The sequence below is a fragment of the Coregonus lavaretus genome (assembly GCF_964263955.1).
Source record: "Coregonus lavaretus genome assembly, chromosome: 22".
Lineage (NCBI taxonomy): Eukaryota > Metazoa > Chordata > Actinopteri > Salmoniformes > Salmonidae > Coregonus > Coregonus lavaretus.
The window spans coordinates 40,791,895-40,936,073 of NC_140009.1; the positions used below are offsets into that span (position 1 = coordinate 40,791,895).

At 43.0% G+C, this 144,179-nt stretch overlaps 1 pseudogene across 1 annotated transcript; it reads left to right on the top strand.

Moving 5' to 3' along the window:
* Positions 1-18,853: 18,853 nt before the first annotated feature.
* LOC311150015 (kazrin-like) lies at positions 18,854-95,624 on the top strand (annotated as a pseudogene). The gene is made up of 8 exons (XR_014615683.1): positions 18,854-19,043; positions 61,336-61,527; positions 89,808-89,944; positions 90,979-91,149; positions 91,396-91,479; positions 93,094-93,286; positions 93,675-93,846; positions 94,600-95,624. The product of XR_014615683.1 is annotated as a kazrin-like (transcript).
* Positions 95,625-144,179: the final 48,555 nt, after the last annotated feature.

Genomic DNA, 144,179 nt, shown 5'->3' on the forward strand with positions numbered 1-144,179 from the left:
ACAGGACAACTTCACCGCATCAAAGGGACGATGGACGGGGCCATGTACCGTCAAATCTTGGGTGAGAACCTCCTTCCCTCAGCCAGGGCATTGAAAATGGGTCGTGGATGGGTATTCCAGCATGACAATGACCCAAAACACATGGCCAAGGCAACAAAGGAGTGGCTCAAGAAGAAGCACATTAAGGTCCTGGAGTGGCCTCGCCAGTCTCCAGACCTTAATCTCATAGAAAATCTGTGGAGGGAGCGGAAGGTTCGAGTTGCCAAACGTCAGCCTCGAAACCTTAATGACTTGGAGAAGATCTGCAAAGAGGAGTGGGACAAAATCCCTCCTGAGATGTGTGCAAACCTGGTGGCCAACTACAAGAAACATCTGACCTCTGTGATTGCCAAAGAGGGTTTTGCCACCAAGTACGAAGTCATGTTTTGCAGAGGGGTCAAATACTTATTTCCCTCATTAAAATGCAAATCAATTTATAACACTTTTGACATGCGTTTTTCTGGATTTTTTTGTTGTTATTTTGTCTCTCACTTTTCAAATAAACCTACCTTTAAAATTATAGACTGATCATGTCTTTGTCAGTGGGCAAACGTACAAAATCAACGATCAAATACTTTTCCCCCTCACTGTACATGGGAGTATGATAGTGTGCAACTGATCCAGTATGGAGCCTCCAGCTCCAGTCAGGCTCTCCCTGGACAATCATGACGTTGCCTTTAGGGATTCAGCTCACTGCTAGTGTATTATTGTCAGTGCAAGGCTGCATGTACTGTGGGACTAACGGGATCTAGGATCAGTGGACCATACCAGAGTCCAAATTGCATGTTTTATGAGGTTATGAGTAAAACTGATCTTGGATCAGTGCTTTTGAGGCACACATATGGGTGAGTCTACAGATGTGCTGCAAATTGCAGTCCCTCACTAAAATAACTTTAGTCTCCAAACACGTAAGTCATTTAGCAGACGCTCTTATCCAGAGCGACTTACAGTTAGTGAGTGCATACATTTTGTCATACTGCCCCCCTGTGGGAATCGAACCCACAACCCTGGCGTTGCAAGCGCCATGCTCTACCAACTGAGCTACATGGGACCTGATTTGTTCTGATTCAATCCAAGGCAATAACAAACATATTGTTAAATTAATATAGTACAAAGTCATTGTTTATAAACCTATTTATATTGAGAGGTGGCTGTCCCAAACCCTGACTCCTAAACTTCATGTTTGAATATAAAGCAATTAGTTGTTTTTTTACACTATTATTTCAATAGAACATATTGAGTTATTACATTGAAAGATACTGATCTAATTAAAAGTTTAGTTTATTTTTATACATCTTTCTTAAAAAAAGTGCTGTCCCACCTTTTGATGTCACTACCGAAACACACATTAAAAGACAGTAAAACGACTGTGCCTATAGCCACACCCCTACAAATATCACCAGGTGATGCGATTGCACTCCTCTCCAGCATGGCCACAACTAGTGAGTAATTTGTATTTTTAAGAAGTGTCACAACTGAACATCAAATATATCAAGATATATGTAAAGCACGGATTTGGGACAAAAATATATGTTTGATGGGATGTACATCTTTCCAAATGAAAGATAGCCAGCCATATGTTAGCTATGGGGATTCTTTAAAGTCCAAAATAAGTCAAAATTGTCCAAACCGAAACGGTCAAAACCAAAACAATATACACCATAAAGATATATAGAGGTCTTGTCTTTGTATCTGTGCCATTATGGTGACAGCACAGGCAGTGCCATTGAAACTATCTCCATTTTAAAGTTGCATGTGCCATGCTCTATCAACTGAGCTTCAGAGGACCACCATGTGGGTAGTGGACAAGTGCACACTTCAGGAAATAGTGTAGAGTATTGAGATGCATAGCCAGCAGGGGGGCTCCAACCCTCCAAGTGCCCAAACATTGACTTCTATTTGGCCAAAACATAGACGTCTATAATGTGCTATACCATACCCTACTGTATGTACTGTATGTACTGTACTGTGCTCTACTGTACTGTACCATACTCTACTGTACTCTAATGTACTGTACTGAACCCTACTCTGCTGTACTCGAGTTTACCAATGTCCTGGTATAAATATTGGTCTTGGCTCCTGGATATTACCTTAGTCTTTGGTTTACAAATGATAGGCAACCCAATTTGAAGAAGAAAATGCTCTCTGATTATTGGCTGATCACTCCCAACCAACAAGTTATATCCATCTAGTCCTCCATTTATCTCTATGATTGACACCTGACACCGTAACGCCGGTTATTTTGCCAAAATAATGATAGGTAAAGTGATAATTTAACAACATATAATAATTAATTAGATGCATAAGTTATTCAATCAATCAACAAGTTTCAGATTCATTCAATCAACATTGAACATTTTACAGAGAACAATAGAGATTATATTTCTCTATATTCAATTTAAAGGTTTAGAAAATCAGGTTAAAAATAATGTTTTTACTATTCTATTAATTTGATATGCAAATACAATTTCTATATTAATATGTAATAGACGGTTAATCAAATTGATCACTACTGTGCATGGTTCTCCCTTTATTGCTACTTTTTCACTATGTTTCTGTAGTGACACATTTCGTGGGGTGGTAAGGAAATCAGGTAAATCATTCAAATGTGCAATACAAACTAAGTTTGTGAGTAGTAGATATCTACCTACATTTTACATTTTAGTCAGGAGGGGGTTTGAAGAGGTAGTGTTTCAAATGTTTTTGGAAGATGGGCAGGGACTCTGCTGTCCTAGCTTCAGGGGGACACTGGTTCCACCATTGGGGTGCCAGGACAGAGAACAGCTTGGACTGGGCTGAGCGGGAGCTGCCCTCCCGTAGGGGTTGGATTGCCAAGAGACCAGATCATACCTGACATACACTACCAGTCAAAAGTTTGGACACTCCTACTCATTCAATGGTTTTTCTTTATTTTTACACTGTAGAATAATAGTGAAGACATCAAAACTATGAAATAACACATATGGAATAATGTAGTAACCCAAAAAGTGTTAAACAAATCAAAATATATTTTATATTTCAGATTCTTCAAATAGCCACCCTTTGCCTTCTTAATGTGTTTGAGCCAATCAGTTGTGTTGTGACAAGGTGAGGGGGGGGGGGGGGGGTATACAGAAGATAGCCCTATTTGGTAAAAGACCAAGTCCATATTATAGCAAGAACAGCTCAAATAAGCAAAGAGAAACAGTTCATCATTACTTTAAGACATGAAGGTCAGTCAATACGGAACATTAGAAGAACTTTGAAAAAGTTTATTTAAGTGCAGTCGCAAAAACTATAAAGCACTATGATGAAACGAGCTCTCATGAGGACCGCCACAGGAATGGAAGACCCAGATTTAGTTCATTAGTTACCAACCTCAGAAATTGCAGCCCAAATAAATGTTTCACAGAGTTCAAGTCACAGACACATCTCAACATCAACTGTTCAGAGGGGACTGTGTGAATCAGGCCTTCATGGTCAAATTGCTGCAAAGAAACCACTACTAAAGGACACCAATAAGAAGAAGAGACCTGCTTGGGCCAAGAAACACGAGCAATGGTCATTAGACCGGTGGAAATGTGTCCTTTGGTCTGGAGTCCAAATTTGAGATTTTTGGTTCCAACCGCCGTGTTTTTGTGAGACGCGTTGTGGGTGAACGGATGATCTCCGCATGTGTTGTTCCCACCGTAAAGCATGAAGGAGGAGGTGTTATGTTGTGGGGGTGTTTTGCTGGTACTGTCTGTAATTTATTTAGAATTCAAGGAACACTTAACCAGCATGGCTACCACAGCATTCTGCAGCGATACGCCATCCCATCTGGTTTGGGCTTAGTGGACTATCATTTGTTTTTCAACAGGACAATGACCCAACACACCTCCAGGCTGTGTAAGGGCTATTTTACCAAGAAGGAGAGTGATGGAGTGCTGCATCAGATGACCTGGCCTCCACAAACGTTTGACTGGTGCTGTATGTTGGCAGAAATGTGTGCTGAAAGTATTGGGAAAAAGGATACAAATTAGCTTTTTTTTTCAATCCCCAATTTTCATCACTTCTGTAGAATGACCCGTGTATAGGCCTACCTCCTTGTGGAGCAGGGCCGGCCCCAGGCATAAGCGACATGAGCGGTCGAAAATATGCTTTATTTAGGAACTCAGTCGGGGTATGAACTTACTATTGAGAGTAAGAATAGTAGAAAACACCAGGTGCAATTTTTTGGGGGGGGTTGTGAATCAGCAGTTTTTCTCTTCTCCATCAAATTGTCTTGTTGCAGATAAAAGGCTGTGCGTGATGACGTAGTGCACATAAAAATAATTTTTTTGTGGGTAAATTCCCATCAAAAATACAATTTAAATGGGTTTCCATCGCATTTTCAACCCTACTGATGGTTTTCTCACTTTTTTTCATTATATGGCGAGTGTGCCCACTATGGTATTGGCATGTGCGCTCTAGCCCACAGCACTATCTGCGTATAGCCTACATGATGAGAATATTATGGACAAAAGAGCAAGATTTTTTATATTTTTCAAACGGCAGCCAAGCGATTATCATGTCACCAGAATAAGAACCTCAATATTTATTGGAAAGGAGCATCAAGCTCATCACCTTGCACTTTCACCACTCTGTAAAGTTCATCATAACTTATTTAAGCTGTAGCCTAATAAACTGCATGCTTTCCCGATGAGTCGTAGTGGGAAGACCACACAACATGTCATTGTGCGACTCCAAGTTTACTTCGATATGATGGTTATTATATCAATATTTGCGCATAAATGCGTTTCCACCGACATTTCTCGCATTATTCATTTTACCGACACAAAAAGATCCCACATTGCCTAGCGTATTTTAAATGTTCTGTTTCCATTAGGCCTGTCATTACATTTTTTATCCAACATGTACTTTACCAGGTTACTGACAGTTACTCAGTTAGCCTTGTTAGCTAACCATTTTTTGATTGGTAGATAGTCTAGCCAGCTGTCTAAACTTGTACTAATCATGACCGAATACCAACTGGGCATTCAGGACATGTGTCCATGGGGCCCTCATTGATTTTTTAAAATTTTCACTCAGATATCATATTAACATGCCATAAGTCAGACCAGTAGCACTGACGTCTGTAGCCATGAAGTGCTTTGAAAGACTGGTCATGGCTCACATCAACAGCATAATCCCAGAAACCCTAGACCCACTCCAATTTGCATACCACCCCAACAGATCCACAGATGATGCAATCTCTATTGCACTCCACACTGCCCTTTCCCACCTGGACAAGAGGAACACCTACGTGATAATGCTATTCATTGACTACAGCTCAGCATTCAACACCATAATGCCCTCTAAGCTCATCACTAGGCTAAGGATCCTGGGACTAAACACCTCCCTCTGCAACTGGATCCTGGACTTCCTGATGGGCCGCCCCCAGGTGGTAAGGGTAGGTAACAACACATCTGCCACACTGATCCTCAACACGGGGGCCCCTCAGGGGTGCGTGCTCAGTCCCCTCCTGTACTCTCTGTTCACCCATGACTGCATGGCCAGGCACGACTCCAACACCATCATTAAGTTTGCCGACGACACAACAGTGGTAGGCCTGATCACCGACAACGATGAGACAGCCTATAGGGAGGAGGTCAGAGATCTGGCCGTGTGGTGCCAGGACAACAACCTCTCCCTCAACGTGACCAAGACAAAGGAGATGATTGTGGACTACAGGAAAAAAAAGAGGACTGAGCACGCCCACATTCTCATCGAAGGGGCTGTAGTGGAACAGGTTGAGAGCTTCAAGTTCCTTGGTGTCCACATCACCAACGAACTATCATGGTCCAAACACACCAAGACAGTCGTGAAGAGGGCACGACAAAGCCTATTCCCCCTCAGGAGACTAAAAAGATTTGGCATGGGTCCTCAGATCCTCAAAAAATTCTACAGCTGCACCATCGAGAGCATCCTGACTGGTTGCATCACCGCCTGGTATGGCAACTGCTTGGCCTCTGACCGCAAGGCACTACAGAGGGTAGTGCGTACGGCCCAGTACATCACTGGGGCAAAGCTTCCTGCCATCCAGGACCTCTATACCAGGCGGTGTCAGAGGAAGGCCCTCAAAATTGTCAAAGACTCCAGCCACCCTAGTCATAGACTGTTCTCTCTGCTACCGCACGGCAAGCGGTACCGGAGTGCCAAGTCTAGGTCCAAAAGACTTCTTAACAGCTTCTACCCCCAAGCCATAAGACTCCTGAACAGCTAATCATGGCTACCCGGACTATTTGCACTGCCCCCCCACCCCATCCTTTTTACGCTGCTGCTACTCTGTTAAGTATTTATGCATAGTCACTTTAACTCTACCCACATGTACATATTACCTCAACTACCTCAACTAGCCGGTGCCCCCGCACATTGACTCTGCAACGGTACCCCCCTGTACATATAGCCTCCCTACTGTCACTTTATTTTACTTCTGCTCTTTTTTTCTCAACACTTTTTTTGTTGTTGTTTTATTCTTACTTTTTTTGTTTAAAATAAATGCACTGTTGGTTAAGGGCTGTAAGTAAGCATTTCACTGTAATGTCTGCACCTGTTGTATTCGGCGCATGTGACCAATAAAATTGGATTTGATTTGATTTGATAAGTCATGGAAAAATGTGTAGAATTGCAGGAAATTAGCTTCCAAACAGCAAACATTTCTCCCCACCCCATTGCAAAATGGGTAGAATTGCAGGAAATTAGCTGTAAAACTAATTAAGAAAATACCTCTGCCCCATGGAAAATGTGTAGAATTGCATGACATTTGTTATAAAATTAAGAATGTACACATTAAAATGTATGAAAACACACGTACACGCACGCATGCACACACACCCAACACACACACCCCTGTGCAGGAGCAGCAACAGCGCGACCCAGCTGCTTTATAAGTCTTGGGTCCAGGGTGCTGTAAATGTGCAAGCTCAGGGAAACACACACATCCTCTGCATTGGCCAAGGCCTTGTATATCACCGTGAGTTTCCTCGGAATGGGAACAGGCTGCTGTGGTATCAGCAAATTCATCACGGACACGCACTGAAACTCTCTCTCGTCCTCTTTCTATCTCTCACTCTCCTTCTCTCTCCTTCTCTTCCCCTCTCTCTACCCCTCCTTTCCCCCTCCACCCACGACCCACATACCACGAGAGAAAGAGAGAGAGGAGTAGGGCATTAAGCTGGCAGCATTATACAACTAGAAGACAGGTGCTGCTTGTGCACATTAAGTTCCAGTGATGTCAGTGGTTGGGTAATGGGTGTAGTGTGTGTGTGTGTGTGCTTCTGTCTGTGTGTACATGTGAGTTATATGGTATGCCACTGACCCTTGTACTCCTATGCTATCTGCACTCATGCAGGGTTTGGTTGCTGTAATGGGAAGGTAACGAGTAAAAGAGGGAGAGACAGAGGGAATGGGAGGAAAGAAAGAGGGAACCAGGAAAAAGCCCATTGAGACTCATTGGCCGTGTCCGAATACCCGTACTTGCGTTCTAAATAGTAGGCAGGGCCGGCCCTACCCAATAAGCGACATAAGCAACCGATTTGGGCCCTGTGGACGCTATGCCCCCCCGAAACAATTCCCCTTAGCAACTCGGTTGGGGTCTCAACTTAATGTTGAGAGTTATGATAGTAGAATACACAATGTGCAATTTCGAAATTGTGTAGTGCATCTGCAGTTTTTATCTTGTTATGGCAGTCACTGACAGTCACTGACAGTCACTCAATTAGCCCATGTCAGCTACATTTATTTTTAGATTGGTAGATAGTCTAGCCAGCATTCTAAACCTTGTAGTAATAACGGCCAATTACCGCCCAAGCAGTTAGGGCACGTGCCCACAGGACCTGACCTACAGTGGGCCCCATTGATTTTGTTAGTCACTCTCACTCAAATATCATATGAACATCGCATAAGTCATAATGTGTAGAATTTAAATTAGCTTTTAAACTGTAGCATTTTCTAACCACCCCATAGCAAAATGTGAGGAACTGCAGGGATTTTACTTTAAAACCAAAAAAAATTCTCTCTGCCGTCAAGAAGGGGGCCACTAAAATGTTTTATAGGATGTGAAATTTATAAGATCTAGTATGCTTTAAATGTCATAATCATTAGGCTTTTCATCTAGTAGAGTTCGCTGCACACTTTTGAGGAAGAGAATCATCATTCAAGACTTGTGTGTTTGAAAACAGCTAAGAGATAAGAGGACTGGCTTGACCAAATTGAACGAATGGCGGGAATCAACGCAATTGCAGAATTTCTTTTGCAAGGAAGACCTGGCCAAGAAAACAGCAGCAGTCAATACATTTACAGTGAACAAAAATATACAGCAACATGTAAAGTGTTGGTCCCATGTTCCATGAGCTGAAATAAAAGATCTCAGAAATGTTTAATACGCACAAAAAGCTTATCTCTCTCAAATTCTGTGCACAAATTTGTTTACATCCCTGTTAGTGAGCATTTCTCCTTTGCCAAGATAATCCAACCACCTGACAGGTGTGGCATATCAAGAAGCTGATTAAAGAGCATGATCATTACACAGGTGTACCTTGTGCTGTGGACAATAAAAGGCCACTCTTAAAATGTGAAGTTTTGTCACACAACACAATGCCACAGATGTCTCAAGTTTTGAGGGAGCGTGCAATTGTCATGCTGACTGCAGGAATGTCCACCAGAGCTGTTGCCAGATAATTGAATGTTAATTTCCAACGTAGTTTTAGAGAATTTGGCAGTATGTCCAATCAGCCTCAAAACCGCAGACCACATGTATGGCGTTGGGTTGGCGAGCAGTTTGCTGAAGTCAACGTTGTGAACAAAGTGCCCCGTGGTGGTGGGGTTATGGTATGGGCAGGCATAAGCTATGGACATGAACACATTTACATTTTATAAATGGCAATTTGAATGCACAGAGATACCATGACGAGATCCTGAGGCCTGTTGTCGTGCCATTCATCCGCCGCCATCACCTCATGTTCCAGCATGATAATGCATGGTCCACGTCACAAAGATCTGTACACAATTCCTGGAAGCTGAAAATGTCCCAGTTCTTCCATGGACTGCATACTCACCAGACATGTAGGGAACCTCTGGATCGACGTGTTCGACAGCAAGTTCTAGTTCCCGCCAATATCCAGCAACTTCGCACAGCCATTGAAGAGGAGTGGGACAACATTCCACAGGCCACAATCAACAGCCTGATTAACTATATGCGAAAGAGATGTATCACGCTGCATGAGGCAATTGCTGGTCACACTAGATACTGACTGGTTTTCTGATCCACGCCACTACTTCTTTTTTTAAGGTATCTGTGACCAAGATATGCATATTTGTCTTCCCAGTCATGTGAAATCCATAGATTAGGGCCTAATGAATTTTTTTACAGTGCATTTGGAAAGTATTCAGACCCCTTGACTTTTTCCACATTTTGCTACGTTACAGCCTTTTCTAAAATGGATTAAATCAAAAAATGTCCTTATCAATCTACACACAATACCCCATAATGACAAAGCAAAAACAGAAATACCTTGTTTACATAAGTATTCAGACCCGATGCTATTAGACTTGAAATAGAGCTCAGGTGCATCCTGTTTCCATTGATCATCCTTGAGATGTATCTACAACTTGATTGGAGTACACCTGTGGTAAATTCAATTGATTGGACATGATTTGGAAAGGCACACAGCTGTCTATATAAGGTCCCACAGTTGACAGTGCAGGTCAGAGTAAAAACCAAGCCATGAGGTTTGAAGGAATTGTCCATAGAGCTCCGAGACAGGATTGTGTCGAGACACACATCTGGGGAAGGGTACCAAAAAATGTCTGCAGCATTGACGATCCCCAAGAACACAGTGGCCTCCATCATTCATAAATGGAAGTAGTTTGGAACCACCAAGACTCTTCCTAGAGCTAGCCGCCTGTCCAAACTGAGCAATCGGCGGAGAAGAGCCTTGGTCAGGGAGGTGACCAAGAACCCAATGGTCACTCTGACAGAGCTCCAGAGTCACTCTGTGAAGATGGGAGAACCTTCAAGAAGGACAACCATCTCTGCAGCACTCCACCAATCAGGCCTTTATGGTAGAGTGGCCAGACAGAAGCCACTCCTCAGTAAAAGGCACATGACACATGGCACCTAAAGGACTATCAGACCATGAGAAACAAGATTCTCTGGTCTGATGAAGCCAAGATTGAACTCTTTGGCCTGAATGCCAAGTGTCACCTCTGGAGGAAACCTGGTGGTGGCAACATCATGCTGTGGGGATGTTCTTCAGTGCCAGTGACTGGGAGACTAGTCAGGATTGAGGGAAAGATGAACGGAGCAAAGTACAGAGAGATCCTTGATGAAAACCTGCTCGAGAGCGCTCAGGCCCTCAGAGTAGGGTGAAGGTTCACCTTCCAACAGGACAACGACCCTAAGCACACAGCCAAGACAACGCATGAGTGGCTTCAGGACAAGTCTGAATGTCATTGAGTGGCCCAGCCAGAGCCTGGACTTGAACCCGATCAAACATGTCTGGAGAGACCTGAAAATAGCTGTGCAGCGACATTCCTCATCCAACCTGACAGAGCTTGAGAATCTGCAGAGAAGAATTGGAGAAACTCCCCAAATACAGGTGTGCCAAGCTTGTAGCGTCATACCCAAGAAGACTCGATGCTGTAATCACTGCCAAGGGTGCTTCAACAAAGTACTGAGTAAAGGGTCTGAATACTTATGTAAATGCCATATTTCTGTTTTTAATTTGTAACATTTGCAAAAATGTTAAAATAAACTGTTTTTGCTTTGTCATTATGGGGTATTGTGTGTAGATTGATGAGGAAAAAAACAATTCAATAGATTTTAGAATAAGGCTGTAACGTAGCAAAATTTGGCAAGGGGTCTGAATACTTTCCGAATGCACATTGACTGATTTCCATATGAACTGTAACTCAGTAAAATCTTTGAAATTGTTGCATGTTACGTTTATATTTTTGTTCAATATAAACATACAATACAATCAACACAAGAACACGATCTACAGGAAATATTTACACTCCTTCTGTACAGAGTTTTGCACTGGAGTTTTAAACTCACTGAGGGGCACTAGTACATCTAGGTTAAGCATATTTTGCAGAATTTGCTTGCATTATTGACATGGTGACGTGTGCCACGTATTCTTATCCTCTCCAGTTCTCTCATATAGCCAGTCAGGGGGAATGGCATTTTAATTGCCTTGCGGAAGTCATTTCTGCCTCAAGTGTGATTGAGGCACATCCATGTTTCTCAAACGTCAAATTTTGAAGTTAAGTTTAGGCATTAACTCTGAATCGTTAAGGTTTGGTATAGGCTTAAAACAAAAAACGTTCTATCGCTGGATTCAAACATGCAACCTTTGGCACTGGAGGCAGATGCTTAAGCCCTAGTAAAACTAAAACCTAAATGAAGGTAACAGCACTTACTGTAGCCCCTAGTAGTAGCCAGTTTCCACATCATCTCCCGACGTCCTCAGACACAGATGGACGTTGAATACTGACTTGTAAAATGGGTGACCTGGCTGGATTGACATTTTGTGAAAACTGTCCAGTCACAATGTCTCAGCCTGTGTGTCCCCAAATATATAGACACTAGGCATCACATGGCATTGGTCAGAGGTGAACCCTGGTGAAAAAGGTAGTCCTCCCTGTCTCGTCAAGACAAGGTTGATGTATTAATCTCCATTGGAGGCCATGCACTATGACCTTGAGCACTATGTGGTGTGTGTGTGCCTGCGTCCCACTGTCTGTATGTCTCTCTATTCGCCTGTCCCTCCATCAGTCTGTGAGCAATATGGCTGCCAAGATCCAGTCAGTGGCTGACCTTACTCTACCTCTCACTCTCCCTCTCCCCCTTACGTGCCACTCTCTGCCCCCGTGAGCTACAGACAGACAGGCCAATTTTACTCGTAATACCTCACTTCACTTCTTCCCTGAAGTTCAAGTGGCTTTTAAAAAGCCCATTTGGCAGCTACTATTGGATGACGTGTGGGAACGGCGGTGGGGACGGCAGGGGTGGAATGGGCTTGATTTGCGGCTGGCAGCTTGGCTGAGTGACAGCTGCAATGAGGCGCACGGCTGGATTATGGCTCCCCTGTACTGATTAGGGAGCAAGACAGAGAGAGAGAGAGAGAGAGAGAGAAAGAGAGAAGACAGAAAGAAGGATATAGAGCATGAGAGAGAAAGAGAAGGATAGAGCGTTTGAGATAGAGTGAGGGAGACAGAGAGAATGGCATGGGCTAAGGAGAAGAGAAAGGGCGGAAGTAAGGAATATAAGAGAGAAACAGGGAGGAAAGAAAGGGAGAACAATGAAGAGAGAGAGGGGTATCGGCGAAGAGGGAGGGCTTAGTCAGATATAGGGATGAGAATAGATGGAAAGGGAGATGATATGTAGACCGTAGAGAAAGAAAGACAGGGATGACTGATATGGCCCAACACTGAAATTGTTGTTTCACTGGCGTCTGCACACAAGAGACAAAAACATAAAGATAGCTATAATATTTATGCTAGTGTTCTTATTCTAATTATGTGCACAGACATCCCCCTCACATTCAGATGTTACCCCTATAACCGAACATTATCAGTTATTTGTCAGAGTGCCTGGGGGTAGGGAGGAAATAAAACCAAAGGTGTTTTCACACATAGTTTTGAGCTATAGTTCAAAATCAGAGTTTGACTATTTGTTACATTGTATTTTTTTTTCATTTGGTTCAGTTGGTTTCACATTGCCATATGTCAAACAAACAAAAATTCCTTAACAAAACCAAGTGTCTATGCAAGTAATTTGTTTATTGGACAAAAATGCTGACATTAAATATATTTATGATTATCATAAAGTATCACTTGTGTGTCCCAATCTTCATATTACTTTCACTTTTGTTCTTCCAACAACGTGTATTGTATATTGTTTTTTTGTGGTGTGGTTTTCATATAAGCCCTTTGGCTTCCAACCACACCTGCACACCGTTTTTTATTTTTATTTTATTTTTTAAAATCTGTATTGTTGTCTATCACTTGTTTTCTTTGGTGCAAATACATTTATATTTGCAATCGCTGCTCTAACTGTGACCGGAATAGGCTAAATTCAGTAGCCTTTACCCCTGGTATAACCCCATTCTCTGCTAATCTGCATCATATGCGCTGCTACTCACAGAATATTTCAGAGATCTCAAGTTACTGTATGATGCTGCGTGCATTTCATCAAATGCTTACAGTCAAACAATCAATAATAATGCGCAACTCTGGTTCTTTTCCTGTGTTTGGTCCGTACTGCGTTCTCACCGGCAGCGAACCACGTTACGAATTGAATTGGATTGAATAGGAGCGAACCACTGTGCATTGTTTAGTGTGCTCCCGATTGCGGATAGAATGGTGCCAACCGAACTAAGAAGGTAAACGCACCAGAGTTTGGAAAAAATGTATCTGCACTGTATGTGTGTTAGCTAGCTAGCCAGCCAGTTTTAGAGGAATTATTCCAAACATTTTTCAAATGAACCGCCAATATGCCAAAATTCCATTCAAACAATGCAGTCAATCCACAGCCATACACTGGCTCAAAGTTGTAAATGCAGCAAGTACTGATATTGTATCATATATAATAGCACTCACAGCTTTCCAAAAAAACAAAATCTGAGACATTTATGGTCTGTTTACATATATTTTAGATGCTATTTATATCGAAAATTGGTATAAAACCTGTATAAACCTTATTTATAATTATATGAGAATATTTTAGGCTGACTATAGCTCAGCTGGTAGAGCACGGTGCTTGTAACGCCAGGGTAGTGGGTTTGATCCCCGGGACCACCCATACACAAAAATGTATCCACGCATAACTGTAAGTCGCTTTGGATAAAAGCGTCTGCTAAATGGCATATTATTATTATTATTATTATTATTATTATAATTCCTTTACAATTGTTTGTACAACTTTTATTTTTCTGCATAAGTAAAAGCAAGAAATGCATCACCAATTAGACTGGTTTTGGATATCTCCCTGACCAAGATGGCTGCCATTTTCACTACATCATGGAACTTTGAGGGTTTATGACAAGTTCAGGTGTTTTTTACATTCTGCATCAGAGAGGCTCATTTCATATCTGACCTCTATTACTCTAGATGTGCTAATTGAGACCAGAATTGTATCTGACCTTAATTTGAGACACTTCAAAATGAATACAGAGTGCATACATTACAGTAGGGGAGAGTGGGGTAAGGTTAGCACTTTTTGGCTCAATTTACCCCACCCTCCCCTACTGTAGATTTTACAGGGTCATGCAGCCTGATGGACTGTGGGCTATAATTCCACTGTGTAGGGTTGCCAGGTTTGCGAGACACTACTTCACAACAGGCTGGATTTACCCCCAGAGAAAATAATCAGGGAAAACAGGTATGTGTTTATCTCAAGACTACATTTGGTTGGCTTGGCAGGTCCAGTTGCGAGGTTGGATAAAAAGTAGAGCGGTTTAGGGGGGTTTGATGTACGAGCGGATTTTGCCATTGACAGATGCATTGTGCGTGTTGACAAGCCCTTCCTCTGGGACTGTAGTGTCGCTTAGCCGGCATTGGCTACACATAGACAAGCATTAAAGAGATGACCACCACATTGTTTTCCTGAGAGCTGCCGTGATAAACGCACACACACAAACGGTCGAAGGCACATGCTGGCACACACACACACAGAGGTATTCAGTTGACATCTTCTTGGCAGGGCTTGGCACGGCTGTCCAGTAAGGTATTATGTAAACAGACTTTGCAGTGAAACAGACTGGCTGCTTGTATAGATTTTCATTTAAGGGATTGTTCTTTCAGCTCATTACCTCTAGGGCCTAAACAAGTGTGTGTGTATGTGTGTGCGTGCTTTTGTGCCTTTGTGCAAGTGTGTGTGTGTGTGTGTGTGTATGTGTGTAAGGAGTACATAACCTGACCTTACAGATGGGCAATGACAAGGAAATGCCTTATCATTCTCCTCACTATCCCAGCCACTACACCCAAGTGTGCCTCAACAGCACTCAACAGCGTGAGAGCACCCTTCAGTATAGAAACCACACCACAGTTTTCAAATTAATGTACATACATTTACATACTAAGGGCAGAGAGGCTCATTTCATATCTGACCTCTATTAGTCTAGATGTGCTCATTGAGATCAGAATTGTATCTGACTTCAAAATGAATACAGAGTGCATACATTACAGTAGGGGAGAGGGTAAGTTTTTACCCTCAGCTTCACTTCGTCAAGGGTAATATAGTATTCTTTCTAACAAATACATCTATATATTTCAGGATGTTGTGTATCCCTGGAGATAACCAGAATTCATGTAAACATTACAGTTTTGAAAACATAAAAAAAGTGGTCTCTTGGCACAACATACCCCAGGTATGGTTTAAGTTGAGCCGCGGTTAAGGGTAAGTTAAGCCGCCTACAAATTTCTGTACAAGAGGAAAGTGGTGGTAGGAGCTATAGGAGGACAGGCTCATTATAATGTCTGGAATGGAATAAATGGAACGGTATCAAACACATGGAAACCTCTGTTCCATAAATTCCATTCCAGCCATTACAATGAGCCCGTCCTCTATAGCTCCGCCCACCAGCCTCCTCTGTTCTGTACGGAATGAAATATTACCACTACCTTTTTAAAACCATGTCTGTCTTTATTTCCCAAACACAATGCAACACAATCACAATCACTTTTAGTCTTTAAATTATTTAGGCTCAACACCTAACAAACACTTTGTACTTAAAAAAAACACTTTTAATATAGGCCAGGTCCTGTTGTTACCTAATATCCCAGTGATAATGCCTTGCATTAGGCCTGTGAAGAAAACACTTTGACTATATTAGCTCACATAGCTACAAGGATGCACTTTCATGCTAGGTTTAGGACCTCATATTGAAGTAGAGACCCCTGATGTATAGAACAATCTTTAAATGATCTACTTTGGTTTAGATACAAGCAGCATGAAACCTCTAACACATATTAAGTTAGTGAAAATTGTTTTTTTGGACTAAACTTGCTTACCACTTTTTCAATGTGGTTTCTTCCTTCACAGACTCCATGAAATGATGACATCTTCCTAAATATTTGGTCAAATTATACATTTTGTGTATGGTTTCCTAGAAACAAGGCTCAACTTACCTCTTTGGCTCAACTTACCCCACTCTCCCCTACACACACCAGCTGCACACACATGCTTGCAGTCAAATGTATTGTGTTGGCCTAGCCACATCCCCCTGTGATTGTACATGTTAGCAGTAGCTAGCATAACCCCACAAGGTTGTATGAAAATGCATGTTGTTAGCAGTAGCTAGTAACTCCACAAGGTTGTGTATGGAAATGTTAGGAGTAGTTAGCATAACCCCACAAGGATGTGTATGGACATTTTAGGAGTAGCTAGAGTAACCCCATAAGTTTGATTATGAAAATGCATGTTGTTAGCAGTAGCTAGCATAAGCCCACAAGGTTGTGTACAGTATGAAAATGATGTTGTTAGCAGTAGCTAACATAACCCCACAAGGTTATGTATTAAAATGCATGTGGTTAGCAGTAGCTAGCGCTAACCCCCAAGGTCCATGTATCCAGCCACACTCCAGACACTGATCCTATGGAGGCCTTGGGCATTGTTCACAGGCGCTGAGCCCAATGCCTCCTGAAGAGAATGCTCACTGTTCTCCCCTTGTCCCCCATGTACACTCTGATGCCCTTTTAATGCAGTGTAAATAGCGGGCGTGCGCCAACAAAATTATTTTAATTAGTGCGCCCAGCAGACGTGATTAGCAATCCATCTTTATGGGTGCCTGGGCCTGATCTGAAGCTGGATGTGTTCCTTCTGACGTCACATGCCAAGATGACCTCAATACCCTCAATGTAGGATATGCTACAGACCTGTTATGTCTATGGTGGTGGAATTAGCAATATTAGCGTAACATGCTAAGATATCCAGATAAACCTCAATACTCTTATAGGCATGTTAAGTAGCTCTTGTAGCTAGTATTTGGGCTGCCACAGTCTGTTCTCTGTCTATGATGGTGCAATTAGCAATATAAGCGCACAATGCTCTTAATAGTTTTAGCTACTTGACATGATGAATAGGTAAGTCTCCTGAGTGGCGCAGTGGTCTAAGGCACTGCATCGCAGTGCTAGCTGTGCCACTAGAGATCCTGGTTCGAATCCAGGCTCTGTCGCAGCCGGCCGCGACCGGGAGACTCATGGGCAGCGCACAGTTGTCCAGGGTAGGGGAGGGAATGGCCGGCAGGGATGTAGTTCAGTTGATAGAGCATGGCGCCAGGGTTGTGGGTTCAATTCCCACGGGGGACCAGTATGAAAAAATAAAATAAAAAATAATATATTCACTAACTGTAAGTCGCTCTGGATAAGAGCGTCTGCTAAAATGTAAATGTAAGTGTTTTGGGTGGTTATTTCAGATTCCCAACTCTCCGTCCTTTAGAAGAAGATTTGTTTTGCTGAGTCGTCTCTCCTCCACAGGTTTCTCAAGCTTTGAAAATGGCTGACGTGACACAGTTTGCGGTGACTGAAGTAATTTATAGTTGATATAAATGACCTAACCTAAAGCTATATCGTTATATATTGATATGCACCCTCCACTTTCCAGAATGGACTACTTAGAAAGTTAAAGGGGATTGAAAGGAGAAATTCTCAGCGTTGAGGCAAAGCCCAGACTGCTTAGCCATAATACAACTGGGATGTGTTCATCAGGGCACACAACTGAAACCATTTTAAAATAATTTGCAATGGACAAAGAAAATCATAGTTTCTTATTGGACAAGTCCAGGTAGTCTCTCCCTGTTTCAGTCCATTTTCTTCCGTTTGGTGCCTACTGAACAAGAGCCTGGTCTGACATGCTGAGCCTTCTTAGCATTCCTCCTCCATGCCTCCTCAGCCCCCTAGGGTGTTATCGCAGAGTAAAATCAGCATACAGCACCCCCTCCCAAGTCCCCCAGTTAAGCAGAAAGCAGCTATTTGTTCCCATGAATTTCCCACTTTAAATCAGTAGCATATCAGTTGAACTTGGCCGGGCGTGGGGTGGGGGATAGCGCGAGGGGACACAAACCCCCCCTTTCAGCCGGCAGTATTCCATTTCCTCACTTTGCCATTATGCACAGACAACAATAGACTGCAAGAGCTTATTTTGTTTGGGCCTCCTTCATTGCGGTGCTGAGCTGCCTGTGCATTGAAAGGGTCTCAAATGGCTCACGTTCTGTGGAAGCTGGATGCGGTGTTAACGACACATGTTGGCCGGTATGAAAAAGTAACAATGGATGTCAAATGGTGGGTCTCACTCATGTTCAGCTAGTCTAGTTATCATTTTTGTTTGAATAATTGATCCTGTCTAAATCCTTCAATGATTGGATAATTGATTCTATATTTCCTGTTGTTGAATCACTAATCTAGATTTAAAATATATTGGCAAGCAAGGGGCCAGTGAACTTGTTCTAGAACCAGTTACAGAGAAAGTAAATTCTGTGAATGAGATATTGTATACCTGCCCATCAGGAATATCAGGCGGCATCCTCCTTGGAAATTGAAATGTAAGTGATGTCAAACACCCCAGCAGTTTATCATACAATAGGCCTACATTTAGCAGTGTTTGAAGGAGCCTATAGGGGAAGGAAGGACAATCTCACCTGCCTTCTTCAAGCCTGCACCTTGCTGTAACGCCTCCCCTAAACTGTCTGTGTCTGTGTGTGAGTAGTGTGGTAAAATAGTGACAGCTCTAGTTAGCTCCTCCCACCAGTGAACCATTGGAGCAGAGGTGAGGGGATTAGTGGAATATGTATTTCTAAACCTGTGGGAGTTTCCTAGAACAGGTAGCTAGAGAGAAAGAGTTTCCTGGATACAGTGCAGCGGAAGAAGAGTGTTTTTTCCGCCTGAGGAGTGTCGTTCAAATTCCCGTCTTGTCTGTCGTTCCCTGTCGGCCCTGACAGTGGAATCCTGGGGAAAGTTCTCCTGCGAGGAGGGGATGAAGTCGGACAGGGAGGAGGGGAAACCTGGTGAGTGGAGGAGGAGTGAAAGAGTGTGGCCGCTTGTCATAGCTCTCCCTGACTACTAGCGTGTAGCAGTCATGTACTGACCAATTTTCAAGCGACACTAACACAGCAATTGAGGTTGTGACTGTTTCTGAGGCCTGGTGTTTTTATTGTGTTGATTGTTGGGGCTGCAACAGAGACCTGTGGGACTGGTTTTTGAAACACTGTTTTTTTTGTGCGTGTTCACGTCTGGGTCCGAGTGTCATGTGGGATGTTCAGTCACCTGCCGGCTGCCGCTCGTCTGTAACCGTTTAGAGCAGGGATCTCCAACATTTTCTAGCATGAGAGCTACTTTTAAAAAATGAAACATGTCGTGAGCTACTCGTTTTTTTCTAGCTTTCAAATAGGCACATTCTTCTCTTCTTCTCTGCCTACAACTCTTCCTCAGGACCTTACTGTTCAAAAGAAAGTAGTGCACTATGTTTTGAGTTTAATATTTTCCTAAGTTAGGTTTTCTCCGGGGTTTTTTCCTGGTTTTATATTATTTTTTCACTCTCAAAATTACAATTGTTCATAGAGAAACAACGAAATTGGATGTTCTGAGTCCATGTCAATGGTTAAATCACATTTTTGGGTGGTCTGGTAGAAAACGAGCAAATATATTTGAGTGTAATTCTCCTTTAGTTGCGGATCTGGCCTTTTAATTACACATAGGAATGTGCCATCTAATGTGCGTGTCTACCAATGGTTCTGTACTGCTGTTGCTCATTTCATGGCAACAGCAGTACAGTTTGCTAATAACAAATAATAGATACAATTGATATAATTACTCATGATATACTTCTGCTAGGTAAGCCTACTTTGCAGTAAAAATTTAAATGAGAAGGTTTTGGTGAAAGTATTTCTGTCAACCCACAAGACTGTTATCACATCAACTGGCTACACACGGAGTGATAGACAAATGCATGCATGCACCACAGACAGAGGGGCAAATTTGCTGGAACTGAATTGGCAGATATTGTGTTAGGTTTGGCTTTTTAAGCCAATAGTGGCTAACCAGGGGTGGTATAATGTCAATGTTGCATTGATTTATATAGTATCTGGGAGCTTGCGGTGTCTGATACTTGTCAAACTGCATGTACTTTCAGAATTGTTTGGCGAGCTACTCATAGGTGTCGACCTGTTGGAGACCCCTGGTTTAGACACTTGGCAATGACCTCACTGCTTGTTGTTGTTTAAACATATGAGTTAACTACACTACCCTAGACCCAATCTCAACACTACAGCAACCACATTGTCAACACTACCTACTGTATCACATGGTTCATTGGTAGAATAGCTTCTCATTTTCATTATTTTAAAGTTATTCAGATGCAGTGGTTATTCAAATTGATGTGGTTTCTTAATGGTTGAATGAATGCGTTTTGACTCATTGCAATTGTTTACTGGCAGAATTCATTCTGGGTTGTTTAGTGGAAGCTTTTCTTTCAGACTGTTGTTTAGGGTTGTCTTGTATGTTTTTCTAAATAACTTTTGTCATGGGTTAGTGAATAGGTGACTCAGTGATGTCCTTGGTTATTTGTACAGTAATGTGTATTTGTTTCTCCAAACAACGGTAAGTTTGTGGCTGTGTCTGAATCATAAAGGCAGTATTGGTTTTTTTATATTTAAATTTTAACACTGTCTAGGGTTATTGGGTGCACATTTCTCGTGAGACTGAATGTGTATTTTACACTATTGCTGTGTTTTTCAGTGTGTGACAACATTGTCTATAGCTCACTATGTATGCCTATGTATTTCCCTTAATGGTACATTTTCAAATTAGGTGGTTCATGGCAAGGTTATTATTATGTTTTTTTTTTTCTATTAGTTTTAATTCCATTTTGTTTGTTAGTTTTCAGACTTAATTTAAGTTTTTATTTTTTAATTTCAGTCTGATAAAAGCATTTATATTTCGTTGTTTTATATTATTTCGTTTGTTTTAGTGTTAGGAGCAGAAAGTAGCCTATTCGTGGGAGGCTAGGAGCCTATAGTTAGTTTTTTGGGAATGTCACTTCTTGCCACTGGGGGGCAGTAATACATAAGGTGATGGGCCAGGACCAGTGGATAGACATAACATCTCTGTATCTGTGTCATGTTGGCGTCTGTGAGAACATGGGGAGCGCCATTGAGGCCATCTCCATCTTGAATAGTCAATTTTCTTCTTCATCAGTAAAATGTATTGGCTGATCCCTCCTGGTGACCCAACTATCACGACTCCAAGCGGGTCATCAGGTCATGCCAACCGGGTCATCAGGTCATGCCAACCGGGTCATCAGGAGGGATCAGCCAGTGAAGTTGGATTTCTCGCCCAGTTGACTAAACCAAAATGGCAAAAGTCCTCAATGGCGCTGCCTATGCTAACACAGGCCTTTGTCCACTAGTGGACTCCATACAACTCCAGCCAGGAGATAGGTTTGGTTAGGTTTAAATTATAAATCAATCCTAATGTGACTTGGATTTAAAGGATAAGTGCCTCGACTGGTGCAAGAAATATGGTGGAAGGAAACTCTCTTGCCCATGTTTACACCAATACAATGCTTTTTTAACTTTAGTAGTAGATGTAAGAAGAATTGAGTACCCCTATCTGACGTAAAGAGAGTGGAAAAATCAACAAATGAAGTCATGGCACATTTGACATGATATGTTTATGTAATAGTATCACTGATTTAACAACTTAGGGTTAATAAAACAGCTGCAAAAACATAAGCAATACAACCCCTCTTCACAAATGTATCAATTCACAGCCAGCCAGCTTGTGTGTGTGTGTTCCTGTTCAACCTAACAAGATTTTCTGATTTATCTTTAAGAAGACTATGCGTCCTGTGAGGTGGTCGTTCGTTTTCTTAAGCCTGATGACAGTTGTCCTCACAGACAAATAATATTCTCTCCAGACACAATCTTTGATGCGAGGAAGCTATATTTCTGAAGCACTGTGGTCGAGATGCTTGCTGGATTCATCGTGCTGGGATCTTTCTGGGTTCCTGCTGCTCCACGGCTGTACTCTCTCATTTGCTGAAGTACAAAAGACTCCGCTTCCCTCATCCGTGTCTCCATCTCTGTTGAGCGAAGGGCCAGAGACACACTTGGGTCCATCAGGCAAGCTGCTGCAGGGGTTGAATAGAAGTTGGCTGCCAGAGGATTCAGTATGATCCTCATGCAGTGACTTCAGGAGGACCTGTGCCAACTGTTTTGCAACAGTAGTTGACTGTAAGTGTGGCCTCAATATTGAGAAGGCACGGCATCACATCAGACAGTGACTGGCTGTCAGTTTGAAGTTGGTCGGTGTAGACTACGAACGGCTCCAGCGACTTCCCAAGCTGCTCTAGCTTGGCCCAGTGACTGGTCAGCAAGTTGGTCGCTGTGGATTGCAAATGGATCCAGCAACTTCACAAGCTGTTCTAGCTTGGCCCAGTCACGCTCTGTGCTTGCTCTCGGATTTCTTCCCTGTTAGCTAGTGATAGTGATGCACAAGCTAGGCCTATTTCAAACAAAGGCATCTGCTGGCAGCATTTACCCGCCAGATTCAGAAGCCCCAGTAGGAAAAAAAGATCCTGAAAACCCCATTCAATTTTTGCCTGATGTTTAGAAGAAAAAAACTCACTTTATTTATAATTTAATTTAGTTAGTTTTACAATCAAAGATAATAGTTTCAGTATAGTTTTTAAAATGCTTTCCATTTTACTCTTCTTTCAGTTTACTAAATCGTTTTTCCAGTGGATGAACACCTCTGTTTCACGACTGACCTGGTCTGACTTGCAACAGCCCACTTTGACCCATTCCAAACCATGCAGCCTAGAATCTGGACTGTACCATCAAAATAGCAGCTATATTCACCTGTCACCTGCTAACCGTCAGAGCATAGTATCCATAGCTACAGTACTTGATTTCTCACTACCTGTAGTCGTAGTAACATCACCAGCTAAATGGGTTAAGTGACAGACTTAGCTGTACAGTTACAACAACGTCGAGTAATTGTTGCTGGCTTAGCCACAGGGTGTGGTCGCTGACACCATTTGTGCCGCCTATGCAAAACAAACAAACGCATTCAAGGGTTTCATTGAATCCGAGAGGCCGACTTCTATCTCAGGTGTGGCTACATATTAGCAATTGTTTTCAATTACTCTGCTTTCATGCCAACATTGCCCGAATAGCATCTCACCAATTTTGGAGTGCAAACCAGAACAGGAATGCTCAACACAGATCTCTCAGCTATGCAACCTTTCAACTCCTCAGTCTCAAATCTAGTCCATTCTATTCTTGTTTAGTCAGGTTTGGTCTTAGTACTTTTAAACTTTGAAAGTCCAGACTAGTTGTGGCCAGGGTTGGGCTCAATTCCATTTTAAATTAAACTGAAATTCCAGTTTACTTCCTGAATTGAAATGAAATCAACCCCAGTTGTTATTTTAGTTGCCACTGGTTTTGAACCATGAGTTGACAGCATCTATTTCAAGAGCTATCAGATCTCACAGGCGTTGTGTGGAAATGACAGGTCAAAGTGTCAGGCCCTATGGGAGGTCACACCTCTTCACTGTGTTTGTAAAATACCCTCTTTGTGAAAGACCCCTCAGCGATAACTTATTCTGTGTCTACCTTTAGTGGTGGTGTCACTTTCAAGAGTACGTAGTTGACTAGTAAGCAGCCATGTCTAGGGTTAAAGCCAGATCTTCTTGATCTCTGATTGTCTGGTGACATGAGTTCCTGTATGGGGAAGTAGGTAACTATAAAGTAGTATTGTGCACTACAAAAGGATTATATTGAATGGACTTCTTTCAGTCCATGAGAAATGTACAGTATGATTATTTGCCAATTTAGTGATTTAGCAAGAGATCATCCCCCACTATTATGTAATCCGTGTCATGTTTTTGTCAATCACTCAATCTGAAAAGGTGTGGTGGAGAAATGCTTCGCCCCGTGGTGCCTGTGTCATTATCTCTACCCCATCCTGAACTCTGACCTCTGCTATGAGACATGGGTGGTTTTTAAGGCCACGTTTTAGTATAATTATTTATAAAAAGATCTCTCAGCTGTATTTTGCGGAAGGGACACACTGACTGGAAAATAGCATAATCTTCATGACTAATGTTTAAACTTAGACGTCAAACAGTGTTAAGGTTCTGGTCTACTGCTTCTAGAAATGTTAGGCACAACCATGTTCATGGAGCTCTCAACTAGCCTTACAACTCACAGATTAGGGTGGTTTTTCAGTTTGTGTAACCTCATTTTGTTTCCCTGCCAAGCTTTTACCACACTGGTAGTGTCAGTGGAGGAGGCGAGAGCGTGTCAAGTGACACACAAAGCATTTGATTAGATTTTAGCTGCCGGTGCTGGACAGGACTCACAGGAGGTATGTTTGTAAATGAATTTGAGCAAGTTACTGTATGTAGCCTATTGATTCCTGCTTGATTCAATTTTATGAAGTTGGTTTTAGCTAGCCAGCTAGATAGGTTCCCAAACTCATAACTAGCTACCAAACCATTTCAGGCTGTAAATCAAGTTAGAGTAGCTTGTCTGACTATCTTAGCTGGCATGCCTGCTGGCAAGGTTGATAGACTTTAGAAAAGACTACAATTGCTTGGGTTATGATACTATATACCAGTGTGGCAGTTGTACTAAACTCCTAAGGCATAAAAGTTCTTAAATAATCAATGTGCATCATTAATTAAAATGCTAATTGAACAGTTAGAGGTATGCTTAGATAACGTTCGCAGAGACATATTTTTCTTAGATAGAATTAGGCATGATTATGGCTCTAGAATGCAGGAAAAAGCTGTTTGAAAAATGCCCCCTGCGGACCACTCCCCTTACATCCTCATACTTCGTGCCCCCTCTAAAATAATGGGTGCATGATGTCCCTGCTCCTTCTCCTGCCCTGGCTGCACCGTCTGGCCTGTCCATCACACAGGATAAGGTGACACCGTGACAGGGTGTGTGTGTGTCACTGTCCAAATGCTTTTGGATCTCACTGTATAAGAGTGTGTGTGTACGCCTGTGTGTGTGTGCACCTGGGTGCGTGAGCATGCGTCACAGCAGGCTGGCTGCGCCCATTGTAATTATGTGAGTGGCCTGATCTTGCCTCTGTAATTACAGTGCATTTGGAAAGTATTCAGACCCCTTGACTTTTTCCACATTTTGTTACGTTACAGCCTTATTCTAAACTTGATTAAATTGTTTCCCCCCCCCTCATCAATCTATACACAATACCCAATAGTGACAAAGAAAAAACTGGTTTTTAGACATTTTTGAAAATGAATTTAAAATAAAAAAAAACACACATACGTTTTCAGACCCTTTACTCAGTACTTTGTTGAAGCACCTTTGGCAGCGATTACAGCCTCGAGTCTTATTGGGTATGACGCTACAAGCTTGGCACACCTGTATTTGGGGAGTATCTCCCATTCTTCTCTGCAGATCCCCTCAAGCTCTGTCAGGTTGGATGGGGAGCGTCGCTGCACAGCTATTTTCAGGACTCCAGAGATGTTCGATCGAGTTCAAGTCCGGGCTCTGGCTGGGCCACTCAAGGACATCCAGAAGCCACTCTTGCTTTGTCTTGGCTGTGTGCTTAGGGTCTTTGTCCTGTTGGAAGGTGAATCTTCGCCCCAGTGAGGTCCTGAGCGCTCTGGAGCAGGTTTTCATCAAGATCTCTCTGTACTTTGCTCCGTTCATCTTTCCCTCAATCCTGACTAGTCTCCCAGTCCCTGCCGCTGAAGAACATCCCCACAGCATGGTGCTGCCAACACCATGCTTCACTGAGGAGTGGCTTCAGTCTGGCCACTCTACCATAAAGGCCTGATTGGTGGAGTGCTGCAGAGATGGTTGTCCTTCTGGAAGGTTCTCCCATCTCCACAGAGGAACTCTAGAGCTCTGTCAGAGTGACCATCGGGTTCTTGGTCACCTCCCTGACCAAGGCCCTTCTCCCCCGATTGCTCAGTTTGGCCGGGCGGCCAGCTCTAGGAAGAGTCTTGGTGGTTCCAACCTTCTTCCATTTAAGAATGATTGAGGCCACTATGTTCTTGGCGACCTTCAATGTTGCAGAATGGTTTCTTACCCTTCCCCAGATCTGTGCCTCGACACAATCCTGTCTCGGAGCTCTACGGACAATTCCTTCGACCTCATGGCTTGGTTTTTGCTCTGACATGCACTGTCAACTGTGGGACCTTATATAGACAGGTGTGTACCTTTCCAAATCATGTCCAATCAATTGAATATACCACAGGTGGACTCCAATCAAGTTGTAGAAACATATCTCAAGGATGATCAAATGAAACAGGATGCATCTGAGGTCAATTTCGAGTCTCATCGCAACGGGTCTGAATAGTTATGTAAATAAGATATTTCAGTTTTTTATTTGTAATACATTTGCCAAAAAATTAAAAACCTGTTTTTGCTTTGTCATTATGGGGTATTGTGTGTAGATTTATGAGGATAAAAAAAAAAAAACTGAATCCATTTTAGAATAAGGCTGTAACATAACAAAATGTGGGAAAAGTCAAGGGGTCTGAATACTTTCCGAATGCACTGTACCTGTTTGTCAGTGCAGTGGGTAGAAGATGCAGCAGATGTAAAGGACGTCACGCTGCTTGCTTAGTGAGTACCACTTCCTTCCAATTCAGCCCATACCTGGCCCAAACTCAGGACCTCTGCCTTGCTAGCACACGTGGCCACCCTCCTGAAGCGTCTTACCGGTCGGCGCCACACGGAAAGCTAGCTGTTCGCTGGCGCAAGTGGGGACACTTCCGGCTGAGGAGTAAGTTTCACACATCCCCATGTGCTACATTCACCGCTCAAACTTACTCAACAGCTACCTCAGCACAACTGTAGATCCGGGTCACGGCACCACTGTGAAGGACGTCAAGCTGCTTGCTTAGTGAGTACCACTTCCTGCGCGAACTTGGGACCACTGCCTTGCTAGCACACGTGTCCGCCCTCCTGAAATGTCTTACCAGTCGGCGCCACGAAAGCCATTCGCTGGCGCAAGTGGGGACACTTCAGGCTGAGGAGTAAGTTTCACACATTCCCATGTGCTACACACACACCCCCTGTGTGATACTGTGATGCAGGGCCGAGAGAATGGCCTGCCTCTCTCACGGGTTTTCAAGGAGCAGGCGCTCAGGTATCTGGGCCATGGGGTTTCCTCAAAACAAAACCAGGGCTAATGGTAGAAAAGGGGGCAGCATCCTGATTTTTAGTGATAAATGTTTAACTTATAAGCATATCAGGAAAAGGTATACTGTATAATGAACAGGTGCTGGTATTATAATAAAATACTTGCACATGTTTTGATAATAGAAGAAGTGATGGGCAAAATCAACACATTTCAATAGAATGTTGAACCATTTCATGTGGCACTTGGTTGAAACTTTTCTACTATTCTTTACTATACGACAAAGGACACTATGTTATTGGACATGCCGGTATCCAACCACCCTCCAATTCTTACATGCCCATGAATGTAGTTTTAAAGAAAATGGCTTTGCTAAACGTTGGTTCAATAAATATACTATTACCCAACAGAGAAATATTTGGTATTTTGTGGCTTTTAACATTCATCCCACTGACTTTTAGTATGCCCGCTGCAATTTTCCATTAACTTTACCTCAGATGACGAAACACACAGAGACAGAGGGTTTCCCTCAAACAAAACGCCTCTCTGAAAAAGTGGCTCAATAACTGAACAGTGACAGACTTTCCTGTTGTGCGGCATATGTACTAAATCCATACGCAGGCGTTCTGTGCTTCTGAGCTACTAATGTTTGTATCTTTGCTGGAAGCAAAAATGGCACTATACCAATTGAAATACGAGTTTTCCAGGGATTATATTTTTTGTTCTTCAAGATGCTACTGAAGTTCCCTAGCCAAGGCTCAGCAATAATATATCTGATAGGTAATCATTTTTTTTCAGGGCTGGACTTTTCAAAGGCCTGTGAGGTGTGAGCAACTAATCGCTCAATAAACAAAATCACAGATGTACATGCGTAGGCTACTTTATCATTTATGTTTGGCGGAATGGCGTGTGTGCGTGCCTGCAGTGAAGCCTAATGCAGAGCTCGTATGATGAAATATCAAAGGGGACAGAGTTTGCTGCCCTCACATTTGGCCCAACCTATAAATACACAACTAGCTCTGTTAGCCTTTGGCACCAGAGGAGTATCCTACAATGCAGGTTTGAGGAGTTAGTGCGGGAACTTTGGTCAACTCTGAGTTCAACTCGGCATAACCGGTCATACAAAAGTGTCTCACCCTTTAGCCAGGTACATTTCTATGACATTGAATCATTCAGAACTAACCTGCTCACGGGTAACTCCTCTTACCCTGAATGAAATGACTGAGCCACGAGTTGAGGACCAATTAAATCAGATTCCCTCCCTCCTGCAAAGATTGCGTCATCACCCCCCATATTTCATTAATCAAATGTTTTTTGTGTGTTAAAAAATAGTAATGTTAAAACATCCTGTATTACAGACATTTAATGACAAAGCATTTTAAACTTCACGTACAGCATGACTTAATACAATTATTTTATTGATTGGAGTGGGGAAAAAAAGGTGCTTGTTGGTTGTGCATTGATAAGCACACCAAAGTCGGCATTAACAAGAAGTAATAAAATAAAGGCACTTCTAAAACCCTATATCACACCATAGCCTGCTTACTTGCAAGATAACTTTTGTTTCATTTTGACACAAATGAAAATGTGGCACTGACTCGCCCATGGATATATGTTTCAGCATTGTCTCAATGAAGAGTTTGGCGTTCGACTAACCAAGTGCGACATGCACGCGCAGTTACAAGCCTGCTAGAGTTAGCTGCAGGCTGATGAGCAGTATCCACCGTCGTAGTATGGATGAAGCCTGAGCTGGAATGTGAAGCTAACTGCAGCTGGCTAGCTGTATAAAAGCCTGAGTTGATGTAGCTTCCTTCGTATGATACCCTTCAAATTGTATTTGAATGCAAATAGTCCGGGTAGCCATTTGCAAATAGTCCGGGTAGCCATTTGATTAGCTGTTCAGGAGTCTTTTGGCTTGGGGGTAGAAGCTGTTAAGAAGCCTTTTGGACCTAGACTTGGCGCTCCAGATCAGCTTTCCGTGCGGTAGCAGAGAGAACAGTCTATGACTAGGGTGGCTGGAGTCTTTGACAATGTTTAGGGCATTCCTCTAACACCGCCTGGTATAGAGGTCCCGGATGGCAGGAAGCTTGGCCCCAGTGATGTACTGGACCGTACACACTACACTCTGTAGTGTCTTGTGGTTGGAGGCCGAGCAATTGCCATACCAGGTAGTGATGCTCTCGATGGTGCAGCTGTAGAACGTTTTGAGGATCTGAGGACCCATGCCAAATCTTTTCAGTCTCCTGAGTGGAGATAGGCTTTGTCGTGCCCTCTTCACGACTGTCTTGGTGTGTTTGGACCATGATAGTTTGTTGGTGATGTGGACACCAAGGAACTTGAAGCTCTCAACCTGCTCAACTACAGCCCTGTCAATGAGAATGGGGGCGTGCTCTGTCCTTCTTTTCCTGTAGTCCACGATCATCTCCTTTGTCTTGATCACGTTGAGGGAGAGGTTGTTATCCTGGCACCACACGGCCAGGTCTCTGACCTCCTCCCTATTGGCTGTCTCATCATTGTTGGTGATCAGGCCTACCACTGTTGTGTCGTCGGCAAACTGAATGATGGTGTTGGAGTCGTGCATGGCCATGCAGTCATGGGTGAACAGGGAGTACAGGAGGGGACTGAGCACTCACCCCTGAGGGGCCACATTGTTGAGGATCAGCGTGGCAGATGTGTTGTTAACTACCCTTACCACCTGAGGGCGGCCCGTCAGGAAGTCCAGGATCCAATTGCAGAGGGATCGGGTTTGGTCCCAGGGTCCTTAGCTTAGTGATGAGCTTTGATGGCACTATGGTATTGAACGCTGAGCTGTAGTCAATGAATAGGATTCTCACGTAGGTGTTCCTTTTGTCCAGTTGGGAAAGGGCAGTGTGAGTGCAATAGAGATTGCATCATCTGTGGATCTGTTGGGGCGGTATGCAAATTGGAGTGGGTCTAGGGTTTCTGGTATAATGGAGTTGATGTGAGCCACGACCAGCCTTTCAAAGCACTTCATGGCTACAGACGTGAGTGCTCCGGCCGGTAGTCATTTAGGCAGGTTATCTTAGTGTTTTTGGGAACAGGGACTATGGTAGTCTGCTTGAAATATGTTGGTATTACAGACTCGGTCAGGAACAGGTTGAAAATGTCAGTGAAGACACTTGCCAGTTGGTCAGTGCATGCTCGGAGTACACGTCCTAGTAATCCGTCTGGCCCTGCGGCCTTGTGAATGTTGAACTGTTTAAAGGTCTTACTCACATCAGCTACGGAGAGCGTGATCACACAGTCGTCCGGAACAGCTGATGCGCTCATGCATGCTTCAGTGTTGCTTGCCTCAAAGCGAGCATAGAAGTAATTTAGCTCGTCTGGTAGACTCGTTTCACTGGGCAGCTCGCGGCTGTGCTTCCCTTTTGTAGTCTGTAACAGTTTGCAAGCCCTGCCACATCTGACAAGTGGTGTTCAGGACAAAGGTTGTGTTTGAACAACCCACAAACACACACAATCACACACATTTTCATTTCAATCAGTGAGAGGTCATTTGTGTGACCTAGCAAATGCTATGCCAACTACCGTCAAGGGAATCGGTCTTCTGTCATTCAAGAGAAGATGATGTCCCCTCACTGTTCTCTTTCATCCTAGTGCTGGCAAATATTGGTGGCTGGTAGTCTACTGGTAATAGCTGTCTTCTGGTAATTACACTAGTCTAATAAATGGCTCGTCGTTCACTAGAACCGTACCTAGCAACATATTACGTTTATTTTTACAGCTTTGTATTTGTCATAAGTGTCTCTCCTATGATATACATTCAGCCTCTTGAGAATTGAAGGAAAATGATGAGACAACATACATACATACATACATACATACATACATACATACATACATACATACATACATACATACAGTGGGGAGAACAAGTATTTGATACACTGCCGATTTTGCAGGTTTTCCTACTTACAAAGCATGTAGAGGTCTGTCATTTTTTATCATAGGTACACTTCAACTGTGAGAGACTGAATCTAAAACAAAAATCCAGAAAATCACATTGTATGATTTTTAAGTAATTCATTTGCATTTTATTGCATGACATAAGTATTTGATCACCTACCAACTAGTAAGAATTCCGGCTCTCACAGACCTGTTAGTTTTTCTTTAAGAAGCCCTCCTGTTCTCCACTCATTACCTGTATTAACTGCACCTGTTTGAACTTGTTACCTGTATAAAAGACACCTGTCCACACACTCAATCAAACAGACTCCAACCTCTCCACAATGGCCAAGACCAGAGAGCTGTGTAAGGACATCAGGGATAAAATTGTAGACCTGCACAAGGCTGGGATGGGCTACAGGACAATAGACAAGCAGCTTGGTGAGAAGGCAACAACTGTTGGCGCAATTATTAGAAAATGGAAGAAGTTCAAGATGACGGTCAATCACCCTCGGTCTGGGGCTCCATGCAAGATCTCACCTCGTGGGGCATCAATGATCATGAGGAAGGTGAGGGATCAGCCCAGAACTACATGGCACGACCTGGTCAATGACCTGAAGAGAGCTGGGACCACAGTCTCAAAGAAAACCATTAGTAACACACTACGCCGTCATGGATTAAAATCCTGCACCGCACGCAAGGTCCCCCTGCTCAAGCCCGCGCATGTCCAGGCCTGTCTGAAGTTTGCCAATGACCATCTGGATGATCCAGAGGAGGAATTGGAGAAGGTCATGTGGTCTGATGAGACAAAAATATAGCTTTTTGGTCTAAACTCCATTCGCCATGTTTGGAGGAAGAAGGATGAGTACAACCCCAAGAACACCATCCCAACCGTGAAGCATGGAGATGGAAACATCATTCTTTGGGGATGCTTTTCTGCAAAGGGGACAGGACGACTGCACCGAATTGAGGGGAGGATGGATGGGGCCATGTATCGCGAGATCTTGGCCAACAACCTCCTTCCCTCAGTAAGAGCATTGAAGATGGGTCGTGGCTGGGTCTTCCAGCATGACAACGACCCAAAACACACAGCCAGGGCAACTAAGGAGTGGCTCCGTAAGAAGCATCTCAAGGTCCTGGAGTGGCCTAGCCAGTCTCCAGACCTGAACCCAATAGAACATCTTTGGAGGGAGCTGAAAGTCCGTATTGCCCAGCGACAGCCCCGAAACCTGAAGGATCTGGAGAAGGTCTGTATGGAGGAGTGGGCCAAAATCCCTGCTGCAGTGTGTGCAAACCTGGTCAAGACCTACAGGAAACGTATGATCTCTGTAATTGCAAACACATGTTTCTGTACCCAATATTAAGTTCTGCTTTTCTGATGTATCAAATACTTATGTCATGCAATAAAATGCAAATGAATTACTTAAAAATCATACAAAGTGATTTTCTGGATTTTTGTTTTAGATTCCGTCTCTCACAGTTGAAGTGTACCTATGATAAAAATACAGACCTCTACAGTGAGGGAAAAAAGTATTCGATCCCCTGCTGATTTTGTACGTTTGCCCACTGACAAAGACAAGATCAGTCTATAATTTTAATGGTAGGTTTATTTGAACAGTGAGAGACAGAATAACAACAAAAAAATCCAGAAAAACGCATGTCAAAAATGTTATCAATTGATTTGCATTTTAATGAGGGAAATAAGTATTTCACCCTTCTGCAAAACATGACTTAGTACTTGGTGGCAAAACCCTTGTTGGCAATCACAGAGGTCAGACGTTTCTTGTAGTTGGCCACCAGGTTTGCACACATCTCAGGAGGGATTTTGTCCCACTCCTCTTTGCAGATCTTCTCCAAGTCATTAAGGTTTTCAGCCTGACGTTTGGCAACTCAAACCTTCAGCTCCCTCCACAGATTTTCTATGGGATTAAGGTCTGGAGACTGGCTAGGCCACTCCAAGACCTTAATGTGCTTCTTCTTGAGCTACTCCTTTGTTGCCTTGGCCGTGTGTTTTGGGTCATTGTCATGCTAGAATACCCATCCACGACCCATTTTCAATGCACTGGCTGAGGGAAGGAGGTTTTCACCCAAGATTTGACGGTACATGGCCCCGTCCATCGTCCCTTTGATGCGGTGAAGTTGTCCTGTCCCCTTAGCAGAAAAACACCCCCCAAAGCATAATGTTTCCACCTACATGTTTGACGGTGGGGATGGTGTTCTTGGGGTCATAGGCAGCATTCCTCCTCCTCCAAACACGGCGAGTTGAGTTGATGCCAAAGAGCTCCATTTTGGTCTCATCTGAGCACAACACTTTCACCCAGTTTTCCTCTGAATCATTCAGATGTTCATTGGCAAACTTCAGACGGCCCTGTGAATGTGCTTTCTTGAGCAGGGGGACCTTGCGGGTGCTTCAGGATTTCAGTCCTTCACGGCGTAATGTGTTACCAATTGTTTTCTTGGTGACATTGGTCCCAGCTGCTTTGAGATCATTGACAAGATCCTCCTGTGTAGTTCTGGGCTGATTCCTCACCGTTCCCATGATCTTTGCAACTCCAAGAGGTGAGATCTTGCATGGAGCCCCAGGCCGAGGGAGATTGACAGTTATTTTGTGTTTCTTCCATTTGCGATAATCGCACCAACTGTTGTCACCTTCTCACCAAGCTGCTTGGCAATGGTCTTGTAGCCCATTCCAGCCTTGTGTAGGTCTACAATTTTGTCCCTGACATCCTTGGAGAGCTCTTTGTTCTTGGCCATGGTGGAGAGTTTGGAATCTGATTGATTGATTGCTTCTGTGACAGGTGTCTTTTATACAGGTAACAAGCTGAGATTAGGAGCACTCCCTTTAAGAGTGTGCTCCTAATCTCAGCTCGTTACCTATATAAAAGATACCTGGGAGCCATAAATCTTTCTGATTGAGAGGGGGTCAAATACTTATTTCCCTCATTAAAATGCAAATACATTTATAAAATTTTTGACATGCGTTTTTCTGGATTTTTGTTGTTGTTATTCTGTCTCTCACTGTTAAATAAACCTACCATTAAAATTATAGATGGATCATTTCTTTGTCAGTGGGCAAACGTACAAAATCAGCAGGGGATCAAATACTTTTTTCCCTCACTGTACATGCTTTTTAAGTAGGAAAACCTGCAAAATCTGCAGTGTATCAACTACTTGTTCTCCCCACTGTGTATGTATGTATGTGTGTGTGTGTGTGTGTGTGTATATATATATATATATATATATATATATATATATATATATATATATATATACACACACACACACACACACACACACACACACACACACACACACACACACACACACACACACACACAGTGAGAGGAAAAAAGTATTTGATCCCCTGCTGATTTTGTACGTTTGCCCACTGACAAAGAAATGATCAGTCTATAATTTAAATGGTAGGTTTATTTGAACAGTGAGAGACAGAATAACAACAACAAAATCTAGAAAAACGCATGTAAAAAAAGGTATACATTGATTTGCATTTTAATGAGGGAAATAAGTATTTGACCCCCTCTCAATCAGAAAAATGTCTGGCTCCCAGGTGTCTTTTATACAGGTAACGAGCTGAGATTAGGAGCACACTCTTAAAGGGAGTGCTCCTAATCTCAGCTTGTTACCTGTATAAAAGACACCTGTCCACAGAAGCAATCAATCAATCAGATTCCAAACTCTCCACCATGGCCAAGACCAAAGAGCTCTCCAAGGATGTCAGGGACAAGATTGTAGACCTACACAAGGCTGGAATGGGCTACAAGACCATCGCCAAGCAGCTTGGTGAGAAGGTGACAACAGTTGGTGCGATTATTCGCAAATGGAAGAAACACAAAAGAACTGTCAATCTCCCTCGGCCTGGGGCTCCATGCAAGATCTCACCTCGTGGAGTTGCAATGATCATGAGAACGGTCATTGGGCGGCAGCTAGCTTAGTGGTTAAGAGCGTTGTGCCAGTAACCGAAAGGTCGCTGGTTCTAATACCCGAGCCGACTAAGTGAAAAATCTGTCTGTGCCCTTGAGCAAGGCACTTAACCCTTTTTGCTCCTGTAAGTCGCTCTGGATAAGAGCGTCTGCTAAATGACAAAAAACTAACACAAAAAAACGGTGAGGAATCAGCCCAGAACTACACGGGAGGATCTTGTCAAAAATCTCAAGGCAGCTGGGACCATAGTCACCAAGAAAACAATTGGTAATACACTACGCCGTGAAGGACTGAAATCCTGCAGCGCCCGCAAGGTCCCCCTGCTCAAGAAAGCACATATACAGGCCCGTCTGAAGTTTGCCAATGAACATCTGAATGATTCAGAGGAGAACTGGGTGAAAGTGTTGTGGTCAGATGAGACCAAAATCGAGCACTTTGGCATCAACTCAACTCGCCGTGTTTGGAGGAGGAGGAATGCTGCCTATGACCCCAAGAACACCATCCCCACCGTCAAACATGTAGGTGGAAACATTATGCTTTGGGGGTGTTTTTCTGCTAAGGGGACAGGACAACTTCACCGCATCAAAGGGTCGATGTACGGGGCCATGTACCGTCAAATCTTGGGTGAGAACCTCCTTCCTTCAGCCAGGGCATTGAAAATGGGTTGTGGATGGGTATTCCAGCATGCCAATGACCCAAAACACACGGCCAAGGCAACAAAGGAGTGGCTCAAGAAGAAGCACATTAAGGTCCTGGAGTGGCCTAGCCAGTCTCCAGACCTTAATCCCATAGAAACTCTGTGGAGGGAGCTGAAGGTTCGAGTTGCCAAACGTCAGCCTCGACACCTTAATGACTTCGAGAAGATCTGCAAAGAGGAGTGGGACAAAATCCCTCCTGAGATGTGTGCAAACCTGGTGGCCAACTACAAGAAGCGTCTGACCTCTGTGATTGCCAACAAATGTTTTTCCACCAAGTACTAAGTCATGTTTTGCAGAGGGGTCAAATACTTATTTCCCTCATTAAAATGCAAATCAATTCATCACATTTTTGACATGCGTTTTTCTGGATTTTTTTGTTGTGGTTTATTCTGTCTCACTGTTCAAATAAACCTACCATTAAAATTATAGACTGATCATTTCTTTGTCAGTGGGCAAATGTACAAAATCAGCAGGGGATCAAATACTTTTTCCCCTCACTGTGTATATATATATTATTTTTTTTTATTGGTCAATTTTTTGGGGAAGTCTAGCTTCCCTTGGCATCCATGAATACACGCCACTGCTCTAATAATAAAGTGACAATACTTCATATTCACTTGCATAGTATGAAGAAAATGATCAAGCAGAGCATCAATTTCGTCTACAAATGGCAATTCTACTGCACCTCATTGTCCTACACTTAGACCACTGCAGCCATTATTTCCTGAGCCAGCCTCATTCCAGGCACCGTCTAACTGGAATAATAATCTGCCCAGAAGAGGAATGCAAACAACATTCATGTCTATCTCCTCTCTCTCACCACCTGGAAAGGAACAAGTCATTAGTGCATCTATGTTGCCTTCATTGTAAACACAGCATGAAAAGGTTGGAGTAATTAGCCTCCAAAATGAGCAATCATTGTTTATTTCTGTCTCTCTATGTTGACTACAGATAGTTTTATGGCATGGGCGGTATTTTAGGAGTATCTATTTGCCACCTGACTAACTGCTAATTCACTGTAGCAGAGAGATATGGAGGATGCCTACTAAAGAGATCATTGATGGTGAGAGCTGGCAGCTTCTAGCCACAATTTCCAATTACATACCATCGGCTCATTCAGTCAGTATGCATTACAATTCCTCCATCTGGTCAGCTTTGAATGGCTTTGTTTTGAGCCGAGGTCACCCTCTCCATTCCTCCATCCATCCATCTAACCTCCCTCTACCTATCTGTCTATCCATCCATCCCTGTATCCACCCATCTATCGATCCATCCCTTCCTCTATCCATCTATATTTCCATCCATCCTTCCTTCCCTCCCTCTATCTTTCCATCTTTTTTCTCCAGCCATCCCTCCTGCTGACCTGGAGAGGAGAGGAGAGGAGCACTGTCATATCATGGAATCCTCCATCCCTAATCCCCATGACAATGATGTCACCGTGTTTAAAAAGTATTTCTGATTTCAGTCCATCTGTAGTCTCAGAATGACTTTAATCCCAGTGTTTGTGTTGTCACAAATGGGAGCTGACTGTAAAATACATGTTTTGTTGTGAAATGTGTACAGGGATTACAGTCAGGACTGCGGGTTAAGACTAGAGAGAATAAGATCCGGTTATGTAACACAGAAAGGGATTCCTGCGCTAAAGACTGGGAGGAATTTGTTAAACGTTGCAGAGAGACATTTTAATAAGGGACTGTACGTTATTTATAATGAGCGATGGCTGGAGAAAATCGGACCTCTGAAATGAAAATGGATGGCCCTTCCTTCTGTAAAATATATTATAATATTTTACCCTAATACCCAAAATAATAATGTTTACCCTCACACCTAGGACAGACCCAAAGCCTTAGATACGCAGTTTTTTAAACTGTTGTATGTTTTGTAAGCAAGCCAGAAGGTTGTGGATTCGCAGAACACTGCAGACAAGGGTAGGGGTAAAAACATCTCCATTATAATAAAAGCACTGCATGAATCTATCATCTTATTTGCGGGTCAGATTTTATTTTTCATTTTCCATGACTGGAGACAAGTAGAATCTTTTTTAATACCACAACAGAGCAGGACAACTAATGAGCTCATACTGCAACACCAGAGACGTTTTGATTTCTATACAGGCTATTGTTAAAAAATAGGATAGTCTAGGATTGGAACAGTGCTAAAGTTGCCTATCAACTGTAAAAATGTAGCGCAACAGAACCAGTTACATCTGAACTATCTGATCATCAATGAATTCGAGAAAAAGCCATTCATTTTTTACCCACACATACCCCCTCAATTCTAGCCCTGGTTTTACCTTAACACACCAAGCCCTTCACTGACACTGAGATATGCATGGTGACTGAAGGAATTGTCTGACAAAGTCTATGGATAGTAGACTATAATTTCGTCTGTCAAATAGGTAGGCCTATTTCAAAGAAATAGGCTCCAACACAATTCCCTCTTGTTGTTAGGAGCCTAAAGTCAAATTAAAATGAAGACTGTTTTAAATAAATGAAGCCTTATCAAATTAGCCTACTTTTAGCACCCAGGCGCTGTCCATCTCCGCGGCTGCCGCTTCATAGTAATGTAAGTTGCACCTTGTGCTGAGGACAATAAAAGGCCACTCTAAAATGTGCAGTTCTGTCACACAGCACAATGCCACGATGTCTCAAGTTTTGAGGGAGCGTGCAATTGCAATGCTGACTGCAGGAATGTCCACCTGAGCTGCTGCCAGAGAATTGAATGTTAATTTCTCTACCATAAGCCTCCTCCAACATCGTTTTAGAGAATTTGGCAGTACGTCCAACAGGCCTCACAACCGCACACCACGTGTAACCACGCCAGCCCAGGACCTCCAAATCTGGCTTCTTCACCTGAGGGATCGTCTGAGACCAGCCACCCGGACAGCTGATGAAACTGAGGAATATTTTTGTCTGTAATAAAGCCCTTTTGTGGGGAAAAACTTAATTCTGATTGGCTGGGCCTGGCTCCCCAGTGGGTGGGCTTTGCTCCCAAGTGGGTGGGCCTATGCCCTCCTAGGCCCACTCATGGCTGCGCCCCTGCCCAGTCATGTGAAATCCATAGATTAGGGCCAAATTAATTTATTTAAATTGACTGATTTCCTTATATGAACTGTAACTCAGTAAAATCGTTAATTGTTGCATGTTGCATTTATATTTTTGTTCAGTAAATCTTTGCCTTGTGCATCTCCGAGCATCCTCTTCGAATAGCCTATCGTATAGGCTATGGATCATTTGATTGAGACAACACTAGGTGCACTTGATATTGCGCGCTCAGCAGAGAATCAGGGATTCGGGCACACATCGAGATTTAATAAGGAACTAATTATCGAACACTGAGCAAGATGACATTTAATTGATTACAATTGACATGACCCTCCCCTGGACTAAATTAAAAAAATACTAAACCCTGACTGAAATTGAAAAAGCATGACCCTTATTTTCTTCTGGGTAACAATTGAGTACATTTCGACCGCTCCCTAAATAGAGCTGACGTGGTTCCCTAATCTACCTAAAAGAATGCCATATGTTCTACACAATACATGTAAAATAACTCCAGTGTGTACATATCCTTTCTGCATTCCGTTTGTCTTTCTTTACCCAGTCCGTGAGAAAAGATTTAGGTGTGTACACCACTGTGAGATGTATGCTGGTCATGGCCATGTTGGTTGATCCAATCGACAGACAAGATATGGCTTTTAGGGTGATGGGGATAGATTTGGTAGGTATGCGCTTGGGAAAGTAGCTCACCTTTCATCTGGACTGTTTTCCAGTCACTGTCACTGTCACTATCTTTTCCAAGCCCACACTCCCAGAAGTGCAACCCTCATTGCGCTGAGGACCTGGAGCATGAAATAGGCTTGCCAGTGTGGGGCATGTCACATTCCTGTAGATTTGAAGATAGTCTCAGGCTAGACGGGCATCGTGTGCCAGAACTGTGTGAATTAGACTATTGTGAGTGTATTGCAGCTCTAACCCTGACATGCATGATCATCATGCCTGGTCAATTTCAGAGGCATTTCTCACCACAAGTTGGCCGTACAGGATTAACTCCATACCCAGGTTGTGGATGTTAGTAGCATCTTCATAATCATCTCTATATGTTTAGACTGAAATCATACAGTTAAGGTGGTATGTAAGGGAATAGCGGGGGTTGTGGTTTAGCCGGTAACACTTTATTTGGATAGTTCATCTGTAGATGCTCAGTAACATTTCCACTAACTATCTACTAACCTTAACCTTAACCCTTATGCTAACTATACAATTAACCCTAACCCTTATTCTAAACCTAATCCTAACCGTAACGTTAGCAAGCACTTGCTTATCAACAGATAGTTTGTTGATAATAATAATAATATGCCATTTAGCAGACGCTTTTATCCAAAGCGACTTACAGTCATGTGTGCATACATTTTTACGTATGGGTGGTCCCGGGGATCGAACCCACTACCCTGGCGTTACAAGCGCCGTTCTCTACCAGCTGAGCTACAGAGGACCACAGTATAGTATAACCATCTGTAGAGCATCTACAGCTGGACTATCTGGACTATTAAAGTGTGACCGTTTCTGCACAGAACACACTCCAGCTCGTCAATGAGTATTGATTTGAGCAACCCGCTCTCTTTCTTACAGATGAGTCCCGACTCCCCCTCATCACTGTCTCCAATAAAGAATATTAGCGGGCGATTTCTATAATGCAGTGTCCAATGGCTGCGTCATCATGTTCGTCAGGTAGCCTGACCCTGTCATCTCCTCATGTGTCTCCAGATTGTTCTACTTATGTGAATTGACTGGCTAATCCACAGAGAGGACTCTCCAGACACAGCAACACTGTCTTCATCAGCCAGCCAGCGCTATGATCCACAGCTACTGATGGATTCACCATCAATGGCCAGTAAATCTGTTTTGTGTATGTTTATGTCAGGGGGTGTTAAGTGTGTGTGTGTGCGTGCGAGTGATGAGCACATGCATGAGAAAAAGTACCACAGGTGAAATGAAAGGCTCTCTGAAATATATTAAGACGATCGGTTCCTAATCACAAATAAGTGAGTGTCAGGTAGGGACATGTTCATACAATGCTCCTCACCACCACCCCTCACTAACTTTCCCTTCCCCATGCATGCTCAATATTTGCCGTGCTAATGCGACAGACTCTAGCTCGCTGTGTACCACATGGGTCTGCGGGTCAGCCAGGCTAGCTCAATATGGCATTTACAATGATTCCACCTTGAAAACGGTTTATTTACCTCATTCTGTTTAGAGGGGACCTTGACTTGAGTTCTAAGGCTATGTGAGCGCTGTGGAGCAGGGCTTTTTCTCAAAATTCTAGTGACCCCCTCCATTTGTTTCACATCTTAACCTCTAAGATCGGCCTCTTCCGAGACTTGCATACCTGGAGCAAGGACGTGGCCGAGCTAACCAGGCTTTGGTGAGTGTTCTATCCCTATCAGTTCCACCTTGGAAATAGCAGACGTTTCTGGTTGGTTTATTACCAAGGCAGGTAGAATTTATCACCCTGAAAAGGACCCATTGCCTTCTGCATACGTAAAAACCACTGTGTTTGAACAAGGAATTTGTTTCAATCTCCCTCTCACTGACCGTGGGTTTGAGCACTGAGTTTTTAATGTTCTGCGGGATCAAAGCAACAATTATTTGTTAATCTTTTGAATGAACTTTTTCTTCTTGCGTAATACGGTAACTTAAACGATTTCATGATAGGATTGGTACTATATTTGGAATATAAAAATGTATTTTAAGTAGCTGTTGTGACAGGTTAAGCTTTATTCAGTGAGATTATCTAGTAATGATTTTAGTGAGTACATCTGTTTTGAATTTGTTATTCAAGCACTGCAGTGAAACAGCTTGACTGCTGCCAAGTCCCCAAAAAAGGTTTTTACCTCCTGTCAAGAACATACTTGCCACTCGCCGCATTCCTGACTCAGACCATTGTTTCACTCCCTTTTTGATTCAATACATTCCTCTTTTGGGTAGTTCTATTGTCCTTCTTGTATTGAGCCCCTTGGATAAGGCTTAGATAGCCTTCTCAATCTCAGCTGAGAAATGTTTGGGAGCCCTGCTAGAGAGCCCTTCCATAAGCAATGCATATTTTCCTGTTATTCACTGTCGCATTCTTTAGGAGACTCATTTGTTTTGAAGGAATCGATCTCTTGGCACTGTAGCTGTTATGGCGGCTTGTCTGTTTTATATCGACTTGCTTTTCTTGGTCAAAGGGGACACCATGATAAGAGAAGGAACGTATTTGTGACTAAGCTGTTAGAACTAAAGCAAGGCCTTTATAGACTAAGTGGAATCGCTAGCTAGTTAACTGGGTGTGCGCTAATAACCATTGTGCAGTGACGTCACCCTGAGACCTAGAAGTACCATTGCGCCAGAACCACAAATGCCTAGGCTAATTTGGTCTCAGTGGTATTGACAGTGCTTCTTAAGTGTCATTGTGCTGATGTGCAGAGGGGTTGTGAGTTTGAGAATTTCCGCTCAGCAGAAAGAGAACTCTACGGGGACATGGAGCACGTTAATTGATTTTGTCTCTAACAAGCCTCAATTGAACCCCCCCCCCATCTCCCTCTCTCACTCAGCCTGAAGAGGAAAAACCAATCTAAAAATTCACCCCCCTCTAGACAGTTGCTGTCATTCCCTATGAATTTTAAAAGTCTGTTCCCATTCCAGCCAAGTCCAATTTCAGCTGCCTCGTGGCCGCCGGACATTGACAGATTGGCGGACCTTTCAGACACACGCGTGGAAGGATTCAGAATCGCCACTGTTTATAATGGGAGCGAGAGGAGGAGAGAGAGGGGTAGAGGGAGATGTAGAATGAGAAAAAGAGCGAGAGGGGGAAGGAGGGAGACAGGGGCCCTCCTATTGACAGCGAATCACAGAGAGCCCCCGAGAAAGGAGAGCAAAACTCTCTGTGTTACGGAATGAGATACTCATTGCAATGATTGAAGAGTCTTTTGAGGTAATAAACAGGCAAACGATTCATTCTTTCTCAATCATTTGTTGTTAACCAATGATGGCGAGTTAAAGGGGGTGCAGGAAGATTTGAAGGTTGATGCTTAAATTTACACAGTATAAATGTGTTTACAAACACAATAAACTAGCGCCTTGTGAGACAATGTAACATTGATGTAAGCCTACCGGTTTGTGTAGATATGTAGTTGATTAAACAAGTTCCCAGAGAGGTGTGGATGTTTTGGTTTTTATAGCTGGTGTTTGGTCAGCCCTGACTGTCCTCCATCTTATAACTGATACATACTAACTACTACTGTATGATATAGTGTGACAGTCGTGTCTATCTCTCCTCCATCAGTGCTTCGGAAACACAGGGATAGCACCATCTTCCCAAATAATTTACTGATCCCATTGCATAACAACTGATGCATGGCTGCCATTATGCAAATAGCCACGTTTAAACAGTCATTTACACAAAGAGATCGTATTTACTGTTTTATGAATAAGTATAGGCAGATTTGGTTGGGGAATTGGAGAGGAGTGGAGGGAGGGATCGAATGGCGTTAATGCATGCACATATTAAATATTAATTTTTTTCAGCAGATTGAGTCAATTTGCAGCTAGCAACCAAATATCATTGGTCATTAGTCTCCAATTGTATCCCTTTGCAACCTGAGAATTATATAAGACGTTGGTCAAAGAAACAATTTTACACTGAACAACTTGAATCAGTATAATGCACTTTAAAATCACTGTGCATCTGGTGTTGACTTTGAATTACACAAAATATCATATAGCACTGTTTGTTGGTGTAGGCCTAGTAGCTCACATTTCGGAGCAAGTTTCAATAGACGGGTTGGTTGTTTAACAACAACCGACACGTGCAAAACAGATTGGGTTGGTTTAGACCGGGGTTTCCCAAACTCGGTCCTTGGGACCCTGAGGGGTGCCATTTTTAGTTTTTTGCCCTAGCATTACACAGCTATAGCGACAAAGTGGAGTCGCAATTCAACGGCTCAGATATGAGATGTATGTGGCAGGGTCTACAGACAATCACAGACTACAAAAGGAAAACCAGCCACGTCGCAGACACCGACGTCTTGCTTCCGGACAAGCTAAACACCTTCTTCGCCCGCTTTGAGGATAACACTATGCCACCGACGAGGCCCACTACCAAGGACTGTGGCCTCTCCTGCTCCGTGGCCGACGTGAGTAAGATATTTAAGCATGTTAACCCCCCCAAGGCTGCCGGCCCAGACGGCATCCCTAGCCGCGTCCTCAGAGCATGCGCAGACCAGCTGGCTGGTGTGTTTACGGACATATTCAATCGCTCCCTATCCCAGTCTGCTGTCCCCACATGCTTCAAGATGGCCACCATTGTTCCTGTACCCAAGAAAGCAAAGGTAACTGAACTAAATGACTATCGCCCCGTAGCACTCACCTCTGTCATCATGAGGTGCTTTGGGAGACTGGTCAAGGATCATGTCACATCTACCTTACCTGTCACCCTAGACCCACTTCAATTTGCTTAGATCCACAGACGATGCAATCGCCATCATATCCCATCTGGACAAGAGGAATACCTTTGTAAGAATGCTGTTAATTGGCTATAGCTCAGCATTCAACACCATAGTACCCTCCAAGCTCATCATTAAGCTTGAGGCCCTGGGTCTGACCCCCGCCCTGTGTAACTGGGTCCTGGACTTCCTGACGGCCGCCCCCAGGTGGTAAAGGTAGGAAACAACACCTCCACTTCGCTGATCCTCAACACTGGGGCCCCACAAGGGTGCATACTCAGACCCCTCCTGTACTCCCTTTTTACCCATGACTGCGTGGCCAAGCACGCCTCCAACTCAATCATCAAGTTTGCAGACGACACAACAGTAGTAGGCTTGATTACCAACAATGACGAGACAGCCTACATGGAGGAGGTGAGGGCTCTGGGAGTGTGGTGGCAGGAAAATAACCTCTCGCGCAACGCCAACAAAACAAAGGAGATTATCGTCGACTTCAGGAAACAGCAGAGGGTGCACCCCCCTATCCACATCGACGGGACCGCAGTGGAGAAGGTGGAAAGCTTCAAGTTCCTTGGCATACACATCACTGACAAACTGAAATGGTCCACCCACACAGACAGTGTGGTGAAGAAGGCGCAACAGAGCCTCTTCAACCTCAGGAGGCTGAAGAAATTTGTCTTGGCGCCTAACAAAAACATTTACAGATGCACAATAAAGCGCATCCTGTCGGGCTGTATCAACGCCTGGTACGGCAACTGCACTGCCCACAACCGCAGGGCTTTCCAGAGGGTGGTGCGGTCTGCCGAACGCATTGCCAGGGGCAAACTACCCGCCCTCCAGGACACCTACAGCACCCGATGTCACAGGAAGGCCAAAAAGATCATCAAGGACATCAACCACCCGAGCCACTGCCTGTTCACCCCGCTATCATCCAGAAGCCGAGAGACTGAAAAACAGCTTCTATCTCAAGGCCATCAGACTGTTACATGTTAAATAACCATCACTAGCACATTAGAGGCTGCTGCTGCCTATAGAAATCACTGGCCACTTTAAGAAATGGAACACTAGTCACTTTAATAATGTTTACATATCTTGCATTACTCATCTCATATGTATATACTGTATTCTATAATATTCTACTGTATCTTAGTCCATGCCTCTCTGTCATTGCTCGTCCATATATGTATATATTCTTAATTCCATTTCTTACTTAGATTTGTTTTTCATTGGGTATATGTTGTGAAATTAGATATTACTGCACTGTCGGAGCTAGAAGCACAAGCATTCCGCTACACCCGCAATAACATCTGCTAAACACGTGTATGTGACAAATAAAATTTGATTTGATTTAATCAAAGCATATCTGGTTCACCAGGTGATTACAGATACAATAGTAGGCCTTTATATTAAGTTTCTCTGTGAAACAAAAAAAACTTGAACCCACTACTCTTACATGCTGACTAGACTGGGTGTGCGCCAAATGCGCGCACGTTGATTTTGTCCACCAACACCAGAAGCGATCAGGACATGCAGGTTGAAATATCAAAACAAACTCTGAACCAACTATATTATTTTGGGGACAGATCGAAAAGCATTAAACATTTATGCTGTTGCTAGCTAATTTGTCCTGGGATATAAACATTGGGTTGTTATTTTACCTGAAGGTAAAAGGTCCTCTACTCCGACAATTAATCCAAAGATAAAAGTGTAAACAGAGTTTGTTTCTAATAATGGCCTCTTCTTCTTCTTTGGACTTTATATGGAGGTTGGCAACCAACTTTTTAAGGTGCATTACCACCACTGGAGTGTGGACCTCAGTTCATCTTTCAATCACCCACGTGGTTATATGTTCCTAAAAACCAATGAGGAGATGGGAGATGGGAGAGGTGGGACTTGCAGCGCTTCAAGCATCACAAACAGAACCAAGTTCTATTTTAGCGCCTGGCCACGCAGACGCTCGTGAGCAGTGTAGATGCAATGATTGAATAACAGGTATGTGTACATTTATTTTGAAACGCACGCGACGCGAGCGGTGTGGTCAGCATGTAGTGCACAGTTCAGGATCGTTGCTTTTGTCAGTTTTGATTGGATAAGGCCCAAGTTCCTGACCACCGGGCTGCTCTGTCTCGACCTCCTATGCAAATGGACGTTGCCTCAGCCAGCCCTGTAATTGTTTAGCACAATTTGTGTGGACTCTGTGTTCTGTGGACGAGATGATAAAACCCAATTTTCTGTGCTCAGCAGCGTCCTACCTTATTTATGGTAATCTATTGTGCTGCAATAGCACAATCAATAGAGGCTAACTTAACAAATAAGTAATTGAATTGAGTGCATGACCATTATAGAATTCTTAAATATTAGTAAGAGTGAATTTGTGTTTCTGAAATGGCCCGCGGTCTCGGCCTCCCAATTAGGTATTACTGCTTGGGTTGCTCTGTAAAATGTGGTTCTATTATCGGCTCCATTAACTACATCTCGGCATAATGAAACATACTCGCCACGCCGACGGTTTCGTTCGACCCCTCTCTTAATAACCCTTTTATATTACATTTTAGTTATTTAGAGCCACTTACATTTCAGTCTGAAAACAAATAGAAAGTACAGAAGAAAGTTCTGAACAACAGTATAATGCAGGTCCCTCAAAAGCATTTAAATTCACTGAAAGCTTTGTTATAGCTTCTGTGAAGAGACAGACTCTTTCAAAGTGATAAGTGAAAAACGTAGTTCTGCGAGAGGTGGTAAAGCCAATGCTGCCGTATGTTTGCAAATGCTTGGTCATGTTCATTAGGGCACGCAACGGAAAACGAAAGTGTAGGTATTCCCTCCATGTTTCATTCCGTTTTCCTCAGTTTTGTGCCTAATGAACATGGCTCAGTTGAAACAGGAAACACATGAGTGGTCTCCTGTTGGTCCAGGTAGTGGCGTGGTGCTGATTGGCCGATGCTGGGATAGCTGCGGGTGGCGTGCCCGCTGGGCACTAATTAACAGAGTTAAGATGGATGCTCCAGGGGAAGGTCGTCACCCACCACAGGAAAGAGGTTACATGACCCTAGGTGGCATTATTAATAATAATGGCGCCGGAGAAGATGGCTGCAGTTTTACAGCCCTCTAACCAATTGTACTATTATGTGTGTTTTTCCGCGTTATTTGTAATTTATTTTGTACATAATGTTTCTGCCATCGTCTCTTATAACCAAAAAGAGCTTCTGGATATCAGGACAGCGATTACTCACCTCGTATTGGACGAAGATTTTTTCTTCAACGAGGCGGCCGCAAAGGATAGCCTACAGACACCCGACAAGGCCCAAATCCCCGTCATTTGCATGAGGAAGAGACGGAGATATCGTGGACGTAGGTCGGGGTGCCTTGTAAGGATCCGACGGCGAGCGAGTAAACTGCCACTCCCATCAATCCTATTAGCCAATCTTCAATCATTTGAGATTAAATTGGATGACCTAATATTACGGTTATCCTATCAACGGGACATTAAAAACTGTAATATCTTATGTTTCACCGAGTCGTGGCTGAACGACGACATGGACAACATACAGCTAGCGGGCTATACGCTACATCGGCAGGATAGAACGGCTGACTCCGGTAAGACAAGGGGTGGCGGTCTGTGTATATTTGTAAACAACAGCTGGTGCACAAAATCAAATACTAAGGAAGTCTCTGTTTTGCTCGCCTGAGGTAGAGTATCTTATGATAAGCTGTAGACCACACTATTTACCAAGAGAGTTTTCATCTATATTTTTCATAGCTGTCTATTTACCACCACAAACCAATGCTGGCATTAAGATTGCACTGAATTAGCTGTATAAGGCCATAAGTCAACAGGAAAACGCTCATCCAGAGGCAGCGCTCCTAGTGGCCGGGGACTTAATGCAGGGAAACTTAAATCTGTTCTACCTCATTTCTACCAGCATGTTAAATGTGCAACCAGAGGGAAAAAAAACTCTAGACCACCTTTACTCCACACACAGAGACGCATACAAAGCTCTCCCTCTATTTGGCAAATCTGACCATAACTCTGTCCTCCTGATTCCTGCTTATAAGCAACAACTAAAGCAGGAAGCACCAGTGACTCGGTTAATAAAAAAAGTGGTCAGATGACGCAGATGCTAAGCTACAGGACTGTTTTGCTAGCACAGACTGGAACATGTTCCAGGATTCTTCAGATAGCATTGAGGAGTACACCACATCAGTCACTGGCTTCATCAATAAGTGCATCGATGATGTCGTCCCCACAGTGTCAGTACGTACATACCCCAACCAGAAGCCATGGATTACAGGAAACATCCGCACTGAGCTAAAGGGTAGAGCTGCCGCTTTCAAGGAGCGGGACTCTAACCCGGACGCTTATAAGAGATCCCGCTATGCCCTCCGACGAACCATCAAACCGGCAAAGAGTCAATACAGGACTAAGATTGAATCGTACTACACCAGCTCTGACGCTCGTCGGATGTGGCAGGGCTTGAAAACTATTACAGACTATAAAGGGAAGCACAGCCGCGAGCTGCCCAGTGACACAAGACTTCCAGACCTACGTGAGAATGCTATTCATTGACTACAGCTCAGCATTCAACACCATAGTGCCCTCAAAGCTCATCACTAAGCTAAGGATCCTGGGACTAAACACCTCCCTCTGCAACTGGATCCTGGACATCCTGACGGGCCGCCCCCAGGTGGTAAGGGTACGTAACAACACATCTGCCACACTGATCCTCAACACGGGGGCCCCTCAGGGGTGCGTGCTCAGTCCCCTCTTGTACTCCCTGTTCACCCATGACTGCATGGCCAGGCACGACTCCAACACCATCATTAAGTTTGCTGACGACACAACACTGGTAGGCCTGATCACCGACAACGATGAGACAGCCAATAGGGAGGAGGACAGAGACCTGGCTGTGTGGTGCCAGGATAACAACCTTTCCCTCAACGTGACCAAGACAAAGGAGATGATTGTGGACTACAGGAAAAAAAAGAGGACTGAGCACGCCCCCATTCTCATCGACGGGGCTGTAGTGGAACAGGTTGAGAGCTTCAAGTTCCTTGGTGTCCACATCACCAACGAACTATCATGATCCAAACACACCAAGACAGTCGTGAAGAGGGCACGACAAAGCCTATTCCCCCTCAGGAGACTGAAAAGATTTGGCATGGGTCCTCAGATCCTCAAAAAATTCTAAAGCTGCACCATCAAGAGCATCCTGACTGGTTGCATCACCCCCTGGTATGGCAACTGCTTGGCCTCCGACCGCAAGGCACTACAGAGGGTAGTGTGTACAGCCCAGTACATCACTGGGGCCAAGCTTCCTGCCATCCGGGACCTCTATACCAGGCGGTGTCAGAGGAAGGCCCTCAAAATTGTCAAAGACTCCAGCCACCCTAGTCATAGACTGTTCTCTCTGCTACCGCATGGCAAGTGGTACCGGAGTGCAAGTCTAGGTCCAAAAGACTTCTCAACAGCTTCTACCCCCAAGCCATAAGACTCCTAAACAGCTAATCATGGCTACCCAGACTATTTGCACTGCCCCCCCCCCACCCCATATTTTTACGCTGCTGCTACTCTGTTAAATATTTATGCATAGTCACTTTAACTCTACCCACATTTACATATTACTTCAACTAGCCGGTGCCCCCGCATATTGACTCTGCACCGGTACCCCCCTGTATATATAGCCTCCCTACTGTTATTTTATTTTACTTCTGCTCTTTTTTTCTCAACACTTTTTTGTTGTTTCATTCTACTTTTTTATTTAAAATAAATGCACTGTTGGTTAAGGGCTGTAAGTAAGCATTTCACTAATGTCTGCACCTGTTGTATTCGGCGCATGTGGCCAATAAAATTTGATTTGAGTGATGCAGCCCACATGAAAAAATACTATAGTATACTATGCTATAAATACTCTAGTATTACTAATATTTATATACTATAGTATTCACTTTAGTGTTTTTGCGGACATGACTGTGGTATACTGTAGTATTTACAGTTTGGTATAATATTGTAGTATTACTATAGTAAAAAAATAAATAAACTATATTATACTATAGTAATTACTGTGGTGTTTTTGCAGACATTACTGTTGTATTTACTATTAGTGTTTTTGTTTTATTATTATCTTTGACATAGTAGTGGGGGGTTGTTTCTTGAGGAAACCTACTGGACAAATACTAAAAGAAAAAATGTCCCATAACCTGTAGGTAGGTAGGACTGGAGTCTGAACAGATAGTTCAGAGCTTCTGCTCTTTTCGATAACCTGTAGCAAACACAATATATGGTCTATACTTGGCATGTACGTTTCTCACTCATGGGTGGCACAAATTGGGATATGGGAATGAGTTGGGTATATACAAATGAAATACTGTAGTATTACAATAGTTAAAAAATCTGTAATGTTTTTGCGGACACTAGTGCTTTTGCGGACATTACTGTAGTATTCTACATTATACTACAAAATGATATAGTATAAGTACACATGATCGAGTGATACTTTAATTTTTTATTTCACCTTTTATTTAACCAGGTAAGCCAGTTGAGAACAAGTTCTCATTTACAACTGCGACCTGGCCAAGATAAAGCAAAGCAGTGCGATAAAAACAACAACACAGAGTCACATATGGGGTAAACAAAACATAAAGTCAAAAATACAACAGAAAATATATATATATATACAGTGTGTGCGAATGTAGTAAATTATGGAGGTAAGGCAATAAATAGGCCATAGTGCAAAATAGTTACAATTTCGTATTAACACTGGAATGACAGATGTGCAAGTAGAGATACTGGGGTGCAAATGAGCTAAATAAATAACAATATGGGGATGAGGTAGTTGGGTGGGCTAATTTCAGAATGGCTGTGTACAGGTGCAGTGATCGGTAAGCTGCTCTGACAACTGATGCTTAAAGTTAGTGAGGGAGATAAGAGTCTCCAGCTTCAGAGATTTTTGCAATTCGTTCCAGTCCTTGGCAGCAGAGAACTGGAAGGAATGGCGGCCAAAGGAGGTGTATGCTTTGGGGATGACCAGTGAGATATACCTGCTGGAGCGCAGACTACAGGTGGGTGTTGCTATGGTGACCAGTGAGCTAAGATAAGGCGGGGATTTGCCTAGCAGTGATTTATAGATGACCTGGAGCCAGTGGGTTTGGCGACGAATATGTAGTGAGGGCCAGCCAACAAGAGCGTACAGGTCACAATGGTGAGTAGTATATGGGGCTTTGGTGACAAAACGGATGGCACTGTGATAGACTACATCCAATTTGCTGAGTAGAGTGTTGGAGGCTATTTTGTAAATGACATCGCCGAAGTAAAGGATCGGTAGGATAGTCAGTTTTACGAGGGCATGTTTGGCAGAATGAGTGAAGGAGGCTTTGTTGCGAAATAGGAAGCCGATTCTAGATCTAACTTTTGATTGGAGATGCTTAATGTGAGTCTGGAAAGAGAGTTTGCAGTCTAACCAGACACCTAGGTATTTGTAGTTGTCCACATATTCTAGGTCAGACCCGCCGAGAGTAGTGATTCTAGTCGGGTGGGCGGGTGCAAGCAGCATTCGGTTGAAGAGCATGCATTTAGTTTTACTAGTGTTTAAGAGCAGTTGGAGGCTACGGAAGGAGTGTCGAATGGTGTTGAAGCTCGTTTGGAGGTTTGTTAACACAGTGTCCAATGAAGGGCCAGATGTATACAAAATGGTGTCGTCCGCATAGAGGTGGATCCGAGCGTCACAAGCAGCAAGAGTGACATCATTGATATACACAGAGAACGATAGTTTTTCTTGTGGGAGGGAGAGAACGATCAAGCCAACAACTACAACCTAAGTGTTCTGATTTCATTGGCCACTGTGAAGGTTAATAAGGACGTGTAGTTATGGATGAGGGTGTCATCCCTGTGTGAGTTTTGAGTCTGGTATGGGCATATTATGTGTAGTTTGTGGAACTCATAAAGCAACCCTTTATATAAACTGTAGATGGAACAGCTTTGCTAAAGGGAATACTGATTATTACAGAGGATGCACATCCAGACATTTGTGTTTGCTCATCATGTAAGGCATAAGGTTATGACCTTGGAGATAGCCCAGCAGATGAATATCAGTAGCCTATTGTGAGGCTCTCTGCAAGGAACCACAAAAGCATTTTTTTAGTGGAGCCACAACTTCAACCTTGGCACTCCAATGAAAACGATTGTTCTGCTCTTTATCAAGGTGTTAAGTACTATCCTTGGCTAATTTGCCAGTTCCTCTCTCTAAATATTTTGGCAAGTGCAACTGTGTTTCTCTGCTTAATTTCCCCATTCATTACTGCGTCGTTTCTGTCTCAGACTGGGATATGAGAATTGTCTGCTTGATGTTTGGCAGTTGGTAGCTGAGGCAGATGAAATGGGGATGAGCTGTTTTTTCCAGCTTCTCCTGTGCCTGATAAAGTATGGAATTTAGAAGAACGACTCGACTCCCTCTTCTATAAATTAGTCTGTTAATCCAACTAGGACTTTTTTTCTCTGTATGAAAATCGTTTTATGTTTTAGCTGCATTTGGTCAGTTTTCCCTTAGTTTCTGAAGAACTGTCTTGTTCTCAGTTAATTTGGCTGTAGAAGCATCTATCAAAAAAATATATACTGTACACATCATGACATTTTAAATTATGTTTTTCTGAATTGTCAATTTGCATATTGATTTCTATGATTTAAAGGTCTTCAACATTTTATTCCTCAATTTCACCTTTTATTGTAAAAGATAAATGCGAACTTCATCATCCAAGCATCGAACAGAACACATCCCACAGCAAAACTCATTCAATAACCAGTCTAAATAACAGGTTGCGCTGACAAAAAAACTAAACTTAAGTTAGCAACCTAACAGCTAGACTGGTTCACAATGTACAAGATCTCTGGTGAGCACAAGGGAGAAATGTAGCTAACAGCAGCTCAATTCTTTATGATGGCAGCCATGTTTTGTTTGTTTATGTTTGACAAGCGAAAACTCCCTAATCCCAGAATGCATTTCACTAGAAGATGCAAATAAACTAAGTTAAAGTCAAAGATGAATACGCCCACTGCCCGAAAAATATTAACTTAGTTTGGCCACTTTTCATCATATTACAAATCTTCTAAATTATGTACTTGTTACAGTGTATACAAGAACCAGTGCAAATGACTTGACGAGTCGTTTTACAGTTTTTGATAAATCACAAAGCAAATGAAATATTATCACCTCACAGATCATCACCCCAAATACAAGCCTACTGCCTAGCCTAGCCTAACTGTAGCGTGAAAGCTAAACAGGGTTGCCAGTTTGGGATGAAACCATTTTCGTGGGGTTTGTGGGGGGGTTAATTTCATTTGTGGGGGATTTCAAGTCCATGGGGGATAGCAATGGGGGAAGGTATCGTGGGGGGATATGATGCAGTAAATATTACTATGATGGGAGATAGAGTCGTGGTCAAAAGTTTTGAGAATGACACAAGTATTGGTCTTCACAAAGTTCGCTGCTTCAGTGTTATGAGATATTTTTGTCAGATGTTACTATGGTATACTGAAGTATAATTACAAGCATTCCATAAGTGTCAAAGGCTTTAATTGACAATTACATTAAGTTTATGCAAAGAGTCAATATTTGCAGTGTTGACCCTTCTTTTTCAAGACCTCTGCAATCCGCCCTGGCATGCTGTCAATTAACTTCTGGGCCACATCCTGACTGATGGCAGCCCATTCTTGCATAATCAATGCTTGGAGTTTGTCAGAATTTGTGGATTTTTGTTTGTCCACCCGCCTCTTGAGGATCGACCACAAGTTCTCAATGGGATTAAGGTCTGGGGAGTTTCCTGGCCATGGACCCAAAATGTCGATGTTTTGTTCCCCAAGCCACTTACTTATCACTTTTGCCTAATGGCAAGGTGCTCCATCATGCTGGAAAAGGCATTGGTCGTCACTAAACTGTTATTGGATGGTTGGGAGAAGTCGCTCTCGGAGGATGTGTTGGTACCATTCTTTATTCATGGCTGTGTTCTTAGGCAAAATTGTGAGTGAGCCCACTCCCTTGGCTGAGAAGCAACCCCACACATGAATGGTCTCAGGATGCTTTACTGTTGGCATGACACAGGACTGATAGTAGCGCTCACCTTGTCTTCTCCGGACAAGGTGTTTTCCGGATGCCCCAAACAATCGGAAAGGGGATTCATCAGAGAAAATGACTTTACAGTCCAATCCCTGTACCTTTTGCAGAATATCAGTCTGTCCCTGATGTTTTTCTTGGAGAGAAGTGGCTTCTTTGCTGCCCTTCTTGACACCAGGCCATCCTCTAAAAAGTATTTGCCTCACTGTGCATGCAGATGCACTCACAGCTGCCTGCTGCCATTCCTGAGCAAGCTCTTCACTGGTGGTGCCCCAATCCCGCAGCTGAATCAACTTTAGGAGACGGTCCTGGCGCTTGCTGGATTTCTTGGGCGCCGTGACGCCTTCTTCACAACAATTGAACCTCTCTCCTTGAAGTTCTTGATGATCCGATCTTACTAGCAGCAATATCCTTGCAGCAATAGCCCTTTTTGTGCAAAGCAATTGTTGACGGCACGTGTTTCCTTGCAGGTAACCATGGTTAACAGAGGAAGAACAATGATTTCAAGCACCACCCACCTTTTAAAGGTTCCAGTCTGTTATTCTAACTCAATCAGCATGATAGAGTGATCTCCAGCCTTGGCCTTGTCAACACTCTCACCTGTGTTAACGAGAGAATCACTGACATGATGGCAGCTGGTCCTTTTGTGGCAGGGCTGAAATGCAGTGGATTAAGTTCATTTTCATGGCAAAGAGGGACTTTGCAATTAATTGCAATTCATCTGATCACTCTTCATGACATTCTGGAGTATATTCAAATTGCCATAATCAAAACTGAGGCAGCAGACTTTGTGAAAATTTGTATTTGTGTCATTCTCAAAACGTTTGACCACATCAATAAATGGGGGGCAAACACAGGAGAAGTTAAAAGCTAAATAAAATGAAAACCCCTGGAAAGGGGTCTGAGCTGGCAACCCTGAGTAACAATAGTTACAATCTAAGTCAGTCGCATGAACCATCCCTTCACCTCGTTTTGTTATAACATCTTTGGCCTGACAGATGTTTACGTGACAACCAGTATACATTGTATGATGTCTACAAACATGGCGCCACACATAGCTGGCATTTACAGTGCATTCGGAAAGTATTCAGAGCCCTTGACTTTTTCCACATTTTGTTGCGTTACAGCCTTATTCTAAAATTGATTCAACAATTTTTTTTTCATAAATCTACACACAATACCCCATAATGACAAAGCAAAAACAGTTTTTTTTAGAAATGTTAGCAAATAATAATAATAAAAAAAACATACCTTATTTACACACGTTTTCAGACCCTTTGCTATGAGACTCGAAATTGAGCTCAGGTTCATCCTGTTTCCATTGATCATCCTTGAGATGTTTCTACAACTTGATTGTAGTCCACCTGTGATGAATTCAATTGATTGGACATGATTTGGAAAGGCACGCACCTGTCTATATAAGGTCCCACATTTAACAGTGCATGTCAGAGCGAAACCAAGCCGTGAGGTGACCATGAACCCGATGGTCACTCTGACAGCGCTCCAGAGTTCCCTGTGGAGTTGGGAGAACCTTCCATTAGGACAACCATCTCTGCAGCACTCCACCACAAGCCTTCATGATAGTGGCCAGACGGAAGCCACTCCTCAGTAAAAGGCACATGACAGCCCGCTTGTATTTTGCCAAAAGCCACCTAAAGGACTCTCAGACCATGAGAAACCAGATTCTCTGGTCTGATGAAACAAAGATTGAACTCTTTGGCCTGAATGCCAAGTGTCACGTCTGGAGGAAACCTGGCACCATCCCTACGGTGAAGCATGGTGGTGGCAGCATCATGCTGTGGGGATGTTTTTCAGCGGCAGGGACTGGGAGACTAGTCAGGTTTGAGGGAAAGATGAACGGAGCAAAGTACCGAGAGATCCTTGATGAAAATATGCTCCAGAGCGTTCAGGAAATCAGGCTGGGGCGAAGGGTCACCTTCCAACAGGAAAACAACCCTAAGCACACAGAAAGACAAAGCAGGAGTGGCTTCGGGACAAGTCTCAATGTCCTTGAGTGGCCCAGCCAGAGCCCGGACTTGATCCCGATCGAACATCTCTGGAGAGACCTGAAAATAGCTGTGCAGCGATGCTCCCCATCCAACCTGACAGACGAATGGGGGAAACTCCCCAAATACAGGTGTGCCAAGCTTGTAGCGTCATACCCAAGAAGACTCAAGGCTGTAATTGCTGCCAAAGGTGCTTTAACAAAGTACTGAGTAAAGGGTCTGTTTTTGCTTTGTCATTATGGGGTATTGTATGTAGATTGATGAGGGGGGGGGGAAAAACAATTTAATCCATTTTAGAATAAGGCAGTAACGTAACATAATGTGGAAAAAGTCAAGAGGTCTGAATATTTTCCGAATGCACTATAGCTTAGCATTAGCTCAACATAATCAATACAACCTTCCCAAAACTATTTTACACACGTGTCCATTACAATCTATGCAAGAATCATAATGCTTGATTTGTTACCAGTACTTGAAAACATGAATAAAACAGTAAATACGTTATGCTCCATACGTACATACGGTGTGCTACAGTAGAAACGACAACACGACATACAGAAAATATTACGATAACGTAATAAGGCACTGTCAGGGTCGTCTACAACAGGAGACCAAAGCGCAGCGTGTTGAGCGAACATCGTAGACTTTATTTAATTAAAGAAACCACGATCAAAAACAACAAACCAAATAGGACGAAAGTGAAGTCCAAAATACTGATATACACTAACAGCAACAAGGAAACAAAAACCCACAAAACCAAGGTGAAACCACACCGTATAAATATGGCTCCCAATCAGAGATAACGAGCCGACAGCTGACACTCGTTACCTCCGATTGGGAGTCATATGACTAATCAACATAAAGAACAATTAACCCAAACATAGAACTGCACAACCAGAAATCCCCAACATAGAAATACACCCAACCAATGAAATTAAACAACCCTGGCTCAAATATCAAGGTCCGTGGAGCCAGAGTGTCACATTACCCCCCCCTAAAGGTGCGACCTCCGGGCGCACCAGCATACAGTCTAGGGGAGGGTCTGGGTGGGCGTCTGTCCATGGTGGCGGCTCTGGCCCAGGTCGTGGTCCCCACCCCACCTTAGTCACTCTCCGCTTCCGTATCCCCCTCCACATGACCACCCCCCAACTAAACCCCACTGGATTAAGGGGCGGCACCGGACTAAGGGGCAGCACCGGACTAAGGGGCAGCCCTGAACTAAGGGGCCGCACCGGGCTAAGGGACAGTACCTGACTAGCTGGCTTTGGCGGATCCTGGCTGGACGGCTCTGGCGGATCCTGGCTGGACGGCTCTGGCGGATCCTGGCTGGACGGCTCTGGCGGATCCTGGCTGGCGGAAGGCTCTGGCTGATCCTGTCTGGCAGAAGGCTCTGGCTGATCCTGTCTGGCAGAAGGCTCTGGCTGATCCTGTCTGGCGGAAGGCTCTGGCTGATCCTGTCTGGCGGAAGGCTCTGGCTGATCCTGTCTGGCGGAAGGCTCTGGCTGATCCTGTCTGGCGGAAGGCTCTGGCTGCTCCTGTCTGGCGGAAGGCTCTGGCTGATCCTGTCTGGCGGAAGGCTCTGGCTGCTCCTGTCTGGCGGAGAGCTCTAGCGGCTCCGGTCTGGCGGACGGCTCTGAAGGCTCATGGCAGACGGGCGGCTTTGCAGGCTCAGTACCGACGGGCAGCTCCTGCGGCGCTTGGCAGACGGACAGTTCAGACGGCGTTGGGCAGACGGGCAGTTCAGGCGCCGTTGGGCAGACGGGCAGTTCAGACGGCGTTGGGCAGACGGACAGTTCAGGCCCCGTTGGGCAGACGGCAGACTCTGGCCGTCTGAGGCGCATCGTAGGCCTGGTGCGTGGTGCCGGAACAGGAGGTACCGGGCTGAGGACACGCATCTCAGGGCTAGTGCGGGGAGAAGCAACAGGGCATGCTTGGCCCTGGGGACGCACCGTAGGCCTGATGCGTGGTGCCGGAACTGGAGGTACCGGGCTGAGGACACGCATCTCAGGGCTAGTGCGGGAAGCAGCAACAGGGCATGCTTGGCCCTGGGGACGCACATAAGGCCTAGTGCGGAGAGCAGCAACAGGGCATGCTGGACCCTGGGGACGCACATGAGGCCTAGTGCGGAGAGCAGGAACAGGCCGGGCTGGGCTGGCGACGCGCACCGTATCTCTGGTGCGAGAGGCCGGAACAGGCCGGGCCGGGCTGGCGAAGCGCACCGTATCCCTGGTGCGTGGAGTAGGAACAGGCCGGGCTGGGCTGGCGACGCGCACCGTATCCCTGGTGCGAGTGGCCGGAACAGGCCGGGCTGGGCTGGCGAAGCGCACCGTATCCCTGGTGCGGGGAGTAGGAACAGGCCGGGCTGGGCTGGCGACGCGCACCGTAGGCTTCGTATGAGGCTCAGGAACAGGCCGGGCTGGGCTGGCGACGCGCACCGTACACTTGGTGCGGGTGGCAGGAACAGGCCGAACCGGGCTGGCGACGCGCACCGTACACTTAGTGCGAGGGGCCGGAACAGGCCGTACCGTACGGGGAACACACACTACTGGCTGTACCTCGGGATTAGGAACGGGCCGGACCGGACTGGTTACACACCCCAGTACCTCTCGCCGAGCCTCTACACCTTCCTTCCCTGCTTTACCCAGTAGCCCCCTTAACCTGGTAGCCTCCTGAATCCGTCCCTTCTCTGCCTCCGTCAGCCCCCTTAACCTGGTAGCCTTCTGCATCTGCCTTGTGGCCGCCTCCTGCTGCTCAGTCGCCCAAGCCATGTGCCCCCCCAAAAAAATTTCTTGGGGTTGCCTCTCGTCCTTCCGACGTTGGCTCTGCCGACGCCGTTGCTCCTCTCGCCGTCGCCTCTCCACCGTCTCGCTCCATGGACGGCGATCCATACCCTCCAGGATCTCCTCCCAAGTCCAGGACCCTTTACCGTCCAACAGTTCCTTCCATGTCCAGACCCTTGGCTCCTGGACGCGCTGCTTGGTCCTTTTATGGTGGGTTTTTCTGTCAGGGTCGTCTACAACAGGAGACCAAAGCGCAGCGTGTTGAGCGAACATCGTAGACTTTATTTAATTAAAGAAACCACGATCAAAAACAACAAACCAAATAGGACGAAAGTGAAGTCCAAAATACTGATATACACTAACAGCAACAAGGAAACAAAAACCCACAAAACCAAGGTGAAACCACACCGTATAAATATGGCTCCCAATCAGAGATAACGAGCCGACAGCTGACACTCGTTACCTCCGATTGGGAGTCATATGACTAATCAACATAAAGAACAATTAACCCAAACATAGAACTGCACAACCAGAAATCCCCAACATAGAAATACACCCAACCAATGAAATTAAACAACCCTGGCTCAAATATCAAGGTCCGTGGAGCCAGAGTGTCACAGGCACTTTGATAGGACACATGTCCGAAGTTGTTATTAGTAAGGAAAACAACGAAGGTAATGCGGAAAATGTGTCAGGGGGAATAACGTTTGCAGGTTCTGTTCTGACTGGAGATGCGCAAAACACACCTCAATTCAAACTGTTGTTAGAAAGCAAGAAATACAATTGACAAGTTGAAACAGCCTATAGATAATTATCAGGCAGCGAGCCTTGGTTTGAGGGCAGCCTGGGTTAACTGTTCTGTTGCGTCACAATCAAATTTTGGAACGGTGAGTTCAACTACACATCTGCCACGCCTATCCTCAACACGGGGGCCCCTCAGGGGTGTGTGCTTAGTCCCCTCCTGTGCGCCCTGTTCATCCACGACTGCGTGGCCGCGCACGACGCAAACACCATCATCAAATTTGCTGACGACACGACGGTGGTAGGCCTGATCACCGACGACGATGAGACAACCTATAGGGAGGAAGTCAGTGACCTGGCAGTGTGGTGTCATGACAACAACTTCTCCCTCCAACGTCAGCAAGGTAAAGGAGCTGATTGTGGACTACAGGAAACTGCACCATTTGAGATCATCTTAACCGCTTGGTATGGCGCTAAAGAGGGTAGTGCGTACGGCCCAGTACGTTACTGGGGCCGAGCTCCCCGCCATCCAGGACTTCAGTGTTAGAGGACGGCCTTAAAATTGGTGAAAGACTCCAGCCACCCAAATCATAGACTGTTGTCTCTGCTACCACACGACAAGCGGTACCGATGCACCAAATCTGGAACCAACAGGACCCTGAACAGCTTCTACCCCCAAGCCATAAGACTGCTAAATAGTTAACCAAATAGCTACCCGGACTATCTGCATTTTCCCTTTTTGCACTCTCTTTTGACTCATCACATACGCTGCTGCTAATGTTTATCATCTATCCTGTTGCTTAGTCATTTTACCCCTACCTATATGTACATATCTTCCTCAATGACCTTGTACCATTGCACATCGACCGTGTGTGTATTAGGGCTGAGACGATACCAGTATCGCGATACTCGTTAATATTGTGGCAAAGAAACAAAACACGAAGCGGATTTAACTTCTTTAGGAAAACAGACCTAATGTTGGAAACGAATGTCATTATATTGTCATCCAGAGTCACATTTCATTTATTTTCCAAGCTATAGCACACAATATTTTACATCCAAAAGGTTTTTAAAGGACCAAAGAGATCGGTCTTCTTCGTGTTTTCATTTTTGCCATGGAAAGAATATTGTGATACTGATATCATCACATCCCTAGTGTATTAAGCTAAGTTATCGTTACTCATTGAGTATTTGTTCCTTGTTATTATTTTTATATAATTGTTCAATGTTTCATTTCTGCATTTTAAGGAAGGGCCCGTAAGTAAGCATTTCACTCTTAGTCTACACCTGTTGTTTACGAAGCATTTGACAAATACAATTTTATTTGATTACAACAGCATGTAGTCTGACATACCAGTAATTCCAACAACTAACAGAGATATTAAACTTCCCAGTATCTATCTGTCCCCCCCTCCATTCCTCCCTCTCTCCCTCTTGTCCTCTCCGTTACAGCACAGTTTCTAAAACAAATGGATCCTTAACCTCTCTCATTTTCCTTCTCGCCCTCCATAGTGTTGCTTCGGGGAGAGGTGGCCCAGCTCCAGGAGGAGGTGCACCTGCTGAGGCAGATGAAGGATATGTTGAGTAAGGACCTGGAGGAGGGCCAAGGAGGCTGCTCTGCTGACGTGCTCTCGGCCACCCAACTCCGCATGCAGCTGGCCCAGAAGGAGCAGGAGCTGGACCGTGCCAAGGAGGTACTGCAGGGTGAGTGAGCGGGCCGACGGGGGGGGGACGGGGGGGCTAAACAGTGGAAAGTGGAAGGCCAAAGTGGAATAAACAAACACCGAGACAGAGAGATTCAATAAAAATGTTGAAGTGCCTGTGGCACATCCCAAAATAGTGCAGACAGTAACTCCAGGGGTATTGAGGTCACAAAGCTCCATTTAATTTTAAACATATCTATGGATCCTTTTATTAGGGAAATATCTCCCACTTAGATTACGATAAAAGAAAAATAATGATCTTGTTCGATATCAAAATAAACACATGGGTTGTCATGGGATTTTGTGTCTACGACTGTTCGTCGGCAGTGGCCTATGCTGTTACACAGAAAGTAATACAATAGCATAAAATATAATGGCATAGAATACAGTAATACAATATTACCCTTGTGGCCTCTGTTGCTAGCATCCGGACGTTAATATTTTATGAGTGGTCTGCAATGAAAGCCAAAGCCAACAGACCCCTGCAGACACTAACAGCAATCACAAGTAATGAAAGCTGAATTAAGAGTGGCTTCATTTAGCTTACAGGGTCTAGAGAAGTTAAGCAGGACGGCTCTGCTCTATGATCAAGCTCAGCTGCGTGGGAGGACAAAGATAATTGCTTGTTGTCATCTCTTAATTAATATCAGTTTGTTTTCATTGCTCTGGAATAGCTTCAAGCACTGATAGTCATTGAGGTGAAGAGATGTGCGAGTACTTTGTTGGCTAGTGTAGATTGACACTATAGCCTCGTTGGTGAAGGTACTCATCAAAGTATGAGGCCAGAGTCTGACATATATTTTTGGGGGTTGATACTAAAGGTTGAAAAACAAGCTAGCACATGAATTGCCATGACATCCGTAGATGGAGCTTGTACAGTGTTTTTTGCACTACAATTCCATCCAACCATTTCATGAGGATGAATGACCTGACGCATAAAAAAAAGTCACGATAAGAATTATGGAAACAGCATTGTCTGTAAAATTTTATAATGTCGACTAAAAAAAATACGCTAGACAAGGTGGGATATTTTTGGGGGTCTGTGAAATAGACTATGCGACAATTGCGGTGGAAACGTTGTTATGCGCAAATATTGATAGTCAACTTTGAGTCACGCTATGATGTTGTAGCCTACTACCACCACGACATGGAAAAGCATGCAGAGTTTATAGGCAGATGGAATAACTTATGATGAACTTCATAACTTATTTAATAACTTCATAACTCATGATGGTTATGTGCACGAGATGAGCTTCATGCAAATTTTCAATAAATATTGAGGGTAGGCATCATTTGAATGATCCTGGTGACATGATGTTCGATGCTTGACTCAATTTTTTATTTTATTTTATTTATTTATTCGTATCTCATCATATAACCTACCCTGTCCACTTTATCAGCTAAAGAGCATGCACCAAAACCAGATTGGGCGAGTATGCTATTTATCTCAACAGGTTTTGAGACAAAACCGTCCGTAGAGTTCAAAATGAGATGGAAACACCATAACCTTTCAAACCAATACATTTCTCCAGCAACTTTAGCATTCCACCAACTTTTTGCAGACATTTGCTTATATCTGAATTAAAGGTATTGCCGGCGACCAAGCCTGTACTTTCATTTCCTGCAACTGACTTGATTGCGGTAATGTATTAAAAAGACCCTCCAACCCCACAGTATAAACGTCACCTTGCGCCTTACCGTCTTTGGTGCGCATTAAATCATGAACATTTTGTTGTTGTTGTCCGACATCAAACTTGTCCTGGTCATTATGAAAAACCATAAACACAAAAACGACAGTCTGCATGACATTGCAGCAGCCTGGTCCAAACAGCAACGTTACCTGCTATGTTTTGCACCAAAAACCCATCCATTTAAAATGTATTTTAAGATATGTCAGTATAGAGTGCCATGCAACTAAAAGCAACTTTCTCTAGACAATGTTGTGGTTTGTTGCAGGGGGTGGAACTAGTTCAGGTAGCAGAACCGAAAACTGGAAAAGAGCTCAATCAGAACCGGCAACAGAATCAGAACCGGGAACGAAAGTGATCTATACTGTTCCGGAACAGAACCGTTATTTTTTATGTTCCTGCCATTTTTTTTCAGTCCCACAAAAAAATCTACGAAGTGCTTATGCAAAGCCCTCACACTGTCACTCAGAAACTTATTCCAGTGTCTGCCTGCCAGCTGGAAATCTTTGCCAGTGTATTTCAGCGTGTGTAGGCTACCTGCCCCTTCCCCTCCAAAGCATAGGTTACTATAGCCTACTGACGACGTTACAAACGTGATTTTTTAATTAGAGAAGAACGGATAAAGTTTTTCAATGCTAGTTAAGGATACAAAAAGGTAAGACGTGTTTTAATTTAATTCTGCACACAAAAGCTTGTTAGCTAACTAGCTAGCTAACGTTAGCTCTGGTCCAATGTTAAGCCGATTCTCAGCAGTTCAAAGAAAGTCAAAGTTCCTCCATAGAAGCCGCTCCTCTGTAGGTATAATTCTGTGGGCCTAATTCAGATAATGCGTCATAACAAGATGCCAAGCCTCCTCCTCCAACCTCTCTCGCTCTCTTCCCACCCACAACATTTCAGTCGCATCTCGCACCCTACACTTGTCTGCCCATCACACATAAACAACTATAGCTTGCAGAGGTTAAAAAAAATGAACAGAAAGGAACAATATAAACCAGTACTTTTTTTGGGTTTGAACCGGTTCAGAACTTTATTTTGCTGGTCAGAACAGTGAAATGGAACGAAACAAATGGGTCTCACACTCCACTGGCTTCCAGTTGAAGCTCTCATCTACTACAAAACCATGGTGCTTGCCTATGGAGCTGTGAGGGGAACGGCACCACCTTACCTTCAGGCTCTGATCAGACCCTACACCCAAACGAGGGCACTACATTCATCCACCTCTGGCCTGCTAGCCCCCCTACCTCTACGGAAGCACAGTTCCCGCTCAGCCCAGTCAAAGCTATTTGCTGCTCTGGCACCCCAATGGTGGAACAAGCTCCCCCATGACGCCAGGACAGCGGAGTCACTGACCACCTTCCGGAGACACTTGAAACCCTACCTCTTTAAGGAATACCTGGAATAGTATTATAGTAATCCTTCTACCAACCCCCCCCCCCCCCCCCCCCCCCCCCTTACTACCACTGTCTTTTGTCTAAACTAACACCTGACTTATTTCACCTGCTAGCACTGACTTGTTTAAAGAAATGTACTTATTGTGATCGAGATGTAGTTGTCCCTGATTGCACTGACTTTGCTCACAGCTGCTTGTTTGAAGAAGTGTACTTACTGTGATCAAGATGTGGTTGTCCCACTGGCTATCCTAAGTTGAATGCATCAATTTGTAAGTCGCTCTGGATAAGAGCGTCTGCTAAATGACTTAAATGTTAATGTCTGTTCAGAACGAAATGATTGGAAATTATTTTGGTTCCAACCCCTGGTTTGTTGCTAACATTAGCTTGTTATCTATCTAGCTGGCTAGCCCGCTCATATACCAGAACAACATTTTGAGTTTAACAGGAAAATGAACACAAGGTAATTTATTAACAAATTATTTACAAGTAGCTGCTAACTTACTGTTTGTTGTAAATGTGAAGAACAATGATCGCAACAACAGGTGAAAGTTGGATGTCTATTGCTCAGTTACGGCAAGCAATGGCGATATAATGGCGAATGCAGACAAGAATGTGGTAAATATGGGGCTGTTTGAAAGTGGACTATATAAACATTGCCCAATTATTTTTTCAGGCAACATACTGCAAATCCTATGTGAATTACTCTGCTCAAAGTGGGTGAAAACACACTTTGGTGATGAAATTTCACTTCCTTATGTTATGAAATACAGTTTACCAAGACAAATATGAGTATTCATGTTCTGAATCGTTCAGTGGGGTCTTTCTCTAACATTTCATTAACAGTATATCCAAAAAGTCGGATTTCGTAACCTAATACATCCAATAATAAGCACCGAGCTCTGTTGACAGAGCTGTGCAGCTTTCTCGCACCATGTTGTGGTGGTCATCTTCAAAGTTGTTTCCGCAGGTTGCAAAAAACAAAGAAATCATCACATGAGCTTAAGCCCCACTGTGACTCGCTAATGTCAACAACATGACTCAGAGGCTGATATCTCATTACCCCTGGTGACCTCAAGTATGACAAGGTAGACAAGTGGTACCATGATCGAGCTAAATTTGGGGTCCATGAGTGTCTCCTGAGTGGGGCAGTGGTCTAAGGCACTGCATCGCAGTGCTAACTGTGCCACTAGAGTCTCCCGGCCGCGACCGGGAGACTCATGGGCGGCGCACAATTGGCCCAGCGTCGTCCAGGGTAGGGGAGGGAATGGCCGGCAGGGATGTAGCTCAGTTGATAGAGCATGGTGTTTGCAACGCCAGGGTTGTGGGTTCGATTCCCACGGGGGGCCAGTATAAAAAAAAAAAAAATATATATATATATGTATTCACTAACTGTAAGTCGCTCTGAATAAGAGCGTCTGCTAAATGACTAAAATGTAAATGTAAATCACGAGAGCAACTCATGGCACCCTTATGTTACCATCACTGCATGGACATCTGTGGCTAGCACATACTGACCACGCTGTGTTTCGAGGCCCTAACTCTAGAACTGAGGATTTAGCATTAGCGTCATTAGCGCTCCCAGCCTGGTCCCAGATGCAGGAAATGGGTGATTTGTTGGAGCCACCCCCAGCGGTGCCACTTTCAGTCACGGCCAAGCAGAACCTGGAAACATCTGTCATCCCAATTTTGGCTCATTTACTTGTTTGTGTTGTTGTGCTGGTTGTTTTCCGTACATGCGGGGAGTCTCTCTCTCTGGTTTGGCATACTAACGAGCAGTAGCAGGGATAATTACAGTTTGTGGGTTTGTTTTGAAAGAGATGAACTAAATCCAGGAGAGCGAACCTGTGGGGCCACAGTAGTACTGAAACCATAGCAACCCTATAATACTGGCCGCCGTTAAAAGAACAGTGGCCTTTTCACCTCAGCCTCTTGTTCACACAGATCATGTTCCTTCCTCACTGTTACCTGAGTTAGCGGAGTTAGCAGAATAGCGTAGGCCCACTAGAGGACTCATTAGTTCTTCAAGCTGAGGGACCTTTGGTTTGAAGTACCTTTTGGTGGGAAACAGAAGTGTTCTAGAGAGTATCTTGTCAAATGAAATGATGCTAGACTGCTGCAAATTAAACTGAGGCAGTGTCGTTTCTGTTTGATTTAACCCGCTTTTCACGAGGCGGACATATTGTAAACAGCCAGCCAGATGCCCAAATGAAATCCTCGCTTGAGCCCAAAGTTTTGAGAGCATAAGCTCTCACAGGGACTTTGATTGCCGCTCCCAAAGATTGATGTATAATAATATAATATATAATATGCCATTTAGCAGACGCTTTTATCCAAAGCGACTTACAGTCATGCGTGCATATATTTTTGCGTATGGGTGGTCCCGGGGATCAAACCCACTACCTTGGCGTTACAAGCGCCGTGCTCTACCAGCTGAGCTACAGAGGCGGGACGACTGCGGTTTTGTGTTTTATCTGTTGGGATGAAAAAGGAGGAGGCTGGAGTGCTACAGATGAGTGACAGAGATGTGGACGGCACCATGCCTCTTCTGCTGTGGCCTGCCACTAGAGCACAGCAGTGAATTATATTGTGCTGTTGGGTTTTCAGTTTTCCGTATCACAACCATCCAGGGTGTTGTTCCTACCTCAGCTCTGAGTGAGTTAGTTCTCTATGTATGTGAAGTTTTGTATCTGAGTAAATTAATGCAAAAAATTTAACAAGGGCACCTCCAATCCACCTTACCCTCCTTCTCTCAATCCCAGCACTCTTACCAGTTATTTGTATTTATTTCTCTCCATACCTCTCTCTCTCTCTCTCTCTCTCTCTCTCTTTCCCTCACTTCAGGTCTCATTGTCTTTTCCATTCATTTTGTTCGACTCTAGCACAGCCCCATCTCCATGTGAAGTCCTGTGTCTAGCCCACTCCATGCCCGTCATTGGGCTCTGAACGCTGGAATTGTGTTGGTGGGTAATTGCCACCCGCTCACAATTGTATGCCCATGGACACTAGAGCTGGCAGGAGAAGAACAGCGTAAGAAACATACCCAAATGAGCTAAACAGTGCAGGGCATGGAGTGAATATGGCTATACAGAACATTACAGTTGAAAGAAACGAGGAAAGGAAGCATCTTAGACATAGCCTAACCTACCTTTGCAAAAAGAAGGGCCCCTTTAGATATAGAGAATTGAAATGCCCTGTCCAGCTACTGCAGCTGAACTGTTCTCATTTCATGGTGTTCACAAGTTTTTCCGAGTCACTTTCTGGTGGCACAATTTCCCTGCAAACAAGTTGGATATTTCATTTGCATCAATTATTCAAAGTGTAGTTTGTCCACACTGCCAGTTTTTAATTAGCCATTCCACAGTGCGTAAATACTATCTCAGGGATTCCCAGTCACAGCCAGACATGAAATCCTCAATTGCAATGTATTATCGAAGCACAGTCTGGCGAGTGCATTTAGTGATGTTTAACGCTACGACAAGCTCTGAAAGTCGCAGAGCCCCACACTCTGGACCCCTTCCTCAGAATACACACCACACAGCTACCCATAAAGAGTCACCACACTCTCATTGGACCACGTAGTAACTGGTAGAACAGTGATACAGATATTTCACCGGATGTATAAATGTGAAGCATCCGGTTGGCGTTTCTACTCACTACCAAATATGGTAGTAAGAGGAAGCCCAGTGGCCAGCAGTGGGAGAAGATGGAACGAGATGGATTTTGGTCAACTTTCTGATAATTTACTCATCAATGAAACATTTGATCTCAATACAGTTTTCTGTTCCCAAAACTACAATCTGTTACGAACAGAGTGGACTAAGTTTTGTAGGCTTTCCCCTTTGCCAAAGTTTCAAAAAATTGCGTTGTTTAGAAGGAGTGCAAAGGCTAATTGAGTTATGGCACACGCGCACTTCAGAGTAGGCGTTCCCCAATGGAAATATGCACATGTATTATAGAACGCGCTAATAGCATCTCGCTAGCTCGTGCTTGGCTCTGCCCACCTCCTTGCTTGTTCTGCCCACTATGGCTCATTTGTTCCCATTTGAAAAGACAGGCTGTGATCTATCTTGGTTTAGTTATAAAAATCTTTGACATAGCCCTTTACACTAGTACCTGTATACGGGTTGAAAATGGCAGATTTGGGCACCGATAAATATGTAAATTGGAATACAGTGGCTGTACAGTAACATGCTATACATGACGTCAGAGCTCTGCGCTTCACAGGTTTTGACTGACAGCCGTTCTGAACTTGAGCACCTCACACGACAAGATGTTGGCCCCATCCCTCCTGCTAATTGGGTAACCTTTGCAAATGTTTTTGTTGTCTGAGTGAGGGAAATACTGTAAATTAAGAGGACGCTATGTATTTTAAAATATGAGACATTGAGGATTATAATAAATACCGCTTTGATGCCATACAAGCAAGCCAAACACCTGTGAGTCCAATGTGCACTTCACATTTGCATAGCATAATACCCATGTCATATACAGTGTCAACGTTTATGAACACTGTTTGATGTACAGTTACAGGATGACATGGTGTCATACCCTGGGTTGTTCTGAACAGAATGAGCCTATGTTTGTCTATTGTGAAGAAAATTGGCCTCGGCACACGCACTTGAATGTACACTTTTTGGATTGCGTAAACAACTACAGTAATTGTGTGATGGCGAGGATGCAGGGTTGTGTTCCAACCAAAACAACTACAAGTGTGTTTTCTCTAGTTCCTCAACGGCACGGATAGGAGTGCTCAAAAAAGCACTCAGTTGAAGACACTTCTTTTGAGTCATAAAAGTGCATTGAAATTACTTAGGAACTCTGCACACTTTGGAGAGGCGTGTGGCCACTTGGAGGCATCAGTTAGTTCTCTCACTCAAACCCTTGTAATTATTTTGTCTTATGTTGCACCTTCCCCACATTTTCCAGGAATATTTGTATCATGTTGCTGAATGTATCCAGAGTATTTTCCGATTTTGTTATCAACAAATGCGGCAAAAGGTACAGTAAATGTAAAATGCATATAAAATCAACAGTGTAATGTTTGAATTCAGTCTTGTTAGATTAACTGTTGTCCTCACCTTTGGTCTAGTAATTTTCCCATAATCTGAAAAGTGTTCCCTTTCAATTGCTACCATGGTTATGCATATGCTTTTCATATTTCTTCTGTAAGAAACATTTCAATTTAGCCCTATCCACATAGGCCAATTCCCACAAGTGTAAAGGGTTAACCTGATCACATTCAATTGATTACAGTTTGAGGTATTAACAAATGAAGGCTCCTTTCAAAACAACTCCGATAGTTTAAAAAAAAGTGAAAAACATGAATGCAGCCAGGCTCATATACTCCAAACTTCCAAGCCTTTTTTGATTTTTTTGATTGGAGCTTTTTCATTTAAAGAAATAATCGAAGTGTTTTCGCTCCTTCATCGTTCAATCTTCACCATCCATTTGTCTTCAGGGAGTTGTAGTGTACCTTTGTACACCAATCCCCAATCAAGACAACAACCAATCAGCAGGCCAAAATCCATAGAGAAACATTAGATGGACTTCTTTAAATTACTTGTTTCATGAATTGCACCTTGGTATAATGAATTGTTATTGGTGGCTCGCCTCACCAATCAACTTGACCCCCTCTCGTCACTACCGAGCCACATGTTCGCTGCAAAGAAAGACAGACATTATACAGAGTAATGAGACAGACATAAACCCTTTTTCCATAAAAATATGAACACACTAGAACTGATGCTCTGCAAGAAATAATGGTGACAAACACACTGGAAAACCGTTTAAATAGACATTAAGCGCACTAGAGCACATTACATACACTACCATTCAAAAGTTTGGGGTCACTTAGAAATGTCCTTGTTTTCAAAAGAAAAGCAATTTTTTTGTCCATTAAAATAACAGTAAATTGATCAGAAATACAGTGTAGACATTGTTAATGTTGTAAATGGCTATTGTAGTTGGAAACGGCTGATAAATAAAAAAAAAAAAAAAGGAATATCTACATGGGCGTACAGAGGCCCATTATCAGCAACCATCAGTCCTGTGTTCCAATGGCACGTTGTGTTTGCTAATCCAAGTTTATCATTTTAAAAGGCTAATTGATCATTAGAAAACCCTTTTGCAATTATGTTAGCACAGCCGGCCTTCTTGAGACTAGTTGAGTATCTGGAGCATCAGCAATTGTGGGTTCGATTACAGGCTCAAAATGGCCAGAAACAAAGAACTTTCAGAAACTCGTTAGTCTATTCTTGTTCTGAGAAATGAAGGCTATTCTATTCGAGAAATTGCCAAGAAACTGAAGATCTCGTACAACGCTGTGTACTACTCCCTTCACAGAACAGCGCAAACTGGCTCTAACCAGAATAGAAAGAGGAGTGGGAGGCCCCGGTGCACAACTGAGCAAGAGGACAAATACATTGGAGTGTCTAGTTTGAGAAACAGACGCCTCACAGGTCCTCAACTGGCAGCTTCATTAAATATTACCCGCAAAACATCAGTCTCAACGTCAACAGTGAAGAGGCGACTCCGGGATGCTGACCTTCTAGGCAGAGTGGCAAAGAAAAAGCCATATCTCAGACTGGCCAATAAAAATAAGATTAAGATGTGAGATATGGCTTTTTCTTTGCAACTCTGTCTTTTTTGATCCTGTCGATTTTATGATATCATTACCTTTTACATTTATTTATAGTTGAAAAACAATTATTTTACTTTTAAATTTGTTTTTACGTTTAATTTTATTAAAATCATTGTAGCCATGCAATTATTTAGAACAATGTGGACTGCAAACAGGTTCAAGTTAACATATTTAGCAAAGATGGGATAGGTCTACATTTTGTTATTTTGTTTCTGTAAGCTGTTTAACAAACTATAACAGACTAACATGGGAATTTGAGTTTATTCCATGGCAATACATAAAAGACCGTAAATACACAACTTGAAGCAACCACATATTTAGCCATGGAGCACGTTCAGATAGGCCAGTGAGGGGCCAAGTCTCGACACACCCACAACTTGTTTATTCATCAAAACCCAGCCCTTTCACGCCAAGGCCAGCAACTTCGCCAATAATTGTGCTTGTGAAAATAGCAAAAATATTTGACACACCCGCGAATCTATAGCACTACTGCCCAGCGCTTAGATTGACCATTGCGTTAGATTTGTTCAAATAGAGTCCCTAGTCTTAGATGCTGAATAGATACAGATTGCAAAGTAACGATGTGTCAGAAGTGAGAGGTTAAATGAAAACCGCCACTACAGTCGAGAAATGGCGCGTGCGTTCAAATTCAGCAATGCTGTAAGAGCAACACTGCAGTGCCAAGTTGTATGCGTCAGTCACAGTAATGACTTCATCGGATAATCAAGTTGGGTGGGTTTCTCAAATTCAGCGCACGCTAATAAAACTGTCAGCTCAATGTATTTTTAGTTCTCTTCATGTTCTATCTTTGTATCAAAGTCTGTTGTTTCTCTGCCCTGATTCCCCCACTGAAATGTCTATACTACTTGTCTTCACACACACTCATATCTGAGGCTCCCCGGACTACCAGTTAATGAGGAATGTTTGATCCATCATTAATGGTTGCTCCCCTGGTTGCCCTGGCTCGCTTGTAAACTACAGGATCTCTACAGCAGTGAGGGTCAAAGGTCAATCTGGAGGCTTGTGGTTAAATGGTACATTTCAGGTCATGACAGAGCTGTTGGGTATGGGTTAGGTTTTACAGTGACCCCTCATTGTAGTACAGTGCAGGTTAACATCTTATAATATGACAGTATAGATATACTGAGTAGTCGGAGATAACCAAGTCCTGAAAATAAATAACCCTTTTGCCTATACAGTGCATTACTATTGGCCAGATCCTTCAGGGAATAGGCAATATAGAGAATGTAGTGCACTATATAGGGAATATGGTCCCATTTCAGACTTGCCAGAATTCTTCAATCACATGAAGATCACTCATGTAACAGGCATTTCTAAGGTCCAGACTTGAATATACAATGAATCCCAATCATATAGTCCAAGGGCTCTTTTTATGCTCTCTCCCAATTGTGCTTGGAGCTGATAGCATGTTAAAAGCCTGGCCCTTCTCTGTAATTTGGAGAGGCAACGTGGATTGGCTTCAGTCATTAGTGTGAAGAACGTCATCTCCCAAGGGAGATTTTGATGACTCGAGAGGCTCTCTTCTCTTGAGTGCTGGGCCTGAGATGAAGTGGACCTCTGGGACCGGAATTAGAGGACTAAAACTGTCTCAAACATCTCTGAAAATGTCTGGTCAGATTCACTCACACTGTAATCGCCAATAGGGTAGACCAAGTTTGAATGGCACCCTATTCCCTTTGTAGTGCACAACTTTTATTTTGTAAGTAGTGCACTACATAGGGAATAGGGTGCCATTTAGGACAATCCCTACATAAGGCTGAATCCTGGAGAGATGCATGTAGATGTTTTACCATCGATACTACAGACAATGTGCCTGAGAGTGTTTTTGTAGCAGGAGTCACTTTTATCTGTGACAAAAAAAGATACATGAGGATCATTTTATAACACCCCCTCAAAAATCATTCACCTCATCTCCTACACATGCCTCATCACAACCACAGGAATCTTGTATTAATTATTTACGTGATGTGTTTTATGTTGAATCATGATCTATATTATATTATACAGTGAGGGGGAAAAAGTATTTGATCCCCTGCTGATTTTGTATGTTTGCCCACTGACAAAGACATGATCAGTCTATAATTTTAATGGTAGGTTTATTTGAACAGTTAGAGACAGAATAACAACAAAAAAATCCAGAAAAACGCATGTCAAAAATGTTATAAATTGATTTGCATCTTAATGAGGGAAATAAGTATTTGACCCCTCTGCAAAACATGACTTAGTACTTGGTGGCAAAACCCTTGTTGGCAATCAGAGGTTGTTGCAAACCTGGTGGCCAACTACATCTCAGGAGGGATTTTGTTCCACTCCTCTTTGCAGATCTTCTCCAAGTCATTAAGGTTTCGAGGCTGACGTTTGGCAACTCGAACCTTCAGCTCCCTCCACAGATTTTCTATGGGATTAAGGTCTGGAGACTGGCTAGGCCGCTCCAGGACCTTAATGTTCTTCTTCTTGAGCCACTCCTTTGTTGCCTTGGCCGTGTGTTTTGGGTCATTGTCATGCTGGAATACCCATCCACGACCCATTTTCAATGCCCTGGCTGAGGGAAGGAGGTTCTCACCCAAGATTTGACGGTACATGGCCCTTCCATCGTCCCTTTAATGCGGTGAAGTTGTCCTGTCCCCTTAGCAGAAAAACACCCCCAAAGCATAATGTTTCCACCTCCATGTTTGACGGTGAGGATGGTGTCCTCCTCCTCCAAACACGGCGAGTTGAGTTGATGCCAAAGAGCTCCATTTTGGTCTCATCTGACCACAACACTTTCACCCAGTTCTCCTCTGAATCATTCAGATGTTCATTGGCAAACTTCAGACGGGCCTGTATATGTGCTTTCTTGAGCAGGGGGACCTTGCGGGCGCTGATAATGATGCAAATAATCGCACCAACTGTCACCTTCTCACCAAGCTGCTTGGCGATGGTCTTGTAGCCCATTCCAGCCTTGTGTAGGTCTACAATCTTGTCCCTGACATCCTTGGAGAGCTCTTTGGTCTTGGCCATGGTGGAGAGTTTGGAATCTGATTGATTGATTGCTTCTGTGGACAGGTGTCTTTTTATACAGGTAACAAACTGAGATTAGGAGCACTCCCTTTAAGAGTGTGCTCCTAATCTCAGCTCGTTACCTGTATAAAAGACACCTGGGAGCCAGAAATCTTTCTGATTGGGAGGGGGTCAAATACTTATTTCTCTCATTAAAATGCAAATCAATTTATAACATTTTTGACATGCGTTTTTCTGGATTTTTTTGTTGTTATTCTGCCTCTCACTGTTCAAATAAACCTACCATTAAAATTATAGACTGATCATTTATTTGTCAGTGGGCAAACGTACAAAATCAGCAGGGGATCAAATACTTTTTTCCCTCACTGTAAATGTCATATTTAATATTTTTTGCATTTAATATTTGTTTTGCAATAAATATTTGGGGTTGAATTCACAAAGTAAGCAACGGTACAGAGTTTGCCTCATTTTAACCAGATTTTAACCACAAATCAACAACAGGATTTCAAGGGTTGAAATCACATTTATTGAAAACTCAATTGAATATCCACCAAAATGAAATATTGATTTGACATTATCTGGATTTTGCCCGGTTGGTTGTGGCTTGTGTCTTGGAATACTGAAAGCCTACAACAACACAAGTGATGTTTTTTTTCCAATGGAAAATGAATGTATCAGCCACCCCCAGTCCCCCATTTCTTGCTGGAGATTCATAATGTTCAGTCCGCTTCCCATTGTGGTTCAGTCACAAGACACAGGAAGTAGGATCCTCTTGAGCCACCGAGAGCTCCCACAGGAACATGATGTTCCAAACACACTACTGAATGAAGCCACTTCATGTCCCCCCCCGCCCTCTCCTCTCTCCCCTCCAAACACTCCAGGTGCACTACAGAGGAGGGTACAGGCTTTTAGTGTGCTATCAGCTCACAATACAAAGGCTGTGTCGGAAATGGCAACCTATTCCCTATATAGTGCACAACTTTTGACCAGGGTCCGTAGGGCTCTGTTCAAAAGCAGAACACTATATAGGGAATAGTGTGCCATTTCGGACACAGCCACAGTATGAGATAACCACAGCTGCTATTGTCAAAAGAGAGTGTGCTTCATGTGGTCACAAACCACTTATGCCAGTGTCTCACAGACAATGATGAGATAGAGTTGAACAAATGGGGTATGGTTTTGGTCTGTGATGTGTTTGGGGAACTGTGGTTAGATGGAGTCCTGCTGCTGGTTTGTTCTCTCACTCCCGCTGTTACCTGAAATGCCCTTGAGCTGACGAATATACGCATGCACGCACACACACACACACACTGTATATTAATACACACATGCATTAATCCACAATCAAACATAAACACGCATAAATACAGACATCCACACATACACAGGTGCTGGTTTCATCACAGAGACAGTGTATGAAAGGACATCAATTCAACATTTTATTTTTACACCGCCTTGTCCTCAAACTCAACACCTACACACAACATTAGCTCCAGGTCTATTTGCCCGGTTCCCTTGTGGTTTGCCCTGTCTCATATGATGACTTTTGGAGGGGCTGGAGTCTTGGACAAGCCCTCCGTGCTTCTGAGAATGGAAGTCATTAATATGGTAGTCAGCAAATGAGGCACCCAGGCGATTTCCTGTCTCACCTGTCCGGCTTAGCGCAGAGCCTCTGGCTCTCAGAATGAACTGAGACAACCCCAAGTCTGGCTGTTTATGAATGCACCACACCCCTCCATGCACTGTGACAACAAGGCTTTACCTCTATGGGTTGTAGAGAGTTTTTGTTGCCAAACAGTTGCCGATGCAAGTGTTGTTATCTGCCCTGCCACGTTTTTGCTCAGCTCAAAAGGGAGATTTGATATCACTTCCGGTGGCATGTGCAGAGAGGAGTGGAGCTTCCTTTCAGCCTTGCGGTCCGGCCAGGTGGCGCAGTCATACATCACGTTGGCATGGTGATTTGTCTCCCGGAGACCGCGGGTGAACAGAGGGGGTAAAAAGAAGGTGAATCTGTTCTTGTCGGAAGTTGGCGCTGGGATGGTCAAATCAAATTGTATTTGTCACATGCTTTGTAAACAACAAGTGTAGACTAACAGTGAAATGCTTACTTACGGGCCCTTCCCAACAATGCAGAGAGAATCAAATAGAAAAATTATAGAAAAAAACATGCAGAGTAAATATACAATGAGTCATTATTCCTGTAAATCGCTCTAAATGACTAAAACGTAAATGAGTAATGATAACTTGGCTATACACTGTATACATTTGATACCAGTACCGAGTCGATGTGCAGGGGTACGAGGTAATTGAGGTAGATATGTACATACAGGTAGGGGTAAAGTGACTAGGCAACAGGATAGATAGACAGTAGCAGCAGCGTATGTGATGAGTCAAAAGATGGTGCATATATTAGATGTCGCCGTACTGTATTGCCACCGTTTTGCGAGCTATGACCCAACTTTGCTATTTTATGATTATTTCGCCATTTATTTTTACTTTATTTCCACGAAATGTATGCGCTATCATTTCTTATAATTGACAAGAAGTTTTGAACATAACATCGGCAGTTACTTACCTCAATTCCGGCTTCAACTTCTACTCATCTGCCCTGGGCTCTTTCTGTAATTCCGATCCAATTTTCGGGGTATCCAAGAGGAAACCGACGTTACAGAGGCAAGAGAGGGGGATCCTGGTGAGATTAAGGCTAAGGGAGGACCGGCCACCTCTTCCCTCCATTCTACTGGTCACTTGATAATAAGATCGATGACCTCCGATCACGGTACTCTCGTAACTGCAATATTCTCTGCTTTTCTGAAACTTGGCTTTCGGACAAGATGGATTCTCTAGTCACCGAGCGGACAAGACACTGGAGTCAGGGAAATTGGTGTGATCACACAACAAATGGTGTGATGACTCCAGCGCAGTGAAAGTCTCAACCCATTGTTCACCCGTCTTGGAATACCTGATGGCCAAATGCCGACCCTTCTACCTCCAGAGGGAGTATTGAGCTGTTATCGTGATGATGTATACATTATCGTGATGTTACCGTGATGTTGTATACATTCCACCTCAGGACAAGAAAAATAACTAGCTGGCACTTAACAAACTGTATCAGAATATAAACAAGCAGGAAAACTTGAAACCAGAGGCTGCTTTCCTTGTTGCCGGTAATTTTTATTCTGCGTCATTAAGACACGTGATGCCCAACTTGCATCAACAAGTCTCCTTCACCACTAGGGGCGAAAAGTCCTGGACCACTATTACTCTAACCACAAGTAAGCATTGGGCCAGTAACCGAAAGGTTGCTGGATCGAATCCCCGAGCTGACAAGGTAAAAATCTGTTGTTCTGCCACTGAGCAAGGCAGTTAAAACACTGTTCCCGGGCGCCGATGACGTGGATGTCGATTAAGGCAGCCCCCCGTTGGGTTAAATGCGGAAGACACATTTCAGTTGGATGCATTCAGTTGTACAACTGACTAGGTATCCCCCTTTCCCATTCGGCAAGTCAGATCATGACTCCGTTCTCGTGCTTCCTGTTTACACGCAGAAGCTCAAACAGGAAGTACCCATGACTTGCTCAATTGAGAAATGGTCATCAGAACCAGATATTATGCTACAGGACCGCTTTGCTAGCGCTGATTGGAATATGTTCAGAGACTCTGCCGATAACATCGACGAGCTAACCACCTCCGTCACCGGCTTCATTAGGTTATCAAGATGGTACCGATAGACATGGCCACTCGGTTTCTAGCTGCTAAGCAACTTTGTAGTATTTTTTTTAATTTCTTGCCCAGAATGTTTTATGCCGGAAATAACTTTTGGATATGAGAGCGGCGGTAACTCACCAGCATTTTGACCAGAAATACGACGATTTAACTTATCCCAGAGGCTGCTCCAAGACGCTGTCGGCAGAGAAGAGGTATTTAGAGTGGACTTTTTTTACCCCATCCACCCCTTCCGAGTATATTACTCGCTAATGTTCAGTCCCTGGACAATAAAGTAGATGAGCTCAGGGCGAGGATCTCCTTCCAGATAGACATCAGGGACTGTAACATACTCTGTTTCACGGAATCATGGCTCTCTCCAGATATACTGTCCCTGTCCATACAGCCAGCTGGGTTCTCAGTACATAGCGCAGATAGGAATAAAGAACTCTCCGGGAAGAAGAAGGGCGGAGGTGTATGTTTCATGATTAACTACTCATGGTGTGATTGTGGTAACCTACAGGAACTCAAGTCCTTTTGTTCACCCGACCTAGAATACCTCACACTCAAATGCCGACCACATTACCTCCCGAGAGAATTCTCTTCGGTCATCGTCACAGCTGTGTATATTCCCCCTCAAGCCGATACCACGATGGCTCTCAAGGAACTACAATGGACTTTGTGCAAACTGGAAACCGCATGTCCTGAGGCCACATTTATTGTAGCTGTGGAGTTTAACAAAGCAAATCTGAGGAAAATGCTACCGAAGTTCTGTCAACACACTGCCTGTAGTACTCACACTTCAAAAATTCTCGACCATTGTTACTCTACCTTCCGGGATGGCTACAAGGCCCTCCCTTCGGCATATCAGATCACGACTTCATTCTGCTCCTACCTACCTAATAGGCAGAAACTCAAACAGGAAGTTCCCGTGCTAAGGTCTATTAAACGCTGGTCTGACCAATCGGAATCGATGCTTCAAGATTGTTTTGATCACGTGGACTGGGATATTTTCCGTGTTGCCTCTGAGCATAACATTGATGTTTACACTGACACGGTGATGGAGTTCATCAGGAATTGTGTAGGGGATGTTGTTTCCCACTGTGACGATTTTAAACCTATCCAAACCAAAAACCATGGATAGATGGCAGCATTTGCGCAATACAAAGCGTGAACCACTGCATTTAACCACGGCAAGGTAACTGGGAATATGGTTGAATACAAACAGTCCAGTTATGCCCTCCGTTAGGCATTCAAACAAGCAAAACATCAGTACAGAGACAAAGAGTCGCAATTTAACAGATCAGATATGAGACGTATGTGGCAGGGACTCCATACAATCACAGATTAAAGGGAAAACCAGCCACGTCGCAGACACCAACGTCTTGCTCCCAGACAAGCTAACACCTTCATTTGAAGTTTGTTGATGACGGGTGTATACAATCGAGCACAAAGCCATGCAATCTCCATAGACAAATATTGGCAGTAAAATGGCCCATACTAAATAGCTCAGTGACTTTCAACGTGGCATCGTCATAGGATGCCACCTTTCCAAGTCAGTTCGTCAAATCTCTGCCCTGCAAGAGCTGAACCGGTCAACTGTAAGTGCTGTTATTGTGAAGTGGAAACGTCTAGGAGCAACAACGGCTCAGCCGCGAAGTGGTAGGCCACACAAGCTCACAGAACGGGACCGCCGAGTGCTGAAGCGAGTAGCATGTAAAAATCATCTGTCCTTGGTTACAACACTCACTACCGAGTTCCAAACTGCCTCTGGAAGCAACGTCAGCACAAGAACTGTTAGTTGAGAGCTTCATGAAATGGGTTTCCATGGCCGAGCAGCCTCACACAAGCCTAAGTGCATGCGCAATGCCAACTTTCGGCTGGAGTGGTGTAAAGCTCGCCGCCATTGGACTTTGGAGCAGTGGAAACGCGTTCTCTAGAGTGATGAATCACACTTCACCATCTGGCAGTCCGACGGACTAATCTGGGTTTGGCGGATGCCAGGAGAACGCTACCTGCCCGAATGCAGAGTGCTAACTGTAAAGTTTGGTGGAGGAGGAATAATGGTCTTGGGCTGTTTTTCATGGTTCGGGCCAGGCCCCTTAGTTCCCGTGAACGGAAATCTTAACGCTACATTATACAATGACATTCTAGACAATTCTGTGCTTCCAATTTTGTGGCAACTGTTTGGGAAAGCCCTTTCCTGTTTCAGCATGACAATGCCCCTGTGCACAAAGCGATGTCCATACTGAAATGGTTTGTCGAAATCTGTGTGGAAGAACTTGACTGGCCTGCATAGAGCCCTGACCTCAACCCCATCGAACACCTGTGGGATGAATTGGAACACCGACTGTGAGCCAGGCCTAATCGCCAAACATCAGTGCCCGACCTCACTAATGCTCTTGTGGCTGAATGGAAGCAAGTCCACGCAGCAATGTTCGAACATCTAGTGGAAAGCCTTTCCCGAAAAGTGGAGGCTGTTATAGCAGCAAAGGGGGTACCAACTCCATATTAATGCCCATGTGTTTGGAACGAGATGTTCGTCGAGCAGGTGTCTCACTCACTTTTGGTAATGTAGTGTGTCTCGCGGCTCTCACAAAACAAATACATGCTAAACCAGTTATAATTTTTTAAGATAAAGATACAAAAGCGGTAATTAGAAACAACAATGTGATTAATTACCATTTTAAACGTTTCTATGAAAATGTATATGAATCTGAAATAAACAGGATGATGGATCTTATAGCCTTCTTAGACTCAACTCTGAAGCAACTATCAGCAGACAAAAAATTATTATTAATAATAGAGATCAGATTTCCTGTGGCGGTCCTCATGAGAGCCAGTTTCATCATAGTGCTTGATGTTTTTTGCGACTGCACTTTAAACTTTCAAAGTTCTTGAAATGTTCCAGATTGACTGACCTTCATGTCTTAAAGTGATGATGGACTGTCGTTTCTCTTTGCTTATTTGAGCTGTTCTTGCCATAATATGGACTTGGTATTTTACCAAATAAGGCTGTCTTCTGTATGCCACCCCTACCTTGTCACAACACAACTGGTCCCTGCAACGTATGCTGAAACTGGTGTGATTAGAACGCTAATTTAGAATGTCCGGTTTTGATTGACACAACAGTCAGTATTTAAGCTAGCCACAGTTTTTTCTACATTAGTCCTAGCGCTAACTGAGGAAAGATTGACGTAACACAAGCGGTCATATTTAGATAACTCTCGGCTGTCAGAAACCAAAATATAAATTAGCTAATAACAATTACTATTTATAATTCATCACATCACGGGTGAGCTCACCATTGATCGAAATAATTGAGTAAAACACTTTCTAGAAAACAAAATTAATCCGACGATGGGTAGTTTGTGCGCCAACCGAAGATAATAAGAGGAGACAAGATGAGTTTGGTCTGTTTGCAGTATGCATGTTGAAGTGGGTGTGTTGTCTACGATCATTCACTTCCCTTCATTCACTTCCGGAAGTTTACCCTTCACCTCACTATAACATCTTTGGTTTACGTGACACCCAGAATGCATTGTATAATGTCAACAAACATGGCGCCACACAGCTGGCAAATAACTTAGCATTAGCTCATTATAATCAGTACAACCTTCAAAAAAGTATTTTACACACATCATGGGTGTCTATTACAATCTAGGCAATAATCGGAATGCATTATTTGTCACCAGTACTTGCAAACGTGAATAAAACTGTAAATACATTATGCTCCATACATACACGTAGAAACGACAACATGATATACAGAAAATAAGGCACTTATTTTGATAGGAATGCACACATGTCCAAAGTTATTATTTGTAAGGAAAACAACAAGGAAGGCAATGCCAATTCGTGCAGGACTGCGCAAATGTCTGCATACTTGATCTGCGGAAACATTGGTGAAATGTTTGGGGCTCCTCGAAGAGAGAAGTTTGTCCGGCTCAGTAAAGCCTCAAACATAAATTGTCCACAACACTGAAATGGGCTACTACTATGTGAATTATTGAGGAGGTGGAACACAACTCAATTCAAACTGCTGTTAGAAAATAAAACTTTTTAGAATTTTATTTGAAATTGACAAGTTGAAACATAGTCTATAGATAATTAGCAGGCAGCGTGTGTTAACTGTCCTGTTGCGTAACAATCCTATTTTGGAACAGTGAGTGCATTCTGACATCACATGGGCGGCAGGTAGCTTAGTGGTTAAGAGCGTTGTGCCAGTAACCGAAAGGTCGCTGGTTCTAATCCCCGAGCCGACTAGGTGAAAAATCTGTCGATGTGCCCTTGAGCAAGGCACTTAACCCTAATTGCTCCTGTAAGTCGCTCTGGATAAGAGCGTCTGCTAAATGACCAATTTATTTATTTTTATTTATCACGTGCATAAAACAACTCACGCTGGGGCGACCGTTAGAGATATTTGGTGAAAAGGTTAAGAAGGAAAGAAATTCCCCAAATTCACTTTTAACAAGGCACACCTGTTAATTGAAAGTGTGCAAAGCTGTCATCAAGGCAAAGGGTGGCTACTTTGAAGAATCTCAAATATAAAATATATTTTGATTTGTTTAACACTTGTTTGGTTACTACAAGATGTGTTATTTCACAGTTCATGTCTTCACTATTATTCTACAATGTAGAAAATAGTAAAAATAAAGAAAATCCCTTTTAATGAGTAGGTGTGTGTCCAAACTTTAGACTGGTACTGTATTTTAATCACCCTACCAACTAACCCTATACACCACAACATCAATTTTCTGTGATTTACATTCCATTTCTGTGGTACAGTTGATAATCAATGCTATAAACGCTAAGCCAACCTTACTGAAGCATAGATCACTCATTGGCCTATCCCTATTCACAGGGATCCTCTCAGGATCCCTCACCCTTGACCCATCCTCCTCTACTTTCTTCACGGCCTCAGCATACGACACCTTCTGCACTACTCTGACTCTGGCCACCTCAACCTGCCTCTCTTGCACCGGACACTTCCGATCCCCAGCCACATGTGCACTCCTACAGCGGATACGATCACGTTTCAGGAGAAGACCTAGATGCAAACGGTGTCGAAGTAACTAAAGTTTATTACAAAAACAGGGGGCAGGCAAACGACAGGTCAAGGGCAGGCAGAGGTCCGTAATCCAGGATGGTGTGACAAGGTACAGGACGGCAGTCAGGGTCAGGGTAGGCAGAATGGTCAAAACCGGGAAAACTAGAAAACAGGAACTTGAGAAAGACAGGAGCAAGAGGGAAAACGCTGGTAGGCTTGACGAAACGAAACGAACTGGCAACAGACAAACAAAGAACACAGGTATAAATACACTGGGGATAAATGGGGAAGATGGGCGACACCTGGAGGGGGGTGGAGACAATCACAGACAGGTGAAACAGATCAGGGTGTGACAGATACAACAACTTTATCCACCGAAACTACAATCCTCTATCCCATGCCCTTGTGCACACTTCCCACATGTTGGAATCTCCCTCCTACACACTGCTGCGACATAACCATAAACCTTGCTACCCCAGAAATCACTCCTTTCAATGGTGCCCTGTTCCTATGAGCAAAGCAATAAACCAATCTTGACCCAAGTTGCGTCACACAGAGTGCCTGCTCCCTCTGATCAGAAGAAACACAAACAAACATAAGTCCACTTTGGGTTACCTTCACTGACTCAACAGCACCGACCATCTTTTCCATCCAACCTGAAACCACCCATGGACCAGCCAAAAGCCCTGGTTCCACCCTCTTCAGAAAATCTCACTCCCACTGGATCGAACTTATCTTTATCATAACCATGTCCATCAATGAAAGGCTCCGATACCGAGCTCCTCACAACACCTTCTACCCCTTCCACGCCTTCCATTTCCCCTCCAGAACTCAAACTTGCGTCCGACTCACTCTGTTTGAACTTGACACCAATCTTCCTCGACATACCCTCTCCCTTATTATTGCTAGCTTCGACAGATTCAATCCCATCCTCTGCCTCCCTCAGTCTTCTCAACATCTTCTCTCTTTCCCTCCAATCCTCCTCCCTTAACCAATTATCCGACTCCTTCTGAAAATATTCAACTTTTCCAAGCCAAAATCTCATTTTAGCCTCCTCGAGAGACATGCTAAGCCCTGTACCCCCTCCACTTCAAACACACTACCGTCCTCAGCGCATATTATCATAATCAGTGATGTTACGTTTGATACCGTAGCTCCGACGCATGCGTTGAAATCGCTAACTCTATCACACCGACAGCGTCATTGCATTTTGGTACACTAGAAGTACATTAATTTCCAATGGAACGCTGCGTTTGCCTTGCAGCGTTTCGTTGCGTTGCAGAGACAGTTGCAGTGCGTTCTGTGTAGTGCATATGTTGTATTTATCAAACGTATGCTTCAAACTGTATGCGTAGACGGCTTGACAGAAATGGTAGCAGAAGGTGAATATTGAACTTTTGTTGCACACATATCCAGATGATGCTGCGTACTATTTTGCGCAATGTCGGTGTGATCAAGGCTTAAGCAGCTAACTTCGAAGCAGTGTGCCGGTGCGTGTATCACTTTATCAGAAGTACGTCATCAATGACTTCTGAAGCTTTGTGTGATCACATGCTTTTTCAAACCGTGTGTTGCAAAATGAGAGCTCCCGCTGATTTCGCCTTGGAGCCTTTTCCGATTCTAAGCTGCTTTCAAACACTGACCTCTACTGGACACGTACTTACAAATATAGTTAGGATTTTGTACAAAAAGCCAAGGACACAGTGTTATAATGAAAACAATGGAGAAAGAATACCTCTCAGATAATCACACGCTGTTATTTATTGCTGACCATCAGATGTTACTAATGTGCATTGTGACAGATAATGAAGCTCAGAATAATTAACAATTTTTCAGCACAATCTGGTGAAAGCCCCGAAGCCTCAGTTTCCCATCACTAATCATAATTCAAATGTGTGCCACTAAAATCCCTGCATTAGAATGTTTCTGTTAGCTGATACATCCTGAAAAAATACACCATATTACTGGCCTGCTAATGTGCCTGGACCTTGTATGTTAAACTGCCGAGAAAACCCCCATAACTGATCCTTAATGGTTGCCCAATCAGGCAGGCTAGATGCAGTTATTTCAAAATTAATATGCATTCAAAATGCCAGGCTTTTGAGCAGTTATTCAAATGACATAGGCTATTCACTGCAGTTTACAGCTTAGACTAGAGTTTTGTACTCACTTGAAAACAAAAATAACATTCTTCATTACATTGTGTTGTTGTAGTCTTGGTAGGATGCATTTCTTGTCCCTAAAAAACTGAAACAATGTGGTAGATTTTCGAGCTGGTATGAGAGGACTGGGAGGGAGCCAGGGTTGCCATGTCTGCTCTTTGTTGCCAAATTGGACTACTTTTTTAAATGTTTTGGTCGCGGGTTGTGGGTTTTGGACTACTTCTAAGGGTGCGTTCGTAAATTCACTCTGGCTATCTACTCCAATTTCAGAGCACTCTCGTCTGAGTGTGCCAGAGTGCAGAATAACTGATGAATTTACGAACAGTCAACATACGTTGAATACGGCCGGTGTCAGTAAATGTCGGCAAAAAAACGTAATTAAATTGTTGCCAGCAGCACAGTTAGTCACCAACGCTCTGGATAACATGAAAACAGCCTAACCAGCTCTGCTAGGGCGAGTAAAATGGTCAGGGTGAGGTGTTCTCTCATTTGTGTCTGGAAGTAGCTAGCAAGCTAGACAACGTTAGCCAGTTAGCTTGGGTGCTTGACTGCCGTTGTGAGGTCAGAACGCTCAGATCAACCCTACACGGCCAGAGCGAACAGTGTGCGCTCTGAGAGCGAAACGCTCTGAATTTACGAATGCCCAGAGCGCACTCTGGCACTCCAGATTGAATTTACGAACACACCCTAAGTATTACTTACTAAAGAATTTCTAAATAAAACTGATTAAATGGATTTTAACACACTTGTGTGAAACCCTATCCCATACTCTTCTACCGGGGTAACTGGCACCCCCGGGACCAGTTACCCCGGTACTTTAAAAAAAGCGCCCCTTTTCTAAAAACAACATTTCATTAAATAATTTAAAAAAGTGTAAACTGTAGCCATTTATTTCCCTTCATAGTTTATTCACCTAAGCTTGACCTTCATCCACATACCAATTTTTTCTCTCCAAAAGTACCGTGTTTGTGTTCGCAATTAGACATGTTCTTAGGGGGGTGGGCTAGTTACCCCCTAGTACCCTACCATGAACAGCCACATCATATTTAGCTTATGTTGATTTAACAAAATAGTTGTTGGTGTTTTTTTGTTGTCACTGTATTAGACTAAGCATAGGTTATTAGATGATGTTGAAGTTGAAATGGTGCTGGAATAATGGAGGCAGCTCCCGTTTTCTTTGCAACTTCTAAATCCAAAGTTGTTTAGTAGTCCGAAAATGTCGGAAACATTAGCTTTCTTGACCATGCTGTAGGTCATGTAACTGTTTGTTACATGCAATATGTTTTGTGGACTTCACCGGACAGATGTTGCTCTCCGGTTTTGTGATTAAACAAATATGTAGTTGAATTTATTCTGCCATTGTGTCTTATTATTGTCTCGGCCTTAGGCCTATATATCACGGTGTCAAGGCATATAAACGAACAGGTTATAGAGGAAACAATGCAATTATCACAACACATAGGTTGTAATATGGCTTATTTCTTTCTGGCTTGGCTTCCCCAGTGATTTTACCCACGCACCGCTACTGGGCAAACTGATTTAATAAATAGCCTATAACTTCAGTTTATTGTTATTGTAGTCTTATGTTATTATGCAATTATTAATGGCCATGTTTAGTTAATTAAATTGGAAGTTATCAGTTGTGATCATGGTCATAGCTCTATTGCGAATGTATCATTCTCCACATTTAATGTCAGTTTCATTGTGGACTTTTCCCTGAAATGAGATGTAGGCCTATCAGGGGCTATAGGCTACCTGCATCTAGCTCAGCAAACCATGGCAAAGTTGAATTGCAATTATAAGCCCAGATTTTAGTCAGAATGCCTATTGAAATAACAAGTAAATCTCGCAAATAGGCCATTTTATAACGGTTTGTAGTTTTAACATCTGGAACATAATAATGGCACAATTAACAGGAAATAGCCTAACATTCATGTTTTGAAGTTCATTCAAGTGTTTCTTGCACAGAGATTTCGAGATCCTCTGTCCAACTTTCATCACTCAACCTCTCCTGTCGGATTTATCTATAGTTATGCACGTGCAAACGGGATTTATTTACAATTATAAACTGGGTGGTTTGAGCCTTGAATGCTGATTGGTTGAAAGCTGTGGTATATCAGACCCCAGCGATATGACAAAACATACTTTTTACTGTTCTAATTACATTGGTAACCAGTTTATAATAGAAATAAGGCACTTCAGGGGTTTGTTCAATGGCTAAGGGCTGTGTCCTACCACACCTCCTCGGGCCCTATTGCTTCAGCATAGCAGTCAAACAAGTTAAATCGACATCCATTGATGGAAAATGATCTGGCGAGTTTAATAAGTGAGAATTATCTTATGTCTTGGTGAAATATTCATAAGCTCGCATTAATTATTATTTTGATGGAAACCCGAATTTTGCTTTCAAAAGTTTGGGGTCACTTAGAAATGTCCTTGTTTTCGAAAAAAAAAAAAAAAAATTTGTCCATTTAAAATAATATCAAATTGATCAGAAATACAGTGTAGACATTTTTAATCTTGTAAATGGCTATTGTAGCTGGAAACGGCTGATTTTTTTATGGAATATCTACAGAGGCCCATTATCAGCAACCATCAGTCCTGTGTTCCAATGGTACGTTGTGTTTGCTAATCCAAGTTTATCATTTTAAAAGGCTAATTGATCATTAGAAAACCCTTTTGCAATTATGTTAGCACAGCTGAAAACGGTTGTGCTGATTTTAAAGAAGCAATAAAAGTATGAAAATGTATGCACTCACTACCTGTAAGTCGCTCTGGATAAGAGCGTCTGCTAAATGACTAAAATGTAAAACATTTTAATAAAATTGGCCTTCTTGAGACTAGTTGAGTATCTGGAGCATCAGCAATTGTGGGTTCGATTACAGGCTCAAAATGGCCAGAAACAAAGAACTTTTCTTCTGAAACTTGTCAGTCTATTCTTGTTCTGAGAAATGAAGGCTATTCCATGCGAGAAATTGCCAAGAAACTGAAGATCTCGTACAACGCTGTGTAATACTCTCTTCACAGAACAGCGCAAACTGGCTCTAACCAGAATAGAAAGAGGAGTGGGACGCCCCGGTGCACAACTGAGCAAGAGGACAAATACACTAGAGTGTCTAGTTTGAGAAACAGACGCCTCACAGGTCCTCAACTGGCAGCTTCATTAAATAGTACCCGCAAAACATCAGTCTCAACGTCAACAGTGAAGAGGCGACTCCGGGATGCTGACCTTCTAGGCAGAGTTGCAAAGAAAAAGCCAAATCTCAGACTGGCCAATAAAAAGTAAAGATTAAGATGGGCAGTCTGAGATATGGCTTTTACTTTGCAACTCTGCCTAGAAGGTCAGCATCCCGGAGTCGCCAGTTGGGGACATGTGAGGTATCTGTTTCTCAAACTAGACACTCTAATGTATTTGTCCTCTTGCTCAGTTGTGCACCAGGGCCTCCCACTCCTCTTTCTATTCTGGTTAGAGCCAGTTTGCTCTGTTCTGTGAAGGGAGTAGGACACAGCGTTGTATGAGATCTTCAGTTTCTTGGCAATTTCTCGCATGGAATAGCCTTCATTACTCAGAACAAGAATAGACTGACGAGTTTCAGAAGAAAGTTATTTGTTTTTGGCCATTTTGAGCCTGTAATTGAACCCACAATTGCTGATGCTCCAGATACTCAACTAGTCTCAAGAAGGCCAGTTTTATTGCTTCTTTAATCAGCACAACAGTTTTCAGCTGTGCTAACATAATTGCCAAAGGGCTATAGGCTATGCAAGCCTCTCTGCAATAGGCCATTCCTCTTCTCATGAGGAATAGGCCTAATAGCCTATTCAGGGAAAGAAGCAGGCTTACTTTTGCTAATTGTTGAATGTTAAACAGGCCTACAGCATAGAAAATGCATGTTGAGGAGAGAAAGTGCATTGGTGTGATCACTTTTGGCAGGTTATGATAATATTGTTGCACTGATGCATTGCAAATAGTTGCACAGGACAGACAGAGAGATGAGCACAGTGAAAAAGACGACCCAAAGGAATTGACAACCATTAGAAAAACGGAAATCATTTGCAAACCACTTGAGCAACGAGGCAATGACATGCTGTAAAATATGTGCAGGCTTAAGTGTTGTTGAATTGCTACTTTTAAAAATGAGTTACTATATTATTTTCATTAGGCCTACATGTAGCCTACATTGAAGTATTATTTGCAGTTGTCACTATGACAATGAACACACCCTGAAAGCATTGAATGGTCTGAACCAGTATCTGTGCATTAGAGACCTCATGAATTGTCTTGTGTTACCACCTTATTAATAGGCAGCAAGCGGTATGCATTGATCAGTTGATTGACGGGTGTAGGGCTGCAGAACGATAAACTGTCAGTGTTCTCTAGTGTGGATGCTCACCAACGTTTTTATAGTTATTGGCTTGGTGGATGGCCCTTAACTCTGACACAACACAACTAACGTTATTATCACAACAGAACTAGCCTACTAGTAGGTCTAGCTAACGTTAGCAAACTTAAATGAAATAAATATAAAATTACATTTATACACTTACACTTGTTTACTTGACTTTTATAATCTATAAATTGAAGATAGAAGATATGCTAACCGGGTCTCTATTATTAACTCCATAGCGATGAAGGCGGACCGGAAGCGTTTGAAGGCGGAGAAAGCAGATCTCGTCAACCAGATGCAGCAGCTCTACGCCACGCTGGAGAGCCGAGAGGAGCAGTTAAGGGACTTCATCCGCAACTACGAACAGCACAGAAAGGTATGACATGTCACACAAACACATACAATGCTGGGCATGCAGCAAAAGGCTTGAGTAGTTAGCTGTAATTAATATACAAAGTACACATCAATCGCACGCTTCATAGACGTTGTGTAATGATTGTCATGAACTTGTTATGTTATTGGGGTAAGTGATTGAAAAGATGAATGAACGTGTCTGATTCCTTACTCGATCTAACACTATTCCTATGGTCTATTGCTCTCCCTTTCTCTTATCTGTCTCTCGCTCTCTCCCCCTACCACTCTCTCCCCTCCCTCTCTCTCCCCCTACCACTCTCTCCCCTCCCTCTCTCTCCCTCTCTCTCCCCCTACCACTCTCTCCCCTCCCTCTCTCTCCCCCTACCACTCTCTCCCCCTACCACTCTCTCCCCTCCCTCTCTCTCCCCCTCCCTCTCTCTCCCCCTCCCTCTCTCTCCCCCTCCCTCTCTGTGCCCCTCTCCCTCTCTGTGCCCCTCTCCCTCTCTGTGCCCCTCTCCCTCTCTGTGCCCCTCTCCCTCTCTGTGCCCCTCTCCCTCTCTGTGCCCCTCTCCCTCTCTGTGCCCCTCTCCCTCTCTGTGCCCCTCTCCCTCTCTGTGCCCCTCTCCCTCTCTGTGCCCCTCTCCCGCTCTCTGCCCCTTCACTCTCACTGCCCCTCACTCTCACTGCCGCTCACTCTCACTGCCCCTCACTCTCACTGCTCCTCCCTCTCTGTACCCCTCTCTCTATCCCTCTCACTGCCCCTCTCTGCCCCTTCCTCTCTCTACCCCTCCCTCTCACTGCCCCCTCTCTACCCCTCTCTCCCCTCCCTCTCTCTGCCCCTCACTCTCACTGCCCCTCTCACTCCCCTCCCTCTCTCTGCCCCTCACTCTCACTGCCCCTCTCACTCTCCCTCTCTCTGCACCTCCCTCCCCCTCCCTCTCTCTCCCCCTCCCTCTCTCTGCCCCTCCCTCTCTCTTCCCCTCTCACTGCCCCCTCTCTGCCCCTCTCCTTTTAATTTCCTCTATCCCTACCCCTCTCCCCTTGTCTCTCTGTCAGGAGAGTGAGGATGCGGTGAAGGTGCTGGCTAAGGAGAAGGACCTGTTGGAGAGGGAGAAGTGGGACCTGCGGCGGCAGACCAAGGAATCCACGGAGCACGCCGGCGCCCTGCACTCCCAACTGGACCTGAAGGAGAACAGGATCAAGGAGCTGGAAGCAGAGTTGGCCATGGTGAGACACACACACACACACTCCTACATACATACACACAGACACGGAACATACACACACACAAAAGTACACAGATACAGAAGTGCACACACACGTTCGAGCCTGTTCAGCAAGCCAGGGTAAGTGGAAACTTAGAGGTTTGTTGCATCTGTGTTGCTGGATCATTACACTCCTTCTACACACCATGAAGAGCAGACCCTTTCCAATGTGTGTGTGTGTGTGTGCCCTCCCTGTCTCCCCCCTCAGATAAGTAACTGTGTGACACAGAAAATGGAATACCGGGTGTTTGATCGCCCCGTTGACAGGGAGCCCTCCCCTAGGGTCATGGCGGTAAGAACGGTCCCCCTGCTCGCCCCTCTTTGTGACCTCTCTCTCGCTCTCTCTCTTGCTCGCTCGCTCGCTCTCTCTCTCTCTCTCGACGCGTGCCCCAATCCCCCTGATATTCTCTCCTGTGTGAAATTATTTCATGGAGTCCTGTATGCACCGGACCTGGGTTCAAACAGTATTTGAAATCTTCCAAATGCTTTCGCTGTGCTTGATTGAGCTTGCCTTGTGCAACGGAAACCAATGTGCCAACCCCGTCCATCTGGCACTCCAGGCAGGCTCTAGCAATTGAATACTATTTGAACCCAAGTCTGGTATTCACGTGTATAACTAACCCCCTGGTTGATGCCAATGGTCATATAACCTCCTAAAGGCATGATCCCTAAGTCAATTTGTGGATGATTTGAATGTGCTCAATCTGATTGACCCCTTTCTTGGTTTCATGTAACTCCTGACTGGAAGGATCATCTGGTGTGGTTGTTAGGAAACTGCATTGATTAATTAATTAACCGAGTTCCCCATAAGGGCTCATGGTTTGACCAGGTAGATGGTTGGCACTCTGTCCTGCATGTCTAAGGATTGTGAACGGGTGATTAAGGTGGTGTTGTTGGTAATCCTGGTGACGAGGATGATGATGATGATGATGATGATAAAAGGGTGACAATGATGGTGATGCTATGGGTGGTGATTATGGTGGTGTTAGTGAAGATGACGGGGTGATAATTGTGGCGATAATCATAATAATGTTGTTCGTATCTTGCTGCCTGGCATGACAGTATTATTTCACTGTACAGTACAACATAATGTCACAAAGCATGATGCGCTAGCCAGTTAACTTTCATTCTGAAATAACTTCATATTTACAAGTTAGGCTGATATTAGCTTAGAAACTACTTAGCAAAAAAAATAAAATTGACCAAACTATTTCTCAATGTTTCACAAAATGACTGTAGCTGACTAATTTGATCATGCTTTGTGATACACCCAGTTTTATGCTGTTTAGTCCACACAACATGTCGCCCTGTCACCTACAGTAGAACCTGATGAAAACAATCAAATTGGCCATGCTTTTTTGTCCTACCAGATCCAAGATGAGAAGGTTCTAGCTAGTGTGTCCCTCGGTCCTTCGGCTCTTGTTGGATCCAGTTGTCCGGGATATCAGGTCCCAGGCTCCCATGACTGTTATGATTATTTATTTACAAGTTAATGACAATTAGATTTTTGCTTTAGCGCCATCTCTACCTGATAGAGCAGATCTAGTCTCACGTGCGGTAGTGAGCTGTCTGGCGCGAGAGACTCATTGGGAGACTAGAGCAGACCCAGAAGTTCTGACTGAACGGACGCACATTTGAGTTCCCCAGGCCGGTCTATTTACTTTGTGTTATAATTTATGCTATGAAATCCTGTGATATCATTGGGGCAGTTCCCCCTCATGGGCTGGCCGCCACTGTTAAATTCTATCTTGCGAAGAGTCATGAATAGCCATCTTGCTGTAGGAAAAGGTCACAAAATAGGCAGTGGTTAATGCTGCATGGGGCTGATGTGTGTGTTTGTGTGTGTGTGTGTGTGTGTGTGTGTGTGTGTGTGTGTGTGTGTGTGTGTGTATGTCTTCCCTCCTAGGCGAAACAGTCTTTAGTGACCCTGACCAAGGATGTGCCCAAGCGGCACTCTCTGGCCATGCCCACTGAGGTGGTTGTCAACGGCAACAACCAGGAGTGGGTGATGCACGCGGACCTGCCCCTCACCGCAGCCATCCGTCAGAGTCAGCAGACCCTCTACCACGTCCACACAGGCCACCCCACTGACAGACAGGGTAAGACACACACGCACACACTCAGACGCATTCATCCACAGACACAGGGTGACACTGGTGGTGCTGCATTGCAGCGATATGTTCCTGAAGTCTTGACGTGTGGTAAAAAAACGTATCTGTATATTCGTCTGACTTTACAAACCATTGCTTGCTCATAGTTGGTTAAAATCACATGACGCTCACCAGATTATGTCAAAAGTGTTTCCAGCTGATGTCATCAGAAACGCTTATCTTTTTGCCTATAAAACATAGAAACCCATAATTTTCACATATGTTGATGTTGGGGTGGTGTTGGAGATGAATTAGTTTATTTTTATTTTTATTGACCTTTAACAACCCGTTGACCTTGTTTCAAACATGTGTCCATCCCCCGTCTTCTTTCGCCCAGTGGCTGCGGTCAGAGTGAGCCCGTGTCACTCCCGCCAGCCCTCCGTTATCTCAGATGCCTCGGCCATGGAGGGTGACCGCTCATCCACCCCCAGCGACATCAACTCCCCTCGCCACCGGACACACTCCCTCTGCAATGTAAGAGCTGCCCGCCCACCGCCGCATCGCTCCAAGTAATCAACTCCTTCACAACTCTTCTCTACTCCTAATCTCTCCCAACATCTGTAAATAACTCCCATGCTCATTGACAAGACAGCATAAACAAATATTGGACCAGGGCACTCTACTCCACCTCCCCCTCTCTGAAAGCCTGTCCCATGTGCTGTAATTAAGTCAGTTTCACCAGAACAGCCAGACTTAGACTTCACCAAAAAGTGGGTTTTCTTTGGGATAGCTGCCTAATATGCCTACATAGAGTTGCGTTACGAATGAGAGGAATTCAATATTGACCAAAAAGTGGGTTTTCTTTGGGATAGCTGCCTAATATGCCTACATAGTTGCGTTACGAATGAGAGGAATTCAATATTGACCAAAAAGTGGGTTTTCTTTGGGATAGCTGCCTAATATGCCTACATAGAGTTGCGTTACGAATGAGAGGAATTAAATATTGAATTATAACAATTGGGCTGACGTGTTGGTTTCTGGCTAGTGTTGGATCATTTCCTATGAAACTGTTATGTTGACGTTATACCAGCCACTTCAACTGTGGTTTTCCCACTTTCTCTTCATTTGTTCATTTCTCTGAATGTGCTGACTATTAGATAGCAGACACGTGCCTGGCTAGTTCACTCAGTATCACCTCGTCCTTCTCAGTCATTCTCTCTCTCTATCGCCTTCCCTCAGTCACTGTAGCTGTGTCATTTCTCTGTTCTTCTCATCTCTTCATCTCATTATCTCTGATCTCGACCGCCTCTCTCTTCCTGCAGTCACTAGAGGATCTGGAGGACCAGAAGCGTAAGAAGAAGAAAGAGAAGATGGGCCTGGGCTCTCTGTCACGTGTCTTCGCCCGGGGCAAGCAGCGCAAGTCAATGGACCCGGGTCTATTTGATGGTACTTCAACTCCCGATTATTACATAGAGGAAGATGCAGACTGGTGAAAAGGTGGCAGAGAGTCCTACCTGTGTCCCTGAGTGGTGATGCGTACGGATGTTTTCGTGTGTGTTTGGCCGTATGTGTGGGTGTGTGTTTAGCCGTGTGTGTGCGTGTCCATGGTTGGAGGCCATGTGAGAAGCCTGAGGTGCATCTTGCTTCGCTGAAGTGTAAAACATTACAAGCAAATTGCATCTGTATGTACAGTATTGTAAATAGTGGACAGTGTAACCACCCTTAGGGGAGAGTGGGGTATGGTGAGAATTTTTTTAAACATTCAGCATCACTACGTCAAGGGAAATATAGTATTCTTTCTAACAAAGATATCTACATTTCAGGATGTTGTGTATCCCTGGAAATAATCAGAATTCATGTAAACATAACATAGGTTGTTCAAAAAAAGTGGTCTCTTAGCACAACTTATTCCAGGAATGGGGTAAATTGAGCATAGGAACAGGGTAAGTTGAGCTGCCTTCAAATTTTTGTACTGAATGAAATATTACCACTACCTTTTTAAAACCATGTCTATCTTTATTTCCCAAACACAATTCAACACAATCACTTTTAATCATTTTGAGCATCTTAACGCAGGCTAAACACCTAACAACTTTTTAAAACATTTTTAACATAGGCCCTGTTGTTACCGCATATCCCAGCGATATTGCCTTGAATCACACCTGGGAAGAAAGCACTTCAACTTGCCATTGGCTCAACTTGCCCTTGCTCAAATGGCTAAATTTACCCCAAGCAACTATTTTGACTATATTAACCCACACAGCTACAAGGATGCACTTTCATGCTAGTTTTAGGACCTCATATTGAAGCTTATAGAGACTCCAACTGATGTATAGAAATGTTTTAAAACTCGGTTACATCAGGGTTGTTATTTATATATATATATATATATATATATATATATATATATATATATATATATATATATATATATATATATATATATATATATATATATATATATATATATATATACAGTGCCCTCCACAATTATTGGCACCCCTGTTTAAGATGTGGTCGAGGACTTCCAAAAATTCTCCTTTTTTTTTAAACAACATAGAACCCAAATGCAAAAAAAGAGAAAAATCCAACCTTTTATTTAAGTACATTACTTTGGTGGTAAAAAAAAAAATCACACATTTAGAAGAAAAAAAACTTGAAATCATGTGTCCCACAATTATTGGCACCCCTGATGTTAATACTTTGTACAACCCCCTTTTGCCAACAAGACAGCACTTAATCTCCTCCTATAACATTTCACAAGATTGGAGAACACAGAGAGAGGGATCTTTGACCATTCTTCTTTGCACAATCTTTCTAGATCATCCAGTGTCCTGGGTCCTCTCTTATGCACTCTCCTCTTTAGCTCGCCCCACAGGTTTTCGATTGGGTTGAGGTCTGGGGACTGAGATGGCCATGGGAGGACCTTGAGTTTGTGACTGCTGAACCATTTTTGTGTAGATTTTGCCACAAGTTTTGGATCATTATCCTGCTGTTCAAATGTCCTGGTAGTTCAAAGCGTTCATAATGCCATGCACCCTAACAAGGTTCCCAGGGCCTTTGGAAGAGAAACAGGCCCACAGCATCACAGATCCTCCACCATACTTCACGGTGGGCATGAGGTGCTTTTCGGCATACTCATCTTTTGTTTTACGCCAGACCCACTTAGAGTGTTTGTTGCCAAAAAGCTCAATCTTAGTCTCATCTGACCAAAGCACACGATCCCAGTTGAAGTCCCAGTGCCGCTTAGCAAACTCCAGACGTTTACGTTTGTGAGTGTTAGTGAGAAAAGGCTTTTTCCTTGCATGCCTCCCAAACAGCTTGTTGGCATGTAGAGAGCGTCTGATGGTTGTTTTGGAGACTTTGTGACCCCAAGATGCCACTCTTTGATGCAATTATGTGACAGTGAGCTTAGGACTTTTTTTTACTTCTCTTACCATCCTCCTCACTGTGCGTTGTGGCAAGATAAACTTGGGACCTCTTCCAGCCTTGTTTGTCACTGTTCCAGTTGTTTTAAACTTCTTAATGATTCCTCTGACTGTAGATACGGGCAAGTTAAGGCGAGTGGCTATTTTCTTGTAACCATTGCCTGACTTATGAAGGTCGACACAAATCTGCCTTACTTGAATGGTGTGTTCTCTTGTCTTTGCCATGTTGACAAATGGGTAAGAGAATTAGGCCTCTGTGTCACGTCATATTTATACCCCAGGGAAACAGGAAGTCATGAATTACTAATTGAAAGTTCCTAGAGACCCTGACCAACTTTAGCAACTACAGAAAAATATATTTAAAAAAAAATCAATTAAAATTTTCAGCGGAATTGTTAGGGGTGCCAATAATTGTGGGACACATAATTTCAAAAAAAAATTTTTCTAAATGTGTGATTTTTTTTTTTACCACCAAAGTAATTTACTTAAATAAAAGGTTGGATTTTTCTATTTTTTTGCATTTGGGTTCTATGTTGTTTAAAAAAAATGAGCATTTTTGGAAGTCCTCGACCACATCTTAAACAGGGGTGCCAATAATAGTGGAGGGCACTGTATATATATATATACGTACAGTTGAAGTTGGAAGTTTACATACACTTAGGTTGGAGTCATTAAAATTCGTTTTTCAACCATTCCACTAATTTCTTGTTAACAAACTATAGTTTTGGCATGTCGGTTAGGACATCTACTTTGTGCATGACACAAGTAATTTTTCCAACAATTGTTTACAGACAGATTATTTCACTTATAATTCACTGTATCACAATTCCAGTGGGTCAGAAGTTTACATACACTAAGTTGACTGTGCCTTTAAACAGCTTGGAAAATTCCAGAAAATGATGCCATGGCTTTAGAAGCTTCTGATCGGCTAATTGTAAAAATAATTGTAAACCTCCACAAGTCTGGTTCATCCTTGGGAGCAATTTCCAAATGCCTGAAGGTACCACATTCATCTGTACAAACAATAGTATGCAAGTATAAACACAATGGGACCACGCAGCTGTCATACCGCTCAGGAAGGAGACGCGTTCTGTCTCCTAGAGATGAACGTACTTTGGGTCGAAAAGTGCAAATCAATCCCAGAACAACAGCAAAGGACCTTGTGAAGATGCTGGAGGAAACAGGTACAAAAGTATCTATATCCACAGCAACTGCACATGGGGACAAAGATCATACTCTGGTCTGATGAAACAAAAATAGAACTGTTTGGCCATAATGACCATCGTTATGTTTGGAGGAAAAAGGGGATTCCTTGCAAGCCGAAGAACACCATCCCAACCGGGAAGCACAGGGGTGGCAGCATCATGCTGTGGGGGTACTTTGCTGCAGGAGGGACTGGTGCACTTCACAAAACAGATGGCATTATGAGGAAGGAAAGTTATGTGGATATATTGAAGCAACATCTCAAGACATCAGTCAAGAAGTTAGAGCTTGGTCGCAAATGGGACTTCCAAATGGACAATGACCCCAAGCATACTTCCAAAGTTTTGGCAAAATGGCTTAAGGACAACAAAGTCAAGGTATTGTAGTGGCCATCACAAAGCCCTGACCTCAATCCTATATAAAATGTGTGGGCAGAACTGAAAAAGCGTATGCGAGCAAGGAGGCCTACAAACCTGACTCAGTTACACCAGCTCTGTCAGGAGGAATGGGCCAAAATTAACCCAACTTATTGTGGGAAGCTTGTGGAAGGCTACTCGAAACGTTTGACCCAAGTTAAACAATTTAAAGGCAATGCTACCAAATACTAATTGAGTGTATGTAAACTTCTGACCCACTGGGAATGTGATGAAAGAAATAAAAGCAGAAATAAATCTACTATTATTCTGACATTTCACATTCTTAAAATAAAATGGTGATCCTAACTGACCTAAGACAGGGAATTTTTACTAGGATTAAATGTCAGGAATTGTGAAAAACTGAGTTTAAATGTATTTGGCTAAGGTGTATGTAAACTTCTGACTTCAACTGTAAATATACACTACATGGCCAAAAGTATGAGGACACCCATTCAAAATTGTGGATTTGGCTATTTCAGCCACACACGTTGCTGACAGGTGTATATCGAGCACACTGCCATGCAATCTCCATAAACAAACATTGGCAGTAGAATAGTGTGTGGAAGAGAGCAGTGACTTTCAAATTGACACCGTCATAGGATGCCACCTTTCCAAGAAGTCAGTTCTCAAATGTCTGCCCTGCTAGAGCTGCTGAAGCTCACTACCGAGTTCCGAGCTACCTCTGGAAGCAACGTCAGCACAATAAATGTTCATCGAGAGCTTCATGAAATGGGTTTCCATGGCCGAGCAAAACAAGCCAATGATCACCATGCGCAATGCTAAGCATCGGCTGGAGTGGTGTAAAGCTCGCCGTCATTGGACTCTGGAACAGTGGAAATGCGTTCTGTGGAGTGATGAATCTGGGTTTGGCGGATGCCAAGAGAACTCTACCTGCCCCAATGCATAGTGCCAACTGTATCGTTTGGTGGAGGAGAAATAATGATCTGATACTGTTTTTCATGGTTCGGGCTAGGCCCTTTAGTTCCAGTGAAGGGAAATCTTAACTCTACAGCATACAATGACATTCTAAACGATTATGTGCTTCCAGCTTAATGGCATAAGTTTGAGAAATGCCCCTTTCCTGTTTCAGCATGACAATTGCCCTGCGCACAAAGCGAGGTCAATACAGAAATGGGCCTGCACAGAGCCCTGACCTCAACCCCATCAAACACATTTGGGATGAATTGGAACACCGAATGCGAGCCAGGCCTAATCGCCCAACATCAGTGCCCGACCTCACGAATGCTCGTGGCTGAATGGAAGCAAGTGACCGCCGCAATATTCCAACATCTAGTGGAAAGCCTTCCCAGAAGAGTGGAGGCTGTTATAGCAGCAATGGGGGAACCAACTTCATAATAATGCCCATGATTTTGGAATGAGATGTTCGACGAGCAGGTGTCCACATACTTTTGGCCATGTAGTGTGTGTGTGTGTGTGTGTATATATATATGTGTGTATATATATATATGTATGTATATATATATATATATATATATATATATATACAATATGTGTATATATATATATATATATATATATATATATATATATATATATATACAATATGTGTGTATATATATATATATATATATATATATATATATACATACAATATGTATATATATATACGTATGTATGTATGTATGTATGTATGTATGTATGTATGTATGTACGTACAATGAGGGGGAAAAAGTATTTGATCCCCTGCTGATTTTGTACGTTTGCCCACTGACAAAGAAATGATCAGTCTATAATTTAGTTTATTTGAACAGTGAGAGACAGAATAACAACAAAAAAATCCAGAAAAACGCATGTCAAAAATGTTATAAATTGATTTGCATTTTAATGAGGGAAATAAGTATTTGACCCCCTCTCAATCAGAAAGATTTCTGGCTCCCAGGTGTCTTTTATACAGGTAACGAGCTGAGATTAGGAGCACACTCTTAAAGGGAGTGCTCCTAATCTCAGTTTGTTACCTGTATAAAAGACACCTGTCCACAGAAGCAATCAATCAATCAGATTCCAAACTCTCCACCATGGCCAAGTCCAAAGAGCTCTCCAAGGATGTCAGGGACAAGATTGTAGACCTACACAAGACTGGAATGGGCTACAAGACCATCACCAAGCAGCTTGGTGAGAAGGTGACAACAGTTGGTGCGATTAATCGCAAATGGAAGAAACACAAAATAACTGTCAATCTCCCTCGGCCTGGGGCTCCATGCAAGATCTCACCTCGTGGAGTTACAATGATCATGAGAACGGTGAGGAGTCAGCCCAGAACTACACGGGAGGATCTTGTCAATGATCTCAAGGTAGCTGGGACCATAGTCACCAAGAAAACAATTGGTAACACACTACGCCGTGAAGGACTGAAATCCTGCAGCGCCCGCAAGGTCCCCCTGCTCAAGAAAGCACATATACAGGCCCGTCTGAAGTTTGCCAATGAACATCTGAATGATTCAGAGGAGAACTGGGTGAAAGTGTTGTGGTCAGATGAGACCAAAATCGAGCTATTTGGCATCAACTCAACTCACCGTGTTTAGAGGAGGAGGAATGCTGCCTATGACCCCAAGAACACCATCCCCACCGTCAAACATGGAGGTGGAAACATTATGCTTTGGGGGTGTTTTTCTGTTAAGGGGACAGGACAACTTCACCGCATCAAAGGGACGATGGATGGGGCCATGTACCGTCAAATCAATGCCCTCAGCCAGGGCATTGAACATGGGTCGTGGATGGGTATTCCAGCATGACAATGACCCAAAATACACGGCCAAGGCAACCATGGAGTGGCTCAAGAAGAAGCACATTAAGGTCCTGGAGTGGCCTAGCCAGTCTCCAGACCTTAATTCCATAGAAAATCTGTGGAGGGAGCTGAAGGTTTGAGTTGCCAAACGTCAGCCTCGAAACCTTAATGACTTGGAGAAGATCTGCAAAGAGGAGTGGGACAAAATCCCTCCTGAGATGTGTGCAAACCTGGTGGCCAACTACAAGAAACGTCTGACCTCTGTGATTGCCAACAAGGGTTTTCCCACCAAGTACTAAGTCATGTTTTGCAGAGGGGTCAAATACTTATTTCCCTCATTAAAATGCAAATCAATTTATAACATTTTTGACATGCGTTTTTCTGGATTTTGTTGTTGTTACGGTCTCTCACTGTTCAAATAAACCTACCATTAAAATTATAGACTGATCATTTCTTTGTCAGTGGGCAAACGTACAAAATCAGCAGGGGATCAAATACTTTTTTCCCTCACTGTATGTATGTGTGGATGTGTGTGTATATATATGTATATGTGTGTTTTTCAGATTATTATAATTTTTACTCAAACCACCCGCAGGCTGGATTGGACACCACTGGTTTAGATTCATGCATCATTAAACCTATAACACAAGCATCATTAAACCTATAACACTATCAATTAATTTGACTTAGTAAAAATACTTTTTGGGGCCTAACATGCTTACCACTTTTTCCATGTGGTTTCTTCCTTCACAGATCCCATGAAATTATGACCTCTTCCTACATATTTGGTCACATTATTAATTTTGTGTATAGTTTCCTAGAAACAATGGGTGGCGCAACTAACCCTGTGGCTCGACATACACCACTTTCCCCTACGACGTGTGGATATGTTTACTGTATCTGCCGAGCAAAAAGTGTGTATTTGATTCTCTTAATTGTCTTTTATATTTTGAACTTTTCTTTTCGATAACTGGAAACTTGAAGGACTGCTGTATGTGTAAATAACAGTCATTGTGCACTTTGTGCTTGTCTTTTTTCCCCGGAATGTCTTTTTTCCCATAATGTTTAACCTCCTCCCTGCTTTTTGTTTAACTTATACTCCCCATTAATTGTCCTGCTTGGTCCATTCCCTCCACACGGCCATTTTGAGGAAGGTTTCCTGTAGGCAATGTGCAGACTCCTCAACTAACCTCTCGTCAACCTCTGATCTGATGTCTAAAACTCCCTAAATACCCACAAATATCGTCATCTTCCCTACCGCGAAGAAAGTCGAAAATACATTACTTGACTGTCATTCAAATCACATTTTTAAAAAGAGCAATCTGTGATTGCTACATCCATTTTTAGACTTAAATTAATGATATATTCTCATTAGTTCTTGAAGAATATAACTTAGATGCCTCATGAGCTTAGTTCAACTGTCGTAGCCCATCAGAACCCAAAATAAAACTTGTTTTGTAAACAATGTAATTTAAAACAAATATTGTATAGTCTCAAAACATGGTTAAAACTATAATGTTGATTTATACCACGGCATTGTTGAATAAGTTTCTGATTGGCTTGAAGGGCATTCTAGAGCGTGCATTATTTCCCTATAACGCACGGTATACAGTGCCTTCAGAAAGTATTAACCTCTTGACTTTTTCTACATTTTGTTGTGTTAGCCCGAATTTTTAATTGATTAAATTGAGATTTTGTGTCACTGATCTACACACAATACCCCATAATGTCAAAGTGGAATTAGATATTTTTTTTACAAAAAATGTAAGTACAATTTTTAACGCTGAAATGTCTTGAGTCAATAAGTATTCAAACACTTTATGGCAAGCCTAAATAAGTTTAGGAGTAAAAATGTGCTTAGCAAGTCCCATAATAAATTACATGGACTCACTCTGTGTGCAATAATCGTGTTTAACATGATTTTTGAATAACTACCTCCTACATACAATTATTTGTAAGGTCCCTCAGTTGAGCAGTGAATTTCAAACAGATTCAACCACAAAGACCAGGGAGGTTTTCCAATGCCTCACAAATAAGGGCACCTATTGGTAGATGGGGGAAAAAAAGCTGATATTGAATATCCCTTTGAGCATGGTGAAGTTAATACATTTATTAATTACACTTTGGATGGAGTGTCAAAACACCCAGTCACTACAAAGATACAGGCGTCCTTCCTAACTCAGTTGACGCTCAGGAAATGCTCAGGGATTTCAACATGAGGCCAATGGTGGCTTTAAAACTGTTACAGAGTTTAATGGCTATGATAGGAGAAAGCTGAGGATGGATCAACAACATTGTAGTTACTCCACAATACCAACCCAATTGACAGAGTGAAAAGAAGGAAGTCTGTACAAAATATAAATATTCCAAAACATGCATCCTGTTTGCAACAAGTTACTCAAGTAGTACTGCAAAAATGTGGCAAAGCAAATAACTTTTTGTCCTGAATACAAATTGTTATGTTTGGGGCAAATCCAATATAACACATTACTGAGTACCACTCTCCATATTTTCAAGCATAGTGGTGGCTGCATCATGTTATGGGTATGCTTGCAATTGTTAAGGACTGGGGAGTTTTTCGGGATAAAAAATAAAAGGAATGGCGCTAAGCACAGGCAAGATCTTAGAGGAGAACCTGGTTCAGTCTGCTTTCCACCAGACACTGGGAAATGAATTCACCTTTCAGCAGGACATAAACCTAAAATACAAGGCCAAATCTACACTGTCCGAGTTACAGTTTTGACTTAAATCTACTTGAAAATCTATGGCAAGACCGGAAAACGGTTGTCTAGCAATGATCAAGAACCAATTTGACAGAGCTTGAAGAATTTTGAGAAAAAAAAATGGGCAAATGTTGCACAATCCAGCTGTGCAAAGCTCTTAGAGACTTACCCAGAAAGGCTCACAGCTGTAATCTCTGCCAAAGGTGCTTCTGCAAAGTATTGACTCGGGTGTGAATACTTACGTAAATGAGATATTTCTTTATTTCATTTTCAATAAATTTGGAAAAATGTCTAAAAACATGTTTTCACTTTGTCATTATGGGGTATTATTTGTAGATGGTTGAGGAAAACAAATATATTTAATCAATTTTGAATTCAGTCTGTAACAATGTGGATGAAATCAAGATGTATGAATACTTTCTGAAGGCACTGTATTTGCACGGTAGAATTCAATGTTTGAGCTGCTTTTGAAATCAAAAGTCGAGTTGAAAGCATTATTGGCATTGTTGAATTCGATTTTCATAATAGCAAGCTAGGACTGATGGTTTGGTTAGCTAAACTACCAAGTCTGTTTGTTTGGTTACCAAGGCAACTACTGTAGCCATCTAGTAAACTTGCTAGCTACTACAGTGGATGAACACATTTCTAGCGGCAAATGTGTTAAATTATAGCCATGGTATAAAAGGGATAGTCACCTCGGTTCTATGCTTCTCTGGAAAATAATGCAACTCTGTCGAAAGTCAGTTCCACTAGCGCGTCGTGGAACACACCTTCCACGTAGTTCATTATTTTCCATAGGACGCATAGCCCTTCTTGTTGACTATCACTTACATTATGGATGGTCAGTCCTAGTATCCATAGCTCTGTCCATGAATTAGTCGTTAAATGCCCCATCCCTCAGCTGTTTACCTTACAAAAAAAGATTGCCGTTTTGAAACTGCAGTAAAAGTGCAGTAACTGCAGTCAACTGTGGTATTTTGGACATAGTAATTGCAGAATAAGTGCAGTGTACTGCAGTTATACTGCACTGTAACTGCAGTTACACTGCAAAATGACTGCAGTAAAACAAACTTATTTTGGACGCAGTATTTACAGCATGCTGCAGTTATACTGCACTCTAACTACAGTTATACTACAGTGTACTGCAATCTTTTATCATACAGCGGTGGGATGACCGCTTTGTTATTGTTTGAACTGCAAATTGCCGCTATAAGATGTCAGAATACTAATCTACTCCAACCTGAAGCCCAAAACTTTTGGTTTTCTAATGTGGGCTTAGAAAAAAAAGTTATCCTCTGGGAAAAGATCTGAAACGTTCTCTAAAAGCATCAGAAGGCCATCCCCCACAGGAAAAAAATGCTGAAAGCTGAGGAAATCGACCAACAATGCTGTCACTGATTCAAGCATGTAAATGCTGCGCGTAGAGCTCCCCGTTTCCTAAATGCATGGCGACTGTGGGATTGATAAAATCTCTGAAGGTTAGAAATTGTTGGCAGAACCTCGCTCATGGTGCAATTGATAAGGAAAAAGGCAGACATTTTTCTGACTGTCAGTCAAAAAGGAGTTAGGGAGGGAGCTAGTTCTAAAATATTAAATAGGCATGGATAGCTCATCCCTTTGCAATTTATTTGTCAAACTAGTGGATATCTGATGGACATCCTCAAATTCATATTCTGAGGGATTCCTGAAATTCAACGGTATTAAGTCCAACATTTCAACAGCTTTCAGAGAGCAAAGCAGCTCTATAGAGTTTTAATCATATTTTAATTATGTGGATTATCACAGTGTTAAGAGGGAAATCCGAAATAATAAATTCAGCTTTTTCTCTAAATGACCCTTATCCTCAAAACTCTGCAGAATTAATTGATGCCCTTCTCAAGTAGATGGAATATACTTGCAGCTCTGAAACACGATATAGCCTATAAGCTTGTCATGGTTTCACTGTTACAAGTGGCTCTAATTTGAAATGTTATACAGTAGACAACACTGGTTCATACTGAAAAGTGCACTACCTTGCAACCTGTTTGCAGCAGGAATTGAACGTGTCGATAAGGTCACTACAACACCAGCTCCACACACCTTTAGCCACTCTTAGCTCCTCTCCTGCTCTCTAGTTTGCTGGTGAGGTGAGTGCAGCGAGTTTGCCGTTAGTCTTTACCCTGCTGCACCAGGAAATGAGTGTCAGTCTTTCAGACATGACAGCTTCAGGTTCGATTGACAGGCATGGGGGTGTGATGGGGTCATGGGTGGTAGGATGGGTTGAGAGAGGAAAGTATTTCTGATGAGCAGTTGTGCTGCGGGTTAAAGCCAAATTGAGCCGGGCTAATCAAACTGAAATAAATTTACACCATATCCCCCGAGTGACACCTGGGCTAGACCAAAAACCACCAATCAGATTTGGGGGTTGAAGCCATAGCTGAAAAGGCCATTAAATAGGTACCAAAGGTTAATAGTGTTTTACCCTGAAAGAAAACACAAGATAGATTACATTTTTATCCTTTTTCCCTGAGACTTGCTTTATAGGAAATCCCCATTGACATTGAGCTACTGCTGGCTAACTTTTCATCCTACCTGCTAGAGAATGGAAAGGAAAAGGAACACTCATTAAAATGAAATTGCTACTTTAGCAATTGGAGGTCCCCCAATAAGCATGTAAAAGATTATGGTGTATGGCAGCAATTCTCAACTGGGGTCGCGGGAGGTTTCGAATGGGTCACAGGTGTCTGAGTAAAAAATAAAAAGTCATATTTATTTTAGATACATTTTTTGGGGGGGTGAAAAATACTCCAGTCTGAATTTAAACCACTAAAGCCAGGTAGAACGTGTGACGAAATTATAATTAAAAAAAAAGCTTTCCAGGTGGCATTTTGGCTATAATATTTTTTCAATGCTAATATCTGGTCGCGACAGACAACCTGGTCCAATTTGGGTCCCTTGGCAAAACCAGTTGAGAATCACTGGTGTATGGGACCCTATACAAATTGTATCTCATTCATAGGCATCTCACTCACAGACGCTTATGTCAACAACTATAGGTTGCATGCCCTATGTCATGTGGTTGGTTGTCTACATCTTGACGGTGTTATCAAGGGTCTATTTATTATTCAGGGTCCTTAAATCAAATGGAATATCCGTAAAACAGGAAAATATATTTATATTGGAATATTAAAGCATCTTCTCCTGCTGGACCACCATATCAAATGACCATTATATAATAGGTTGAATATTTTCATTTTTTGTAAATGAAGAAATATTATTGAAATTACTATTAAAGAGTTTTATTTAAAGTAAAATAATTGGACTCAACTGAGGCTCAAGCCGTGACGACTAGAAGATGTTTAGCACTGGAGGGGTAGTGAATAACCTTTAATGGCATGGCAACAAATATGAGAATAATTATTTAAAAATAAAATAAATAACACTGAATTTCATGTGGCTTTCCTCTCTTCCCTGTGTTTGTTTTTTTGTGTTTGTTTGTGGTATGGTTTTAATCCTAATCCCTCTTGTCATGCTGGTGGGGCTGCCATCTTCTGTCACAGGAGTGGCAGCTTCCCCCAGCCAGCAGAGTCCATCTGTGACAGGGCTCCATCCCAATTCTCCCAAATGGCTGCCTTTCCTCTTTCACTCCTTCACCTCATGGCCACTTAGACGGGACCTGGGTTCAAATAATATTCTAATTTTTTCAAATATGAGATTGTTTTTCAAAAGGAGATCAGAGAAGAGTAAAGGATGTCATTTGAGATGGTTGGAACGCAGCCCATACTGTATGTGAGCACACAGTGTCAGTAACATTCTCCCATAACCTTTAACCTGTCTAATACCACTTCCACCCTGTCTGACCTCTGACCTCCCCAGAACTCGCAACACAGTCTCGTAATCCAGGAAGCAGCCGTGAGTGCACCTCATACCCAATACTAATTCCAATTGATTCGCCACAGCACATTTAGCCTCCTAAAATCAGGGCTGTGTTCATTAGGCAAATGGAAGAAAATGGATTGGAACAGGGAGGGCCTGCCTGTACTTGTCTAATAAGAGATATGCACATTTTTATTTTAGTTTGCAAAACCGATATTTGTTGTGTGCCCTAATGAACACAATCAAGTTCTATCAAACTGGGTTGCAGACTGTGCGTGCGGACTCTGGATGTTAGGAACATGCTTGTTTTGAATCCAGCCCTGCTTCAAGTTGACCAGTGTTGGAATAGAGTAGAATAACTTTATGTTTCCTGTGAAGTAGACTACACAGTAGGCCTACTATGTATACTTCTGGACAAGTTTACATATATAACAAACAGAGGACAGGACGACAACATCATAGCCTTGAGCAATAGTAGAGCAGGACTACCCAGTTAGTTAAGCAAATTCAGGCTCCTAAACAGAGTTCTGAATCTGTGATTTTGTAGCCGACTTGTCGCCTGCATGATCACACTAGTTCATCAAGAAAGGACATTGACAAGCAGTAGCGTTACGGAGATTGAGCTTGCTCTGATACACACCACAGGAGCGAACCACCAAGCACTCAAAACGAAACATTATTATTAATTTTTTAAGGCAAAGCTGGGATATGACTTTAATTTCTTATGCAATAATAACACGTAAGGATTATTTACAGATGATTTATTCAGTGCCTTCTCCTGAAAATTACAAACCATTTTTTTATGGTTTTGGTGGATATAACACTAAATTGATTCTACTAAGCTAACATATAGAATTGTTTTAAGATGGTCATACCAAGGATCATTTAGCTATTTTATTTTTAGGACCCCTTTAGGTATAAAACTAAAATATAAAAATGTATTTGATGAAACATTGAATTTGGTCTTACTGATATTAGCCCATAGAAACACATTGAATAACAGATTAATACATGGAAAAAGTCGAAATAATTCAAAAGGAATTTCGTTTTAAAGAGTCTGTCCTATATCGGAGAGATATGTAGAATGTTTTGCAACCTGTTTTCTTCTATTTAAAAAACAACAACATTTTTTACCCACTAAACTACTCCCATATACAGTGCCTTCAGAAAGTATTCACACCCCTTGACTTTTTCCCACATTTTGTTATGTTACAATCTGAATTTAAAATGGATTACATTTTGATTTTTGTGACTGGCCTACACACAATACCCCATAATGTCAAAGTGGAATTATGTTTTTTATTTTTTATTACAAATTAATTAACCGTTAGACACCAACAGAATTCTAGAATACTGCTGTATATTACTGAGAATTTAAGCTAAAACAAATTTTCTCAAACAAACATACTGTAGCTCAAAAGTAAAGAACAAATGACAATTACAAGTGAACCTTTTCACACGTACCAACAAACGGGTGTGATCATTCTACAGTGGTCCCTGCAGCGTACGATCAAACCGGTTTGATTAGAATGCTTATTTAGAACGTCCAGTTTCGATTGACGCAACAGTCAGCATTTGAGCTAGCTACATTTGTTTTTTTTCACAGAAACATTTTGCACAAACACGGTCCTTACAAAGTTATGTCCTGAATGTGACCAGTTTATTTTTGGATGCAATGTTCAGACATTCACAGAAGTAGCAACAGCATACACAATCATCCAAATCGGAAAATGTAGGCTACATTAGTCCTAGCGCTAACTGAGGAAAGATTGACGTAACACAAGCGGTCATATTTAGAGAAATCTCGGCTGACAGAAACCACAATATGAATTAGCTAATAGCAATTACTATTTATAATTCATCACATCACGGTTGAGCTCAACATTGATCGAAATAATTGAGTAAAACACTTTCTAGAAATCAAAAGTAATCTGACGATGGGTAGTTTTCGCGCACCGCCATATGTTTGTTTTTCGCGTCAACCGAAGATAATAAGAGGAGACAAGATGAGTTTGGTCTGTTTGCAGTATGCATGTTGAAGGGGGAAGGTTACCCTTCATCTCATTATAACATATTTGGTCTGACAGACGTTTACGTGACACCCAGAATGCATTGTATAATGTCAACAAACATGGCGCCACACATAACTGGCAAATAGCGTAGCATTAGCTCATCATAATCAGCTTAACAAAATACCCAAAAAGTATTTTACACACCTCATAGGTGTCCATTACAATCTATGCAATAATCAGAATGCATTATTTGTCACCATTACTTGAAAACATGTGAATAAAACTGTAAATACATTATGCTCCAGACATACATACAGTTGAAGTCGGAAGTTTACATACACTTAGGTTGGAGTCATTAAAACTCGTTTTCCAACCACTCCACAAATTTCTTGTTAACAAACTATCGTTTTGGCAAGTCGGTTAGGACATCTACTTTGTGCATGACACAAGTAATTTTTCCAACAAATGTTTACAGACAGATTATTTCACTTTTATAATTCACTGTATCACAATTCCAGTGGGTCAGAAGTTTACATACACTAAGTTGACTGTGCCTTTAAACAGCTTGGAAAATTCCAGAAAATGATGTCATGGCTTTAGAAGCTGTATGTATTTCAAGGCCTACCTTCAAACTCAGTGCCTCTTTGCTTGACATCATGGGAAAATAAAAAATAAATCAGTCAAGACCTCAGGAAAAAAAATTGTAGACCTCCACAAGTCTGATTCATCCTTGGGAGCAATTTCCAAACGCCTGAAGGTACAATGTTCATCTGTACAAACAATAGTATGCACGTATAAACACCATGGGACCACGCAGCCGTCTTACCGCTCAGGAGACGCGTTCTGTCTCCTAGAGATGAACGTACTTTGGTGCGAAAAGTGCAAATCAATCCCAGAACAACAGCAAAGGACCTTGTGAAGATGCTGGAGGAAACGGGTACAAAAGTATCTATATCCACAGTAAAACGAGTCCTATATATATTGAAGCAATATATCAAGACATCAGTCAGGAAGTTAAAGCTTGGTCGCAAATGGGTCTTCCAAATGGACAATGACCCCAAGCATACTTCCAAAGTTGTGGCAAAATGGCTTAAGGACAACAAAGTCAGGGTATTGGAGTGGCCATCACAAAGCCCTGACCTCAATCCTATAGAAAATGTGTGGGCAGAACTGAAAAAGCGTGTGTGAGCAAGGAGGCCTACACACCTGACTCAGTTACACCAGCTCTGTCAGGAGGAATGGGCCAAAATTCACCCAACTTATTGTGGGAAGCTTGTGGAAGGCTACTCGAAGCGTTTGACCCAAGTTAAATAATTTGAAGGCAATGCTACCCAATACACTACCGGTCAAAAGTGCCTTTAAACAGCAGGCAGCCAGTGAGCGACAGAATAACAACAAAGAAATCCAGAAAAACGCATGTCAAAAATGTTATAAATTGATTTGCATTTTAATGAGGGAAATAAGTATTTGACCCCCTCTCAATCAGAAAGATTTCTGGCTCCCAGGTGTCTTTTATACAGGTAACGAGCTGAGATTAGGAGCACACTCTTAAAGGGAGTGCTCCTAATCTCAGCTTGTTACCTGTATAAAAGACACCTGTCCACAGAAGCAATCAATCAATCAGATTCCAAACTCTCCACCATGGCCAAGACCAAAGAGCTCTCCAAGGATGTCAGGGACAAGATTGTAGACCTACACAAGGCTGGAATGGGCTACAAGACCATCGCCAAGCAGCTTGGTGAGAAGGTGACAACAGTTGGTGCGATTATTCGCAAATGGAAGAAACACAAAAGAACTGTCAATCTCCCTCGGCCTGGGGCTCCATGCAAGATCTCACCTCGTGGAGTTGCAATGATCATTAGAACGGTGAGGAATCAGCCCATAACTACATGGGAGGATCTTGTCAATGATCTCAAGGCAGCTGGGACCATAGTCACCAAGAAAACAATTGGTAACACACTATGCCGTTAAGGACTGAAATCCTGCAGCGCCCGCAAGGTCCCCCTGCTCAAGAAAGCACATATACAGGCCCGTCTGAAGTTTGCCAATGAACATCTGAATGATTCAGAGGAGAACTGGGTGAAAGTGTTGTGGTCAGATGAGACCAAAATCGAGCTCTTTGGCATCAACTCAACTCCCGTGTTTGGAGGAGGAGGAATGCTGCCTATGACCCCAAGAACACCATCCCCACCGTCAAACATGGAGGTGGAAACATTATGCTTTGGGGGTGTTTTTCTGCTAAGGGGACAGGACAACTTCACCACATCAAAGGGACAATTGACGGCGCCATGTACCGTCAAATCTTGGGTGAGAACCTCCTTTCCTCAGCCAGGGCATTGAAAATGGGTCGTGGATGGGTATTCCAGCATGACAATGACCCAAAACACACGGCCAAGGCAACAAAGGAGTGGCTCAAGAAGAAGCACATTAAGGTCCTGGAGTGGCCTAGCCAGTCTCCAGACCTTAATCCCATAGAAAATCTGTGGAGGGAGCTGAAGGTTCGAGTTGCCAAACGTCAGGCTCGAAACCTTAATGACTTGGAGATGATCTGCAAAGAGGAGTGGGACAAAATCCCTCCTGAGATGTGTGCACACCTGGTGGCCAACTACAAGAAACGTCTGACCTCTGTGATTGCCAACAAGGGTTTTGCCACCAAGTACTAAGTCATGTTTTGCAGAGGGATCAAATACGTATTTCCCTCATTAAAATGCAAATCAATTCATAACATTTTTGACATGCGTTTTTCTGGATTTTGTTGTTGTTATTCTGTCTCTCACTGTTCAAATAAACCTACCATTAAAATTATAGACTGATCATGTCTTTGTCAGTGGACAAACGTACAAAATCAGCAGGGGATCAAATACTTTTTTCCCTCACTGTAGATAATTAGCAGGCAGCCCATGTTAACTGTCTTATTGCGTAACAATCACATTTTGGAACAGTGAGTGCTTTCTGACATCACGTGCATAAAACAACTCACGTTGGGGCAACCATTAGAGATATTTGGAACTCACATATGAAAAGGTTAACTTAGTTTTAAAGAGCACAACCTCTTCTTTAATATGACACCACATTCAAAAAAAAATATCAAAAATGTGGCCAGAGGACAATATTCAGAAAGTATTTCAAAGCCCATACAAAGTAGGCTGTTAGATTGACAATGATTCTTACTTCTGTAACAATGTAAAAATGCAAACAACTATTTCAAAATGTAGATAACTGCTCTCAATAAGATTTAATACAGACCAGGCCTGACACAAAATGTAGAAATAGTAGCCTACTTTGACAACAATTCAGTGAATGCAACAAGTGTTAGATAGACAGATGAAGAGAGAAAATACAAAACACAGCAACTGTTCACAGACAATTTTAAAAAGTGCACAATTTACCTAAAAGATTTGTAGGACAAATTCATATTTCATACTGTCACTTTAGTGTTTGCATTTTGCCTTCAACATGTCATGGAACTTCTGGAAGCACGGTCCCATCCTGCAAAGTGGCACAGAACACGTAGAGCACCCAAAGATGTTTCTACACATCTCCCACTCTTTGCCCTGCGTCTACTCCGAATGCACACTACACACTCTCTCTTCCACCATTTCTGCCTGTGCGTCCAACATTGTAATAGCTCCACAGTTGGTCAAGATGGTCAACCCCGCCCACTTTCTTGTTGTAATCCATTACATGCTCTGGAACATATTTGTTTTATTACTGCACTGTTGGAGCTTGGAACAGAAGCATTTCGCTACACCCGCAATAACATCTGCTAAATATGTGTATGCGACCAACACAATGGTATTTTATTAGATTTTCTAAAATCCCTGCCACTGTCACTTTAGGCCAGGCTCTGGAACATATATTTTTTATTATTGCACTGTTGGAGCTTGGAACAGAAGCATTTCGCTACACCCGCAATAACATCTGCTAAATATGTGTATGCGACCAATACAATTTTATTTGATTCGATTTTCCAGACTGCAGACACACTCCATGGAAATGTAGGCTCCCCTCTCGGGTGTGCTCTCCCTCTTCCCGTACCACAGGTGAATGATGGGACTCGGGGCAGACACACTCCATGGAATTGTAGGCTCCCCTCTCGGGTTTGCTCTCCCTCTTCCCGTCCCTCTGCTTTCTCCTCTCCTTCTGCTTCCTCCTTCCTCCTCCTCCTCCATGTTCCTCTCACTCCACTCTCCTCTCCCTCCTCTTCACTCTCCTCTTCCTCTCTCCCTCCTTCACTCTCCTCTTCCTCTCTCCCTTGACTCTCCCTCTACTCTCCTCCCTCCACATCTCTATCCCTCTAATCATCTCTAACTTCTCTTCCTCCCTGCCTTTTGCTGCTGAGCCCTGGCTCTCCACATCACTGCCTTTGCTTTTACTGACCTAGAGGAACAGAGTAACAGAGGGAGAGGAGAGGAGCAACAAATAGGATACAATTGGGTCAGGAACATAATCTCTCTCTCTCCCTCTCACACAGTATCTCTTCGTTCCTCTTTCTTTTTCTCAACCATACACATTCTCTCTATCAACTCTTGCTTTCTTGCATGACAGACTAACTATAGAGTTTGCCAGTGTTAGCTGATTAGTTAAAAAGCTGGGACAGAACCCAACAGATAAAAACAAATTACCCTAGCCTTCATTTTGATGGCTAGTTAGCTGGTTGTCTTTATGGCTAGCTAGTGAAAGTGGCAGCTGAGGTTGATGCTTTGTGAGCGCAGCCCAAATTTACTGCTACACAAATGTTCTTGTCTGACAGACTAACTAGCTAGCTATAGCAAGCAGCTTGGGCCTTTCCATATGAATTACGTCGGTAGAAACAAGCCAAAACAGCCAACTAGTTAGCTGGCTGTATACAGCTAAAGACTGCAACTATTTCCATAAGACAGAGAGCAATCATTCAAGCTCCACCACTGATGTGCTCGCCTGTACCAACCAAGTTATCACGAAAGGACATGCTAATCTGAGAGCTATTCCCCAAGTTTCACAGCATCAAACATCGACAATACCAAGTATACAGTGGGGGAAAAAAGTATTTAGTCAGCCACCAATTGTGCAAGTTCTCCCACTTAAAAAGACGAGAGAGGCCTGTAATTTTCATCATAGGTACACGTCAACTATGACAGTCTAATTGAGGAATAAAAATCCAGAAAATCACATTGTAGGATTTATTTGCAAATTATGGTGGAAAATAAGTATTTGGTCACCTACAAACAAGCAAGATTCTGGCTCTCACAGACCTGTAACTTCTTCTTTAAGAGGCTCCTCTGTCCTCCACTCGTTACCTGTATTAATGGCACCTGTTTGAACTTGTTATCAGTATAAAAGACACCTGTCCACAACCTCAAACAGTCACACTCCAAACTCCACTATGGCCAAGACCAAAGAGCTGTCAAAGGACACCAGAAACAAAATTGTAGACCTGCACCAGGCTGGGAAGACTGAATCTGCAATAGGTAAGCAGCTTGGTTTGAAGAAATCAACTGTGGGAGCAATTATTAGGAAATGGAAGACATACAAGACCACTGATAATCTCCCTCGATCTGGGGCTCCACGCAAGATCTCACCCCGTGGGGTCAAAATGATCACAAGAACGGTGAGCAAAAATCCCAGAACCACACGGGGGGACCTAGTGAATGACCTGCAGAGAGCTGGGACCAAAGTAACAAAGCCTACCATCAGTAACACACTATGCCGCCAGGGACTCAAATCCTGCAGTGCCAGACGTGTCCCCCTGCTTAAGCCAGTACATATCCAGGCCCGTCTGAAGTTTGCTAGAGTGCATTTGGATGATCCAGAAGAGGATTGGGAGAATGTCATATGGAAACCAAAATATAACTTTTTGGTAAAAACTCAACTCGTCGTGTTTGGAGGACAAATAATGCTGAGTTGCATCCAAAGAACACCATACCTACTGTGAAGCATGGGGGTGGAAACATCATGCTTTGGGGCTGTTTTTCTGCAAAGGGACCAGGACGACTGATCCGTGTAAAGGAATGAATGAATGGGGCCATGTATCGTGAGATTTTGAGTGAAAACCTCCTTCCATCAGCAAGGGCATTGAAGATGAAACGTGGCTGGGTCTTTCAGCATGACAATGATCCCAAACACACCGCCCGGGCAACGAAGGAGTGGCTTCGTAAGAAGCATTTCAAGGTCCTGGAGTGGCCTAGCCAGTCTCCAGATCTCAACCACATAGAAAATCTTTGGAGGGAGTTGAAAGTCCGTGTTGCCCAGCGACAGCCCCAAAACATCACTGCTCTAGAGGAGATCTGCATGGAGGAATGGGCCAAAATACCAGTAACGGTGTGTGAAAACCTTGTGAAGACTTACAGAAAACGTTTGACCTGTGTCATTGCCAACAAAGGGTATATAACAAAGTATTGAGAAACTTTTGTTATTGACCAAATACTTTCCACCATAATTTGCAAATAAATTCATTAAAAATCCTACAATGTGATTTTCTGGAGAAAAAAAATCTCATTTTGTCTGTCATAGTTGACGTGTACCTATGATGAAAATGACAGGCCTCTCATCTTTTTAAGTGGGAGAACTTGCACAATTGGTGGCTGACTAAATAATTTTTTCCCCCACTGTATATGTGCTGTTTACTTATTTCACTCACCTCGACATCGTCACTTTTCAAAGTGCGAGGACGTGTCCGAATCCATATCACCAACCAACACAGATACAGCCTCTTTCACAGTGAAAAGTCGTGTCCGCTTCGGCGCGGTCATTTTGAGTAATTACATTTTTTTAAAGTTGACAAGTCAAATGACAGCATACCCTGTTTCCAGTTTCCAATTGATGACGCGAATACGACAACAGGTTATCAGCAAGTTAATTTTGCGATATTGACACAGATATTATTGTTAGAAAAACAAGGCCGTTTGCGGCCGCTATAGTAATTTAAAGAAAGGCCGTCGACGGCCGCTAAAGAGTTAAAAATGAAAATCTGAAATGTCTTGAGTCAATAAGTATTCAACGCCTTTGTTATGTCAAGCCTAAATCAGTTCTGGAGTAAAATGTAATACACTGGAGTTTTGTCTTGTTACAGTTTTGACTTAAATCTCCTTAAAAATCTATGGCAAGACTGGGAAATGGTTGTCTAGCAATGATCAACAACCAATTTGGCAGAGCTTGAAGAATTTTTAAAAGAATAATGGGCACATGTTGCACAATCCAGGTGTGGAAAGCTCTTAGAGACTTACCCAGAAAGACTCACAGCTGTAATCGCTGCCAAAGGTGCTTCTACAAAGTATTGACTCGGGTATGATTACTAATGTAATTGAGATATTTCTGTATTTCATTTTCAATAAATTTGCAAAAATGTCTAAAAACATGTTTTCACTTTGCCATTATGGGGTATTGTGTGTAGATGGGTGAGATAAAAATATGTTTAATACATTTTGAATTCAGGCTGTAACAACAAAATGTGGAATACTGTAAGTGAAGGGGTGTGAATACTTTCTGAAGGCACTGTATACTTCCATTAATTTGTTTTACTGGTACGGGGCTACCTTCATACGAGTCTTGTGGGCGCCCTAGAACAAGACCGACATCCACGTGTTCGTGAGAGTCTCACCTTTCCATAGAGGGGTCATATTAGTGTGTAGCCCAAACTGTTCGGACGGCACAGACAGAAGTTGGCAGATCGTCGGTACCAACTTCAGACGAGTCCCATGATGCTTGTGGGGTCGTAGAGCAAAACCGAGAACACCATCGTGTTTGTGAGCGTCATCTTTACATTGAGTGATTCGTTTATTATATTAGTTTCTAGGCCAAACTGTTCGGACGCTACAAACGTTTTTGTGAGAAGACAGATTTTCGGGATGTCTCATGGTCTGGCACACACCACTGTAGCTCGGCCACCTTCCAACGCAGGTGCGGAAGGCCGCCATTGGCGAATGCGGTGGATTGAAATGCAGCCCATGGGAAAAAATACATATCTCTAGCTTACAGTAAACAGACGGATTTTGATGGGGATTTTTTTATTATGCTAGTTCAATTTATGCATGGGCGCGGACATCGACTCTAGGTTTTTTTTAAGTGACATTCAAACCTACGAACTTTGCTAAATATTCTTAAACAACTCCTTATTTCCTAGTTCATAGAGAAATATTGATTTAGAAATGAAATGGTGTATCTGACTTTGTGCTGAAATCAACAGTTATCTGAATGTTTAGCAAAGATATGTCTACTTTGCGATACACCCCTCTACAAGTAATAATAATGACATTTATTGTGTATTTCATAAGTTATGCTTTCGTCGACACAATACAAAAAGGTGATTTAACAACTGAATTGCTATAACAGAGATTATCTGTGAAGCATCTAGTGCTCATGAAAATTGTATGTACGCTATATGAAGCCTTTATAAATGTAGTTTGTTTGTGGGTACTAAGAATCTTACCTAATGTCATTTTGTGACAAAGCACTTCTCTAGCATCAATTACTGCATTGATTTATACAGTATCACACCTACTGAATAAATATGGCTTATGACATGGCTGTATTCTACACCTAGTTGACCTTTGATCCCGCGTTTTATCGACACTGCCTGGTTCCACTGTTTCCATTAATTTGATAAGCTTTATCACAAAATAGAGGATCAGTAAGGGGTTAATATAATGTGTTTTATAAGTAGCCTTAGCTTTCATATTTAATAGGGGTTGTAGACACTTGAAGACACTTTCACCAGTGAGACTCTTGTTTTGTTTCTTGAGGACAACGGATGTTATTAGTCTGTTAATAAAATGAAGGTCTCAATTGGACACACTGTTCAAATAAAGGTAAAATATTTGTTTAAATCAAATGAATATATAAAACCAGGTACATCGCCTTTGACATTACAGCACAGACCAAAAGTGATAGTTTGTTAAAAAACACTGAGTCCTCTCTTGATGAGTGTTGAGCAGGATGTGAAGAAATGTTTTCTCAGTGTCACGCACAGACAGACTTGGCTGTCTCCAGGGCAAAGGGTTGCTCTTCAAATGGCTGTTGAGGCTCAAACGACAGGGGAGGCTGGTGGTTTTGAATTAGTGGTGCCCTCCTTGGCTTCCTCCCATGTTTGTGAAACTGAAGCAGCCATCTGAACTATCGTTGGGTCCCAGAGGATCCTCACGCCACTGCCCCACGTAAATACTATTTTCACACTGTTGTGCTGACGGAATCTTAGGGGAGAGTGAGGTAGGTTGAGCCATTTTTTACATTGAGCATCACTCAGTCAAGGGAATTATAGTATTCTTTCTAACAAAGATATCTACATACAGTGAGGGAAAAAAGTATTTGATCCCCTGCTGATTTTGTACGTTTGCCCACTGACAAAGAAATGATCCGTCTATAATTTTAATGGTAGGTTTATTTGAACAGTGAGAGACAGAATAACAACAAGAAAATCCAGAAAAACGCATGTAACATTTTTTATTAATTGATTTGCATTTTAATGAGGGAAATAAGTATTTCACCCCCTCTCAATCAGAAATATTTCTGGCTCCCAGGTGTCTATTATACAGGTAACGAGCTGAGATTAGGAGCACTCCCTGTTTGTTACTTGTATAAAAGACACCTGTCCACAGAAGCAATAAATCAATCAGATTCCAAACTCTCCACCATGGCCAAGACCAAAGAGCTCTCCAAGGATGTCAGAGACAAGATTGTAGACCTACACAAGGCTGGAATGGGCTACAAGACCATCGCCAAGCAGCTTGGTGAGAAGGTGACAACAGTTGGTGCGATTATTCGCAAATGGAAGAAACACAAAATAACTGTAAATCTCCCTCGGCCTGGGGCTCCATGCAAGATCTCACCTCGTGGAGTTGCAATGATCATGAGAACGGTGAGGAATCAGCCCATAACTACACGGGAGGATCTTGTCAATGATCTCAAGGCAGCTGGGACCATAGTCACCAAGAAAACAATTGGTAACACACTACGCCGTGAAGGACTGAAATCCTGCAGCGCCCGCAAGGTCCCCCTGCTCAAGAAAGCACATATACAGGGCCAGCTGAAGTTTGCCAATGAACATCTGAATGATTCAGAGGAGAACTGGGTGAAAGTGTTGTGGTCAGATGAGACCAAAATTGAGCTATTTGGCATCAACTCAACTCGCCGTGTTTGGAGGAGGAGGAATGCTGCCTATGACCCCAAGAACACCATCCCCATCGTCAAACATGGAGGTGGAAACATTATGCTTTGGGGGTGTTTTTCTGCTAAGGGGACAGGACAACTTCACCGCATCAAAGGGACGATGGACGGGGCCATGTACCATCAAATCTTGGGTGAGAACCTCCTTCCCTCAGCCAGGGCATTGAAAATTGGTCGTGGAAGGGTATTCCAGCATGACAATGACCCAAAACACACGGCCAAGGCAACAAAGGAGTGGCTCAAGAAGAAGCACATTAAGGTCCTGGAGTTGCCTAGCCAGTCTCCAGACCTTAATTCCATAGAAAATCTGTGGAGGGAGCTGAAGGTTCGAGTTGCCAAACGTCAGCCTCAAAACCTTAATGACTTGGAGAAGATCTGCAAAGAGGAGTGGAACAAAATCCCTCCTGAGATGTGTGCAAACCTGGTGGCCAACTACAAGAAATGTCTGACCTCTGTGATTGCCAACAAGGGTTTTGCCACCAAGTACTAAGTCATGTTTTGCAGAGGGGTCAAATACTTATTTCCCTCATTAAAATGCAAATCAATGTATAACATTTTTGACATGCGTTTTTCTGGATTTTTTTGCTGTTATTCTGTCTCTCACTGTTCAAATAAACCTACCGTTAAAATTATAGACTGATCATGTCTATGTCAGTGGGCAAACGTACAAAATTAGCAGGGGATCAAATACTTTTTCCCCCTCACTGTATACACGTATTTCAGGATGTTGTGTATCCCTGGAAAGAATCAGAATTAATATCTAATTTACATAAGTATCAACACCCCTGAGTCAATACTTTGTAGAAGCACCTTTGGGCAGCGATTACAGCTGTGAGTCTTACTGGGTAAAATGAATGGTGGAAAAACGATTGAAACCATTTCCCTGTTGGACCGCTATTTTTTATGGGTATTATAACTCATACTGTGGTACTCTATAGAGACCCCAAATGATGTATAGAACAATCTTACAATTATCTACTTTGGTTTAGATAAAAGCCTCGTAAACCCTCTAACACAAATTCATTCAATTTGGCCTTACTTACTTACCACTTTTTCCATGTGGTTTCTTCCTTCACAGACTCCATGAAATTATGACTTCTTCCTAAATATTTGGTAAAATTATACATTTTGTGTATGGTTTCCCAGAAACAAGGGTGGCTCAACTAACCCCTTTTGGCTCAACTTACCCCACTCTCCCCTACTGTGCTGGCTCTGAGCAATTATAGTGGATGTGTAACCAGGCATGTGCAGTACAGACCAGCTTTGGATGGCTTGGCTCAACTCAGTCGTGTCAGCTTGCCTTGCAAAAGTATTCACCCCCCTTGGCGTTTTTCCTATTTTGTTGCATTACAACCTGTAATTTAAATGGAATTTTTATTTGGATTTCATATAATGGACATACACAAAGTCGAAATTGGTGAAGTGAAATGAAAAAAATTACTTGTTTCAAAAAATTCTAAAAAAAGAAATAACGGAAAAGTAGTGCGTGCATATGTATTCACCCCCTTTGCTATGAAGCCCCTAAATAAGATCTGGTGCAACCAATTACCTTCAGAAGTCACATAATTTGTTAAATAAAGTCCACCTGTGTGCAATCTAAGTATCACATGATCTGTCACATGATCTCAGTATATATACACCTGTTCTGAAAGCCCTCAGATTCTGCAACACCACTAAGCAAGGGGTACCACCAAGCAAGCGGCACCATGAAGACCAAGGAGCACTCCAAACAGGTCAGGGACAAAGTTGTGTAGATCAGAAACTTTGAACATCCCATGGAGCACCATTAAATCCATTATTTAAAAAATTGAACGAATATGGCACCACAACAAACCTGCCAAGAGAGGGCCGCCCACCAAAACTCACGGACCAGGCATGGAGAGCATTAATCAGAGAGGCAACAAAGAGACCAAAGATAACCCTGAAGGAGCTGCGGTATATGGAGTATCTGTCCATAGGACCACTTTAAGCCGTACACTCCGCAGAGCTGGGCTTTACGGAAGAGTGGCCAGAAAAAAGCCATTGCTTAAAGACAAAAATAATCAAACACGTTTGGTGTTCGCCAAAAGGCATGTGGGAGACTCCCCAAACATATGGAAGAAGGTACTCTTGTCAGATGAGACTAAAATTGAGCTTTTTGGCCATCAAGGAAAACGCAATGTCTGACGCAAACCCAACACCTCTCATCACCCCGAGAACACCATCCCCACAGTGAAGCATGGTGGTGGCAGCATCATGCTGTGGGGATGTTTTTCATCGTAGGGACTGGGAAACTGGTCAGAATTGAAGGAATGATGGATGGCGCTAAATACAGGACAATGACCCTAAGCATACTGCTAAAGCAACGCTCAAGTGGTTTAAGGGGAAACATTTAAATGTCTTGGAATGGCCTAGTCAAAGCCCAGACCTCAATCCAATTGAGAATCTGTGGTATGACTTAAAGATTGCTGTACACCAGCGGAACCCATCCAACTGGGGCAGTTTTGCCTTGAAGAATGGGCAAAAATCCCAGTGGCTAGATGTGCCAAGCTTATAGAGACATACCCCAAGAGACTTGCAGCTGTAATTGCTGCAAAAGGTGGCTCTACAAAGTATTGACTTTGGGGGGGTGACTAGTTATGCACGCTCAAGTTTTCTGTTTTTTGGTCTTATTTCTTGTTTCACAATAAAAATTATTTTGCATCTTCAAAGTGGTAGGCATGTTGTGTAAATCAAATGATACAAACCCCAAAAAAATCAATTTTAATTCCAGGTTGTAAGGCAACAAAATAGGAAAAATGCCAAGGGGGGTGAATACTTTCGCAAGCCAATGTACATGTACACTGAGTTTACCAAACATTAGGAACACCTTCCTAATATTGAATTGTGGACCATTCTTAAAACACACAGGAAACTGTTTAGTGTGAAAAACCCAGCAGCGTTGCAGTTCTTGACACAAACCGGTGCACCTGGCACCTACTACCATACAAAGGCACTTAAATCTTTTGTCTTGCCCATTCACCCTCTGAATGGCACACATACACAATCCATGTCTCATTTGTCTCGAGGCTTAATAATCCTTCTTTAACCTGTTTCCTCCCCTTCATCTACACGTTTAAAGTTTTAATGTCAAATGCACAAGTACAGTGAAATACCTTTCTTGCAAGCTCTAATCCCAACAATGCTTTAATGAATAACAATGTAATCAAAAAGGTAGAACAAAAACACACAAGATATAGAAATAAGAAAAACACGATAAAGTAAGTAAGCATACAATATACAGGGTCAGTTCCAGTGTCATTTTTACAATGTGCAGAGATACTGGATCGATAGAGGTAGATATGTATACAGAGAAGCAGCATTGTATATGATGATTGCATGTGAGAGGGTGTGTGTAGTCAGTATAAATGTATGTGCATATTATGTGTGTGTGAGCAAATGATGTGGTGAGTATTTGTATGTGTGTTGGAGTATCAGTGTGCGTAGTGTGCAGGGCCCTGTGAGTGTGCATAGAGACAGTGCAAAAATAATAATAAAATACAAAAGGTCAACTCAGATAGCTATTTATTTAGCTGCCGCGCCTTCTTCACAACTGTGCACATGTGTGGACCATTTTAAGTTCTTAGTGATTTGGACATCGAGGAACTTGAAGCTCTCGACCCGCTCTACTGCACGCGTGTGGCTCCCGTGTTGAGGATCAGCGTGGCAGAGGTGATGTTGCCTACCCTCACCACCTGGGGTAGGCCTGTCAGGAAGTCCAGGATCCAGTTGCAGGGGAAGGTGTTCAGTTCCAGGGTCCTAAGCTTGGTGATGAGCTTGGAGGGGACAATGGTGTTGAAAGCTGAGCTGTAATCAATGAACAGCATTCTCACATAGGTATTCCTCTTATCTAGGTGGATGAGGGCAGTGTGGATTGCGTCGTCAATTGGATCTGTTGGGGCTTTATGCAAATTGAAGTGGTTCTAGGGTGTCTGGGATGATGGAGTTGATGTGTGCCATAACCAGCCTCTCAAAGCACTTCATGATTACAGATGTGAGTGCACGGTGGTAGTCAATGTGGCATGAAGCCTTAGAGGTCTTGGTAACAGGAATGATAGTGTTCATCTTAAAACGTGGGGATTACAGACTGGGACAAGGAGAGGTTGAAAATTACCGTGAATATACCTGCCAGCTGTTCTGCGCATGCTCTGAGAACGCACCCTGGAATACCATCAGGCCCCTCGGCCTTGTGGGTATTGATCTAAAGAAATTACTCGCCTCGGCCTCGGAGACCGAGACCACCCAATCTTCTGGGTCGGTGGAGGCACACACACCTGGCAAGATGTTGTTATTGTCAAAGCGTGGATTAAATGCATTGGGTTCGTCTGATAGAGTCATTGTTGGGCAGATCATGGCCGGTTCTTCCTTTATAATCCGTAATGGACTGTAGCCCCTGCCACATGCGGTGAGTGTCGGAGCCTGTGTAATATGATTCCACCTTATTCTTATATTGTCCTTTTGCTCATTTGATGACTCTGCGGAGGTCATAGTGGGACTTCTTGTGCTTGTTCCTGTCCTCAGCCGTAGCTACAGGGTTGTCTGCGATAGCCCTGTGTGCGGTAGCCCTATCCTTTGTTTAGCACCAACCTCTGTGTTAATCCAGGGCTTTTGATTGGGGAAGCAGGAAACCTTAACTGTGGGGACAACGTCGGCGATGCATTTCCTAATGAAGCCAATGACTGAGGTGGTTAGCTCGTTGATGTTAACGGCGGAGTCCCGAAACAAATTCCAATCAGCGCTAGAAAAGCAGTCCTGTAGCATAATCTCGGATTCTGGTGACCATTTCTCAAAAGAGCGAGTCACATGTAATTCCTGTCTGAGCTTCTGCTTGTAAACAGGAAGCAGGAGTACAAAGTCATGATCTGATTTGCCGAATGGCGGACGAGGGAGGGCCTTGTATCCTTGCTTGTGGGTAGAATAACAGTGGTCTAGGACTTTATTTACATTTACATTTTAGTCATTTAGCAGACGCTCTTATCCAGAGCGACTTACAGGAGCAATTAGGGTTAAGTGCCTTGCTCAAGGGCACATTTACGTCATTTAGCAGACGCTCTTATCCAGAGCGACTACAAATTGGTGCATTCACCCTATAGCCAGTGGGACAACCACTTTACAATTATACTTTTCTTTTTTTCTTTTTTGTGGGGGGGGTAGAAGGATTACTTTATCCTATCCCAGGTGTTCCTTTATCAACCCTAGTGATAAAGGAACACCTGGTGGCGAGGGAGACGTTTTGATGGAAGTTGGGCATCACGTGTCTTAATGATGTGGAATTAAAATCGCCAGCAGCCAGAAAAGCAGCCTCTGGATGTAAGTTTTCCTGCTTGGTTATAGCCTCGTACAGTTTGTTAAAGGAAAACTCCACCCAAAACCACTCATTCCTTTAATTTACAGTGTTAAATAACACTCATATTTTTTGTGAACAAATGTTTCATTTTGGCGTTATAATAAGGTTGGTAGCAACATGGAAAATCTGTTGCAGCTCAGTTCGACTACAAAATCCGCAATGCTCTCTCTATGGGCAGGATGGCTAGCTAGCTAGTTAGCTGTAGAATCGCCTAAACAAACTGCACTACCAATTTAGGAATCTTACCATGTTCAACCTGAGGAGCGATGTGCCTCACAGAGTGGAGTCTAACATTCACAACAGCAGATATACTTTTGAGGAGATGGGAAACGTTGCCCATGCTACGTCAATGGACCGCACAGTGCATTCTGGGCGATTCTGGGACAAGAGGTGCTCTCCTTCAATGAGTGAATGGGAGTCTATTGGGCGCTAGCTCAAAAACCCAACATTAGCACAAATTTCGTCAACATGAAGTACAACATTACAAATCTTTTCCGAGATGTGAGATAATTTACTTGCCATCTGTAGTATTGTATAGAATCGTGACATTACGTACTTTCGAGGAAAATAGGCACGTTTGTCAACATATTCACTGACTTCGAGAAGGGATTATGTGACGATTAGCTTAGCAACCACGTGACGCAGCATAACAACATGAACGCGATTGGTCGACAGTCTGTTGGGTGGGGCGTTATACAATATGTTCCTTCATTCATTGGATTCCTATCTCATCTCTGGCAACGGCACCATGCAATGCACCCTGGACTAAAGAGGCAGACAAATATGAAAAATGTGCTAGACCCTCCGTTAAATTACAAAGTTCTCAAGGTAGGAATATCGCAAAAATATGATCAATGGCTCATTCGAGAGAAGCCATCCTCCCGAGTTATGACATCAGCCAGTATTGAAATCTGACATGTATGATAGACGTTTTCACGATCTAAAAGTAATATTCCTATTAACTTCTAGTGTAGTGAGAGCGATTTTATCACGGTGCTACGTCATACTGGCCGGATGTCTGCCTGCTTGAACGCCAATAACTCAGATACACATGAAAACATTAAATGACCCAGGGAATTGATAGAACATCACTCAGAGATGCACAAAAACAATATAAAATAAAAAATGGGTGAACCTTTCCTTTATGTGCCAGCTTGTTATTTTTCTTGTCCTGAGGTGGAATGTATACAACATCACGATAATGTATACAACAGTCACAATAACAGCTGAATACTCCCTCGGGAGGTAAAAGGGTCGGTATTTGACCATCAGGTATTCCAAGACGGGTAAATAATGGGTCGACACTTCCATTGTGCTCAAGTCAGCACACCAGTTGTTGTTGATGAAGATGCAAACCCCAACTCCATTGTCCTGTCGGCATGGTGAATGGAGAATCATTCGAGTTGGATAGCCATGGGGGGTATCTTGTCCAATAGCCATGTTTCAGAAAAGCAGAGAATATTGCAGTTTCGAGAGTCCCGTTGGTAGCAAATATGCGATCGGAGGTCATCGACCTTATTATCAAGTGACCAGTAGAATGGAGGGAAGAGGTGGCCGGTCCTCCCTTCGCCTTAATCTCGCCAGGATCCCCCCTCTTGCCTTCTGTAACGTCTGTGTTTCCTCTTGGGTAGTCCGAAAATTGGGTCGGAATTACAGAAAGAGCCCAGGGCAGATGAGTCGAAGTTGAAGCCGGAATTGAGGTAAGTAACTGCCGATCTGATGTTCAATAGTTATTGTCGGTTGTAAGAAATTATAGACGATACATTTCGAGAATACATTACACTGATTGAAGTGGATTTAACAAGTGAAATCAATAAGGGATCAGAGCATTCACCTGGTCAGTCTATATCATGGAAAGAGCAGGTGTTCTTAATGTTTTGTATACTCATAGGGTATTATAAACAAGCACCTAAACAGTCTGCACATATTTGTGCCTTACTCTAGCTCGTAGCCAATTATTAGGTTGTTTGAGCAACACTACATGTTATTGTGGAGGGGGATACAGAAAGAGTCTGCTAACCAGTGGTAATGACAAATGTGAACTTTTACTGACCTATTAGCAGGTGGTACAATGAATGTCCCACCTCCTGAAGGTACTGTTATTTTTCTCCCTCGACTCTGTTTACTTTGCTATATCTCCAGGGCTGTTGTTAGATTCCATAGACACAACAGGACAATGCATAAACCAAGAAAGACTGGAGGAATGGTGAAGAAAATGTTGGAGAGTAAACTGTGCAGAATAAATACATGTTGCTCTGTTTTGCCCGACACCCACTGAGATTGAAACACCTGTTCTTGGCAGATACGGGGTTGTTTAAATGTTTTTTGCAGCTTTATTGTGCCACCGAGATAAGTGCAAACACAAAGCAGCCATAGAGAGTTGAGTCCCTTTCAAGGAGCCAGCAGGACAATTCCTCCATTCTTCTGTGTCCTTACCTTGGGATATGACTAGTCTCTTATCCATAATGTAATTATAAGTCATTCTTCATGTGGTGCCGGGAACGAATGCGAGCAATTTTCTAGCAGGACTGAAGACAGCTTAGGGAATTGTCATTGAGTGTGTGATTTAACAAAGCAATGTAGATCTGCTAGGTAAGAGGTAATAGTTGATCATCTTCAAATTGTGCCCAGACAACATCTGCTACAGTAGAAGCCTGGTGACAAAAACATTGAAATGATAAGCATGCATGGAATCCTTATTTCAATGATAAGGAGAGGATAACCCTGGTATTTGTGATGAGTTATGTGATTATTGCTACTGGATGATTATCAAGTTACCTTATATGTTGACCATCTTTTAACGATAATACCTTTTTCACTAAGGGACTATATCATTTGTTTACACAATAGAAGGTCATGCCAAAGAAGCTTTAGACTGCCACCTGCTGGCATATTCCCTAACAAGGCAAAGGGGAGAACACTTATGAGGGAGACTGCACTCCTACACATTGATCAGTTAATTAACTCTCCCTGTTTAACTATTAAACCTTACTATGAAGGGTTTATTATAACTTGCCTCTAGCTTCCTATAGCTGCCTTATGCCATTCTGACTGTACAGGTTTGCTCCTCTCTATTATAAAGCAGCTGGTCTTGTACACTACCGGTCAAAGGTTTTAGAACACCTACTCATTCAAGGGGTTTTCTGTATTTTTACTATTTTCTACATTGTAGAATAATAGTGAAGACATCAAAACTATGAAATAACACATATGGAATCATGTAGTAACCAAAACAGTGTTAAAGAAATCAAAATATATTTTCGATTTGAGATTCTTCAAATAGCCACCCTTTGCCTTGATGACAGCTTTGCACACGCTTGGTATTCTCTCAACCAGCTTCACCTGGAATGCTTTTCCAACAGTCTTGGAGTTCCCACACATGCTGAGCACTTGTTGGCTGCTTTTCCTTCACTCTGCGGTCCGAATCATCCCAAACCATCTCAATTTAGTTGAGGGATTGTGGAGGCCAGGTCATCTGATGCAGCACTCCATCACTCTCCTTCTTGGTAAAATAGCCCTTACACAACCTGGAGGTGTGTTGGGTCATTGTCCTGTTGAAAAACAATTGATAGTCCCACTAAGCCCAAACCAGATGGGATGGCGTATCGCTGCAGAATGCTGTGGTAGCCATGCTGGTTATGTGTGCCTTGAATTCTAAGTCAATCACAGACAGTGTCACCAGCAAGGCACCCCCACACCATAACACCTCCTCCTCCATGCTTTTACAGTGGGAAATACACATGCAGAGATCATCCGTTCACCCACACCATGTCTCACAAAGACACGGCGGTTGGTATCAAAAATCTCCAATTTAAACTACAGACCAAAGGACACATTTCCACCGGTCTAATGTCCATTGCTCGTGTTTCTTGGCCCAAGCAAGTCTCTTCTTCTTATTGGTGTCCTTTAATAGTGGTTTCTTTGCAGCAATTCGACCATGAAGGCCTGATTCATACAGTCTCCTCTGAACAGTTGATGTTGAGATGTGTCTGTTACTTGAACTCTGTGAAGCATTTATTTGGGCTGCGATTTCTGAGGCTGGTAACTCTAATGAACTTATCCTCTGCAGCAGAGGTAACTCTGGGTCTTCCATTCCTGTGGCGGTCCTCATGAGAGCCAGTTTCATCATAGCTCTTGATGGTTTTTGCAACTGCACTTGAATAAACTTTCAAAGTTCTTGAAATGTTCTGTGTTGACTGACCTTCATGTCTTAAAGTATTGATGGACTGTCGTTTCTCTTTGCTTATTTGAGCTGTTCTTTCCATAATATGGACTTGGTCTTTTACCAAATAGGGCTATCTTCTGCATACCCACCCCTACCTTGTCACAACACAACTGATTGGCTCAAACGCATTAAGAAGGAAAACAATTCCACAAATTAACTTTTAAGAAGGAACATCTGTTAATTGAAATGCATTCCAGGTGACTACCTCATGAAGCTAGTTTAGGGAATGCCAAGAGGGTGCAAAGCTGTCATCGACGCAAAGGGTGGCTATTTGAAGAATCTCAAATATAAAATATATTTTGATTTGTTTAACACTTTTTTGGTTACTAAATGATTCCATATGTGTTATTTCATAGTTTTGATGTAGTTACAATGTAGAAAATAGTAAAAAGAAAGAAAAACCCTTGAATGAGTAGGTGTTCTAAAACTTCTGACCGGTAGTGTAGGCTAACAATGAATTTAACGTAAATGGACAAACTGTTTTTAACAGCTTCTCTTTAAAGAACTTAGTAAGTACATAAGTTTGTTTGACACTGTGGATAGTTTGTTTACAAACTTTTCTGAGGCTTGGCAAACTATTGGCTATGCACAAAAGCTGTCAAGGAGCCAAAGTGTGTTATTCCATTAGAAACTACTCTGTCTCATAAACAGCAGCCAAACAGCAGAGCAAGGTTTGTTCTTATAGAAAACCCACTGCCCCCCTACTACCACTCTCCCACCTTCCAAAACTCCCCTGCTCATATCTCTCCTCCCACTCCCCCTCGCCCATCTATCCAGACTCAGACAGTCTCTCAAGCCCCACCCGCCTCACTCTCAGCCTATCGGATGGGGAGGATCAGCTGGACCGCCTCCAGCAGGTGGAGCTTGCCCGGGGCATGCCCATGTCGCTGTGGAGGGCGGGCACCGTGCAGGCCTGGCTGGAGGTCATCATGGCAATGCCCATGTACATTCGCGCCTGCTCTGAGAATGTGAAGAGTGGCAAGGTAGGACCCGAGATGGCATCAAACTGTAGGAAGACTTAGGCCAGTATTCAATCAATCAAATCCATGTGGCTTTCCGAATAGCTCTTTCAGAGGTGGATTCATTTGATTTTCACATCAGCTTCTCCTGCCGGTAGAGCGAGTTGACACTTGATACAGATATTGACAGACTGGTTGCTGCATTGGAGCCTGGAGACTTCTCAGCCTGGTTTGCTCTCAGAACTGAACAAGTCACATCAAGAGAATATCAGTTTTTTCTCAGTTTTTAAATCAAATGTCAATTTCCGCCATCCGGTACATGCTGCGGCGCAAATCAAAGGCACTTGTGAAATCGCAATCCGGAAATCCACTATCAGCAATCAGTTGAATGTGATTTGACCTTTGACCCCTGTGCAGGTGCTGCTGGGCCTGTCAGATGAGGACCTGGAGCTTGGGTTAGGGGTCACCAGCTCCATGCACCGCAGGAAGCTCCGGCTGGCCATCAATGACTACAGGGATGCAGAAAACGGCAGGGGGTGAGACGCTCCTCATACACCTTCTCACACTAAAACCACATATCTAGGAACCAGATTGCCCAACCCCAAATCCTAACCTTAACCATTAGGAGGGTACAATAATATCTGACCCTGGATCAACAGTTAAAGGCAAACTCTACAACTCTCATCTGCAATGGTATCAGACACACACACACACAGTAGCGGTTTGCTACCTCTAGTGTGAGATGGCCCTCTGCTGGTCAAACATGACTACCACTATTCTAACACACTGCATAACACCACACGTTATTGGTGACAGGCACAATCATGTAACCAAGGTTAGACAATGATCAGAGACAGAGATGCAGGGTTTGGCAAACCCAGTTTCAGATTTGGAATTTGAGCCGCCTCCACAAAGTGTTCCAAGGCAATAAAATAATGCATATGCAGAATGTGAATTAGAATGTCACTTTCAAGTAGAGTTGGGGTCAATTTCAGTCTGTTGAATTGGACATGGAATTCAATTAAATCCCTGTAGTTGGAATGGAATTGACCCCAACACTGCTGTCAAGGAACATAGGCCCAACATGGAAGATATACTCTTTACATCCCAGAGAGCAAAACTGGTTGCAATGACATCAGGCTGACTTCTTTATTGTTTCCATAGTCAAGTTGTATATTGATTGTAAACTGACGTTTATAGATGTGTCATTAGTGACCAGAAACAAACATCTTCACCTGGTTGTAATCTCTTGTCGCTTCAACCAGAGAACAACTTTTCAACCCGAAAATGGCATTCTTATGACATCCCGTGCAAAATATTTCACACAGGGACATAATAATCTACTCACCTTCCTTTCTTCTCATCTCTTTCCATCTCTCCCCATGTCCTGTCATCTCTTCTCATGTTTTCTTCTTCTTCATTTCTCCTCATCTCTTCACACTGCAGGCTGTCAAAGGCTGCAGACTTGGACCACCACTGGGTGGCCAAGGCCTGGCTGAACGACGTGGGGCTGCCGCAGTACTCGCAGGCCTTCCACACACACCTGGTTGACGGGCGCATGCTCAACTCTCTGACACAGCGTGATCTGGAGAGGTCCCTCAACGTCACCAAGAAGGCCCACCAGGTCAGCCTGCTGCTGGGCATCGAGCTGCTGTACATGCTCAACTTTGACAAGGAGGTGGGTAGTCATGCAAACAGCAACACACATCCATATATACAGTATACATTACACATACATTACATGTACAAATGTGCAGTAGGCCAACATACTGTCCATACAGCAGGATTGGGAAAACAGTCAATTCAGGAATTTATTTGAATATAAACACTTGAAATAAATAGCTTCTCCTTTTCATTTTATTGAGAAGTGATTGAAAATAAGCCCTTTTTTAAATTATTGAATTGGAATTTCAGTTTACTTCCTGAATTGACTGACTTATATTCAAAATAAATGTTAGAGATATGTATTTGTGTATGCATGTACTGTAGGCTACAATTCACTTTATTTGCACATACTGACATGGCTTTATGAACTCATTTAGTTGTGGATGTGTGTAATCTGTGGTTGAAAGTAGAATAAAAATGGTGAATGTACATTTAAATGTGTGTTTGTGTGTGTCTATATATACACGTGTGTGTGTCTTTCGACCCTCTCAGGCCCTCCAGGCCAGACGGGCTCAGTGTGAGCATCAGAACCTGGATCCCTTGGTATGGACGTGTCATCGTGTCGTCAAGTGGGTTCGAGACATTGACCTTAAGGTGGGGTCATGGGGTCACATTCATCCTATTGACTTTGGCACACAAGTACTTTAAGAACATGACATCTGATGTTTTACACTGACTCAGTACCAGTGGTGAACCGTGGCTATTATACCTTCAGTGGGGAGAAAATATCTTCCAACATGTTGTACCAAACTCAAAAATCAAGAAAGATAGCATAGCATCACTTAATGTTCCCAACTGAATCAAACAGGACTGAGGCTGAGTCACGCTTCGGGCTGCACTCACACAGAGACAGCACCCGCACGGATATTGCTACCAGCAACAACAACCACACTGCTTACACAACCTATGGTAGCCTAACGCCATCACTATCACTTGCGACAACAGTGACACATCAAGAGAAGTGAGTGTGGCAGGCTTGTGATGCTGAAAGGACAGCGACCCTAATACATTTTACATTTACATTTTAGTCATTTAGCAGACGCTCTTATCCAGAGCGACTTACAGTTAGTGCATACATTATTTTATATTTATCATACTGGCCCCCCGTGGGAATCAAACCCACAACCCTGGCATTGCAAACGCCATGCTCTACCAACTGAGCTACATCCCTGCAGCGCACTTTTTGTAAAACACATAGGGCTGATAGAAAGATAGCAGTCACACACAGCATGATGTTAAAGAATAAGCAGCCCATTCACTCTGACATAATAAGCCAGTAGGTCCCAATCATAAGAATACAATAACACAATCATTAGGCTAAGCATTTCCAAATTGAAATGTGCAACTATTACTTCCCATTGCAAAAACAAAATGTTCACATTCAGCACACAAACTAACTGGTGATATAAGGTTTAAATGCTACAATGTTTCATACAGAAGTTATTTTCAAAGAGATGGCTAACTTTTTGTTGAAAGTTCATCTTGAAAAGGGCGACGCTAACAAATTAGCAACAACATCCTCCTCGATAACACGTGCTGCAGCCGCTGCACACTAGCCTACAACAAAAGCTAGCTATCTAGCTAGCTAGCTAGACCGTGGGAAAACGACTGCGGAAGTTCTTGTTCTTCTATGGTATAATGGCGTTCGCAACAATTGGATGTGCATTCCGCCACCTACTGTGCGGGTGGATAATAAGGATCCCAAAAAGGAAATAATGTGGGTAAATATATATATATATATATATATATATATCATACAAACTTAACTAGAAATTAACTAAACAAAATCAACCTGCTTTTCTGTAAAAAAATACAATAATCTAATCAGGTCCCTAAATAGGCTCAGAAGACTCCTGTGAGGGCGGGACATTTCGTAGCGACAATAGTCCTTGCAGTGCTTCTGCCGTGAAGTCTTGAAGTCCCCAAAACTTCTCTGCTGCAGATATAATGATGTCCAGCTTCTTGGACTTCTTAGACATTTGTGCTGTACAATTAATCACTGTGGCTATAAATGCTACAAAATCCACCTTCTTCACAATGAGTGTATCCAGATCACTTAATTGACTTAAAACATTAGCAACTGGTTGCAACGCATCCACCTCCATATCTTCTTCAACACTGTGGCCTCTTGCCCCTTCGACTCTCTTCACCACCTCCACATAGGAGATCTGCTGTACAGCCCTGATCCTTGACACCTCGACCTCTCTCACCCTAACAGGGCACTCAAGGAAGTCCAGAGTATGATCCCCACCACAGTTGCAACATTTTCCATTCACAGATTCTTCAATACCATACTTCTCACGTCTGCAAACATTTGACACGTGACCATATCTTTTACAATTCCCACACTGTAGTGGTTTGGACAGAAATGCTCTAACCGCATACCTCACATATCCAAGCTTCACATGTTCAGGTAGTCTCTTCAAACAATCAATAGGCTTTTCTCCTTCCTTCCCATTTACAGGCCACGTGCACTGACCACTCCTGGGATTTTCTGAATAAGGTGCTCGTCATCTATATCTAACGAGACTCCAAGTATAACTCCCTTGGCAGGCGCCCTGCTCCGAAAGTCAGTACAGGTTACTTCTGATGTGGGTAATTTTGCCAGATCCAGTGCACGCTTCTTCTGTTCTTCATCGACACAATTAACCAAAACAAGGCTGCTTCTAGTCACCTTGATTAAATCCACCTTTCCCACTGCTTTCTTCACAGTCCTCGATAGAACAAATGGATTTCCCAAATGAACCTCCTTGTCCAAAAAACGCAGTCCAATAAGAAATGCATTATTGGACCGGTCCTTGTCCTCTACTTCGTTTTGTTCCATTCTTTGATTTCACTATTTTCCATTCATTGTCACACACTTCACTTGCCGCACTTTCAGATTCAAGCAACAATTCCATGGACGCTACCGTTTTGGAACATCTCCATCTTTATCCGAAGGCGGAAGTTTCCATACATTTTTGTATAAACGCCATTACAAGTCAAAATGTGATTGGTTGATTGCGCTGTCACTCCAGAATTCTGCCCTAATACGGTTAAATGGCAGATGCCTTCTATCTAGCTTCTGATGGCACAGCCAATGGCTGATTTACCTAGCTAGATTTATCTCCACAGAGACCACCAAAGAAAAATCCTGATATTTTTTATCTTCAGTGTTAACCCTTTCCTTTCCAACACAAACTGAAGCGATTAAATCAGAATATAATTGAAAACAATAATATAATTTGAATATGATTGAAATATTATTGAAAAGATTAAATAGAAATTAAAGGATATTTATATATTTTACTACTACAATTATTTTATAAATCCTTAGGCCTTCTCTGAAGGCATAGAAGGCCTTCACGGTTCCCCACTACTCAGTACGCATTGATAAATCTTAGCCACTTATGATAAGACCTGACTGGTGTCAGTATGAAAATGTGCTTACACATGGTTAGTAATCATTTGATGTACAGTGCAAAGTATTCATTAAAGTGAATTGTGCATCCCAATTATTGCGGTATTGTGGTTACCGCACAATAAGTCGTGACTTACTGTAACTCAATTGACCGTTTTCAGAAGCTTATGACAGTTTATGATAGATCCTTTCATATGAACAGCCAGTGGTGGCCCATCACCACCTGTTTTTAGCCCCACATTTTTACCTAAAAATACAAAATAAAAATAAATTGTTGCCTGTTTTGCATGTTATTTTGGCATTAATACATGTCACATATCATTTAGCAAACAATGTTTTTTTTTTTTTTACAAAAATCATTGAGTTAATAAAGCCGCATACAGTAAGGCAGCTCCAAAATGCAGGTGTTTCAGCCTAGCTCAGTGCTTTCTGTGGTGGTGGGGCAGCCAACAGAAAATGCGGCACGTAGGGGTTGGTAATGTTCTCTAGTTGCTACCGGGATTGCGTAATGTTCTCTAGTTGCGCCGTGATTGTCTCAGTGTTTGTCACTCATGGGGACACTACGTCACCGCCAAATCTAAGGGTAGAGCTTGAAAATTCAAGCCCCTTGGGTGCTGCCATAGAGTTACATTAGAAGTACCCATCCAAGAAGGCTCAAGGTCATTGGCCACAGATAAAATTACGTCAAATCACATTATATCTACAGTAGCTTTGATTGGACTGATCATGTCAACATCATACTTTCAAAATCTTAGCTAGCAAGCTAGCAGTCATCATGAATCATGTCGACAATCTACTGGCAAATGCTTTTTAGTCCTTGTCATATGAAGAGAAATTATAGCTAAAACGTATCGGTGCTCATCGGCCATTGGACATAAACATTACACAACAAGTTGGAAATCGCAAATTCAACAATTAGTGGTTTGGAAGGAATTATTGGCTAACTGCAAGCGTTGCAAAGCAATCACTAGCCTGCTATTCAGTGGTGTGGCTGTGTGGTCCCAAGGGTCTCTTTTCCAAGCTTAAAATGATAAACATTCAACATTGGCCATGCTGTCAATCCAGCATGATTTCTGCTGCGCTCAGAACTGTTAACTCCGAACTGGGAAATCTGACTTCAGTGAGTTCAAGACAACTGGGAACTCGGGGAAGAAATTAGCTCCGACTGGGAAAATACGTTTTGACCGGTCATCCAACTCTGAATTGTAAGTCGGGAACTCGGGCCTCTTTCTAGAGCTATGACCTGAAGATCACTGACGTCATCATAATTTGACCTTGTTTTTTCCCCGAGTTCCCAGTTGTCTTGAAAGCGCCATAAATCCAGAGAATGCCAGACTTTGATGACAAAGTTTGATGACAAAATTTGCCCACGAAGGACCGCCGCGCCACCTTCCTGTTCAAGTGAGCACAGCACAACAAGGTGAGTCCAAAAATGTCTTGTATGCTGCTGCATAAATAATGTAATATGCCAGGGAGATATGTATACTGTAGCTAAGAAAGTAATACTAAGTGTAGGTCATGTAGTAAGCTGTTAGTAGCCCATGTGCCTCACCGTAATAATTTGGTCTATTTTCCTGTCTTAATTGTGCGTACTGTTCTGACTTGGTGGTGAACGTGTAGCCTATAACCTGTTTTAGAGAAATGTAATCATCGAATATTGTAAGAGCTTTCATTTTCTGCTTATATGCCCACTTTATTTATCCTACGGTTCTGACTTGGTGTACAGGGAGAACACTGTAAGAACGGCCCAATTACGGATTGCCTCTTATCCGCTTGTCATCCCCTTATGCCATAGTTTGTACATCTCAATTTACATTTACATTTTAGTCATTTAGCAGACGCTCTTATCCAGAGCGACTTACAGTTAGTGAGTGCATACATTTTTCATACTGGCCCCCCGTGGGAATCGAACCCACAACCCTGGTGTTGCAAGCGCCATGCTCTACCAACTGAGCTACAGGAGGCCTACAGTAGAAACCACATTTGTTTAGGCAAGTCAGCCATATCAGCTATGTTTTTTTTAAAGGCAGTAAATGAGGCTGAATGAACTGTTTTGCTGCCAGACAAGGCTCCACTGATAGCCAGGTGTAGTAGTGGTAAGGTGTTGGGACTCTGCTGTTGGGACTCTGCTGTTGGGACAGATTTATGTCGGCCCTAACAGTTTGTGGGCACCGTTTGTCACCGTTCTAGTGCAATTAGTGTATTGTTCAGTGTTGTGTTGAGGCTTTGCTGGCATGCATCCCCCAATTTTTTCTTTTGTTTGCCCCATCAAGATTGACATGCTAAAATTGCCACTGTGAACAGTCCAAGTAAATATTGTCAGTCAGAGCCCTATTCAATACATTTTTCAATGTTGAGGGTTAGCAGTGGTGGAAAAAGTACCCAACTGTCATACTTGATTAAAAGTAAAGATGCCTTAATAGAAAATGTCTCAAGTAAAAGTGAAAGTCACCCTGTAAAGTATTTATTGACTAAAAGTCTGAAAGTATTTGGTTTTAAATATACTTAAGTATCAAAATTAAAGGTAAAAGTATAAATCATTTCAAATTCCTTTTATTAAGCAAACCAGATGGCACAATGTGTTTTTATTTATTTACGGATAGCCAGGGGCACACGCCAACACTCAGACATCATTTACAAATGAAGAATTTGTGTTTAATGAGTCCAACAGATCAGAGGCAGTAGAGATGACCAGGGATGTTCTCTTGATAAGTGTGTGAATTGGACCATTTTCCTGTCCTGCTAAGCATTCAAAATGTAACGAGTGCTTTTGGGTGTCAGGGAAAATGTATGGAGTAAAAAAGTACATTACTTTCTTTAGGAATGTAGTGAAGTAAAAGTTTTCAAAAATATAAATAGTAAAGTAGAGATACCACCAAGAAGACATTTTATCATTGTTATTTTCTCAGTAGGTTTTGCATGGGTGGAGTTTTGGCTTACCTGGTGACATCACCAGGCGGGATAAGTTAATATAGACCAATAACAAAGAGGGTTCAAAACCTCTCTGCCAATAACAGCTCATTTTCAGATGACATACTGCATCTCTCCCCCTCCCACTCAGACCACTCCCAGACAGTCCTAGCAAAATTCTTGCTTGAGAAATAGATTTTTGCTAAAAAGCTATTTTTTGTTTATTTTTTAACATTAAGTGAAAACTATTACAGTAAGGTACTCAATTGTTAACTAGAAATTATTTGATATTGCAATAAGAACGGCTGCATTGAGCCTTAACTAACCCTTCGAATAAAATTTTACCATAATTGCAATATCCCTCTCCCCACCCTGTACAGGAGTTTGCCGACAGTCTCCAGAACAGTGGAGTTCATGGTGCGGTCATGGTGCTAGATCCCTCCTTCAACATGGACTCCATGGCAACGGCATTGGGTATCCTAGGCAACAAGCACATGATTCGCCGCCACCTCACTGAGGAAATGAAGGCCCTCATCAGCTCGGCCAGGTGAGGCAGGGCAGGGCAGAGAGAGAGAGTGAGAGAGAGCAACAGAGAGAGAGAGAAAGAGAGAGAATAGAGATGAGCCTTATTTTCAGGGAAGGCCTGAGGCAGGTCATGTGAGGATGATGTCATCCCTCCTCGAGTTAATGTGATCAACATGGCCTGGAGACCATGTGACACCTTATAATTGCTGAGAGGGCTGAATAGACAACATCCCTTAACCTAATGAGGGAGGGGACTTGTGGGTACAATCATGAGGGCAGGACACCGATCTCTTTCAAAGATACAAGTCAGACCAGATTCTGAGTGCTGGTTGTATCGCCAGCTCAACACATGCACTCCAGAGAAATACGGCTGCCTATATCAGGGGTTCTCAAAGTGGGGTCCATGGACCACCAGGCTGCCAGATCAAAAGAAGAAAAAAAAAATATATATATATATATACACTGCTCAAAAAAATAAAGGGAACACTAAAATAACACATCCTAGATCTGAATGAATGAAATAATCTTATTAAATACTTTTTTCTTTACATAGTTAAATGTGCTGACAACAAAATCACACAAAAATGATCAATGGAAATCAAAATTATCAACCCATGGAGGTCTGGATTTAGAGTCACCCTCAAAATTAAAGTGGAAAACCACACTACAGGCTGATCCAACTTTGATGTAATGTCCTTAAAACAAGTCAAAATGAGGCTCAGTAGTGTGTGTGGCCTCCACGTGCCTGTATGTCTCCCTACAACGCCTGGGCATGCTCCTGATGAGGTGGCGGATGGTCTCCTGAGGGATCTCCTCACAGACCTGGACTAAAGCATCCGCCAACTCCTGGACAGTCTGTGGAGGAACCCAGGGCCAACCGCACCAGCATATGGTCTCACAAGGGGTCTGAGGATCTCATCTCGGTACCTAATGGCAGTCAGGCTACCTCTGGCGAGCACATGGAGGGCTGTGCGGCCCCCCAAAGAAATGCCACCCCACACCATGACTGACCCACCGCCAAACCGGTCATGCTGGAGGATGTTGCAGGCAGCAGAACATTCTCCACGGTGTCTCAAGACTCTGTCACGTCTGTCACATGTGCTCAGTGTGAACCTGCTTTCATCTGTGAAGAGCACAGGGCGCCAGTGGCGAATTTGCCAATCTTGGTGTTCTCTGGCAAATGCCAAAGGTCCTGCACAGTGTTGGGCTGTAAGCACAACCCCCACCTGTGGACGTCGGGCCCTCATACCACCCTCATGGAGTCTGTTTCTGACCGTTTGAGCAGACACATGCACATTTGTGGCCTGCTGGAGGTCATAATGCAGGGCTCTGGCAGTGCTCCTCCTGCTCCTCCTTGCACAAAGGCGGAGGTAGCAGTCCTGCTGCTGGGTTGTTGCCCTCCTACGGCCTCCTCCACGTCTCCTGATGTACTGGCCTGTCTCCTGGTAGCGCCTCCATGCTCTGGACACTACGCTGACAGACACAGCAAACCTTCTTGCCACAGCTCGCATTGATGTGCCATCCTGGATGAGCTGCACTACCTGAGCCACTTGTGTGTGTTGTAGACTCCGTCTCATGCTACCACTAGAGTGAAAGCACCGCCAGCATTCAAAAGTCCAAGACCAAAACATCAGCCAGGAAGCATAGGAACTGAGAAGTGGTCTGTGGTCACCACCTGCAAAACCAGTCCTTTATTGGGGGTGTCTTGCTAATTGCCTATAATTTCCACCTGTTGTCTATTCCATTTGCACAACAGCATGTGAAATGTATTGTCAATAATAATATGCCATTTAGCAGACGCTTTTATCCAAAGCGACTTACAGTCATGTGTGCATACATTTTTTTTTTGTGTATGGGTGGTCCCGGGGATCGAACCCACTACCTTGGTGTTACAAGCGCCGTGCTCTACCAGCTGAGCTACAGAGGACCCAGTGTTGCTTCCTAAGCAGTTTGATTTCACAGAAGTGTGATTGACTTGGAGTTATATTGTGTTGTTTAAGTGTTCCCTTTATTTTTTTGAGCAGAGTGTGTGTATATATATATATATATATAGTACCAGTCAAAAGTTTGGACACACCTACTCATTCAAGGGTGTTTCTTTATTTTTACTATTTTATACATCATGTTAAACAAATCAAAATATATTTTGTATTTGAAATTCTTCAAAGTAGCCACCCTTTGCCTTGATGACAGCTTTGCACTCTCTTGGCATTCTCTCAACCAGCTTCACCTGGAATGCTTTTCCAACAGTCTTGAAGGAGTTCCCACATATGCTGAGCACTTGTTGGCTGCTTTTCCCTCACTCTGTGGTCCAACTCATCCCAAACCATCTCAATTGGGTTGAGGTCAGGTGATTGTGGAGGCCAGGTCATCTGATGCAGCACCCCATCACTCTCCTTCTTGGTAAAATAGCCCTTACACAGCCTGGAGTTGTGTTGGGTCATTGTCCTGTTGAAAAACAAATGATAGTCCCACTAAGCACAAAACAGATGGGATGGCATATCTCTGCAGAATTATGTGGTAGCCATGCTGGTTAGGTGTGCCTTGAATTCTAAATAAATCACAGTGTCACCAGCAAAGCACCCCCACACCATCACACCTCCTCCTCCATGCTTCACGGTGGGAACCACACATGCAGAGATCATACGTTCACCTACTCTGCGTCTCGCAAAGACACAGCGGTTGGAACCAGAAATCTCAAATTTGGACTCATCAGACCAAAGGACAGATTTCCACCGGTCTAATGTCCATTGCTCGTGTTTCTTGGGCCAAGCAAGTCTCTTCTTATTGGTGTCCTTTAGTAGTGGTTTCTTTGCAGCAATTCGACCATGAAGGCCTGATTCACATAGTCTCCTCTGAACAGTTGATGTTGAGATGTCTGTTACTTGAACATTTATTTGGACTGCAATTTCTGAGGCTGGTAACTCTAATTAACTTATCCTCTGCAGCAGAGGTAACTATTTTCATCATAGAGCTTGATGGTTTTTGAGACTGCACTTGAAGAAACTTTCAAAGTTCTTGAAATGACTGCCCTTCATGTCTTAAAGTAATGATGGACTGTCATTTCTCTTTGCTTATTTGAGCTGTTCTTGCCATAATATGGACTTGGTATTTTACCAAATAGGGCAATCTTCTGTATACCACCCCTACCTTGTCACAACACAACTGATTGGCTCAAACGCATTAAGAAGGAAAACAATTCCACAAATTAACTTTTAAGAAGGCACACCTGTTAATTGAAATTCATTCCAGGTGACTACCTCATGAAGCTGGTTGAGAGAATACCAAGAGTGTGCAAAGCTGTCAAAGGCAAAGGGTGGCTACTCTGAAGAATCTCAAATATAAAATATATTTTAATTTGTTTAACACTTTCTTGGTTACTACATGATTCCATATGTGTTATTTCATAGTTTTGATGTCTTCATTGTTATTCTACAATGTAGAAAATAGTAAAAATAAAGGAAAACCCTGGAATGAGTATGTGTGTCCAAACTTTTCACTGGTACTGTATGTATCTATACAGAATATATGAAATTTCATTTTTTAAATGAATATTACTAACAACAGATTAAAATAAATTTTGCCAAAGGATCTGTGGAATAAGTAAGGTAATATTATTTATCTATGTTCTTATCCCTGGGCAGCAGGGGCCGGGAGGCTCACAGGGATATTGGTATTCACAGTACTCCACCAATTATCATTTTATAATTATATTTTTTTTAACATAAATGCACTGTAATTTAAGCTTTACAACTGCAATGTTTTCTTTCTGCCTCATGGCAAAATGTGTGGAATTGCAGGATATTAGCTTTAAAGCTGCAACAACAAAAAATCTCTCTGCCCCATGACAAAATGTGTAGAATTGTAAGAAATTAGCTTGAAAACTGCAACAACGCCAAGTCGGGCCTTTTAAATGTTGTTCCCCGGGCCCAAGACTTGGTTCGTCCAGCCATGCACTCTAGACGTCATAGTAAAACTCCTTGTAAGCAATTTTATCTGATTATGAGGGGGTCCCTGATGAATTCACTCCGGACCCAAAACGTTTGAGAACCCCTGGCCTAAATAACAATCATAAACCAATCAATCAATGCCTCTCATAATAATAAACAACCAATCAATCAATAATGTATCCATCCCCCCCCCCCTCCCAGGTCAGGTGGTCTACAGCAGCACCATGATAGGCTGGGGACTATGAGCACCCCACCCACGCCTCTATGCCATGCTTCCCCACCTACGCCGTTACGCCATGCCTTCCTGGGCCAGCCCACCAGCTCCGCCAGCCGCCACACACACCTGGACGACGAAGGCTCCCTCAGGAGACGGGCCGTCAAGGTGTGCACTCCCCCAGACTACGGACGAAAATTAGCTATTTTGCTAACTCCGTCACACTTGAATGTAAACAATAAATGTTGATTAAAGGGATAGTTCAGCTAAAGTCAATGCTAATAATTAGCTTTGTTGGTCATGGCTAGTTTAAGAAAACCAAATTGTGGATTGCAGTCACTCTGCTTTCATTCAAGGCAAGGAAACAAATATCTATATATGTAATTTATATGAACTATCCCTTCAATGCGCACTGTCCGTCAAATACATTCCTGTGTCGATGTTATAGCTTCAAGTCTTTCTTGTTTTGAAAAAGGCCTTGTAGCCAAAATGTCTCTATTCGTTCCTCTTGCATTTGCTTTCCTATAGTGTAGACCTATAGCCCTAGGGGAATATATATTTACTGTGTAGCGATATCCTCAGTTTGAAGCCTTGTTTGAAAATGGTCAAAATGCTTCCTTCCTCCCCCTTGGAGTAACCACTGATCTAACGTTACAGAATAGGTCACCATTCCAGACATGTCAGATCAGTGATTACTTCAAGAAAGGAAGGATGCATTTTCAAAGTATCTGAACAGTATCTTCCCCCCGCCCCCCCCCCCCCCCCCAACCTCCTTTAGGGTTCAGCCCCAAAGCCCAATGTGGGCCGGACTTGAGTTGTCATAGCTACTGCTCCCTGCCGAGAGAGGCTTGCGCTGAAGCTCTGCCCAGGACGGAGGGGAGTCCAATCCACAGACAATCGGGCCTCGAGGTCACGGACATGTGACATGGTGACGTCTGTGTCTACAGTACGGCACAGGACCCTTGGCCTTGTGGCAAGCCAGACGAATTATGTTTACGGTATTTTTCTAATGATGGAGGCTTTGATGGTCAGAATGCACTTTTTTTGGCAAGAGAAATAACCTTTTTTTATTTATCCCATTCTAATATCAATTATTTGCATCTCTCACTGGTATTTGTGGAATCTGACCATTGTGAAGAGTCGAGGAGACACGTCTATCCCTTGGA